Genomic DNA, 143,761 nt, shown 5'->3' with positions numbered 1-143,761 from the left:
GAGGCTCCCCCATTCTATAGATTATTAATCCACCAGTGTAAACAACATCTCATCACAGCTTCCTCAGCACTCTTTGGTTAACTCAAACAGTGCGAGCACATTTAAAGTGTACTGTGATTTTCAGAAGAACTGCACACAATAAGAGGCAGGGGACCAAAGGGCTGAGATAGGAGAAAAGACCTTTAAGTTAGACATTTTCTAAGCTATGTCCATGGCACTGTGTTTTCAAGTAACCCTGTAGTAGTGCCTGATGCCTTTGCAAGGGGATGCAAGGAGAGCAAGACTCTTGCTAACCTGTGCTAGCTCATAGAATCATAGAGTTGGAAGAGGCCCTACAGGCCATCTAATCCAACCCTCTGCTCAGTACAGGATCAGCTCATCTTTGCCTGGCTGCACAGAGCCTTTCCCTCAGGCTTCCTAACGAGGAAGCCGGAATAATGACTGTTCGCTGGGGCCATTAGTTTTTGTATTTGTTTTTTATTATAATAATGACATTTTCATTCTTCTCCCCATCAAAACAAATGTTATGTCCCTATTAAGGAGCGCCCAGAGTGTTCTGGGAGGGTAACTTCGCAATGTCACACCAGCTCCTTTGAGAGCCAACCTTCGTGTATACACCAAGTGATAAAAAGTTGCTATCCAGATCCTATTAATGTTGCCAGCATTTCCATTCCCAGTTGGAAAGTCAGAGATTTATGAACTTGCTGGCACCCGTTGCAAGCTGCAGCAATGTTAACTCCAGCTTTCAAATTCTATCTTTAATGCCTCATTGTTTCATGTTGAATAAGACATTATCATTTGTTCTGGCTGTTGTGTGTTCCTTGGAGGATTTTCCTGTTCATTTCCCTTATTTTTAATTCCCAGGCCTTTCAAAGCCAGCAACGCTTCTCTGCAACTCTCTCTAATTTGCTTCAAATTGTCAGTGACTTTCACCTCTCTGATGTTTGCATAACCCCAAAATCAATTTCATCACCCTTCATTCGCTAAACCTCACAGAAAAAGAATGGTGTAAATGAGGATACAGCAGTGGGCGTAAATTAGGAGACACAGTCTTTTCTTTGCTGGATGTCTTCCAGGCCTGACCAAAAGGGGCCTGTGTAGAGAACAGTGTTGTTGTAACGAACTTTAAAGTGCGGGAAAACCAAGCCAACTAAAACCATCTTCAGAGTATATCTATATTATGAAGTTTACCTATGTAGAACTTTAAGAAAGATTGGAATTTTCCCACTGAAGCTGCCATTTCCTTCAGGGGAATTGAACTCCAACATCTGGAGATCAGCTGTAGTAATACAAGACCCCCAGCCCCCACTTGAAAGCTATTGCCTTTGCTGTCAAGTCACAGTTAATTCATGATAACCCTGCGGGCCTTTCAAGAAAACAAAAGAAAGGCATTCAAGGTGGTTTGCCGGTGCCTGCCTCCAGCTCACAATCTTGGTATTTCCTTGCAGGTCTCTCATCCAAATACAAAACTCTGCTTAGCTTCTAAGATCCGATGAGACTGGGTTAACCTGGGCTATCCAATTCAAGGCTTAAAAGTAGCTCTAGACCTCCCTGTTCAGCAGCAGATACTTCCTTCTCCTCCATTTCAACCGTGGCAGCCCTCTATCTTGGTGAGCCCACATATCAACAGCATCCAAACTGGTGATGGTACAAACATGGTGATGATACACGCAGCCACCTGTTCCCTCTATAGTAGCAGCAAACCCACCTTTTCTCCACTAGTGGCAATGACCTGTTTATTGGAAGGTCTAACTGCTCCTCCTCCCAGTTAACAAATGCTTGCTGACAATTTTGGTCTCCTTCTTTGGTGTCGTACTGGCAATTTGATCACAGAATATCCATTGGTCCTTTTGGTAGCTTTCTCTCCACCTACCTAAAAATGTCAACATGGTGGTTAAAGAGCAGTGGACTCTAGTGTGGAGAACTGGGTTCGATAACCCACTCCTCCACATGCAGCCAGCTAGGTGACTTTGGGCTAGTTACATTTCTCTTATAGCTTTTCTCACACAGCAGTTCTCTTAGCGATCTCTCAGCTCCACCTACCTCACAGGAAAGAGGGGAGAGGAAAGGGAAAATGTTTGCAAGCCAGTTTGGGACTCCTTCTTCTTTGAAGTGGCATTTTAGTGTCATGTTGACTTCTGGTGCAATGGTCCACTAGGTTAGTTCCCTCGGGTGAGTTGTGGAACCATACATGCTGGGTCATAAGCCCTACTAGGATTGTTTTCTTTTGTTATTTTTCAGAATCTACTGCTAGCACACATATGTAGAAAGCACGTATATGCAGGGTGCCATGGCTACACACACCTGAGTAGGATGTCATGGTTCCTGAACCTTTTTGCTCTCATGTAGGAGAGAAAGACATCCGTGCTGGAGAAGAGTCCTCTATAGCTCTGACCTTTGGCTTATTCCTCAGTACAAGACACATCATGATTTTCAGCTTGTGTTTCCTTTCCCCATCTTCCTTGGTCCTGGCCTTGACAATATAATGGTGTTATTGAGACTAGACTGCTACTATGCCCTGTACATATGTCTCCCCTTGAAGTCAACTTGGAGACGCCACTTGGTGCAGACTGCAGCACCATGGCTATTATCAGGAATTAGACAGAGCATGTACATTACTCCTATTCTTCAGTCCCTTCATTTGCTGTCCATTAGTTACCAGGTCATGGCATCCGGCCCTCTCAATTCCTTCCAAATAGATGGGGAAGAAATGGAGATAGTGACAGATTTTATTTTCCTGGGCTCCAAGATCACTGCAGATGGGGACTGCAGCAAAGAAATTAAAAGACGCTTGCTCCTGGGGAGGAAAGCTATGGCAAATCTAGACAGCATCCTAAAAAGCAGAGACATCACCCTGCCAACAAAAGTGCGTTTAGTCAAGGCTATGGTCTTCCCAGTTGCAATGTATGGCTGCGAAAGTTGGACCATAAGGAAGGCCGAGCGTCAAAGAATTGAGGCTTTTGAACTCTGGTGCTGGAGAAGACTCTTGCGAGTCCCTTGGACTGCAAGGCGAACAAACCGGTCAGTCCTCGAGGAGATCAGCCCTGACTGCTCTTTAGAAGGCCAGATCCTGAAGATGAAACTCAAATATTTTGGCCACCTCATGAGAAGGAAGGACTCCCTGGAGAAGAGCCTAATGCTGGGAGAGATCGAGGGCAAAAGAAGAAGGGGACGACAGAGAATGAGGTGGATGGATGGAGTCACTGAAGCAGTAGGTGCAAACTTAAATGGACTCCGGGGAATGGTAGAGGACAGGAAGGCCTGGAGGATCATTGTCCATGGGGTCGCGATGGGTCGGACACGACTTCGCACATAACAACAACAACAAGTTACCAGGTTCAGTTCAGGGTATTGACTATCACACACAAAATACTTCATATCTGTGGTATTGGCTGCCTCCCTGTACTCCTCTATGACAGCTTCACTGATCTGAACAGGTGTCACCCCCCCCCCCCCAACATGGGCAGAACTAACAACTGCCTGTACGGGAGCATTCTTATGCCAGTTTGGTGTAGTGGTTAAGAGTGTGGACTTCTAATCTGGAGAGCCAGGTTTTATTCTGTGCTCCTCCACATGCAACCAGCTGAGTGACCTTGGGTGCACCACAGCACTGATAAAGCTGTTCTGACCGAGCAGTGATATCAGGGCTCTCTCAGCCTCACCCACCTCACAGAGTGTATGTTGTGGGGAGAGGAAAGGGAAGGCAACTGTAAGCCACTTTGAGCCTCCTTCAGGTAGAGAAAAACAGCATATAAGAACCAATCCTTTTTCCTTTTTCCTTTTTCCTTTTTCCTTTTTCCTTTTTCCTTTTTCCTTTTTCCTTTTTCCTTTTTCCTTTTTCCTTTTTCCTTTTTCCTTTTTCCTTTTTCCTTTTTCCTTTTTCCTTTTTCCTTTTTCCTTTTTCCTTTTTCCTTTTTCCTTTTTCCTTTTTCCTTTTTCCTTCTTCCTTCTTCCTTCTTCCTTCTTCCTTCTTCCTTCTTCTTCTAGAATGGCCTGCCTGACAAGATTAGGAAGGTTGTCCTGGCATTTCACAAACTGAATTATTCAAGGGAGCTTTTCAACACAGGAGATAGGATTGTGCTGTAGTGAAGCACATCAGAAAGATGTGTTGATAAAGGAACAGGGACTGTAGGCTGTGTGTAGCACATATTGTCTATCATGGTAAGTCAGCTCCTACAATGAAATTTCTGCATTGTTTGACATGCCATGTTAATACTTATGCTTTCCTTCAACAGCGTTTCAGATTTCTGCTTGTTATAAGAGTTTTGCTATTGCATTGTTTATTGGGTGCCTCATCCTGTTGACTGTGTGCTCTGTCTAAAGAGGCTCTGTGAGAAAGCTGGACTGTAAATAAGATAAATAAAATAACATAAATGAATAAGTAAACAAACAAATTGGTATTTACCCAAGCACTAACAAGCACTAACAAAAATGATGGATCAAAGTTGGTCTGAAGAAACAAGGATTCTTGAGTAGAAAGTGAGACAAGGTGGATGGGTGGTATATGCATATATGGGCCTGGACACTGGGTTACAGAAATGAAAACAAGATGGAGAAGACACCTCAAAAATGGTGGGGTGGGGGCTGAGTGCTCTGAGAAATAAATCTGGGTTTTGAATCAATGTATGTGGAATTGAGAGAGTACGGAAAGCAGAGGTTGATTAGACTCTGTCTACACATGTTTCTTGGGGGTCAACATGAGGACTTTGTATGACACATCTGATAAAGGTTTGGTGCCTCCCAGAAGCACACCATCTCTTTTCACTTTATGACCAAAGCATGCAGGGAGAAGCAGCATTTCACCTCCTCAAACCCCACCTCCTCCAGGCTCCATCCCCAAATCTCCATGAATTTTCCAACCTGGGTGTAAACTGCATGGAGATTTTATTCCAACCCCAGATCGATTCAGTCCCTGCCCTCTACCCAGAATGCGATTTCTGTTCGGATTTGGGGCAATTTAAATTTTCCTTCTGCAGCAAAAAAGATTGATCCGGAGTGACCCTACCTTTATTGTGCGATATCTCAGAGTGCTGTTAATCCTCAATATCCAGATTGGGAAAGAAAGCTCTGAGATAGAGAACCCTGATAGGCTACACCTGGTCATGTGACACGCTTGCCTTAAAGGAGAAGCCCCTAATTTCTCTCAACTTCTGTCGGCCCTGGATTTTTCCTCTCTCCTCTGCCTTTTTCGATCCTCTCCCCCTCCCCTCCAAGAAAAGAAAGAGGTTCCCTGCCTGGTTCCTCTCCCCCCCCCCCTTCAAGAAAAGAAAGAAAGAGGCTTGGCTCCCCCCCACCTTCTGAGCCTCCCTAACCACGTGCAGAAGACTTTCCTGTTTCAATGGGGGGGGGGGAGGAAGACCCGAGTTCAAAGCAATCTGAATTCAACAGGGTTGACAATGGAATAAACAAAGTAAGTGCAGACTCTGTCCTGGAATGGGCAACCCTTCCCCCTGCAGTTTTTGAATACTGAAACCAGTCCAAAAAAACACAAGGACTTTGTATATGTATATAGACCACAGGGACAAAGGGAAAGATAGAGAGTGACGGAACAGCTACAGGAAGTGTCTTGGCATAAAACCACAAGGAGAGTTCAAGAGTTACAACCCAGTTATTTAGTAAAGACTTCCCCTCATTACTTTTGGCTGAATTTCAGCTAATTACAAAAACCATTTGAACCCATCTGTCTGGTGTGTGTTGTAAGGGAGACAAACATAGGGAGAAATTACTACCTTCCTCCAAAAACGAAGCTGTCTTACTCTGTTCCAGTAGATAGGAAACGCAGTGCATTGCTCTGAAATAAACACCGAAAACCATCCTATGGCCCTTCAGCAGTGCATAAGGGCACGGCCTTGCTGGCAGCAACTCTCTGGGATCCATTGATCACTTCCACCGGTGCCACCCATCAATCATTGCTCTCACTGCCACCCGCCTTCCCTGCTCTGGGTTCTCCTCCAGCCATTTCCCACTCCGCCTGCTGCGCCAGAGTTTGAAATCCTCTTGACTTTCCATTAATAGTCTTGCTTTTCAGATAAACAAAGATTGAGAACCGTCTCAGAGTAGCAGCATATAAATCAAACAGCTGCCACTTTTGATTTAGAGAGAGGGAGGAAAGGTGGCAGAGAAGCGGCACAAGGAAAAGAGGTTATGAGGGAGAAAGGGCTGCTTTGGAGGTGAGGGAAGAATACGAATGGGGCAGATTCATGAGGGAACAAATATCGAAAAGCAGTTAACACCAAGGGGGAGACTAATCATTACTGCGGGCGTTAGCAACTCAGAAAGTACCATCTAGTGGAATAACAGGACTAAAAAGATCTTGGATGGCTCTCTCCTGGCTCTACTGGTCCCATAATATCCACTTTCAACAGAACAGGGGACAGTAAGAGAACCGCGTTCAAGCATTAAACCATGCAGTCCAGTGGTCAGCATTTTAATTCCTGGCTCCTTTGTTTTAACAGTTTTCTGACTGACAGAAATGCAAAATGAAACTTTTGCCAGCTCTGTATCTCCACATCTAAGAAAGCATCACCTGCTGGATTTCTGCTGTGCAGCTGCTGGAGGTGGAGGGGAGGGGTGGCAGTTCTGACCGTGCTGGAGGAACAGAGAGAATGGCTGAGTGTTCTTCAAGGTGCAAAGGCCAAATGACATGTTGCATTGGGGAATCAATGACCACATAACCCCACCCAGACTTTGCCTCAGTACAGGGGGTGGAAAGCATCTTTTTGTTGCCTGTCCTCCCCCCCACCCACCCACTCCACAAGTTGGTCAAATAGCAGCTGAACAGAAATGATTTTAATCAAAGAAACTGAGTGGGGGAAAGAAGGAGGTTGTATTTTTTGGAAAATTCCTTGCCCACCTCCACAGATGCAGTTAAGGTTGCAAATATCCCTTTAACAGCAGTGTAATGAGTATAATGAGCCGTTGAAAAAATCCATTAATATGCCTGGACTTATTTTTCCTCTAGGCCAGCTAGTAACCCTGTTTACCATGGGCAGGCCCATGCACAGGATTTTTAAAGGGGGGTGGGTGGGTTTACAATACATTCCAGAACCTTTGTGAATCTTCTTAATGGCTTCTTTCTCACTTTTGCTTGAATTCTAACATTCTTTCTCTATTATTTTTCTATCTTGTATCATTGTTAATAAGTTTTCATTGATTTAACGTGGCATTTCTTTTATTTAATCTTTTTGGGAGCAGTTACCCCCCCCCCCCAAAAAAAAAATCCTTTGTGCTCGGCCTTGTTTTGCATCATAATGAGGCCCTGCCTTCCACCTTACCAACTATCTTTTAAAAAAATATAACACAGCCATATGAAAGGAGGGAACCATGGCACTCCTCCCGGAATCTGGAGGCAAACCAGACTGCTTCGTGGCAAGGCTCACCCTGCTAAAACTAACCCTGCTGCAGAGAGGTTTTAAAAAGGGGGGCTCACTCCATGCTCCAGGCTCTGCTACCAGCCCCGTGGATGAAGCTGAAGTTACACAGAAATGGCAGGCTCGAAGCCAGCAAACGTCTTGGGCTGAATAGGAGCACACGCTTATTATTGGCTGAGGTACCCATAGCGAAGATGTTATTTCACTCCATGCTCTGTCAAGTTCTGCTTCTGGGGAAGCAGCTGTGTGAATGTCTGCAGGAGGGGGGGGGATCTCTTTATGCAGGGCAGAGTGTGCTCTGTGCCAAGACTATACAAACCCTGAGTTCAGGAGGACTGTGTGGGCAAAATTATGCAGAGGGGTTGAATTTGCATAACTCTAATTGCAACATGTAGCTTTTTGCAGGCGAGAGGAAAGAAGAGGATAAGAGTGGAAATCCAAAGGAGTTCTTGCCCACCAGATGGGACTAGAAGTTCCGTCCCAAGAGAAAAGGAGGGAAATGTTTAAAGCGAAGCAGAGGCTGAGACCTCTGGAGATGCTGGCACTCAGACCCTGCCTGCACCACCCACAGCCTCCCTGGCTCTGATCTTAGCCCTTTGTCTTCTGTCAGATAACTGGGCTCCTTCCCCACAGTGATTTTGTTCTGTGAGGAGCACAGGAAATCCTCCAATATATAATGGAACATTCTGCTCTTTATTGGCATGGTTTGGGCAATTAGTGGGGCTTTCCCCTCAAATTCAAAAAGGGAATTGTAGGGTACCTGCAGGTAGAGCATCGGTTTAGACCAGAGGTGTCAAACTTTCAGCCAGAACTGGCCCATCCGGGGCTCTTATCAGGCCTGCAAGCTATTGCCAGGTGACAGAGGCTGTGCATCTAGTTCCTGTCAGGGGTGGTCCTCCAGATGTCCATGAATGGTAGTCCATGAACATCTGGAGGACCACAGGTTGACTACCCCTGCTGTATACTATCCCAGTGCTAATGAGTAATGGACGGTGCAAGTGAGAGGGTACTTTAAGGAAATACTGTAGGAGTATTAATGGTTTAAGCATATTTGTATTTTGGGTATAAAATAATATTGCTAATCGGGTTTGCCTGTGCCCTTTATAAAGTTTACATCTCCTGTATCTGGCATTAAATTTTATGGCACACAGAGGCTGGTCTGACAACTTATGTCAGATCTGGCCCTCATAGCAAATGGGGTTGACACTTCTGGTCTAGACCATTCCACTTGCGGACACCGTGGGGATGACCTGAAGCTAAACTCTGCACACATAACAATGAGGCTGCTGGGGCCTGGGGCCATTTCTAGCATGTCTGTGATGGACACTCCCCTGTAGCACAGAGTAGCTCACAACTGCACACTATTCCCGCTTCCTTTCAGTCTTTTTACCTTTCCGTGCCAGATCATGCTGTAGCACTGCAGTAGAGTTGGTGGAGCAGCGAATGAAAAAGAGAGGGGGAAATGCTGTGCACTGCCTGTTTTGTTATTGCTCCATGATGCAACAGGAAGTGGGGTTTCTAGGCTTGGGGGCAGCTGGCACAATCATTGTTAGGTCTATGTTTTGATGAGAGGAGGTAGCAGTTCCCACCTCTCTAAAATTGCCAACTCTGGCTTGAGAAATGCTTGAAGATTCGGGGCCAGTACTTTGAGAGGGTAGAGTTGACCAGGGATGGAGCTTAGCAGGGATGTAATGCCATAGACTCTCCCCCCAAAGCTTCCATTTTTTCCTGGGGAACAAATATTTGTGGTCTGGAAATCAGGTGTAATTCCAGGAGAAGTCTAGCCACCAACTGGAGGTTGGCCTCTCTTCATGCTACTTGCTGCTTGCCGTCATGGATCCACAATTTTATGACACTATCGGGTATGGAATTCATGTCTATCTGTCCATCCTCTAGTGTTTCCCTCCCTCCTTTCAGTCAAAATGAAAGACAAGGAGCCAAAACTTGGAGGTGGCACCATGAACTTGGCTTTCATATTTCCTGACAGTGTCAGAATGTTCCTTTCATCTTTGTTGCCCTAAACTGTCACTATCCAGTTCACTCCCCTGCTCATTGATCTGAGTCTGTGAAAATAATATGCTTTGTTCTTTGGCTAGCTGTTATTTTGTATATGTGTCTGTGTCTGTCTGTTTATCCATCTTTTCTACAAAGTAATTGAAAGAACTGAGAATCATATCTTCTGCTTGTAAGGCAAACCAACAAGGAAGCAGAATAAATTCTTTGCTATTTTCAGGAATGTCTCTTGTTTAATGTATTTTTCCTTGGATTTAATAACAGCATATATGTATACATAGCCTGTTCCCGTGCACAGTCTAAGATTTCCCCTCCAGCCAACCATCTATTTCTTTTATATCATGGCAATGATTTTTGACAGTTCATCCTTTACAACAATTAGACTGTTTATGAACATTCTGTGGGGTGCTTCCCTGTTTGCGTGTCATGATAACCAAATGCATAGCAGATGTGCCCTCATATCCACTGAGAATGATACATGTATATTGAACGTTCTGTGTCTCCTTGCAAAGCTAATGAGGTGACGAAGAAAAGCTCAGGCCCCAGCATCTGTATTATGCCTGAAAAATGAAGGGCACATGCAGAGCCAGACTGAGAAGGTGAAATGGCCCTGAACCAAGCCCAGCTGAATGGCCTTTGCCGACTACAGACCAGCCCTACAGGGTTGCTCAGTTCAGACTTGGCCAGCAGCAGTTCCATTGCTGTTTTTGGCTCACTTGTTACCTCTTCTTGCACCACCATCATTGGTGGCCCTGGTCAGCTCTGATCTGAGCTGCCCTGGATCACAGGAAGAGCTACTGGGGCTTCTGTCAGCAGCCCTCTGGGAATTTTCCCTGCAAGTTAAATGGCCCCATGCACATACGCTACCCCGAATGGCCACGAAGCATATGCCTTTTGAAGTCAGGTACTTGTGTCTCAAGAGCCTCTTGTGGCACAGAGTGGTAAGGTAGCAGACATGCAGTCTGAAAGCTCTGCCCATGAGGCTGGGAGTTCAATCCCAGCAGCCGGCTCAAAGTTGACTCAGCCTTCCATCCTTCCGAGGTCGGTAAAATGAGTACCCAGCTTGCTCGGGGGTAAATGGTAAGGACTGGGGAAGGCACTGGCAAACCACCCCGTATTGAGTCTGCCATGAAAACGCTAGAGTGCGTCACCCCAAGGGTCAGACATGACCTGGTGCTTGCACAGGGGAAACCTTTACTCGTGTCTTGAGTAGTGAACTTGGAAGTCCTTTGATGTCAAGGCAGCCACTACTCCAGTAAACCTTCCAAGCTGCACTCCAGATTGGGTGAGCTCCAGATGAAATGTCTTCCTGCATCATCTCCCCTTGTGACATGCGGCATTCATCCATCAGGCAGCAATGCAGACCCCAGGTATGTCTTCAGCCTTTTAAACGCAAAAGGTGTCCGAGGGGTTTAAAAGAGGGAGAGGGGTGCTCAGTTTGCTTTGCCACCTCTCCAAATACTCTGCCAAAAGAGCCTTGCGCTCAGTCAGTACAAACAGGCGGGTGGTCCCCAGCCCCAATGAAATTTGGCCAGCCTCAACCAGAGCCAGGGCTGTTTCTACCTTGGCTTCTGACTGGTGGAATGAGCTCTCAGGAAACATCAGGGCCCTGTCAGAGCTCGCTGGGTTCTGCAGGGCCTGCAAAACAGAGCTCTTCCACCAGGCTTTTGGTTGAGGCCAGTAAAACATCATCAGCTGACTGGCCTCCCTCCTGTATTGCACACCCAGCCTGGGTCCTGGTTTTTACACCCATGGGCAGAATTTTTAGAACTGATTTTAGAACTGTTTAACTGTGATTTTAATTGCATTGTTTAAACATACATCACTCACCTTCCTGATTCTGCCCTGGCAGAGAGGGCAGTCTATAAATTTATATAAATAAATCCCTGACCTAGAGAAGTTCAGACAAGTAGCCGTGTTGGTCTGAAGCGGTGGAACAAATTTGGAGTTCAGTGGCACCTTAACGACCAACAAAGTTTTATTCAAGGTATGAGTTTTTGTGTGTACCCACACTTCCTCAGATACAATGTCCCTAGATCTAGAGAGTATGTGTAAGAAGTACACTACAATTGTTGGCATTTTCACAAGTGCTACTTATTGGGCAAATAACACGGGCTGCCCAAGACAGACAGACACAGTCTGTCCTGTTAACAGGAGGTTAAATCAGCTGGTGATGTTTTTCCTAGAGGGACACAAAACATTACCAGCTGCTAATTAACAGAATTCTAAATGCTGGCAAAATGACAGCCACCCATTAATATATGATAGTATGCAGGTTATGTTCTCCATTCAGAGCAGATGTAACATTTAAAGCAGCCCTAAAGTTTGAGTCCAGTGGAACCTTTAAGTCAAATGAAGCTTTATTCAAGGTATACTTGAACATACTTCTTCAGCTACAAAATTTCCTCAGCTATCCCATATAAGCAGAGGGGGGGGGGCATTGCCAAGAAGGGCTAGTTGCATGCATCAAAACTGGGTGATAATAGCTGAGACTGGATTAAGGCAGATAAGACCTGTGAATGGCTTGAGGAATGTAGAAGACGTTGGTTTTTATACCCTGCTTTTCATTATTCAGAGGAGTCTCAAAGTGGCTTACAGTTGCCTTCCCCACAACAGACTCCCTGTGATATTGGTGGGGTTGAGAGCTCTGAGAAAACTGCTCTGTGGGAATGGAATAACTCTGCCTAGGATTGCACTGTAAGAGTAGTAAATGAGTCCTCCCTGAGCAGCTTGCCGGCAACCCTCAGATAATGTCTGCATGACACAAAATGCTTCCGCTCATTGACCCTTTTATCGAGGCTAAATCACAGAATCATAGAGTTGGAAGGGGCCATACAGGACATACAGGACACGCAGTAATGGGTTTAAACTACAAGTACAACGATATAGGCTAGATATCAGGAAAAGAATTTTCACAGTCAGAGTAGTTCAGCAGCGGAATAGGCTGCCTAAGGAGGTGGTGAACTCCCCCTCACTGGCAGTCTTCAAGCAAAGGTTGGATACACACTTTTCTTGGATGCTTTAGGATGCTTAGGGCTGATCCTGCGTAGAGCAGGGGGTTGGACTAGATGGCCTGTATGGCTCCTTCCAACTCTATGATTCTATGATTCTATCTTCCCCCACAACAGAGGTCAGACTCACTGGTCTGTAGTTTCCCAGGTCATTCTTCCTCCCTTTTTTGAAGATCGGAATAACATTTGCTCTCTTCCAGTCCTCCGGGACATCTACAGTCCTTAAAGAGGTCCCGAAGATGATGGACAAGGGTTCTGCAAGTTCTCTGGAAAGTTCTTTGAGCACTCTTGGGTGCATTTCATCCGGCCCAGGGGATTTGAACTCATCCAGTGCAGCTATCCAGTGCCATCTCTAGATGTGCCTAAACCCTTTGACCTGTGGGAAAAAACAGATGTAAAATAGGCGCTAAGCCTTTCTTCTTTTTCTGCATCTTCTGTTAGAGTTTGCTCATCTGTACCCAAAAGTGGGCCTATTGTCTCATTTACTTTACGTTTGCTCCTCACATAACTGAAAAATCTTTTGTTGTTACAATGGGCTTCCCTGGCCAATCTTAGCTCACTCTCAGCTTTGGTCTTTCTGATGATTGATCTATAGTGCCTAGTAACCTGTAGGTACCCTTCTTTAGAGCTCGTCCTTCCCTTCGTTTCCTGAACATTTTCCTTTTCTTTCTTTGTTCCTCTTGAAGTTCTCTGTTCATCCAAATAGGCTTCTTAAAGCTCCTGCAGTGTTTTCGTCTTTTTTTCCCCCCAACCTGCTCACAAAGTGCAGCATCCACATCCCCTTGTTGGTCAGGCGGTCGGTAGCAGACACCAACCACCACACTATTTGTTTTCCCCTCGCTTATTTTCATCCAGATGCTTTCCACTGTAGATATACTCTCCTTCACTAGAATTTCCTGACAGGTAGGCCTTCTTCAAGAAAGCCTATCCCATGGTCCCAGAAACCATATCCCTCCTGCTGGCACCAACTGCGCAGCCACTGATTCACCTCCATTATCTTCCTCTCCTGACGCATTCCTCTTCCCTTGACAGACAAGATTGAAGAGAATACCACTTGTGCCCCCTTCTGCTTGAGCTTCCTCCCCAGATCCTGATAGTCTGTTTTAATAGGAGCAATGGTATTCACGGACATGTCATTCATGTCAAATCTAGGTTCCCTGTGTTGGCAGAGCCAAAATAGGCAAAGGGGCAGAACCTATCAAGACACAGGAGGAGATTATTTGAAAATAAGTTCCTAAATATGCCAATGCCACATCTCTGTTGAAGCTTGCACACTACAGAGACCTTGCATGTTCCAACACTGTGCACGCTCGCTGCATATAAACCAAAGTCTGGTTCTCCAGAGGTCTATGGACTACAATTACCATGACTCCTGAGAGCTCAATTGGGCCACCTGTGGCATAGACCAATGCTCTGCAGAAGCCAGCCTCTTGTTGCTCTCCAGCGGAGCCCTCGAGCCATGCTGCAGCCCTCTACTTTCCTCACTCTCTACTCCTCACTCAAGAGCCATTGTGATCAATGTAAAACTGAGAGGTATTGAGCTACAGATTCACTCTCTCCTTTCTTTCATGCTTATTCTGCAAATGTGCATGTGGCTCAATGGCCCCTTCTTAACCTTTGAAGCTCCTTTGGAAGGTGCCTATTGGGATTAGACAAGTGTTACAGAAGATGTGGAACTAAGGCTACCAGATCCCCCAGATAGGTTATATCTGGTTCCCCAAGTCCCATCGGAAGAGAACTTAGCCCTCAGGCTGAATCGGGAGATAGGGGGTGGGGTGTTTAGAATCTTTTAGGGTAGTGATTGTCATCTGCTTGGTTTGTGATAAGGGCTGTTTTTATGGGGGGTTATGGAAATTATTGTTTTACATTTGTAAGCTGCCATGAGACTTTCTTAGAGCAGCGGCAGAAAAACAAACAAACAAACAAAATAGATCACCAACATGCTAGACACTGAGAGCCACTGGAAGGGACCTGGAGATGTCCCAGTGAATGCCAGTATTAAGGGTGGCATTTCCCAAAGAGGGTTCCATATGGTATGCAAATGTGTAGCTGCAGTCCTGTGACTAGGGCAGAGTCTGCACTTACTTTGTTTATTCCATTGTCAATCCTGTTGAATTCAGATTGATTTGAACTCAGGTCTTCCTCTTCCCCCCCCCTCCCCAATGAAACAGGATAGTGTTCTGCACGTGGTTAGGGTAGTTCAGAAGGGGGGGCAAGCCTCTTTCTTTTCTTGGAGGGGGGGATCCAAGCAGGGATCCTCTTTCTTTTCTTGGAGGGGGGCAGGAGAGAGGATCGAAGAAGGCAGCAAAGGGAGAAAAAACCCAAGAACGACAGAAGTTGAGAGAAATTAGGGGCTTCTCCTTGAAGGCAAGCTTGTCATATGTCCACCTTTGGCCATTCAGGGTGTCTCTACCATGGAGGTTCAAAACAGCCTGCTTTCCCAATCCGAATCTTGAAATATTGAGCATTAAAAGCACTCTAAGATATCGCACAATAAAGGTAGGGTCACTCCAGATCAATCCTTTTTGCTGCAGAAAGAAAATTTAAATCGCCCAAAATCAAAACGGAAATGGCATTCTGTGTAGACGGCAGGGAATCGACCTAGGATTGGAATAAAAGCTCCGTGCAGTTTACACCTAGGACTGCAGAGAGGATCTATTACCTTAACACAGAGAGAGAAGCCTAGATCAGGGGTAGTCAACCTGTGGTCCTCCAGATGTTCATGGACTACAATTCCCATGAGCTCCTGCCAGCAAACGCTGGCAGGGGCTCATGGGAATTGTAGTCTATGGACATCTGGAGGACTACAAGTTGACTACCCCTGGCCTAGATGACAGTCTGATTCGCTCATAGAATGCATGTGTGTGTGTGGGGGGGAACAGGTGTGTATATTCTAGGCTCACCTGGGCTGGTCACCTAATGGGTGCAACTGGGCAGAGGAAGTGGTCATGGAAGCGGTCCCTGACTACCATTTAGCTACTCCAGTTCTCTCTTTCCCTCCAAGTGGACTCTTTCTCTGTGGTAAGTGATTTGGAGGGGAGATATAGTCCCAGCAGATAAGTAAAGTACCCCTTTCTCCAGCCAAAATATATAAAGCTCTTGAATGGCTGTACTCATTCAAGGCAGGGAGACCCAGGGGAGAGGGATGAAATTATGCACATCTTCTTGGAGGTTTCAATTCTGAGCTTCCTCCAGGTCCATAGGGGTATATAGGGGCACTAGGTGAGATTGTATGGCATCCCTTGTTTCCATGAAGTGTCCTTGTGCTTCTCACCCCTTGATTTACAAGGTTGCCAACCTCCATGTAGCTACCAATCTCTGGGGATCACAGCTGACCCTCCCCCAACCTCCCCAGGCTGCACCCCCAAAATATTTCCCATCCTACAGCTGGCAACCCTATTGATCTAGCAGTCATATTTCCCTTGGCACTGCGACTGTAAATGGTCCTAGGTATCTACAATGTTACAACCATCCACCCATCCATCCAGCTCATGCCTGGCTTGCCATTTGGGAATTTACACACTAGGGAAGTGCTTAGTGGCACCATGATCTTAGTTTTAATGCTAGGGAAACAGAAGGATGAGATGTGACTTCTCCAAAGCCAAGCATCCAGCTAGAAGCTGATTTCTTATTCAAATCACTGAGAGTGCCTCTTGGAACAAACAGCATGAAGGAGACAGTGCTGTTCTCCCCCAAATGAGTATGCTGAGTGGTAGTTGTGAGGGCACTCTTTCTGGAGGGATGGGGGCAAGGGAGAAGGATGCCACTTGTGAGTTGTTCCCCTTTCTCCTTTGCAAACAAACACAGATGCCAGAAGAGATCAGCCATCTCGCCTGATATGCCGTCTCTCCCTCCCTCTCCCTTGTCTTCAGCAGTGAGACTGTTTTAGATGACAGCTGTGGGAAAACAGAAAAATGCTTGAAAATGTGGAAGGGCAGAAGCAGCTGAAGACATTGAGAACCCTTGAAGCTGCGCTGAAATTTCAATTGCGAGATTTGTTTTTGTTGAAAAGAAATGACAAGGCAGACATCTGCTGCCTGGAGTGTTTGTAAGTTGTGTGATTTGCTGCCTCAGAAAAATGACATGCTGCATATCTTAAGCTAACCTCACAGCCCCTGGATGCCACAATCACCATCAAAATCTATAGTTACAGCCATTTATCTTACCAGTCACCAAACAGATAAACACCTCTAGTTTCTAGACCTGGCTTTATTTAAAACAGGCTTATTCCTTAGATTCAAAAAACCTGGCACACAGAGAACAAGAAGTTCCGATAATAATTGACAGATCAATAACATACATACATACATACATACATACATACATACATACATACATACATAGGCAAAAATGTGGCGGAGCCCACCTAACCATGTGGGGCTGAGAGAGATCTCAGAGAACTGGGAATGGTCCGCAGTCACCCTCAGGTATCTCTAAACAGTTTAAAAGTGTCTCTCCTTCCTCTCCCCATAACACACCCTGTGAGGGATGTGGGGCAGAAAGAGGTCTCAGAGAACTGGGAATGGCTCACAGTCACTCAGCAGTCCTCAGGTGTCTCTAAGCAGTTTAAAATCACCTTTGTTTCCTCTTCCTTGTGAGGAAGTGTAAGGGCCGGCCCAATCAGACTGCGGCCAGCTGCTCAGGCCTCATCCTGATTGGCCCGTAGTCATCTTGGACACCCCAGACACGCTCCTCCCACAGGGGTGTTTCACAAATATATAGAGTAACCATGGATAAGAATATTAAAATTTGCTAAACATTTATCAGGTGACGTGACCATATATGGTCATGCCAACCCCTTCAAAATGGCCAATGATGGACTGGGAAGGAATAGGAAAGGGATGGGACAGGGAGGTGTACACAGCTATGCTTCCCAACCATATTCTGCATGATCGTGCCACTTCTAGAGCTTCTTGAAATCTGAAGTATGTTTCAGGGGTTTCTCAGCTGTAAAAAAAGTTGAGAAAGGCTGCACTACACCATGCTCTCACTCTTCTGGTCATCTGGAATGAAACCAATATATGATGTGCAGATGTGTCCTTAAGTCTTTTTCTTACTGTTATTGCTTTGATTTCTTAGTTGTTATTTCCTACACAAAATTGTACTTGCAATATGATATCTTTTAAAAGGTACTGTCTGGGAAAAGACCTCCTCCATATTCCTCAAGACAACTTTGCAAAACAAACAAAGTAAAATAGAGACTCAGTTCTCCAAACAATTTGCAGCATGTTTCATACAGATTGTATGACAAAGCTAGACAGAACTTTGGATTGTTATACAGGCATTCAGCCCAAATGGCTGATTCTGTGAAGGTCCTAATTCTTCATTGATAAGTTATGTAGCCATTCAGTCATCCATCCATTGCAGAATGCCTTAGGGGCCTCTGGCAGGAACTTACCATGCTTTTGTCTTCACAACTAGCTGTTCCCCATCAAACCTAAGATAATTAATTCATGCTTCATGCTCACACCCGAAGAACATATTGTTGTAAAGACTGCAATGTTTCTGAAGAGGCTATTTTGCCTCTCTGGGCCACTGCACTGCACTTTCAGCTGAATGTCATTTTCAGCTGTGCATCACATAACAGTGTGTTCCAGGGTCCATGGTGCCACTTCTGTATTGGTGCCCCTAAAAATATTGGCAATAGCTAGCCATGCTGATCAATTGATTCCGAAGTCCTGCGTCAATTGTAATATCTACTTCAGTTGCTTCCACACCTCTGTTATGAATATAAATTTTGCCTCTGTGGATGATATAGGTACCGTCTTTTGCTTTCTACTGGTCCAGCTGACTGCACCATCTCCATTTTTAAAAAATGTCCGTGGGTCTATTTCCTGCCCAGTCTGCATCTATGTATCAGTTTTGGATTATCGTTTGCTGGCTGTTTGAGTTTATGGTAGTAGTACTTTGAAGATATGTGTAAACATGTTTATATACAGAAGTCTTCCTATTGCTTCTTTGTACAGTTTACTGTTGGTTAGAAGTTAGAATAACAGAATCATTGTTGCTTTAGATCGTTCATCTCCATAGGAGTGCTGACCTGTTTGGATTCTCTCATCTGCAGCTTGGTGTAGTGGTTAAGAGTGTGGGCTTCTAATCTAGCGAGCTGGGTTTGATTCCCCGCTCCTCCTCCACATGCAGCCAGCTGGGTGACCTTGGGCCCGCCACAGCACCAATAAAGCTGTTCTGACCAAGCAGTGATATCAGGGCTCTCTCAACCTCACCTACCTCACAGGGTGTCTGTTGTGGGGATAGGACAGGGAATGTGATTATAAGCAACTTTGAGGCTCCTTCAGGTAGAGAAAAGTGGCATACAAGAACCAACTCTTCTTGTCTAGGAACTTTAGGATTTTTTGTCTTTGGTTGAGGATAGATCTTCAATCTCCCTCCCTTTTTATTTGTATTTTGAGGTGGTTTCCTAATTCCCTTACTTCCTTACTTAGGTATGGGTCTATTTCCTTATAGTCTCCCCTATCTTGGTAACAAACAATCAAATCATCAACATTAAACAATAAGCAATCTAACAGACTCATGGTTGGTCAGCGTATGGGTTCAAGGAGGGATGTTTGGGGTCTAGTCAACGTTGTTTAGCTTCGGTTGACCTTAACCAAATGCCTAGTGGAGGAACTCCCTTTTGTAGGCCCTGCAGAACTATTCTAGTTCTGTTTTAGTTTATACCTCTGTACTTCAGAGATATATTTGGTTTTAAAAGCCCATTTGCATCCCGCTGTTTATTCCCTGGAGCAAGGCCTGTGAGTGTTTGCATTTCATTCTTAATCAGACCTTGAATCTCCTCTTCTGTAGTCTTCTTCTGCTTGGTTGTTGGGCATCTTCTCTATGTCTTCTTATGTGGAAGGTTCTGCTGCAGCCTCTGATTTTATTAGGTAGAGAGTCTCCTCAGTGATACTCTGCTATTTTTTCTAGTTTGTCTTCTGACCTCAGCTTCTGCATCACCCTCTGGTTCTTGGGGTTCTGTTGGTGTTTCATCTACAAAGTCACACTGCTTCTGGCTGCTGTACTCAGTTTTCTTCCATTGGTGCAGAGTCTTTGATGTTCACCTTTTCTAGGATTTTGTTTTTCATCAATGTAGACTGTGTTGCATATCTTTATACTCTCAGTTCTTGGATAGAAAAAATCCTACAAATATGCCTTGCTCAGTTCTCATTGATCTTGCTTCATTTCTCCTTGGCATAGGCTTCTGACCCAAACATCCTTAAATGCTTAAAATTCTCTTATCGCTTTCGGGAAGGCACATTTTTCCTTTGAAGCATTTAAGTCCCTTTTGAAATGCCCTTGTTTTCCACTTGAGTGGCAAATCACTTTGCTTCTGCTGTTTATATTCAGGGCTATTTGTTCAATATTTCCTTCAGTTCTGTTATTGCACTCCTCAAGCTGTTTATGCTCTTAATTCACTTCAAGATGGCTTATTACTTCAGTGAGAGACAGTTTGCCTATTGCTTGAATTTGAGACACAGAAGACATCAGAAAATTTATTAAAATTAACACAATTAAATCTTGTTTGGAGATTTCCTTGCCAGCATTTCTGAACTGTTCAATTAGACTAAGCATCTGATCTTGATGGTCATGCAAATTGCCTTCCTCTGGCATTCTAATGCTAAATAGTCACTTTTGTAAAGAGAGTATAATTAACATAAAACCTTTCTAGCTCCAACCATATTGCTCTTGCTGTTTTTGAATGACCCTCAAAATATCCCTGTCAGTCAAACCTTTGATCAGGGCTCCTCTTGCCTTGTCATTATCAGAATACCAGGTTCTTTGTCTTGTTTGTTTGTCATCTCCCAGTCACAGGTCTAAGGTGACTTTTCAGTCTCTCCTTCCAAATTATGTAGTTGCTTCAGTAATCCCAGAACTAGGTTGCAAAGGAGCAAAGCAGTGTCTTTTAAAAGAATAAATAGCTTTATTGAGAGTTAAGAGAGAGTGGTGAGAGAGAGAGTCCTAGCAGTATAATTGACTAACTGTTCATCATCTGAGGGCAAACAGGGAGGAAATGTGCTCAGAGAATCAGGAAGTTGTCAGTTAAGACAATCAGGATACAGGAGGGAATTATTTTTAAACAATATTTTTAAAATATTTAATTTTAAAAATATTTAATTTTAAAAATACCAGGAAATTCCTGATTTGATTATGCTAGCTAGGGGTGTGCAAAAAAGGGATTGTTTTTTCTCTTCAGGTCTATTGGACCCCCCAAAAGGTCAGTATTTCTGAAAAATTCTAAATCTGAATCCTGGATGATATTTGGATCCAGGATTTTTTGGAAACACCAATTTTTTTTGGGAGGGGGGAAACCTGAGGGGGGGGTTAATGTACTTGGACCTGGTTTGGATTCTGTTGTACCAGGATTTTAAATCTCACCATAGGAGAACTTATCCCCAGGATCTGCGAGGGGCTCCGAGGTATCTCCCCACCCTTTGCAGTCCTGGTTCCGAAGACTTTTACTGCCTGGTGGTTTAGACTGCTGGGCAGCAGAAGCCATATCCAGGGTCTGTGAGCTGCCTTGGATCTGTGTGGCACTAGGAGAGATCTCTCTCCACCTCATACAGACTTAATAGGATCAGTTGGGGTAGTGGGAGCTCTCCCCAGCAGATCAGTATAGCTGAATATCTCCGAAGAAAAGCAAAAAAAAAAAAAATCTACCAGCTATACTGGTAGTCAAAACAGATTCGTGAATCTATATTTGCTTAGGAAATACCCCCCAAAATTACCAATAAGATATTTTCCAGAGTTTCTTTGGCCTCAGTTCAGCACACTACAGATCTTGCATGTTCTAAGAAGATGCAGGGATATTTGAGTCCAAACAGAAAATCTGGCTCGCAAGCCAAAATGGCATTACTATTCATGACTAATAATCTTCTTCTCTCTGTGTAGTTCTCAAACTGCTGTGGCTTTTGTCAGAAAAAAATACAGAAATGAAAGACACAGAATATTCTGTCTTCAACACCAGTTCTATGCTGTAGAAATGAGAAGGAAAACCACAGATTGCACCTATACTAGCACAAACTAGCTAGTAAGGCTTCCCAGAAGGGTCCTTAGACATTGCATTTTTGTGAAACTTCTCATAAGTCTCTACATATGAAGATGTGTTAGACAGAGGCAGACATTGGTCTAGAACCGGCTTTCTCAACTAGGGTTTCATGTTTTCTGAACGAGTGATATTTAATTAATTTTTAATATATTTTTTAAATTTGTTAAACAAAAGCCCCCCTCCCAAAATGGCCAGTTATAGGCCTGGAGGTGGTGGGGAGGGGCCCTAGATGGGCATGTACACAGCACAGCTATGCTTCCCAACCATATTTTGCACAATCGCACTACTTCTGGGGTTTCTTAAAGCCTGAAGAATCTTTCAGGGTTTCTTAACAATAAAAAAAGGAGAAAGGCTAGTTTAGAAGAAGAGCTGGTTTTGATACTCCGCTTTTCACTACCTGAAGGAGTCCCACAGCAACTTGCAATTGCCTCCCCTTCCTTTCCCCATAACAGACACCCTGTGAGGTAGGTGGGGTGAGAGAGTTCTGACAGAAGGGCTCTATGAGAACAGCTCTAACAGGACTATGACTAGCCCAAGGTCACCCAGCTGGTTGCATGTGGAGGACTGGGAAGTCAAACCTGGCTCTCCGGATTACAGGCTGCCACGCTTAACCATTACAGCACGCTGGTTCTCTGTCAAAGTCAGTGCTGTTTACTCTATCAGTGGCTCTCCAGAAAGAAGGTCTTTCCTATCACCTGCTACATGATTCCTTTTAATGGACTGAATCTGAGACTTTCTGCATTCCAAGAGGATTCTTTACCACTGAGCCAACCAAGCTATTGTCACTGCGGTTTCCACAGTTCACTGGAAAATAAGCTGTGACACACTCTTGACTTAAGACACACTTCCTGTGAGGTACCTTTTGCTTATATGAAAAGATCTATCATAAACATGCGCAGGAAAAAAGGAAACCTGAAAAGTGGAAAAATTGGGAATTCTTCTCTGTACGTTGAGTGAATATTCTTGCATTGTGCAATCCTAAACAGAGTTACATTGTTTCAGGCCCATGGACATCAAAAGATTAGATGGGTGTAACTGTCTTGGGGCCAAACACCTGAACCACTTGATGCTAGCTGGACACCTTGAGTCACGAAAGCACGCTCGGTGGCAGACTGCTGTCTGTGAGCAGATGTAAGCATTTAGATAACCTCCAGGCTGCTCAGCTCCTATGTTCCAGTGGCTGGGTTTTCCCTGACCCTTAGATCCATTCTCTGCTATGGATCACTGCCTGAAGGAAGCATCACTTTGAGTTCTTAACAACCCACTAACTTTCTGGGCCAGAAGCTTCAAGCAATGATACTTACAGAAGGGTTTTTCTGCTTGGCTCTTTCAGCATTCCAAATGCTGCTGCTTCTTTCTAGCCGGCCTCTGACAGGCAGGGCTCTGGGGGGCAAAGGAGTGATGTCATTCAGTTGTGTTCTAAGGGGATGATTGGCAGCCAAGAGCAGGATTGTGCAAGAAACAACCTGGAAATAACCCTGCCAAGCTTTGCTTCCAGGATGTTTCCTTTGATCAACTTGCTCCTATGTTATTTAGTTTTTATATAATCTTTACAACCACCCTGTAAAGTAGGCTAGTGCTGTCATCTTCATACTGAAGACAGGTGCTGGACTTGAGAAATGATGACCTTCTTAAATCTGTTCAAGGAGGACATGGCTGAGATTTGAACACATATGACCTTGTTCACTTGCACTGGCTCTCTCCACAGCAGTTCTTACTTATTTTGTATCACTTTTATTTATTTTTTCATATACAATCAACTACCTATATAAAATAAAACCAATTATATGCAAGGATGGGGAAAATAATTGAAGGTGACATTACTGGACTAGCACAATGCTCCAGGAAAATCATAGATCTTGGACCAAATCCTAGAGCATTTCACTTTCATGGTGGCATCGTATGTCTCCCAGCCTCCTTCCCACTGCAGCCCAGCTAAGTGGTGGCAAGCAGAGAGGGCAGAGCATGAGATATCTCCTGCAGAAGCAGAAAACCTTTGTCTTTTCTGCACATGTTGGATAATGCACTTTCAATGTGCTTTTGCAGCTATGTACTTCTAAAGTGCATTGAAAATGCATTATCCAGTGTGTGTGGAATGGGACCTGTGTTGAGTCTGCATGAGGCTTTTTATCCACTCCCAGCCCAAATAAATCCCTCCTGTCCACTCTGAATTCGATTTCCATTTTGATTTGGGGCCCTTTAAAGTTTTCCTCTGCAACATGCATGATTGATCTGAGGTGACCCTACCTTTCCCCTGCGATATCCAGGAGAGGATATAAGCTGCGATATTAGAAAGACCACCACCAGTATGAGTGTAAATTTCTCCTTTTTGCGAATTAACTCACTGCTCCGTGCCTCCAACACTGACATAGCAAAGCAGTCTTCCCTGATTGGCCAGGGCATCAGTTCAAAGACTTCCTGGTTCCTGGTTGCAAGGCTTCCCTCCCTGTTTTGAAGTGACTGAGTTCCAGAAGCCCATACTTCTCTCAGCAGAGTTTTACTTGTTCTCTGAGAGGCTACTGCTGCTTCGGGAGTCCCCCAGTTCAGGAGAGGTAGTTCAGCTTCATGACCACCGCTCCCCTCCCGCTCTGAGCTTCCCCAATCAAGTGCAAAAGGCTTTCTGTTTCAACTCGGGGGGGGGGGGTGAGGGAAGAAGGAGAAAGACTCGGGTCCAAATTGATCTGAATTCAGCAGGATCACCGGGGGGGGGGGGGGAGTAAATGCAGAATCAGCCCTGGTTTTCCTGCTCTGAAGACAGCTACATGTGGATTTTGCAAGTGCAGAGCTTCACTACACTACATGCAGACTGACTACTGCATCTTTCAGGGTCCTGGTTCACTATGCACGTGAAAACAATGCATTGCCTTTCCGTAGAGAAAGATGCCCCAGCGAAAGCCTCTGAATGGGATAAAATGGCCTTAATCTTTCTCAAGGGCAGGATAGAGCACAACTCTTTGGAGAAGTATCAAGGCATTAGCTTGCATGGGAAGAATCAATCTTTCAAGGGGCTGGGAACAGACTCTAAAGGGCTTTAAAGGTTAAAACCACTACTGCTATCATTGCAGACTCAGGGTAGGATACACCCAGGCATTTTTCACTGGACTTGGAAACACATGTGTAACCAGTACATCTAATAACAGTTGTAAATTGGCTAATCTGGCTAGTTCCTGATAATACTCAAGAAAAAGCATTTTGCATTCACTGCAGTATCCAAGTTGTCTTCAAGGACAAGCACAGGAAAAACACATTGTAGTAATCTAGAGTTGAGGTTAGAGGAACTCTGGCTAGGTCAGCCTCACCCAGGAAAGGTAACCATTTTTGAGCCTCACGTTCACATCCTTACCATAGTTCCCTTATATAAAGTTGAAACAGCCATCTGGGTGGCCCTGTCCAGGTGGTGTCAGGGACACCAGAACCTCCTGCCCGGCCAGGTCTTCCACTCCAGCATACCAATCAGGATGCGCCCAGCAAAGCTGGGCGTGTTCAGACTGGGCCGGCCCCTGGAGCGCCACCCCCACCAGCCAGCCCACCTCAGTGGCACAATGCCCACAGCTCCAGCTTGGCCCCGGCGGCAGCTGCAGTGCCTTGCCTGCCGCCAAGGACTCGACAAGACGCCGCAGAGCCCAGCATTGGCTGCCCCTCTTTCCGGGGACTGCGCGCACTGCTCTGCAGTGCGCCCAGCCACACACAGCCACCGGACCTTTTGCCACTGCCAAAAAACACCACCCCACGTAGGGCCCGGCCCGCTCTGCCAAAGCCTGCCTCCTCAGCCCTGACTCACGCACAGCCGACAGCCACCCAGTAAGTCCTGCCTGTCCCCCGTCATCTCCTTCTCCACTGCCACCGGCCACCACTCCACATTGTGCATCCGCGTGGGGGGGCTCTTTCCCCTTTGCTTGCTGATGCTGCGCCAACATGGTCACCAGCCAGGGGGGTCCCTTCCCCCTTCTGCCCCTTTCAAAGTCCCCCCCTTTTTTTTACAATGGACTTTGATGCTAGTTAATAATATTCCTTAAGAAAAAAACTGAGGGGGGGGGTGACCTCCACTCATTGCTTTTTTCTTTTAGCAGAATGCCCAGAGAAATGATACCACATTTTAATCCTTCTAGGGCACTGTCACCTGAACATTAGCAAACAATGCCCCAAGTAACAGCCACTTACAGTGTTCTTTCTGCAGACAGAAAGGGAGAGGGAGACTGCATTGATTTCTACCAACAAGACATGCCATGGCCATGTTACCAAACAGCTCCATTTAATGGCCCTCCTGGCATCAACCCAAGCATAAGGGCCTGACTCCGGAGGTGTAGGCAGCTACCAAAAAAGCTCTTAAAAGGGTTGGGGAGTGTCCCACAGGGAAGGATGCATTTCCCTCAGAAAAGTAAATCCTCCCTAGGCAGAGCTGCATCTCTCTCCCTTGCTTGTTTGCTGGTATCAGGAGTGGGCAGAGAATCACCGGAGAAGGGCTGAGGTAGGATTGTTACAGTTCCAGCCAGGAGGTATTGATGGATTTTAAACTCCTGAAACTTCAAGAAAAGGCTGTCCTGCCCTATTTAAACAGCATTAGGATAACAACTGAGTACAGTTTAGGGAACGGGGAATGCGTATTTTCAGCTTTTTTTTGTTCCCTTGCTCATCCTGAAAGGCTCAAATCAAACTTGAGCAAAATTTTGAAACTCATTTATTAAACTTGCTTATATTTTAAATACTCAAAGCCTATCTCCTGAAAAATGCTGCACTTATCCAGTCTGGCTATCTGAAGTGTGGTAATGGGGAGGGGCAGAGCATGAATGTATGAAGCTGTGGTCCCCGCACTAGTTGTGGAGTGAAGTGGGCAGACCCAACACCTAGGTGAAGACTTTATGCAGCAAGGCAAGCCCAGTTTGCTAGATGTACAACTTTATCTGGCAGGAGAAATCTCAGAGTTGTTTGTAGCAGTGGGTGGCTACAAGTGTGGTTTTGACCAGTGTTCCCTGTAAACTGTGCTAGCATGTGCTGGCACACAAATTTTTAGTCCTTAGCACACAGATATTTGGCTCAGCACAGGGCAAGAGCATACCAAGCCAAGGAGGAAGAAAGAAGCAGCTTTGGGAGTCTAAAGGAAGAACAGAATAAATACATGAATTTCTATGGTACAAAACAAAAAAATAAGCCTTGTTATTTTTGCATTCTGATTTTAATTGGATGCAGTAGATTTGGTGGGGGCAGGGATTTTGGCTTCATGGCTGTTGCTGGCAAGAGATTTTAGCAAGGCAGCTTCCGCAGATCCTCCTCAGTGTGACAGATTAGCCTCAGGTGCCGGGTTCATGTGTATAGTATTGGCACTGCCCATTAAACCTGATACCACAGTGAGCTTCTTTCAGCGAGGCAATTACATGTTGCATGGTGTGAGGAAGAGGCCACTGGCTGTGCAGCAGGGGTGGCTAATGTCTGAGTTAGCCTGCTGGGGAGGTCTGGGTTAGAGTGGGGGAGGTGGTGCTTTGGCCCTTTAATTTATTTTCCTGTAGGTAAGAAGTTGCCGTTTAGAAAATCTTTCACTTACGAATCAGAGGTCCCCCACTAAATGGCTAGCCCATTAATAAAAGCCTGCAATAATAATTAAAAAATAAGACAAAGTATTTTCTGGTCTACAAGCATAACAACATAACAACTTACAAGCAAAATAAAGGCTGTAAACAACTTTTTTTTCTACTTGGATATTTGATTTTCTAAACAAGTGCCTATACCGTCATTGTGCTTCTCTTTCCACACCTTCCCTATTCATAGATCTACCCTGTACTATAAGCAGCATTCCCTGTAAACTGCACCAGTGTCTGCAAAAGTCAAATCCAGGCTGGTTCACAAAAGAGCCAGAAGCATTTTTGGCTCACAAAGTAGAATTTTTGTTGGTTTTGGCACTTCTGGGGAGCAAGGGGGAGAAGCAGCACCACTGGGCACATACTTGGGATGGCCGTAGAGTTTTTCTAACCTCCTTGATGCCAACCAGGAGGGACAGAAGGGCTTGCAAATCTATTCCTTCACATGTGGCTTCCATGTATTCTTGGTGTCTGAGACCCAGGGCTCTAAAGCAGGATCCAAACGATGCCTGCTGGGAACCCACCTCTCAGACAGGGCTAAGGGCATACAGTGGTATCCCTCACACTCACTTTGAGAGGGTGGGGGCAGGACAGTGAATGCCAAGTATCACAAGTTCGGCTGAGGTAGCTGTGGCCTGTGGGCCTCTCAACAAGGGCAGTGGGAGACTCAGAGATGCTGACACCGTCCAACAGGCTGGCTGGTGGGGATGGAGGGAGAAATGGGCTCAGCTGGCAGGGCCAACTTGGAGGAGGTGATGGGGGAGTGCAGCTGCAGGAAGCTTCAGGAGACTGGCTGGGGAGTCAGGCAGACACCCTGGAAAGGCCCAGGTGGGACCAATTGGGTGAGCTAGTGAAGAGACCACTAGGGGTGGGAATTGTGTGGGTGGCTAGGAGGGATAAAAAGGAGACTCCATAGGGCAGACCAGGCAGGATAAGCCCAGCTTCCATGAGACAGTGAGAGAGTGCGTGTACAATTTGGAGCCAGGAGAGTGCTAGATGAGAGGAAGAATTTGGGTCACAAAAATCCCCTCCCCTCTTTAAGTCCTTTAAGACCTCAGTCTGCCAAGAGATGCCACAGCAATGGTTGAGGGCACCAGCAGCCCTCTGGAAAAGGGGGGTGCATGCATGACACTTGGGCCAACCAATGAAGAACAGAAATCTGGTCTGAGGAGCCCCTCAGGTTATATGACTTTGTTTGAAAGGGAAGTTTACAGAAAGTATGAAATCACAAATGCTGAGGTGTGTCCTTATATTTATTTTACAAGTATATAAATTTGCACACTGTTTCATAGATGTGTCTTCCTACTGCAATTTGTTTCTCATTCTAACGTAGCTAGTTAGCTTTAGTGCTTCTGCAATCAGCCAGATTTTTGACAGACATTGATTAATAATGAAGGCACTTCTAGTCCTCTGCTTTGCCACAATACAAACTCTTGCAACGCAGAACCAGACTGACAGAAGTTATGCATTAAAGGGTTTCATTCTGACCTGCCAATAGATCAGAATCATGGAATGGCTGTTCAGATTTGAATGCCCCTTTTATTCTGTTAAGTTTTACCCCCAAATTAGAAGCTTCTCAAAGTCCCATCATATGTGCATAAAATCTGCTGGTTTTGTTACACTGGCAACATCTTTTTTGACCTTATAGTTTTCTTCTGTTTTTTAATTATGATATTACTGAAACATGATTTTATCCAGATTTTCCTTCAAAAATCCACTTATCAATTTCAAGGGTGCTTTATTATTACCCATTTCCTTTTATGGCTGGAGGCACCAAATTTAGCTCTTTCTCCCACTTGATCTGCGATGAATGTGTTAGCCAAGGAATCTTGCTCACAAGGTGATTTCTCCGTATTGATTTTCTTTGTGTTGTCCTTCATGCAGCAGTGCCATAAAACCCATCATGGTTACGGTGCAATTGCAAAAGCTGGTTAAAACCTTTGAAAAGTGTCACCGCTGGAAATCTGTGTGTGGCAGGAACACCCCCTATCGGTAAACTGCATGCAAGATACAAACAACAGGATTTCAGAATTAATCCTGATAAAGTTTATAATCCAGAAGACAGGCAAAGGACAGGCTCAAAATGTTTTCCGTTTTGGAGAGTTTGGCAGGAGTGCCCCCTAATGGTAAATTGTCTCCAAAATGCAAGCAATGGAATTTGAACTGTTGTAGATTAATCACGTAAATAATGCTCAGTGCTGGCTCTTCCTTCGCTGTATTGATGTGAGACCCTTTTTCAAATCACACTCTGGCTTTCCAGCCCAGTCAAAGCATGTATTATATTTGCCATGGGGATGCTCCTGTACAAACTGTCCAAGGCAAATGATCCCTGCATTGCCTGCAGTAACCTACAATATTATCCTGCAGATACACACCTTTATCTCATAAATCTCCTCACCTTTTTCCTAACACTGTATGCAGCAGCACAGAAGCTCATCATGTGACAACAAGCACCCATCTGATAATTAATTACAACATGTTACAATTGAGATAGAGATCACCGAATGGCTGTTTTGATCCTCATAGAAAATGTAACTCGCATGACAATCAGTTCCTTCTGTGCAGAGTCCAACATTGTCAAGGACATCTGCAGAAATATGTTTTTTTAGGAGAGGCAAGATCACTTTGAGATCACTCTAGACCTCTTGCTGACTAACTGGAAGTGGGTGTCAGAAGGGTACCTTAAAAATTAGTAAATTTAGAATTCAGGGGATAAATAGTCCCTTTGTCCCCTACAAACACCCACAAACACGGTATGGCAGCTAGAGAAACATTCAGTGGTGCTCCCATTACTGGAAGCAGACATCCTCCAAGGAGGGGACTCTGTCTGTGTTCTTCACAGCAGGCAAGCCATCCCATTGTTAATCATCTTCTAGCAGATGGAAAGAACAGTCCCCAAAGTACAATGATCCAACCAGGTGTTTCCTGGCAACACTTGCTTATTCCTCAGAACAAAGAACCACTGCTTGCTTCAGAAGATCCCAGGAGACATCACCTTTGGGTGCTGAAGGATCTCCCATTCATAATCACTTGCCTCATCACAGAATGATGCTTGGTTAGGAATCTCTGAACATGTACTCATGGTTGTTCATGCAGCTGTTCTGTGGGGGCAAAAACTACCTTACCTAAAAATTCCAAAAGACGCAACAAGGCCAAGGATTGCTGCGCTACAGGAAGATCTAGCTTGCTTTGAAATCTGAAGACTCTTCATGGATGAGAAAAGGGCCAAGATTTATGGGCCCCCTTTGTTTTGGAAACTCTGTTCCAAAAATAGAGTACGAGCATGCTGTTTATCTTCTTTTTTCAATAAATCCCTTAAAAAGCCTCAAGCCATATTTCTAGTCCAAACACCCTGCAAATAGTAACACTTATGTTACCAGAAATTCAAGTCCATAAATTGTCAGATTAGAAGGCAGCATTGATGACCACCTATTCTCAAAACAGGGTCTTCTGAACCAGAAACTTACATGATTTACTATCGCAAATGTACAGGGGTTTGCTGTAATGGTATAGTGCTGAGGGGAAAGGTATAAATCAGAGAAAAAGAAAAAAATGATAATGTAGTGAGGAAAAAAGAGATTTGTATTCCCCCCCTCCCACTGCACCATCATTTTCTTCTTCTCTGCTTTTTCTTCATGCAGAACAGCTACATGAATGGTCATATATTGGTGTTCCACTTCCAGTTTTTTTAACAAAGGAATAGGTATGGTGGTAAGTGGCAGAAATGCTGTCTGTCCATGAGGTTGGGAGTTTGATCCCAGCAGCCGGCTCAAGGTTGACTCAGCCTTTCATCCTTCCGAGGTCGGTAAAATGAGTACCCAGCTTGCTGGGGGGTAAACGGTAATGACTGGGGAAGGCACTGGCAAACCACCCCGTATTGAGTCTGCCATGAAAACGCTAGAGGGCATCATCCCAAGAGTCAGACATGACTCGGTGCTTGCACAGGGGATACCTTTACCTTTATCTTACTGCACAAGAACATCAGAGGTTCCCTGCTTGAAAATCAGTCTCAGCAAGGGAGCAAACCTCCCTGTGGGCTCTGTGACTGTCCACAAGGTCCTGTTGAACAGAGGCCTTTTCTGCACAGGTATTTCCTTTCATTTTTGCAATGCATTCCCTTCAGGGTTTTTTTCTTCTGCATTTCACTCTGCTTTCCAAGTGGATGTGTATCTTCCCCCCTTCAGCATTGATTTCCCACCATTCAGTGTTCAGCTTGCATTCCAATCACTGTTTCTCGGGGGTTTTAAGAGTGCTTTTGCAGCAGTTTCCCAGCCCCCTTTCTTCACCCCCAAGGCAAAGTTAATTCAAAAGCATAATTATTCCCTTGGAATTTCCCCACTCCATCCCCACTCCGTCATTTCTCCATCCCTTGAAGGTCACTCCTCCATCGCACACATAGTGCAGTGTGATAGATCTCACTTTATTGATCAGTTTCACGCTATGATTTTTGAAACTGGAAGTTGAGATTCTTCAGTCTGCATATACTGTCTGGTAGCCATTTTAACAGCCGGTTAAATTATTAGGAGAGTCTCTTGTGGCGCAGAGTGGTAAGGCAACAGACATGCAGTTTGAAAGCTCTACCCATGAGGCTGGGAGCTCAATCTTGCTTGCACAGGGGGTACCTTTACCTTTAAATTATTATACCTCTCCCCCCTTCACTGATGTAGACATTCAATTTTCTTTTTTTCCTTTTGCAATATTGGGGAAAGTCTAGCATTAATGTAAGCAGTATGCTACTCTTGGATCGATCCTAATGAATAAGCCCCTCCCCCCCCCACAGCCTTTTAGCTTTTAAGATCTGTCCTGCTTCTCCCAGGTGAGGAAGGAGGAGACCCCATATCTAAGTTCCAGGATAAAATTTGTGTGACAGTTTGTGTGACAGACAGAAGGCTGCCTGCTCTGGAGGAGGAAACAGCCACTTATGCCAATGGGAGAGTCGCTCCAGCATACAATAATCTTTGAGAAGTGGGGTATAATGCTGGAGAGAAAAACAGTAGGAGTTCAGTTTGCTTCTGCCTCAGGGAGAGAGCTAGACCACAAGAAAAGAGCAGACAGAGTAAAGGGTAGCTCTGCTTGCTTGTATGGCAAAGTAGAGTTTGGCTCTACTTCGGACAAAGAATTCAGTATCCAATTGTTAGGCTTGTCTGTGGCAACCTTGGAAAAGGGCAGGCTGGTGTGGGTGGAATCCTCTGTGTTTGTTAAATCCAAACTAGTGGCTAATTATTATTATTATATTGGATTTATTTCCTGACACTCATGATAAGCCATGTCGCAGAGGGTTACCCAGTAAAACCGCCACATAAAACACAATTATATAACCCCATTAAAATTCTATATCCTGGTGGCAAAAATCTACCTCCCACCCCTACAGCCACTACAGGCTGCCTCTCGATGTGCCATAGGGTACTACGGTAAAAACTGTTTATGCTTGAAAGTACTGAAGAAAATTGAAACTACTAGACCAATGAGCCTCTGCCAGGTTTCTCTTTTATCAGTCTGGAGTCCTGTGTTATTGATCTGTTCATAAAAACTATAAATAAGCAAATCTTTGTGGTTAATATATAATTCCTGCCTCAATGGCTTCCATATTTTCCTTGAGCATCACAACTTACCTCACAGTAGCAACTTACCTCACACTTGCTACTTTTAGAACACCTGGTAATTGAGGGAAGTCTTATTTAAAATCGACCTGGTTTCTTATAGGAGCTTGTATGGGTCCCCTCAGTTAATAGAAATGGCTTGTCACAGTATGTTAGGCTGAAAGCCATAACAGGCCCAAGGCCCATAGCAGGCTTCCATGGTCCAGCAAGGGACTCAAACTCAGCCAAGCCCTAGTCTAACCACTACATCACATGAGTATTGATGGCTTTACATAAAAAGGGTTAGACAAGTTTGGGTATTAATATTAGGAGTATTAATGATCTTCCATATGAAGAAGCAGTATACCTCTAAATACTCTAGAGGAATTTATTGCCATCTAGTACTTGAACATAAGCACACAGAGTCAACAGACATTTATCTTTGTTGTAAATGTCTTTCTCCCTCTGCCACATGAATAAACAAATCCAGCATACCCAAGGTAACCCCCTTCATCATATTTCCTGGGCCTTCTCTTCACCTATCTGCTACAACAACAAGAAACAAAAAGAACTATCAGAAAATCCAGTGGGCACACCAACTTACGATGGTGGGTGCAAAGGAGAAGTTTTGTCAGTATAAAGATTGCAGCAGTAGAACCTGTTTCCTCCTACCCCCCCCCCCATTTTCATTTTATTTCTTTATTTCTTTTATATTCTACTTTTATCCACAATGGGAACCCAAAGTGTATTATAGCATTCTTTTCTCCATTTTTCCTTAAAAAAAACAAAACCTCTCTGAGTTAAGTTAGGCAGAGAGTTGTGTGAATAACCCAAGGTCACTGAGCAAGTTTCCATTGCAGAGGGAGGATTTGAATCTTGGTCTCCCAGATCCTACTCTGAAGCTCTAACCATTACACAACATTGGCTGTCTAACAAGATGTAAGATTCCCTCAGGAAAAGTAAAATGTTTTTAAAATTAATGTTCTTTTAAATTAATAGTTCCACCATCAACAGTCAGGTAATAACTTTTCATCAAGATCAACCAAAATATTATGAAATAGCAAGCTTTAAAAGACTAATCACAAGGAATTACTAGGCTGGGTGTTCAATACAAAAAAACCAGATGTTTCTTGACATGGTGGAAAATCCTATACGATGCAGTTTAAAGACTCTTAAAATGGAATTTAGAAAGTACTGCAGACATACCATTCAATTGTATATACAGCTACTCCAGTCTAAATCCAATGAAATAAACACCCTTAGACTGGAGTAACTCCCCATAGGATAGTTGGGTTTGAGTCCAGTAACACCTTAGAGACTATGGATGGACATGAATCAGTTCACAACCCTAAATTCATCATAGGTAAAGGTAAAGGTATCCCCTGTGCAAGCACCGAGTCATGTCTGACCCTTGGGGTGACGCCCTCCAGCGTTTTCATGGCAGACTCAATACGGGGTGGTTTGCCAGTGCCTTCCCCAGTCATGACCGTTTACCCCCCAGCAAGCTGGGTACTCATTTTACCGACCTCGGAAGGATGGAAGGCTGAGTCAACCTTGAGCCGGCTGCTGGGATTGAACTCCCAGCCTTATGGGCAAAGCTTTCAGACGGCTGCTTTACCACTCTGCGCCACAAGAGGCTCATATTCATCATAAATTTGGCCAAATCATGCCTCCACTGCAACTGAGGTTCTGAGGAAGCACCTCTCCAAACATTTCCCAGATCTGTTGTCCAATTTTGTTTGGGGGTTTGAGCCATTTAAACCTAGCAGCTGAACAGGGTGGTCTGCTCATCAGCTATTAGGTTTAAAATTATGAGCCATGTCAAAAATCAGCTTCATTTCCTACTGCTTGGAAGCAGGAGGGTATTAAATCTAGAGCTGAAATGGCTGCTAGCCATTTAAACCTAACATATTGGGGGGGTCTGCCCATCAGCTGTTAGATTTAACTCTCTAGCAGTCATTTAAACTTTCCATTTAACTTTCCCTCCACCCTGCCACCCAATACTAGGAAGTGACCTGTAAAACCTAATTGGGGTTTCTGCTTTCCTGCCCCTGAGCAACTCTCTCCCCTTCTCTGCTCTGGAACCTGACACCACTGTCGACCACCTGACCCCCCAGCCCTCCCTGGCTCTCAGCCAAGTGATCCAAGGAGCCAGAGGCAGTTGCATAGCCGCCTTAAATGCACTGCATGAGGGTGCCTTCGTCTCCCTCACTTTGTTCTGACCATTTGTTAAAACAAATAGCACAGGGTAATATTGTCTCATCAGATAAGAGTTCATCTAAAACTAAGAAGGCAGGAGAAATATTTCCCCCATGAGCAGGAGCTCATGGGAATTGTAGTCCATGAACATCTGGAGGGCCGCAGTTTGATGCTACTGGACTCAAACTTCGCTCACTGAGAATGAAACTTCCACTATCATTTCCAGTCCTCGTATAGCATCGCGCCCCGGGCCTCTACGTTTCCCCATTGCGTTACGAATATGCGGAGAAAATACTCTTTTACGGCACCTGGCATGAGCAGCGGCTACAATGGGAACGACTGAGCATGCTCTATTGCGGCCCGCTCATTTGCGGCATTGACGCACAGTTGTGGGCAATCGAAAGTCACGCGGTTTCCGGTACCGCCACTGCGCATGCTCAGCAGCATCTGGCGTGCTCGGCCACTGGTTGCCGGAGATGGCGGTGAGTCGGTCTCGTGGGATCCTTCGCGGTTATGCTTCCCAGGCAGGCATCGGCTCGCGATAGGCGGCCGGTGAGCGCTTGTGGTCCACCCCGAGCGTTATCGAGTGTCATTTTGTCTTGCTTTCCTCCTTTCCTCGCCTGCCTAGTCTGTGCATAGAAACTCTGCTGCGCCTTCAAAATGGCTGCAATAGTTTCCCCTTTGCAAACTGGGAGAGATGCCTGTGTTGATTCGTCGTTTTCATTAAAACTCCTTGTCTCCAAACCCCTCCCTTTTGCTTTCATTTTAGGGTTGTACGAAAAGGAGAGGAGAGGGACTAGGAGGCTGGACTGCTCCGATGAGCTGCTGGTCGGATTCGGGGTGAGCACGTGGTTTTAAAGGAGGCTGTGTTGGAGTCTGGGTGCCTGTCTTTTTAAGCGCTCCAGACTTACGGTTGTGCAAAGCAGCAGGAATATGGCTGCATGCACCCATTTTTTACTTGCATTTAACTATACTACAACGTGATTGTGGGGGTGAGGGGAGTGCTTCTGGGATCTCTAAGCTGTGTAAGTCGTTGTTGCCGTGTTATTAGTACTGTGAATTAATTGGGTAATTAGGGTTAGCCAGAGCATTATATCCTTTTTAGTTCATGGGTATGCAGAGTCAGTAGCAGTGGAGGACACTAGGAAAGAAAGAAGGAGGCTGCCTGACAGCAAAGAAAATTTGGGGCCAGTGGCACATTTAAGGTATAAGTTTTTGTGTGCATACACATATCTTCAGCTAAAATGAGAGCAAAGGTGTTTTTTTATTTGCTTTCATTTATTTAGATATTTATACCATAGTTTTATTTTCCCCCAGAAGGGACCCAAAGCAACCCACAACATCATTCTCCCTCCCCCCATTTTATCCTCACAACAACCCTGTGAAGTAGGTTAAGCTGAGTCCGTGTGACTGGTAAAATATCACTGAGCAGGCTTCCATAGCAGTGTAGGGATTTGAACAAGAAGAAAAGTTGGTTCTTATATGCCAGTTTTCTCTAGGAGTCTCAAAAGGAGTCTCAAAAGCGGCTTACAGTTGCTTTCCCTTTCCTCTCCCCACAACAGACACCCTGTGAGGTGGGTGAGGCTGAGAGAGCCCTGATATCACTGCTTGGTCAGAACAGTTTTCTCAGTGCTGTGCAGATTAGAAGTCTGCCCTCCTAACCACTACACCAGACTGGCTCTCAAGAGCCTCCCACATCTTCAATTGACACTCTTATTTTGACACTATACTGGCTTTCTTTAAATATTCTTTATAGTTCTGTGTTAAATTTCTCTGATCCCAAATTTGGGAGGGAGGGGTAAATGGCTTTGGTCTGATGAGGCCTCATGGTGTGGCTCCCAGCACTGTTGTGCTGAAAACAGGAGTCCAGTAGCATTTGAGATACTAAAGATATTCCAGCAAAGGTTTATCTGTTTTAAGTATTTTAAATTTGTTGTGTTCTGTCTTGGAGGGAGGGTGGCATCTCTGTTAAGCAAAGAATGCCTGTGGGTTGTGAGAGGGACCTTCACCTTTCTGTTTTCTTTCATTTTGGACTCTGTGGCATAGTCTCTACTTTGCCCAAGTAAGCCCTAAATGTATCAACCTGCTTTACTTCAATAGGATTTGTTTTATCATGTACATTCCAATCTGCTGCTTTCTGCCACATGTGGTTTTTTGGGGAATTATGCCGAGCTGAGCTAGTGATGATGCAGAAGTTATCCCTGTCTGAAGATCTTGTGTGTGGAAGTTTTAGATTCTGAAGCTCAGCCTCAGTAGTTTCTGGAGTCACCTGACTATATATAATTGCCCTAACCCAATTTGTTTGGGTCCCAGGTTTGCTGAGCCAAGCAGAATGGAAACTACTTGAAGATGCAGAGCATTCTCACAATCACAAGCACCCAAGGTGAGGACCTTGATCTGAAGTTCATTTTGGCCCCAAGGGTACATTGCTGATTCTTGTAGCGTAGTTTCGGTAGATACTCTTTGGGCTTCATAGCTGCAACATTTAGGACAGCCTTCCTTAGTAGTAGTTTAAGTTATCCTGAGTGGCCATAGGTCTTAACAATATGAAACATATAGCAGTTTAAAATAAGTACAACATATACAAGATACAATATAAAATACAAAATTCTGATTAAACCAAAGAGACAAAGAAATTCTTATAAATTCTTGTAATAAAACGGTAAGTGAAACCAACAAGGAACCCATGGTTCTGTGAAGCTGATATACATGCTGTACATTTGTTTCCAAAACTTCATCTGCTTGGTTCATAGCTTCCTAGCAGCCAGAGCAAAGGGCAAAGAGCAAACTTATAAAGGGATCATAATTGGTAACAGAAATGAGAGCTTTTCAAGAGCAGAGGTAGAAGAGGAACGAGTAGCTAGGATCTTATCTAGAAATTCGATTCTGGGTTCTTTGAAAAGAAGGCAGAATAGTACATAATGTTGTATATCCTCTGGAACTAAAGGCTGCTCCAGGCTTGCTGGCTATAGGGGAAGCAGATAGTAAAGTGATTGTAGAAGCATTGGTCTTAAGCACATTTGGCAAATGCTTAAATGTTTGTTGAGGAATGGAAGTTCATTACATGAATAAACTTTAATAAGAAAGTGGGTATTCTCAGCATGGTGACGTTCTGAAAAAGAATAGTAGAATCTCTTACCTGAAAGGCAATTATGCAAGAATCTTAGTCACTTGAAATCAGATCAGTTATAATACCCTATATCAATTAACGTTTACGTTAATGTTTGATTTCCAAAATGTCTTGCTCTTCTGAAGGTCACTTAATACAATTCATAAAATGGAATGAAGATATAAAAAAGATATAAAAGCACACATTGAAGAACGATACAGGTGATAGCTAAAGGTTACCTGTGTCTAAACACTCCATTTTGCACAGAGGCCCAGCACAAGGAACCGTTCTTTAAAAATGCTTAAAACTTTAAAAACGCTTAAAAGTTTTAGATCAAGATGGGCTGCCCTGTTTGTCTGTAGCAGTAGAAAAGAGTAGGAGTCCAATAGCACCTTAAAGACTTAACAAAATTTGTGACACGGTTTGAGCCTCCCTGAAGCACTACTCACTTCATTCCATATTAAACTATATTTGTATGCTAATTTGCTGTTACTTACAAGTATTACCAACTGGTTTAATCCAATCTTAGCTACATTTACGGCCCAGTTATTTATGCATCTTAACTCTTAACTAGCCATCCCTGGCAACTAACTCCCTCTTCTACCAGTATGTAAGGCTTTGAGGAAGCTTATTTCAGTGTGTCTGAATGATGTAGGCACATGAAAGCTTATTGCCAGAATTAGTTTTGCTTTGAAAACTCTGGGACTACCATAAATCAGCTGTGACTCTATGACCCTTTCTACCACCAAGTGGGCTCAATCTGACAAGTTTATCTTTCTGATGTGAATAGTAAATAAATGATAGCAATTAACAAAGAAGTGAGTAACAGAAGGTTGTAGGCAAATACAAATCCTGCTTTCCTGTGTTCACAGAACAATATCAAGCAATGATGTTTCACTCTGCCCTCAGATGCCCACAAAATATCTGCCATCTTGTGGTAAAGCTTATCAACAGCCTATTAAGGAAATCACTTAGACTTTAGGCTGCAGAGGCAGGAACAAAACATGGATGAAAAAGGCTCTCCAAATCAGTTTCCACTAGAAGAAAAGCTTTGCAGAAGATTGGCTCAGGCTTCAAAAGTAGTTATCTGCTCACCCTATGTCAAGTTCTGTACTGATCACTCTTCCTCACAGTTGTATGGGGAACAACTGCATGGCTTGTGACCTAAAAAACCTTGGAGGCAGGGGGTAGAATCGCAAATGAAGAGAATGATCTGCATTTAGAGCTTGATAGAGTATTTGTCCCACCCAGAAGAGTGCTCTGGCTGGGTGACCTAAGTTAGTCACTGTCTCTCTGCCTAATTTACCTCAGAGGGTTGTTAGGATAAAATGGAGGACAGAAGAACTATGCGAACAGCAGTGGGTATAACAGGCTATAAGAAGACAGAAGAACTATGTGAACACCATTGGGTGAACAGGATATACATTTGTTAGCGGCAACAAAAAAGCAGCAGTTTTTTTTTAAGTAGAAATAAATGGACAGATTTCATACTTTGTGGTCACTTTAGATTTGATCTGTTGGTGGAACGTGTTCATTTAGAAGATTGAGATTCTTACATTGCTGTTTCCTTTTATGGGACTGTCGTAAGCGTCAACATTAAATTCTGCGTATAAGCAAGAACTGATTAGCATGTGGAGATATATTGTTCAGATAGGCTGAAACAGATTTCCTCAAACATTACATATAGGTCTGGAAGTTAGTTGTCAGGAAGGGCTAATTGATGTAAAGCATAAGGAACTGAGCAATAAATACAGCTGAGATTGGAATCGCACATTTTATTTATTAATTCTTTTATTTGTACCCTGCCACTAGAGCTGAGCTAGTGATGATGCAGAAGTTATCCCTGTCTGATGATTTTCTGTGTGGAAGTTTTGGATTCTGAAGCTCAGCCTCAGTCGTTTCTGGATTCATTTCCCTGAATATTTGCCCTAATCCGTCCTTTTGTTTGGTTCCCAGGTTTGCTGAGCCAAGCAGAATATGAACTACTTGAAGATGCAGAGCCATGCCCACGATTATAAACATCCATGGTCCTCCCCTTGAGGAGCTGGAGTTTATTTTGGCCTCAAGAATACAGAAGTAAGCATAGTGTAACAACTGCAGGTTCTCGTAGAGAAGATTTATTCAGGGCGTGAGCTTTCGAGTGTCTGCCTACAGTCACACAGTGAGCTTTTGTGACTGAGTTGGGATTTGAAACTGGAGCTCCCAGATCCTATTCCAGTACTCTGACTGCACCAGACTGGCTGGCTATGGAGGAAGCAGATAGTAAAGCAATTGTAGAAGTGTAGGTAAATGACATTTTGCATATGTTTAAACTAGCCCTTTTCAACTTTTTGACCATGGAGGGACCCCTGAAATAGGCTTTGAGGAACCCCAGAAGTGGTAACATGCCTGTTCAGAGAAGTGGGCATGGAAGTAAGAGGCTGGAACCAGCCAACTGATCAATTACTATTTCCATTGTGGAGTAAGAGAATAGGCCTGTAGAGCAACAGGGGAAGTGGGCTCCAGTGATGTTAGCGGCCATCTGAACTTGTGTGCAAAGCCACGTAAAGCCTGGGAGTTCTCGCATAACCCTGGGGTTTCCTGACTTGAAATGCTCATTGAGGAATGGAAGTCGTTTGTTGAATGCATAAAGTATTATAACAATACAAGTGATTGTTCTCAGCATTGAATGACATTCTGGGGAAAGTACAATAAAATAGCAATTCCTTGAAATCAATTATAGCATCCTATGTCAATCAGGATTAGAATAACGGTAGCATTTCTGTTTTATATGTATCTGATGATGATGAAGTGAATACCTGACTTCCCAAATGCCTTGCTCATCCAGGGGTCACTTAATAAAATGTGGCTGCTTAATAGAATCTTAATAAAATAAAACGTGCCTGCGTAATCAAGTTAGGTCTTTTTTTAAAGCACACTTTGAAGAGCAAAGCAGGTGATAGCTGAAGATTACCTGTGTCAGAAACCTTCCTGCAGAGGCCCAGCATGAGAAACTGTTCTTTATTCTTTATTTTTTCTTTATTTATATTTCTAATTAGTAGACTGCTAACAGAATTTGTGGCAGGATATTATTTCATGTATGGCATGTGTTCAGTACTGTCAGGAGGTATGAGGATTGTATGGCAGCCAGGTAAGAGACATTTGAAGCTGGTCTGCCATTGCTTGCTCCACATCATGACTCTAGTCATCAGGGTCTCCCATCCAAATGCTAGCCGGGGTCGGCCCTGCATAGCTAGCCTGGGCTGTCCAGATCAGAACTGTGCCAGGGTGTGAGCTTTCACAACAGCACATGCTCTGCTACAGATTTTGTAAATCATCAAGGTGTTACTGGACTCTGGCCAGTAAAAGTCTTAGGTGGAGAATCTTGCTGCCTTCCCAGTTGACATCGATGTGTATTTGTTTGGACCAGCAGGGTTTAAAGGTTTTGCTTCTTAGCAGCTGCTGTCTGGAATGTAACACAGGTGATGCTTATTTGCATGGCTTGGAGTAATGATCTCCTGTCAATAATACATGGGTTGCAAAGTACCGTGTCTCTCATTTTCAGGGCAGGCTGAAACATAGCGGTTGCAGAGGGATTAGGCTTTGGTCTCAAAGTCAGATGCAGCGTCTTATTCTTGGCCAAAGAAACTTTAGACATTGCTACAGCAGAAAACAACATGGTTTATTTTCTACTCTGGGTCTTTCTCCTAAGGAGTTCAGGGGTTGCCCACCTCACATCCCTTTGAGTAGGACAAGGCTAGGTGACCCCATCTCATCAGATCTCAGAAGCTAAGCAGGGTTGGCCCTGGTTGGTACATGGATGGGAAATCACCAAGGAAGTATAAGGTTACTGTGCAGAAGAAGGCAATGACAAAATCACTTCTGTTAGCCTCAGCCAACTTATGCCAACCTATAGGATTTTCAAGGCAAGAGACTAAGTGGCGCTTTTCACCTCCGCCATGTGGAGGCAGCGGCTGAGGCCTAAACTACATATTGCACTGTGCATGTTATTGCCAGGGGGTCTTGCAGCCATACAGGATCATCAGATCTTGGAAGCTAAGCAGGGTCAGCCCTGACTAGTATTTGGAAGGGAGATGACCAAAAATTATCAGGGTTTTAAAGCAGGAACAGGCAGTGGCAAGCCACCTCTGAATGTGTTCTGCCTGAGCTGCCAGAAGTCAGCTGTGACTTTATAGCAACAAATGGCTCTGATGTGGATCAGGATTTCAGTGGGAGGAGAGGCTTCTGTCTTCCTCAGCACCATTTTCTGTATGTTCACCCAGTACTTGCATGTACAAACCTCCCCCCCCCCCCCGCCCAGGCCTTTTCTAACAGTGCAGTGTCCTCCAATGCCAATCCATGTGGCACATGTAAATGGAGTTGTCATGAGGAGATTGCTGAGTCCCCACTGGCACCCCATGCTAAACATAATGTGTCACTGGGCCTTGAGCAACCATTTTAGATCAGATTCTTGGGCAAAGCAAGCCAAGCTGGCTCTTGAATGCTCAGCAGGATTAGCCAGTTTAAAGGGGGAAAGATGTGTCTTAAACCCAGAATGAAATTTTGTTGGTCTTAAAGGTTCCAACAGGACTCAAACTTAATTCTCACGTGTTTATTAACTTCTTTATTTGTATGCTAATTTGCTGCTATTCACAAGTCTTATCAACGGCATTAATCTGTATTTATCACTCAGTTGCTTGTGCATTTTGACTCTAACTTTGCCCCTCCTGGTAACTCACCCTCTCCCTCTGATCTATCTGTAAGGCATTAGGAAGTATTTTCTAGTGTATCTGGTGTTTGTAAATGAAAGCTTATACTCCGGAATTAAACTTTGTTGGTCTTAAAGACACCAGTAGACTCAAAACCTTGTTTCTCTGAGCAGAAAAATCCACAATTCTTACAGGGGCTGAAGTATTACTTCCAGACTTCAAGTCAGTTTTTGTTCATGGTGAATATTTTTCACTCTGTATAGATGTTGAATCACCTTAAAGTCATTTCATCTTCAGTTTTATGTCATCTGCACCCCCCCCAAAAAAAAATTCTAGTGATGTGATGTTAATCCCTGTCTGAAAACTCAGCCATGAGGGAGAATTACTGTTGACTGAGGCTTGCCACTTAGTTGTCTTACAATAGGAGCAAGTCTGAGCACATGACCAAACCCTGTGAAAGCAGTCATCACATAGCTTAAAAATGTTATCTAACATCTCTGGCACAGATTGAGCAGTAAGCCTGTATTCAGGGCTTTGGGGGGATATTTGAAAAATAGGTGTTTTCAGTGTCTTTTCCCTTAAGCTTTGAAAAAGCATGCTTCCCCTTATTTTGATTTTCTTGCTGGCTGCTATTGGCTGGGTGGGACATATATTTATGTGAAATCCAGGTTGTGGTGCACGTTTCGTTCACTAAGACGCTTTGAGACTCCTTTGGGTAGAGAAAAAGCAGCATATAAGAACCAACTCTTCTTAAAGGGCAAGCAAACAATGACCACTTGTAAAGTATTCACCAGTCTACTATGAAAAGTAGAATAGCCAGTTTTGTGGTGGAGAGCAGACTTCAAATGATTGGATGGTTAGATGGAAACTTAGCGCACCCACAGAATGAATCATTACAGAAGGTAATGTGGCAAGAGTTGCATTAAGCACATTCTTTGGCTGATGTGAAGCCTTGCACAGTTGCTCTTTGTTCATGTGTAGGTGTCTTAAATGTCGTGTTATTGGCACATATCTAGGGATTATTTAATTAGGTGGCATAATGCGTTGAGTGTTTGCTCTTCAGTGTGACTCTTGAAGCCATGCACATAACAAAAATGGAGAGGTCAGGGGCTTGAAGTATAAAATAAACACCAAAATGTTAAGTGACTGTGGAAGCGTTGATACAGTTAATCTGTAGCCACCCTTTGTTGACAGCATCAAAAGGCAGCTTTGTGTTGGCACAACATGGATGCCACTCCAGGGAAGGTAAGATTACTGTTAGTGGGCAGTGTGTGGGGCCTTCTATGTTAGCATTTCTTTCGGGGACTTCTGGTCTGTACAGCACAGGGATCCCCAAGCTTTTTGAGCCTGCAGGCATCCTTGGGCTTCCTACTCAGGATGGTAGGTGCAAAATGTAAAAAAAAAGTTGTAAAATGTCAGAGGCTGACATTATGCTTAACTTTTGTGTAAATTTTCAATGTGTTCTGCAGAAGCTCTGTTTAACAGAATGCCTTTTAACATGATTTATTATTTTAAGATATTTTCTGGCATACATTCAGCTTATCTTCAGGTCACGCAGTGTTGTAGTACCAAAGCAGTTCTTCCAAAAATACACAGCATCAATCAAAAGCCCTCGTGGATAAAAGCCGCTCTGACCCTGCCCACTTTCTGAAAACACTTGGTGGGTTTCAGGAAAGGTGTGTGCAGGCACCGTGGTGTCCTTAAGGACCATGTTAAGGACCCCAGTGTAGCATCTAACACAGGCTTTCTCAATCAGGGGTTCATGAAACCCTGGGGTTTCTTGACAGTCTTGGAAAAGTCGACTGCCTCCCCTCCCCCGTGGCCAGTGATGGGCCTGGAGAAGGTGGGGAGGGGAGGAGCCCCAGCTGGGCATGTACACGACTATGCTTCCCAACCATGTTTTGCACACTTGCGACACTTCTGGGGTTTCTCAAAGCCTGAAGAATGTTTGAGGGGTTTCTTAATGGTAAAAAAGCTGAGAAAGGCTGGTCTAGCATAAGCTTCATAACAATATACAGTATTGGCTCAAGAACTGCGATGGATTTGAGAATTTTTGCCTTAAAAGAAGAACCTTATGTGATTTACGAATACCTTTCCTGTAGTTATAGTTAATGTTTAATCTGATAAGTGTAAAGTTCTGCATCTGGGTTAGAAAAATGAAAAGCATGCCTACTGGATGGGGGATACACTTCTACGTAACACTGTGTGTGAACGAGACCTTGGGGTACTTGTGGATTGTAAACTAAACATGAGCAGGGAGTGTGATGCAGCAGTAAAAAAGGCGAATGCCATTTTGGGCTGTATCAACAGGGGCATCACATCAAAATCACAAGATGTCATAGTCCCATTGTATGCGGCACTGGTCAGACCACACCTGGAGTACTGTGTGCAGTTCTGGAGGCCTCACTAAAAAAAGGACGTAGATAAAATTGAAAGGGTACAGAGGAGAGCGACGAGGATGATCTGGGGCCAAGGGACCAAGCCCTATGAAGATAGGTTGAGGGACTTGGGAATGTTCAGCCTGGAGAAAAGGAGGTTGAGAGGGGACATGATAGCCCTCTTTAAGTATTTGAAAGGTTGTCACTTGGAGGAGGGCAGGATGCTGTTTCCATTGGCTGCAGAGGAGAGGACACGCAGTAATGGGTTTAAACTACAAGTACAACGATATAGGCTAGATATCAGGAAAAGAAATGTTCACAGTCAGAGTAGTTCAGCAGTGGAATAGGCTGCCTAAGGAGGTGGTGAGCTCCCCCTCACTGGCAGTCTTCAAGCAAAGGTTGGATACACACTTTTCTTGGATGCTTTGGGCTGATCCTGCGTTGAGCAGGGGGTTGGACTAGATGGCCTGTATGGCCCCTTCCAACTATGATTCTATGATTGTGAATGCTTTATTCTCTTTGAAGGGATTTTGAAAGAAGCATGTGTAGGAGACCCTCACTACAATGCTGGATTATTTTGTGCTACTGGTAAGTAACGTTAACTTTTCATAGCTGGGAATATTGAGTTCCTTCAGGGTAGTCCACTGGAAGCCCTCCAGTATGGCCCTTTGTCTTCAGCCACAATGTATGGCCATGTGAATTATTACAGTACGCTGAATAACTGCCATTGTTCCCTGGGATACCCCCTTTCACTAAGGAGTGCCTCTTTGACTGTTCTGTTCAGTGTAAGATCATGTTTGTACAGAATACAGCTCCCTGTTCTATTGGTGCCTACCTGGTATTCCACAAGGGGTGTGTAAGGGGGTGGCACACTCTGACAAGGGGTGCCCACCCTCTGCCAAATAATACTTTTCTGCAGTATTCCCTCAGCTAACAGGTGGCTTGAGTAGGCTCTGCCCTTGCCCTTTAATAGAACATTTTTAATCCTTATCAGATTTTTTGTTGAGCTTGCCGTCCTATTTTCTGCCTAGTTGGGGTGTTCCCTGACCTGCGGGGACAGAGACTCTTAGTAATATAATTTTATATTTGGAACTACTAACCTTCCTTCCCCCCCCCCCCCACTTTCAAACTTACACTTATTTAGAATGGCAGGTAATTCTAAGTAATTATCTGCCTCTGCCATGTTCTTTCTTCTAGATGTGTAGGTAATATTTGAAACAAAAAGTTTTGTTTTGGAAATACCTTTATTTTGATGGCAGAAATTCTTCCCTGCCAGGAATTTTTAATTTTTTCCCCACCTGGCTAAATCTGCTTGTCTCAACTTCCAGATCTTCTGGTAATTTCTTTTTTTTTAAGGTTGCCATTTTGCCCAGTCACATTGCTTTCCAAATGTTTAATGGGGTTAGTGGAAACTCTGCAGTCTGTCTGTCTTCTAGTTGGTCTTCTCTCTGTTAATTTTGTAGCCAGAGAAGGGTCCAGATTCTTCATCATGTTCCATTGCACACTGCAATGACCCACATCATCTGCACACCTTTTTATTTCAAACTCTGCATCATCCCCTTTTATTCTGTTAATCCTGGTATCTTTATGGTCAGAATTCGTTTCAAGGATCATTGATGATGGTGACAAAAGATATCCCTGACATGTGCCTTTTTCAATTGCAGTTGCTTCTGTTAGTTTCCCATTTATTGGAATCATTTGCTAATTTGTACATATACTGTTCATTCAGTTCCTGAATTAAAAGCCATAGCTCATATTCTGAAGCACACTCCATTAAAAGACCATGTTAGATTGTTGGCTGCTTTCTCTGCATCCACAAACAGAAAAGCTGCTTTCTCATTCACAAATTCAATTGAATCTTATCATAAATCGTCCATTACCTTTCATATATCTCTTTGGGACAAAGCCCTTTGGTCCTTGTGTATTAAATTTAATATACTTTTTCTTAAAATTCTCTGCAATTATTACAGCAAAGATTTTGTAATCTACATTCAGCCGAGAAATAGCCATATTGGCTGGGGGTGACTTGTCCCCTCCGTGCTGATTGGCAGTGCTGGAGTGCTATCATAGCACAGTGCTTCATAGAATCAGGCTGCAAGTCTATATATATCAAGTTAATTGTGTGATCAAACTTGAAAGAAATTCTTCCTGATGACCCCACAGCAATCTTTCAGCCATTCACATCTTTATATTTTCAACCTCCCCCCCCCCCCAAATAAAGCCTGTGATGTTATGTTATCCCTGTCTGAAAACTCAGCCATGAGGGAAAATGCATAGTGACTGAGGCTTGTCCGTTCTGCCGTCTTACAATAGTGCTCTCTAGCATGGATCAAGTTACTCCATATTAAGATGGTGAAGGTGCCTTTGCAGAAGTGCAAGGCTGCTCTTAGTTGTGCTGTTAAAAAGCTTAGGAGGAGCCACCTGGAGACTGCAGGTCCTCTTCAAAGCTTCCTTCAGGATTGAATGAAGAACATAAATTGATTCAATTTTCAGAATTCATCTCTTACCCCACCCCTTGGCCATAGCATAAATTCAGGGTATAATTTGTGGGCAGCCAGCACCCAAGAGTACAAAAGCCAACTTCTGATATTTTAATAGGTTGATCAAATGTGTATTTTGTGCTCTTTGATGTCAGCTTCCATCCATATTCCATTCAGCAGCCCACTGTTCCAGAGAGGTCAGGCTTGATTTCCTCTTCCCGTTTTCTCTTTCCTAGGTGCTGCTCTAGAGGGGAGAGCTGGCCTCCCCCATGCTGTGCTTCCGTGTTCTAAACTTCAAATGGCTAATGCACATGGCTCCTGGTGGCGATTCACAAGACTGTGGCCAAAGGCTAAAGAAAAATGTGGACGCTGAAGAAGCTTGCCTTCCAGACGTGTGATGTTCACCTTTGGAATTCTGTGCGATCCCAGGCCAGACACCAGGGGAATTCCTTCCCTGATTTTCCATCCCTCTCCATGGAAAGCTGGAGGGAAGCCCCTCCCCTCGGAGCTGGAGGATGTACTTAACAGCTCATTTTATATCATTGTGATCTCTGCAATACCTGTTATGTCAGAAGGTATATTTTAAGAAATGCCTGAAACTACTGGTTTGTCACAAGAACAGGCTGAATGACTCTATAGCAGGGGTAGTCAAACTGCGGCCCTCCAGATGTCCATGGACTATAATTCCCACGAGCCCGCAGTTTGACTACCCCCTGCTCTATAGCCATTATTTGAGGGTGGGTAGTGAGTATGAGCCATAGAGTTTCTAGGAATCTGTATAGCCTCTGTAACTCCATTTTGGGGTCTTTTTTTGCTAGTGCTTGACTTCTAGTTAAATGAGGTGGTGGCTGACAGTCTGCTCCCAAGATAACAATTCTCCTTGTTTTCATTAGTACTTTTCCAAGTTCCTAACTCAGACAGCTGACTTGTTTTTCTCAGCTACTAGGTGCCAGGTGCAAGATTTTCTGGCTCCTAAGCATTTAGGGATGTAGTTTTCATGATGATATTCTTGACTTGTTGCCAGCAATTAGGATATAAGCCGTTTAGTTATAGCTTTGTATCTCATCTCAGAGATTCACTAGCTTCACTCTGTATGAATGTACATGCATTCAAGGTCCAACAGACAAAAGGCTAGCCTACTATTTCTGTAAATTTGCTGATTTATTAAAATTTCCTTGTACATAAACCTGGATGTTGCATTTTTCTTTCTTAGGATTACTGTGAACCCTCAGAGCTTCTGACCCAAGCTCCCGACAACATCAGACTATTCATTTGTCACTGTTCAGAGAGATGCTTTTGATAGCTAAGGATATCATGTGGGAACAATCTATCCTTTCCTCCCTGGCACTCATTTGCTCTCCCAGCCAGTCTGTTAATTTGCGCTCGCTGGTTAATGTTCTTACAGGTGCTCTAGGTTAGTTGGCCAGGGGCTGAATTGTGTTGCTTTATCAATGCCGAAAGGTCAGCTGCCTCAAACCGCTTTGCAAGACTGCTGCAAACCTGTTGGAAGCACACTTGCTGCTGGAGCGAGACTTCTTTTGCCCCTTCCCACGGGCCCCTCTGACCGCAGCAGATCACAGGATCAGGGTTGGAGGTTACTTTGATAGAAGGGCTGCTGATGCGGAATAAATTTTTGACATTTCATGGTTGGAGAACATCAGAGTGTTTCCCCTCATGGCACATTGCTCAGCTAACCCAAGAAATGCAGCTCAGTGGATTCTGAAAGAGCTGGGGTCAGAGCTGGGCATTAGGAATTCTTGACTAAGCCCTGATACCTTGCAAAGCAGGTTTTTCAGTTGGATGAATCCACCAAAGCACATGAGAATTGGGGGGGGGGGGCAGGGACCATCAGTTGGCCTCTAGGCTCAAGTTGGGAGCATCTGCATTATTGCTTCTGATAGTGGCGTTGCAGGCGGCCTCTCCTGAAAACTCCATGGAGACTCCTAACTAATAGTGCCTTGTGACTTCCTGCCTTCAAAAGGCTTCTGATCTTCAGCCCCCCCCCCCCCCTAACCCCATTATTTAAGATTTCCATACTCAGTTGTTGCCTGCGAGCAAGGCCAGCTTCAAAGGTTCTCTCACTTAGTATAGCCAAGAATATCGACCTGTGTTTGGGTCCAGGCTCTTTCATGATGCTTCTGCTCAGTTTCTACAGGATTGAGTCCATGGGTCATCTGGGACCCATTTGGGAATTGCCTAGTCCTGCCTCTGTCCTTGTACACTAATTGCTGCTTTAAACAAATACATCCCTTTAGTTTCTTGCGCATATGACTTGGTGCTGCTCAGTCCTATGGAGAAAGGGCAAAGTTTGCCTACCACACATCTGGCCCCATGAATAGAAATCTTATCTACCACCCATGTGGACCCTGCCTACTATAACGAGCATTTTTCTATAATTGCCACATAATCTGCATTTGATTGGTACATAAAGGTGCTTATAAATATCCTGCAAAAAAGGCTTTCATTTTTATATTACAGATTAATATCATTATTGTCAACTTACAATAGGGAGGTAAGATTTTTTTTTAACTAAAGGTAAAGGTATCCCCTGTGCAAGCACCGAGTCATGTCTGACCCTTGGGGTGACGCCCTCTAGCGTTTTCATGGCAGACTCAATACGGGGTGGTTTGCCAGTGCCTTCCCCAGTCATTACCGTTTACCCCCCAGCAAGCTGGGTACTCATTTTACCGACCTCGGAAGGATGGAAGGCTGAGTCAACCTTGAGCTGGCTGCTGGGATCGAACTCCCAGCCTCATGGGCAAAGCTTTCAGACGACTGCCTTACCACTCTGCGCCACAAGAGGCTCTTTTTTTTTTTTTAAATAACTACTACTTTTTTTAACTACTAAATGGCAAAACATCTACACTTCTCTGGTTTCTTTATCACTAAAAATATCAGCTGTAGTGCAACCTGGAACCAAAACCAGTCCCAAAGTACAGATAAGCTCTACATCAGTGGTCCCCAACCTTTTTGAGGCTGGGGACCGGCAGGGCAACTGCCCGCCCGCGCATGCCGTGTATGTGCGGCCTCGCCTGCGCATTGCACAAGCGTGGCGGGCCGCACATGCGCCGTGCACAGCCGAAATCGTGCATGTGCAGCACTTTTGTGCATGCACACATGCGTGAAAGTGCCGCGCATGCGCAATTTCAGCCACACATGCTGCGTATGCGCAATGCGCGGGCGCGGCCCAGATTCCCTCCCCCCCTCACAGTAAGAAGCTTGCGGCCCGGGAAGTTTTTTACTGCGGGGGGGGTGGCGGGGAGAGGGAGCCACGGCCCGGTGCCAAGGCCTTTGCGGCCTGGCACTGGGCTGCGAGTTGGGGACCACTGCTCTACATCATGAACTTTTTTCTGTACCATATGTGAACAAAGCAAAATGAAGTAAGATAAAAGGTAAAGGTATCCCCTGTGCAAGCACTGAGTCATGCCTGACCCTTGGGATGATGCCTTCTAGCGTTTTCATGGCAGACTCAATACGGGGTGGTTTGCCAGTGCCTTCCCCGGTCATTACCGTTTACCCCCCAGCAAGCTGGGTACTCATTTTACTGACCTCGGAAGGATGGAAGGCTGAGTAGTGCAAGCTAGTAAAGAATATGCAGCTGTTGAGACAAGGATCTGAGATGGGGTGTGTGTGTGTGTGGGGGGGAATCTCTGAAGGAAAGTGCCACACTAACCAAAGGGAGCAAAATTCATCTATTTTGCACTCCTATTACCTCCAGGTGAAAGATGATGTGAGGGTCTCTGCCCTAGACCCTGGAGAGCCACTGCCAGTCACACTAGGCGGCATTGATCATGATAGACCAGTGTCTGATTCAGTTTAAGGCTTCATATGTGTAACGGACTATCTACTGTGGGATTTGGAGACTAGGCAAACTTGATCAACTAAACCCAGATGTTCTTTCTGCAACAACACAATCTTAATCAATTATACAGATGGCGGCTTGTGTGGATTTAAAATGCCACCCGGTCACAGCTGCTTTATGGCAGCTCCATCTGGCTTTAAGGCAAGAGACGTTTAGAGGTGGTTTGCTATTGCCTGTCTGGTGACCCAGGATTTCTTTTATGGTCCATCCAGGGCCGACCCCACTTAGCTTCTGAGACTTGACAGGATCAGGCTAGCTGGGGGCATCTGGATGGGATCTATCTTGCCCCGTTTTGCCTCCACCCCATATCAAATCAAAACTCCAGCTGGTGTGGGAATCTGCTCATCTTGCAACATTTCAGTGGGCAAGTTCTGAAACCCATGCTAATCTCGATATACTTGGAGGCAGAGCTGGAGCTCTTATTTTCCTCCCCACTCCCACCCCCCTCAGCTAATACAAGTTTGTATGTGAGAACATAAGAAAGAGAAAAGTTGTTTTTTAAACCTCACTTTTCACTATATGATATGCAGGAGTCCCAAAGTGGCTTACAAACACCTTTCCCTTCCTCTCCCTATAACAGGTAACCTGTGAGGTAGGCGGGGCTGACAGCAGTCTAACAGAACTCTTCTGTTCATATAGTCCTGTCTCACACACTGGCCAACTAGTTCCTCTGAAGGTGCAGCAACAGGGCATAGAGGTCGAGGCTTTCCCCTGATGTTCTCTCCTGGCCCTGGGATTCAGAGGTTCCCTTTAATCACATTGGCGACTAGCCACTGATAGACCTATTGTCCATAAATCAATCCCCTTTTAAAGCTGTCTGTGCCTGTGGCCAAGACCACGTTTTAATCCCTGTCTAAAGAAGTATTTCCTTTGGTCTGCCCCAAGGGTACTGTTCATCAGCTTCATTGGATGACCTTGAGTCCATGTACGTAGCGTGTGTCTTTCAGCCCAGCAACCAGAATTTTGTATGAGCCCATTTGTTTTGTTTGCCAACAGTCTGATAGGCCAGCCTTGCCCAATCTTGTCAGAGCATGGCAGGTAAGCAGGGCTTGTCCTTGGATGGGAAACCACCAAGGGAGCCCAGCCCTCTGAACATCTCTTGCTTTGAAAACCCTGCAATCCTGGGGTCATCAAGGGTCAGCAGTGACCTGATGGCTCACCATTATTATTTAATTGTAGTTCACCTTCCTAGCATCTGTAAGTTTCATGGGGGTGCAACATGTGTCTCAGCAGACACCGTGTTAGTGTAAGCATTTTGCTGGGCTGTGTGAGAGGGGAAATGCCCAGTGCTTGTTGCCCACTTCAAAAAAACTCTCGGCTTCCCAGATTAGTGTGTAGCCTTTTTCACTGATGTAAAGGTCAACAAACTAGCTAATTATATCAGATACTAATCTGCAGAGTCCACTGAGCAGTCCTGCTCATCGTAAAGGAATATAGGGTGATGCACCAGGAATGCTTCAAATGACAAAATCCAGAGCTAAGAGGCAAGAAAGCAGTCATATATTCACTTATACAATATTACTGGCACCTAGAGGATGGTGTTGCCCTCTTCATGGCAAGCTTAGCTTTCCAAGACAGAAGAAAACTTGAAGAAGAAGAGTTGGTTCTTGTATGCTGCTTTTCTCTACCCAAAGGAGTCTCAAAGCAGCTTACATTTGCCTTTCCTTTCCTCTCCCCACAACAGACACCCTGTGAGGGAGGTGAGGCTGAGAGAGCCCTGATATCACTGCTCAGTCAGAACAGTTTTATCAGTGCTGTGATGGGCCCAAGGTCACCCAGCTGGTTGCATGTGGGGGAGTGCAGAATCAAACCCAGCTTGCTAGATTAGAAGTCCGCAGTCCTAACCGTTCGACAAAGCTGGCTCTTGGTAAGGTGCATGGGGCAAGGGGGTGGCTCAGGATATTGTTGGTTACTCCAAAGTAGTTCTCATTAAAGAAAAGGCTTTTGAACTCCTAATAAGTTCATGATAAGGTCACTTTCCTGGGTCAGGGAGCTCAGTCTCTCACTGTGTAACCTTGCACAGAGTTGCTCCAACCTAAGGCATTTGGTTGTAATGCAGTGTCGAATTAGTCTCACTGGTCCCAGTTTTTGCTAATGCATGATGATAACATGTGCTGTATTGTGCGACTGGGAAGAGGAAGAAATGGCAGTGATAGGCAATGTGCACATTTACTGCAGATTTTATGGCATGGAAGCGTAGGGGCCCTGTGCTTATGGCCCAGACAGCATACATTCATGGGCCAAAATGATTTTCTCTCCTGTGATTAGTTTGTGTTACTTCCACCCCACTCCTTACTCAGTTTTTTTTGTATTGTTTGCTCTGTAGATGCCCCGCTTATATTTTTCTCCTCCCCCTGCCTTCTTCCTACCCCTGACAAAAGAAACCACACAAAAGAAAAAAGATCATTCAACATTTATGCAATTATAGAAAGTGGGAAATTGTTTCAGATTACACTCCACCTTTTCCCTATTGTGCTCCCGCAATTCTCCGTCTGTCACTAGCCACTGAAACGTCCCTGCTGAACAAAACTGACCTGACACTGCTCTCCTGCCAGCTAGATTCAAGCGGGCTGAAGCAGCAGAACGAGGTTTGAGGCCAGTGGCACCTTTCAGACCAACAAAGTTTTATACAAGCACACAAAAGGAAATGCACATGGATGCTTATACCTTGAAAAAGCTTTGTGTTGGTCTTAAAGGTGCCACTGGACTCAAACTTTGTTTTCTTCCAGGCTAGTTGCGCTTAATTCTCTTACAAACACCACTGTGGGCTCTGGAAGGTTGCTTGTGCTAATAAGCTTGCTTTCTCTGCTTCTGGGTGACTACTTATTGCTTACTTAGCTTGAGAGGGACTTTGTGTCTGCAACAGTAGTCATAGGATCAAGGCACCCCCTTCTGAGAAGGTGCAGTAGCCTTAGAGGTGACCAGATTGTAACACTGGCAAAGCGGGACACCATTGACAGGGGGGGGGGGGTTCTTGATTAAAAATTTGGTCTATATGGAGCAACAAAAATGTTCATGGAACACATGGAACGCAAAACTAGTATTGTAATATATATTTTTAAAATTTCAACATACGGTATATACTCGTGTATAAAATGAGTTTTTCAGCACAGTATTCACCCCGAAAAAGGCCTCCTCAGCTTCTACGCGGGTATATACGGTAATTGAAATGCCTGCTCCCAGCCAGCCAATCCTTACATTGCTTCTGCAAGCCTCTTGCCAGCTGAAGCTTGCTTGCTCTGGCTGCTTGTAGGACAGCAAGGGTTTGACTGAGGGACTCTGATCTTCTTTTTCCCTTTTGCCTTCACTTCTTCCAAACTATTCTTTTGGTTTCTGGGGGTGAGTTTTGGGGGTGCTTTGGGATTTACTGTTTCTTCTAATGTTTATTTCTTTTTTCTCAGAGGCAGCATTGTTTGCCTTTTTCTCTTGGGGTTGTGTTTCTTTTAAATGTTGGTTTTTATAGTTCTTTATTTCAGTAATCTGTTTTGGGAGGGCACTGTAGCTGTAGTTAAAGCAGTCCATTTTCCCACTTTGGTGGCCGTTGTACTTTTTGTAGGAGGTTGCCAACTTCAGGCACTGTTGTTCTGCTCTGTCTGGTTTGCTGGCCCTCTTTTGCACTGACAGAGCTAGTTTACTGTTTTTTCTTTGAAATAAGTATTCAAAAACATTGAACCTACTGGTGCCTCAATTAATGTAAATTTACCAGTAACTGCTGCATTTCCCATCCTCGGCTTATATGGGAGTTAATAAATTTGCCCAGATTTTGTGGTGAGATTAGGTGCCTCGTCTTATATGCGGGTCGGCTTATATGCAAGTATTTACAGTACTCATAGTACCCTTTTGTCCCTACAACATCAAATAACTATATTGAATCTATCGATTAAATGGACCTACTCACCCAAATATCTATCCTGTATTTAGGAGATACAGAGAAAGGAAAAAGGAATGATTAAATTGACTTGGAGATGACAATGACAGAAACTATTTACCTACCATGACATGCTGATTTTTTAAAATAACCTTCATTAAATATCAATAAGATGGTTTATACCCCACCAAGAATGCCAAAAATGGTATTGACATCCTCTTTGTTGCTGGAGATGTTAAAAAGGATGTTTTTGTTACCCACCACGAGCCTGTAGGGAGTGGCGAGAAATAAATAGAATATTAATAATAATAATAATAATAATAGTAATGATAATGTTGGTATTTTTATCCATATTTGATGGTTTTGGTCAAAATGTTTTGGTAAAAAATACATCAGATTCTAACAAATTATATATTGTGAGATCGCATGTAATCCAGTTACAGTTCTGTTAGGGATATGCTGTACATTGTATTATTATTGTACATAGAACAACATTAAAGGTAAAGGTATCCCCTGTGCAAGTACCAGGTCATGTCTGACCCATGGGATGATGCCCTCCAGCATTTTCATGACAGACTCAATATGGGGTGGTTTGCCAGTGCCTAACAACATTAGTATTATACTATTATGACAGTAGATTTAAAACATTTCAGAAGATGTGTCATCTGGGCATGGAATTGGGGTCACTGTGGGGGCCAAGGTAGTTATGTTTCCTGCATTGTGCAGGGGATTGGACTAGGTGACCCTGGAGACCCCTTTCAGCGCCATGATTCTATGATTCGGTAACCTGTAGCCAATACCCAGCTGCTTTCAGTGTCTCAAGCCCATCATCCCTTGCCTTTCAAGCAAAGATTTCATTGTTGCCATAGGGATGGCTAGGCTATGATGCTGAGTATCCTGCTAAATGATGTCACAATCATCTTCAGACATACATAAAGCTTGCCCACAGTGGTTGCTGTGCAGTCTGCCAAGACCTGCTCGGTGGCATACACCAGCTGATATGGCTCACGCTAACCTCTTCCTTTGGATTCTACTGGGGCCTCTTACGGGGCTAGCGGGAGCTCAAGGGCCTTGCCCTGCCTCCTGCCACTGCAGTTTGGAAATCCTCGACTGCAGCAGGATCACCGACTCTCCTGCATTCCACCAAATTCCTCTTCCCAAGCCAGGAGTTGATCCTCATCCTTTCATGTACTTGGACTTTACCAGAAATGTGATTTCCTCTATTGGAAAAGAAGTGTGGAGGGCCTATCCCTGGACTGAATACTTGGTTCTCAAGGACGACAACTTGACGAGGCTTCAAAACTCATCTCTGGAAGGCTTCTTCTTGCTTACCTACCTGGACTTGTCATCATGCAATAAAATACAGGTTATCGACAGGAATGCATTTGAGGCTGTCCCTTTCCTGCAGATTATAAACCTCAGTGGCAACATCATGGAACAGATCACTGAGGGGACATTCCGGGCCTGGCCTGGCATGCAGTTTTTGCTCAAGGTGGATCTCAGCCACAATCCCCTGGCGGTCATTCAGGATTCCTTTTTTACAGGCTGCCCGTGCTGCAGGTCCTAAACCTTGACGCCACTGAAGTGACAACTGGGATACTGGAGAATCTGCTGCAGACCTCTCTGCATTTGAGGAAGCTCGTCTTGCCCAAGAAGCTGTCCTGCTGTATTTGCCGGATTCAGGAGGACATTGATGCTTTGGGTGACATTGTCAAGTTGGAGTGCACAGGGTCATGTGATGAAAAATGTAACTCTGTGTGAAAAAGAAGAGCCTCTGATGCAAGAAACCACAAAGGCATTAGAAATGAGAAAATTGAATGGCAGCAGCATGCTTAACATTTTGCCTAGGGAGGCCATGCACGACAATGCCATGGCGGAGAGAACTGAACACAACTCTCTGGTTTTGGCCCAGAACTACTCCAGCTTAGTTGCCAATTTTAACCTGTTAAATTTGGTCAAGCAGTTAATGCAGAAGAAGGCAGATGAGCCTTTGGACGTAAACTGGGCAGTGAGTTTAAAAAACTTTTCTTTCTCACCAGTCTCCTGCAAGCAACGCTGAAAGAACAAATTGTTGATCTCAACAAGGTCAGTACAGAGGCAACTGTGCAAAATGAGCAGTCTGACCTTGTTTTAGGGAAGCCAACAAATGAGGCCAGGAAAAGGTCTGCAGATAGCAGGAAGAAACTAACGGAAGGCCCAGAATTTCAGTACACCCTTCTGTTTCTTCTGTCCCACCAAGCAGCTCTGCCATCCCCTTGGAAATGCTCCATTCCAGACTCTCGGACGAATGTTCTTGAGCCCAAAGGCTCCATGGAAGTGGACAGTGAAGACAGTGACTTGACTAACCTCCCTAATGGTGAAAACTCTGTGGTAGTACTGAAGAAGGTACTTGGGTCACAGATATTGACTAAAGAAGACCTGCTGAAACCGCTCCTACAGGGAACTAAACATGTTGCAGGAGAAATCTCAGCAGGTGACTCAGAACCCTCCTTGAATGAGCCCTCAGGGGACTTCTGTTTCTCTCCCTTGGGGCTTCTTGCGACATCAATATGACAACATTCAGGGTGAGGGTGAAGTCTTTGAAAATGAGCTGAATGAGAAGTTGACTGACCTCATCCCAAACACACCGGTGAGGAAACTAATCTCTCACATGATCCGCATCCTGAAAATAGATTGCACGTCACCCACACTCCAGGTGGCTTGTGCGGAACTCATCACTGAAACGGACCTCCTCATGAAACTCTTGAGTGAACACGTCAATGAAACCTCCTCCCTATGGAATATTTGGCCCTCCTTGGATGCAGCTGATATGACCACAGCAAGAACACCATAACTGAAGAAGCCTTCAGGCAGGCTAGCAAATGAGGGGATTCCAGCATATTGGAACAAGCTGCTCTTGGCTATTTCAGTGAACGCCTTCATTCTGATTATCATTGTTATCTGCCTAATTGAGGTCTGGTCTCAGTGTTCTTGCAGCCAAGGAGAAGAGCTTTCTGGGCAAAGAAAAGAAACTCCTGCCAGATGAAGAGCTTCCCAGAACACCATGGATAAGCCTCATTGGCTCAAAGATATGTATTATAATCCTGATGAACTAGAGAATAACACACTGGACAAACTGCATAATGAAGAATCCTTTGAGGAAGTGGATCTGACCAGTTCTAGCATGGGAACCCCACCGTTATGAGAGCCCAGTGTTGAAAAAATATTATCTGAACCAATGCTGGAACCACCTTCATCACCAGCAGAACTTGCTTCTCCTCCTGCTTCTCCTCCTCCTCCACCACCACCACCACCACCACCACCAACTACTCCTTCTGATAAATCCATTGAGAAAAAGAGTTCAGAAACAACAGAGGCCACCAGTCCAAAAGCAGCATCTTCAGCAACAGATGAAGACATAGAGATACCTGCTGAGAAATCGGAGAACGCCCCTTCAACAGAGGTTATGAGTGAAGGACCAGAAAGTGGAGAGGGGGATGGTGAAGGTGAAGGTGAAGAAGATGAAGAAGAGAATGACTGATTTCTCTCAAATTATGAATATTTACATAATCTGTACTAAAGATTTAGTGTTGCTTCTATTAAACATGTGATTAAAAACACACCTCCGACATAAAGTTTTGATTGGGTTTAACCGAAAATCTGCAGTCATGTTTCCATCTGTAGAAAGAGCAGTCATTCTTTATAGATTTGTTTATTAATATTAAACTGTTTATATTGCCCTTCCCTGTGGGCTAATAAGAATGCTCCTGACTTCTGAGCCTTTCATTGTGAAGTGAAAAAAATATGAGTATTTGGGGAGGGTGGTATATAAATATAATAAAACTAATAAATGTAATAAATAAATGGAGTGAAGAGCTTGTTGCTGCCTATTCTCTAACTCAATATTTTTTTTAATTAAGTAAGGTTTCGCTGTTTAGTTACCTAGAAAAGCCATGAACTTTACTGTGGAACTGAGTGATCAGAACTAGCTATTTATATAGTCCCATCCCTTGCAGACTACCCTAAACGCATTGGATTGGAATCCAGCCAGTTCATCCCCTCCACCTGCCAGAGAAGGCCTGCTGATCATAGGCCCAGTCTCTTGTCCAGGCAGGTCCCATGATCCACAGAACCTGGGCTGATTCTGCACTTTGTTTTTTCCATTGTGGATCCTGCTGATTTCAGATCGATTTGAACTCGGATCTTCCTCTACCCCCCCCCCCCATTGAAACAGAAAGTGTTCTGCAATCAATTGTAGAAGCTCAGAATGGGAGGGAGAGAGAGAGAGAAATGCAGCAGGAGTCTCCTTTTCTTGAATGGAGGAGGATTGGAGACAGCAAAGGAGGGGGGAAAAACCAAAAGGCTAATCTCTGCTCAGAGAAGTTAGGGCTCTTGGAGTGCAGTCACTAAGGGAAGCCTTGCAACTGGGAACCAGGAACACTTTGAACTGACGCCCTGGCCAATCATGGAAGACTTTTTTGCTACAGCATTGGAAGCATGAGGCTGAATTATTTCACAAAGAGCAGAGATCTGCACTCATCCTGATGCCACTTTTTCAAATATTGAGGATTATATCCACTCCAGGGTAATGTGGGGGAAAGGTAGGATCACCACAAATTAATCATGCTTGTTGCATGACTGAGGGACTCTGATCTTTTTCCTTTACATTCACGTCTTCCAAACTATTCTTTTGGCTTCTGTGGGTGGGGTGAGGTGGGTTTTGGGGGTAATTTGGGATTTACTGTTTCTCCTAATGTTTTTTTCTTTTTTCTGAGGGGCAGCATTGTTTGCCTTTTTCTCTTGGGGTTGTGTTTCTTTTAAAAGTCGATTTTTACAGTTCTTTATTTCAGTACTCTGTTTTGGGAGGGCACTGTAGCTGTAGTTAAAGTAGTCCATTCTCCCGGTTTGGTAGCTGTTGTATTTTTTGTAGGAGGTTGCCAACTTCAGGCACTGTTGTTCTGCTCTGGTTTCGTGGCCCTCTTTTGCACTTTACAGAGCTAGTTTGTTTTTCTTTGAAATAAATATTCAAAAACATTGAACCTACTGGTGCCTCAATTAATGTAAATTTACCAGTAACTGCTGTATTTCCCACCCTCGGCTTATATGCGAGTTAATAAATTTGCCCAGATTTTGTGCTAAAATGAGGTGCCTCGGTTTATATGCCGGTCGGCTTATATGAGAGTATATACGGTAAGTACAATTTGCCAGGCGCCCCCAGATGTCCCTCCAAAAATGGGACAATCTGGTCACCTTAACTGCTGCCGTATTAACCCTTTGCAGGTGGGGACAAGCCCATCTGCAAGATCAGTTTCTTTTGAAAGCAGTGAAGTAAACAAACTTGCTCTGAACTTTGAGAAGTCAAAAATTGTGGTTTTTGGAAAGCCTTGGAAGCCTCTTAAATGGAATGTAAGTGGTAGCAATATTGAACAAGTTAAAAGCTTCAAATACTTGGGAATATTTTTTCACCATAATGCAAATTGGGCTACACAGAGGAAATATGCAATCACATCTGCAAAAACTAGTGCCCTGGCAATTACACGTTTCTTCTACACCAGTGGTAACCAGTACGTGCCAGCAGCCCTCAAAGTATTCAATGGGAAACTAAGTGCCCAACTGTTCTATGGCATCCCTATTTGGATCAACGCTTTTAACCAAGCAGTCGAAAGTCTCCAATCTGTCTTCCTTCGTAAAATCCTTGGGACCCCGAACTGTGTCTCTTACGCAGTCCTATGTCTAGAAACCAGCCAAAGACTATTGGAAACCAGAGCATGGTTGTTAACAATCAAGTTCTGGCTTCGCATTCATTTTAGATCTGACCCCAATAGTCTAATTTCCCTCATGCTATCTGAACATGAGTCATCTACTTGGTTAAGACACATTGAGGGAAAAATTAAATCTATAGGGATATCTTTAGACTCCTTGTATCTGATATCTGAAAATTCTGCATTTAATTCAATTAAACGCAGACTGTTAGACATAGAACTGCAGGAACTTACCAGTAAAGCTAGAAACGTTTGCTCGCCATTGAGCTTGGGGATCTCACCAAGCTCTCAGCCCCTAGCTGTGTACTTCTACCATCTAATCATCCCACAACAGTGTAGAGCATTAATGTTAGCTAGAACTAATGCTCTACCTTCTGTTCTATATGGGAGATTTCAACAGATCCCATATTCAGCTAGATTGTGCCCATGTGGACAATGCTGTATAGAATCAATTACACACGTTTTCTTCCATTGTCCATTTTATTCTTCGATCCAAGCTAAATTTCTTAACTCACTGCTGTGTAAAAGAGAACTGCATTCGGATGAACGACTCAGTTTCTTTTGACATCCCAGAACCCTGATATAATTGAACCAGTTGCAAAGTTTTTATATCTTGCCATGAGAAATCGTGAATGTATTATGTCTAAAGCATGATCTTTGCCTTTGTAGCTGTACTAACAGTGGATCCTTTTGCACTTTCCCTTCTTATATTGTACTTTTATATGCTATTAAAGGCTTGTTGTTGTTGTTGAAAGCAGTGAAAGACAGAGCCTTAATGGTTTCTTTGCTCTTTGTGCACAATCACTCCGATCCTGTTCTGTCTGCATTAAAGATGGGGAAATTATTGTGGTCTGAGAATTGCCTCTACTGGTGCTGAAAGGAGAAGAGCTACTTGACCAACCAGGTGTCCTCAAAAGGGGTTGGAGGCCTAACAGTGGTTCCCTCTCCCACTCAGAAGCTCTTAACAGCACTTGGACTTTACAGTATCTTAGAAGCTGCTCTAGCCCTGTGGACCAATGCTCCTAATATGAGGATAAGTAAAAGTGTTGCTACTGGGGTTCATACAGAATTATTTTCCCAAGGGCCACAGGATGATCACAGGGGGGCTTATATCATGAACAAGTGTTAAGAAAATTGAAAACTGCATTGGTCAGGAAAGGTAGGCCAAGGAGTTTTTTCCCTATCATGACAATGCAACCTGCACATACTTCAAGGGTAGCAAGGGCTGCACTTTGAGAATTTCACTGTTCTCTACAGCCCTGTTCTCCTTCAGTGGGGCCAAACTCATCCAGGGGGTTAAGGTAACACCTCTGCTCACTCAGGTAGGCATTCTCATGCAGATTTTCCAGAGCCACTTTGCCCCACTGAAGAGAAGAAACCTTCAGGTAAGTCTAATGTTTCCTTCTTGCCTCTTCAGGCATCGTTTTTGTTCCCAAAACTCAAGAAATGTGATTTAAGTCCTTGAGGGAAAATTAAGTAGTGTTAAGTTTTAAGAAAATTAAGAAAACTGAAAACTACACTGGTGAGAAAAAGGCCAGGATGCCAAAGTTGCTTTTTTGATATGGTATAAATTGAAGAGCACAGAATTCTTTGGGGAAGGGTCAGAAATATGGAAACACCCCCTTCAGAAGTGTATAGACCTAGCTGGAGGATATGTCAAGAAACAACCCTTCCCCATTTTGATTTAATAAAGCTTTCCATGGTTTTCTGACAATACTTTTTTTTGACTTACCCTCATAATGTCAAGCAGTTTGCAGTTCCTGTGGCCAGATATGGTCCCTGTGCTGTCATTGGCCTGCCTTTCCTCTCCCATCTGGGAAATACTTGGGAGTGGGGAGTTGAATGTTAATGGTTGTGAGGCAAACCTCAAAGCAGGATGGTAATTTGTGACTTGAGTGATCAGAAGACACACATGCAGTCCCAAATATCCTGGGCCTTAAGCTAGCATCACTGGTGAGAGTGCTGTAGGACTCCAAGACTGGATCAAAGAAAATTTCCTAAGCAATATGTGAAAGTTTTACAGTTCATGTCCAAATCTGAGTAAATGTTGATCAGTTTGATTCACATCAGGGGGAACAAAGTTTCTACTGTTTAATTCCCCTAGGAGCATGTTACTGTATTCTGTTGTATTTGTAGATTCCAAAAGGCTTTCAAACTTGGACTTCTTCCTACTAGTTAAAGACAATGTTTGCTAAGTAGCTGAGATGTCTATGGACTACATGACTCTAAACAAGTGCTTTACAATTAATTACAGTCAATAATCAATTTCTGATTTGTTAGACATTGTGTATGAAGGACTGCCTCTAACATTTGCTTTGGTGTGAGTTGCTAAGTTTATTTAGTTTGCATAATTTAAACAAATGTATACAATTTATACAGAGTTCAAATTTTCTTGGCAAACTTTTTCCACCCAACGCACATTATATACGCAGCCCTGGAGTAGTCCATCAGCTGTCCATTCTACAGGGTGTGGAGAGACTGACCTGGCTATTACTGAACTGAACACCCCTGGACGGTGTAAGCAGAAATGTTGTGCTTAGTTGGATGCCTGGCCTGTCAGGTATAGTATTCTTGATGAGGCTCCCCAAGCCTGAGCTGGAGGTCAGGCAGTGCTTTGAGTTAGCTGCCAATGTAGCATGAAGGTGTTTAGCTCAGTACTCCACAGGGGAAATGAACACAAATTACAAACTTGCAAATATTAATTCATCCTACCTTCTGAGCCAGCAAGGAGAATGTTTCACATGATCAATCCATATCTATGTAACACTAAGGTGAACTTAAAGGACAGAATTTTCAATCAGGCTTGTAATAAAAGGAGTGGACCCTTGCCTCCTGAAAACCACCAGTGTATAAAAAAGGGGTATAAGAAATTTCCCCATACAATTAGGACTAAAGAAATATGTGCCCGGCCCTGAGATGAAAATATCAGGGTGTTGCTTCAGTACACATTGTCATTCATGCCTTGAACAGTTAAGAGTTTATCTCTCACACTCACATTCTCTCTCTCTCTCTCTCTCTCTCTCTCTCTCACACACACACAAACACACACACACACTACATCACAAAATCTGAACTTGTTGACCCACAATAGGGCCATAGTAGTCAGCTGGCTGCTTTCGGGAGACCTTCTGAAGCTTTGTCACCCAGCCATTCGTTCACTGCATTGCTGCTACACAAAAGCAATGTTCTGTGGCTATCACCATGGGGACAATATCGGGCTCCCGGCAAAGGCAGTATGCTCCAAGGTCCATTGCCCCATTTTACAATGAGTTCCGTTGGCAAGGAAGAGGAGTGGAGGGATGCCAAGAACTGCCATACTAGGTCAGGCTTCATCTTCCACTAAGACTGATCATCTCACTTCTAGGAAAAAAACATAACTGAAAGTAGGCAAATCGAGGCTGAGCTGCTCCAATTGTGTCTGTTTCTTTAGCGTCTATCTAGCCCCAGCTTTCTTTGAGCCAGAGAACTGGCAATAGTGTGATTCCGCAGCAATGTCTCTGGACTATGCTGGTTGAGTCATCGACAGGGTCTTTCTTCTAAAACTGCACTTCACATTCAGAACCCTCCGGCATCTGTTCCTCTTGTGACTGACAAGAAGACAGGTGAAGAGTTCCTGTGGGACAGGAGCCCTTTTACGCTGAGAGAGCCACACGCAAGCGCTGCCTTCAGTGCTGATACAGCTTCATGATGCCAACATGATGCAAACGTTTCCACAGTTCAGACTCTAACAGCATGTCATGGTTGGCGTAGAACACCAAGGGCTTTTTCTCACGCTCGTAGTAGTGGTCGGAGAACTGCTGGTAGTTTTCCGTGATGAACCCATAGGCACTCACCTAAAAGGGACCAACAGTGACACGGGGAGTTAGAAATGGGATGATGCCCAGCCCTGCATGCCTCTGGCATGCTTGCTAGCAGCACCCAACACAGAAGAGCATGGAACATAACTAAAAGCTTAAGATGGATGATGGAATGGCTCATCTTTCCATTTTCTCATGCAACCGGGGAAGGTCTAACTTGGCCACCTCCCTCCCTCCCTCCATGGTGAGCAGAGAGCGTTTGAAAGCTGTGTGGAACTGGAATGTAATGAGGGAGCTGCATATTGCCTGCCTCTGAGGGTTACTTAGAAGAGAGTGAGAATCCACTACAGCAGCGGTCCGCAATCTTTCGGCTGCTGCGGACCGCTGCTCCGGAGTGCAGGGAGAGGGCGGCTAGGGGGCCCGCGGACACGCGGCAGCCCCAGCGCAAACGTACATGCGCGGACTGCCGCGCACGTGCATTTTAGCCCGGCAGGGGCGCAAATGCGCGTGCGCGGCATGCGCATTTGCGCCGCCGCCATGCCGGTGGCCGCGGCTCCCCCTCCTGGCCCCTCCGGGCCGCCAGCAAATCGGCTGCCAAAGCGGCCGATTAGCTTGCGGCTCGGCAAGCTTCTCTTCCCTCCCCTCCCGAAGCAAGAAGCTTCGGGGGGGAGGGAAGAAGCAGCCGCGGCCCAGCGCCAAGGCCCTTGCGGCCCGGCACCGGGCCACGGCCCGCGGGTTGGGGACCACTGCACTACAGAACTTCATTTCAATCTCTCCATTAAGACATGAAGAAGGCCCTTAGGAATAATTTTAAATTGCAGGCCCCTTGGCTTCAGAATTATCATTTACTCGGAAGAGTATTTTTTAATCTTACCTGGTCACAGGTGTGCAAAGCTGTTAGAAGCATGATGGCACCAGTGCTGGGCATGTAGAGATACCCAAATTGAGTATTTATTATTTCAGATCTTAAAAACCTGTAACAGACAAAGAAGGTTATAGCAGAAACTTTATGGGTTGTGGAAAAGGTTAGAAGGAAGCTTTAAAACTGGCTCTGTTGTTCGTGAGACATGGGCTGCATAAACCAGGCTGATTTGGGATTTCCAGCCTACTCAACTTTCTGCTAGGCTAGCTTTCCATATACAGGTTTCCTGAGGTAGGGGCAATTTTGAAAAATTGCTTTTTCTCACATGTGCTAGCAAGTGGTTTAATTCTGACAGGACAGCACCACATTTCTTACAGTCAAACTGGCTCCCAAAAACCATGCAGGACATAAATGGGGTTTCCAGTTCTCAAAGGCAAAGGTTTTTACACACTTCACCCAAACCACACAAATTACTCATTGTCTCATGCACTCATTGCTAGCCCAATTCCCATCTAAAATTCCAAGAATTACAATCAGAGTACTGAGTAACCTCCTTGCTCTTTCTACTTATAATTCTACTTATAATGCTCATAGTTTTTAAACATGAGCATCCTTCACCTCCTAATGCAAAAGGAGCAACTAAGACACCTTAGGCCTTGGGTCAGCAATAAACAGACTTTATTTAAAGAGCAAAGCTTTACCTCTCCTTGAGATAGTGCAGGAAATCTGGGTGCAGCAGCTTGAACTTGCCTACGGATATTTCAGAGCCAAAGTATTTCTGTGGCCTGCATTAAGAGATCAGACAAAACTGTTTTTCAGCCAGTGGTAATTAGCTCTCAACTGATCCCGTGACTGGGGAAGAAATTGAGAATATAAGCTGAACAAAGGTGCTGTTTGTTAGGCACCTGGAAACCAGACTTTGAATAAACCCCTGGGAAATATATCTAGATTTCAAGGCAAGTCCCAAGATATTTTGGTACCTGAGGCAGAAAATCAAAATGAGTCCTCCAGCCCAATATTGCTATAATATTAAATGCAACTAAAAAAAGCTAAATAATGTTGAATAGTGTCCAAATGCTACCATCTCACTGTGTTTTATGATCCCAACCTTCTCAGGAAATAGAATGCTTAAGCACATAGATGGTTGTGCATTTGCAATATCCCCAAGTCAAAGATATTAAACAAGAAAGATCTTTTTATTTACAGACTCACAGGATGAAAAGCGTATATAAGGAAGGGAAAATAAGGTAACTTCCCTACCCATAATTACAAATCTAAACATAACTAAAGAGCTAGAAGTATCATAGCATCACAGTTGTGGGAGCAAATATGAAGCAGGACAAATACTCTGTAATTGTTACAAATGTAATTTTGAGGGAACGAGATAGAAGAACAGCTGTTTTTTTGAACCTCACTTTTTACTACCGAAAGGAGTCTCAAAAGCAGTTTACAGTCACCTACCCGTCCTCTCCCCACAACAGACACCCTGTGAGGTAGGTGAGGCTGAGAGAGCTCTGAGAGAACAGCCTAAGGTCACCCAGCTGGCTGCGTGTGGAAGAGCAGGGAATAAAACCCAGTTCTCCAGATTAGAGGCTGCCACTCTTAACCACTTCTAAAACATAAAGTGATAATGCCTTTGAGCAGAGGCTGCTTATAGGAAAATATTTCAATGATGTAACTAGCTTGCCAGCCTTAAGGTTGTCTCTCAGCTACTCTACCAGGATACTGGAAACACAGACACGTGAAAGTTGAAAAGAAAGAGGGCAAAGACTGAACCTCAAAGATGCCAACCCAGAATACTTTGAAGCGCTGATGTTCATGCTGGATTTGTTTTGGGGCTCTCCTACAAGGGCATGATGGCTGAAACAGCAACAGGGGAAGCAGAAAAAGGGCAGTACTTACTCATCCCCTTGGTCGTAACCTTCTGGAACTGGGATGCCCAGCACTGCAGATTTGATCATGAGGTAATCACGTATATCTGAGGGAATGAAAATGTACCGGAGGTCCTGCAGCCACGTTAGGAGGGAATGCAAAACACAAAACAGGAGTATCAGATTGATGGACTGTTACATAGCTCATTTATGCCTGTGATAGCGAAGCACGAACATAAGCAAATTCCCAGCGGATTATGAAGGACTAGAAAAAAAAGCCCATTTATAAAAATGGGCAGAGTGCAGGCCTAGTGCCAGGGCTCCGTACCTGGGAGCTCGCAGGGCAGCTGGTGGGGACAGGCTGGTAAGCGGCGCGGTTTGGAGGCCCGGTGGTGCAGGCGATGGGGAAGGGAAGCACACATGCTCAGGAGTCCGGGCATATGTGCTGGAGGTAGGGGCGGGGGCGGGGTGTCGGGGCAAGCAACCAGGCATGCGCGTGAGTCCGCGCATGCCTGGTTCATTCGGGTGGCCTGCCGGCCAGCGGGCAAGCCGCGCTGGCTGGCGTCGTCGCTAACAGGACAAAGGGAAGAGAGGGAGAGGGAACAGGAGGCCTGGCAGAAGGTGAGCGCGGAGCAGGGAGCGGGCGGGAGAAGGGTGAGTTGGTGTGGGGTTCAGAAGTGTGGGGACAGGGGCTGGGGTAGAGGCGGCAGATGGTTTTTGGGGCGTTGTGGCGTGTCGGGAAGGGGTTTGGGGAGGGTGGGAGGGTGAGCGGGCTGCGGGTGGGAGGCGGGGTGGGTTGTTTTTTGTTGGGAAGCGGCGGGAGGTTGCGCAGGGGTCTGGGGAGGGTTTGGGGGGTTGGGTGGCGGCGGGTGCGTGGCGGAGTGTGTGGCTGGGTGGGTTTTGTTGTCTAGGGAAGCGGCGGGGGGTTGGGAAGGGGTCTGGGGAGGGTTGGGTGGTTGGCTGGCGAGCTTCTATCATTGGCGGCGGGTTGACGCGGTGAGAGGCGCTTCGCGCCTCTCGCCGCGTCAGCCCGCCAGGCAGGGAACCCCCGGCAGCCGCACTTCGCGCGACTGCCGGGGACTCCCTGGGTCGGTGGCCTGACCGGGAAGAACTGCGAGCCGCGCTGCGCGCGGCTCGCAGTTCCTGGAGCTGGGACTCGGAGGGACCAATCGGCAGGCGCTTCGCGCCTGCCGATTGCTCCCTCCGATTGTCTGTCGTGAGGAAGGGTCCAATCCGGACCCTTCCTCATCACAGACACATCCCGCCTTGGCAGGCCTTACCGAATTATTTAGTCCGTGGCGCCCGTGGCGCCACGGGCGGTTTAAAGATTCTTTGAATGATGGAAGTTGAGTTTCCTACATGCCCAAGCTCCACTGCAACACCCTCATTTCCACTACTCTTTTTTCTTTCAGGGCCTCAAAAGAGATTGTATCAGAGTTATTATATACATAAATCTGCCTGCGTTTTTCATTGGCTCAAAAATGTTGTGGGGCAAAAAGCCAGAATAGCCCGAAGCAGTACCTTGCCATCAGGCTACAAATGTGAGGCAGGGAGGAGAAGTCCCATGATGGTTGTACATATACCTTGCCCTGTGGTATTTGGGTGAAGCCATATTCTGCATAAGCAAGAAGAGAATTCTTCATAGTGTTTACAGTAAAACCATAAAAGGAGGTCTTTGTCCCAACATCTTCCTCAAAGCCTTTGATCACTGCTCCGTTGAGCCTGTGAGGAGAAAAGAGGGACACGCTTTCTGAGGAATATATTGCTATTCACCAATGGATTAACTACACAGCACTCTTCATTATAAGACCAAGGCTTAAAGGGTCTTGTTGGTAAAACCTAGAATCAGGATCAGAAAGACTCTGCAATCTATACTGCCACCGACAGGGGTTCCACTTGGGCAAATGCTGCAATCCCACAAATGGAAATCCATCATCCCATATCTAACAGTACTCTATCAAACCTAATTAGAATGAAGAATCATGGGAATTTAACATATTAGTGTAATCCCCTGCAGGATGCAATATCTTCTAATGCTAAAACAACCCTAAAGTGAATGGCCTTTACCTTCCAGATTAAAAAGTATCCATAGAAGACCGTTTACCCATTGGAGGTTTCATGCCAGGCTGCAGGCTGGAGTTTTAGTCGTGGCAGGTTGCCCCACCTCTTCCTGCACCTACATGGGGAAGCATTTGGCCCAGTGCACTTCATCCACCCCCGAATTGTGCTCCTGCACAGGAGCTGGGGCAGTAAATTTCCCAGTACATAAACGGTCGAAGAGAGCAACCAGACCAACACAGCAATAGTACAGTAATTTATATAGGAAAAAATGCAAGGATGGAAAAAGCAAGGCTACAGAGGAATATCAGAGACAAGCAAACGGCCATGTACAGTCAGGGTCAGTCTGCCAAAAGCCGCCTCAAGCCCCCATGCTGCAAGGAGCCCCAACCATGAAGAGCCCTGCGCACCCCCCAATCATGGGGGGAAAGAAGAGGAAGAGCAGGTGTGACTGGGGCTTCAGTCCACAGGTATGTGGCAGTTGTGGCTCCCACCAACCTACTTTGGGCAATGGCTACCCCTTGCTTGGCCCAGCAGGGGGTGGAAGTGGAGCAGCAGTGATTTTGGGGGCCCATCCTGAATATTTGCCTAGGGTCTTAAAATTACAAAGAAGAAGAGCTGGGGTTTTTTTGTACCCTGCTTTTTAGTATCTGAAGGAGTCTCAAAGCAGCTTAGAGTCACCTTTTCTTCTCTACCACAATAGTCACCCTATGAGGTAGGTGAGGCTGAGAGAGCTCTGAGAGAACTGTGACTGGCCCAAGGTCACCCAAATGGCTGCAGGTGGAAGAGCAGAGAATCAAACCCAGTTCTCCAGATTAGAGGCCACCACTCTTAACCACGACACCAAGCTGGCCCTGTGTAATCCGACAGTCGGTATAATCTGACGGAAAATCCTGTCCATAGCTAAACTCACTGTTTTTCTGACAATGGAAGTAAAGGCGGCCCCTGAGTATATCTACTGGATCCGTTTTTTAACTCTTTAGTGTGCCCAAACTCCTTGAAGGAAAGTCAGGAAAAAAACACGGTAGGCAGTCTGATAAGATGTGGCACACTGAACTTGCAAACAAGACCAGCTGTTTTCTCAGAGAATTGTTGAAGGATCAGCATGGTGACCATCTACTGAGGCCCACAGCTCAGCAGAGAAGCCACCACTGACCTCTGGCACATCTCCAAATCATGGGACTACACTGAAGTAGCAGGCAAAATATAATGTAAAAGAATCAGGTTTCTGCTGCCTCCTCCAGGTCCCCTTCTCAGACGGAAACATCAGGCTGCTCTTACTGATGGAGGTGGGGTGAAGGAGATGCAGAACAGTGGAAGAAGGGAGCTGGAATGGGAATCATGGACCTTTACCTGAGGGCAAACCAGTATCTCCCAAGTGTTCCTGCAACGGGGCATGCCAACCCCCAATTCACACTCGGGCTCATCCCCAGTGACCTTGTGTTCCTTCCCGCCAGCCTCTTTGTACCTGAAGACAAAGTCATGAGCATCTATGTCCTTGCCTTGGCGGGATCCATTCAGAATTCCCCCATTGCCCACCACAGCACAGCGGATGCAGCTGTTAGGGGGCCTGGTCTTGGTAAAGAGCCTGCTGTTGGCAGAGTCATTGAGGAGCCGCACTGTGGAAGCGATCACTGCAGACCAAAGCAAATTAATGCAACGCATTAGAACAGGGAAACCAAGAACAAGAGGCCATAACAATTAGTATGGTGAAAACCACCAATTTGGGATTAAGGGGAGTGAAAGCACTTAGAAGCTGGAGGGAAGCCATACAAGGCAAAGTTCTGTCCTCCGCAGCCTACCAAGGTGTGGCATTGGTGATGTTCCTGGCAGCGGGCCGGGCTGGCACGCAGCTGGAGTGGTGGGCTGGGCAGGGCGCCACAGGACTGCTCTACTCCACAGCCAGGGAGCATCTGATCATGAGGCTGCAAGCTGCGACCTGCTTCTGGGGGCGGGCACTCTAGAGGCTGGATTGGCCCGTGCAAATGGAAGCAGTGTCCAGACACGCGGATGTGTCCCGGACAATGCTCATCCCATAGTGGCTCTGCTGAAATATTAGAGCCACTAATGGTTAAAGATAGCTATGTAACCGATAACAGCTCAACTGCAATTTAACTCATTCTGAGAGCACTACTTTATCTCTGCTGGGCTCTGGTAGGTGACATAGTTTCATTGGTCTCGACCAAAAACTTGGTGGAAGAGCTCTCTTCTGCAGGCCCTGTGCAACTGTTTTAGCTCTGGTATTCTGTACCATTCTGCATGTTTAGGGGGGTGGAGAGAGTAGTTCCATTAAACATCTGAAGAATTAGTTCTGAAAAATCAATAGTCAAAGAACTGTTTGGGGGCAATTTCTGAAATGTAAAAGATTGACTCTGAAATATGATTCAGAAGCTGCTGCAACTGGGAAAGCAGCAGAAAATCTCAGAAGCTCAGAGGGTCCATTCTTGGAGACCACCAAGGAAGGCTCTGCAGAGGGAAGTAAAGGGAAACCACCTTTACTTCTCGCTTTAAAGCCCTTTGGGAGCAACTTGATGGCACTTATGTACATAGAAACTCCTGCAATAACAGAGCTGAAAGAGTCTTTTAAAAATTCCTTTGAGTCTTCCCTTGGCTCCAGGGAGAATGTCCCACCTTTTCCTATACGGCCAGCTGCAGAGCTGTGTGCCCATGATAGTCCCAAGGAAGGTGGTCATAACCCTGTGAAAGGTCCTTTGCCAGGACCCAGCTTCTCCAGGCACCATCTTACATGCTGCCACGCAGCAAGGACTGTCTCCAGCTAGCGTTTCCCATGCACTTTCATTTCTTCCTTTGCTTCCAGAGCATCCTCCTCCCTCTCTTACAAATTCAGGACAGTAGCTGGACAGGCAGTTGGTGTCATTTGGCAAACAGAGAGGAGAGGGCGTGGAGAAGGAAGTCAGACACTTCCCAGCTGCCAGTGTCCAGCAGCAACAATGGAGCAGGTTGTGACAAAGCTCTTTGGTTAAGATTAATTACTGCATAGACACTGGGATCTTTTATTCGGGCAAATGTCACAAGACGCTGATACTGACATTTTCATCTCCCCCCTCCCCCACTTCAGACTTGCATATTTGAAGCAGCACATTGGGAAGGCCATTACAAAAATCATGGAACACTAAGCATTTTGACCAAACTAAAACAAAATTAACAATCCTTTAAGGTTTTTGCTGCAAAACGATGAAGGCATTTCCCCTTTCTCTCCCCTCCCTTCCACTCACACACTTTCCTTTCGGACTGCCACATCCACAGCACCTGTGAACTAGAACCAACAGCAGACTGAGGGAAAGGGCAGTGAAAAGGGAGCCATACAAATGACCCCACTTGTTCACTTCCCTTCTCACACCTCCATGGATGCAGTTGCAACATTAAAAAGCCACACCAGTCACAGGATACAAAAACAAGGTCAAAGGTAATGGTGCAAAATCAGATAAAAATATTTTATTACTCATGTGGCCAACTCCATGGGGATATAAAAAACAAGGCCAGAGGTACAAAATCAGATTAAAATATTTTTATTACTTACCTTAGGTTTCCAACAGGCTTCATCAGGGGAACCTTTAACATATAATATTACATACAAAATTGCTAGCACTTATTCTGTCACGTAACCTTAAAACTTGGGTTTTAGCTATTATATTGTTATGTAATTTTAGCCATACTTCTGCAATCTCATTATTATTGTATTATTTTTAATATTTAATATTTTAATAATTTCCCCAATGAAACCTTTTGGTAAAACACATAGGAAATGTTTGGAGATTTAAACTGAGTAATAAAATATTTTTATCTGATCTTGCACCATGGGCCTTGTTTTTTATATCTCTGTGGCCACCTTGGGTGGCTGTGTAGCAACAGGCTCATAGGAAACATCATGAGAGATCAAAGCACACTACACACTTGATCTTAGCCAAAAGGCCGAGAGATCAAAGCAAGGGCATGGACTCTGGCCACTACTACAGGTGAGCTGTCTGTATCCTAGAGACAATCCTCATCTTACTTCAGACCAACACAGCCATCCATCTGAATCTACCTCCTAAACCATCTTGGAGTAATGGATAAGAGAAATGGTTTCTAATCTGGAGAACCTGGTTTGACTCCCCACTCCTCCACATGCAGCCAGATGGGTGACCTCAGAGTTCTATTAGTGCTGTTCCCATAGGTCATTTCTGTCAGAGCTCTCTCAACCCCACCTATCTCACAAGGTGTCTGTTGTGAGGTAAGGAAAGGAAAAGTGTTTGTAAGCCGCTATGAAACTCTTCAAGCCATAGAAAGCAGGGGATTAAAAAACAACTCTTCCTCACCTTCTAATGTGTTAACTATTTGTTTTGCTGCTGATTAAGATGCAGGTTTGAATCACCACACGTGAAATCATTCTGACTCTCATCCTAACCTACCTCATAGCGGTGTTGGAATGATAAAATGGAGGAGAGGACAATGGTGTAAGCTGCTCTGAGTCCCCATTAGGATGAAAGGTGAGGTATAAATGAAATAAGCAAAAAAATTAAAACGTTTTCTCTACTCTCCCAGGAACTCACTGGTTTAGTCTCCCCAGTCATGGCTCCTTTGATGCAATTTCCAAAACAAGCCTTTTACTCAAGAAAAAATACTAGCTCTCTGGGAACAAAGATTGTTGCCCTTTACAGTATCTCTATTAAAAAAAATAGGATTTCCATATGTACAGGCAATATAGCTTGAAATAGTTCACCTGCCTGTTCTCAATTTCTGTCCCCTACCCTTTCCTCTGGACCTTCAATAAAACTGTTTCATCTAAAGCTTTGCTTAGACTGGTGAATCTGCATCCAAGGTGTCCAGCTTCTTCTCCACTGAGGGAGACTGAGGAAGTTCAGTCATAAATCTAAGGGTAGGGGGCTTAAGGAGGCAGTGGCTATGTTCAGTGGGAAAGAAAGACAAGATTTCTGAACCAAGGACAGCTTTGACTGCCTACCTCTGCAAAGGTGTTATCTTTTGTGGACCTGTTGTACTACTGAACCTTTAAAATAATTGTCTTACACAGCAGAGAAAATATCAGTAAAACAAAGTCAGAGTCAAAGGGAGATATTGATTAATCAGCAGAAGGAAGAATAACCCCACAGGTACTTAAACAAGTCCACCAAACGTGTATTTTTGTTTAATAAGAGTGCTTTTTATAAAAGGTTACACAAAACACTGTTGCATTATCAACATTGTTCTTCCCAGAGTCACTGAAGCATTACTAGCAGGTGGGGGACTCAAACTCTTGTTTCTGAATGGTCTCTTGTCAAGACTGGCTTCCCATTGTGTATATGCTGAAGACACTTGCTTCTGGGCCCATGAGAGTCTGGCTTGGGACTACAACAGTCATATGTTCCTACAACCTCATCCTCTGAATGACAGCATCTTACAGCCACAGCTGTCAACAATCCTCTCCCAACCTCTTACCTTCATACGACAACCCATGCCAGCCATAGGGGACGCTGCGTTCCTTCAGTCTGCCCCAAGTGTCTGGGGTGAAGTGCTGCTCCCACAGCAGTACTGGAATGTCAAAATCGAACTGCTTCCCAAATGTGAGGTCCATCTTCACTTTGGACTTTAATGACCAGTGGCACAAACTAGACTGAGAGAGGCTCAGAGTGAGTAACAACCAATGCAGTAGGTGCCAGGAGCAGTTCACAATTCTGTGCATGTAGGACACCAAAACAATTGGCCAACTACAAGGAAGCCACCAGGACAATTTCCAGATTGGGTACAGGGAGCCCTGATTACATCTGCAGCACTCCAGGCCCTTCCATTCTAGGACCAGAATAATGGATGCAAACTAAATAAACCAAAGCTGACAGAACCAGAAGGTTAAGCTCTTGTCACATGGCAGGGTTCAAAACTAGTACAGGGACAACATAGAACTGGACTGGAAGGAGAGGAACCAGTGTTGGGAAAAATAAGATAACATCGGGGGTAAGAGCGACAATGTCGATGCACAGGAGCTGGAAGGCTCCAGACCACAAAGTTTGTGTTAGAATAAAAATCAGTCAAGAAGGACCCCCAAACACTGTTTTTGCTGCAACACACTAAGAGAAGAAAAATTGGGTTTCATACCCTGCTTTTCACCATCCAAAGGAGTCTCAAAGCCGCTAACAATTGTCATCCCTTCTCCTCTCCACGACAGACATCCTGTGAAGTAGGGGAGCCTGAGAGAGCTCTGACAGGACTGCTCAGTCAGAACAGCTCCAAGAGAACTGTGACTGGCACAAGGTCACCCAGGTGGCTGCATGTGGAGGAGGAGTGGGGAATCAAACCTGGCTTGCCAGATTAGACGCCGCTGCTCTTAGCCACTATACCCAGCTGGCTCTCTAGCACAACTGCCACTCTGGATCATGGACCTTGTGCATTCCAGATGCATGGAATCAGAGTCCCTGACACCAAACCATCTCTCTGCTATGGAAATGTCCATACATGGAATGACTGGATTCTCTAGCCTGAACTCTCCATTTGGCACCCACTGTTAATTAAAGGGCATAAATCCGGTTCTGGGATTTTATTGGTTAATTCTTCCTTTAGATTGATACTCCACAACATGTGGTAGCTGTGCTTTTGCTTTGCTGTTCTTCTTTCTTTTGCATGAGCTCTTTCCATACAATAGTGTGATGGTACAACTTGGCTGCCACAAAAAGGGAAGGCTTGTACCAGTGTTCAGATTATAGAAGGGAATGGCACTGGGAAATGGTAATACCAGGGTTGATCTGAAATCAGGATTACAGATTGGAGAGGAAGGAAGAAACAGATGTTGGGAGCCAGGCCTTTCATTTCTCTACTGCTCAAGTTCCTGACCATCCTACAAACCATTGGTGCTAGGGATTACGAAATGAGACATTCTGAATGGACATCTGTGGACAGAATCCTTCTGGATACTGAGTGGTATCACAGTAACAAGCACAACACTCTCCTTACTTGATGCATTTGCATTGGATGTGGAAGTACTCTGCCTGTGATTAAAAGCCTGCTGCCCGGACTCTGGTGATGTCAACATGTGGACCACACAGATAACATCAGCCACTCGACCAATGATTTTACTGCCCAAATTAGAATGATCATGACTTGCAAGCATTTGGAATCCAAATGCCTGATAGAATCTGCTTTGGTGGAGTGGTGCGGTAAGTTGCGCTTTGAATATTAAGTTCAGTTCAGCTTGCAACCATGAATATCTTTTACAGAAAAAAAATATTCATTAACTTGTATTTTTAGGCTGCTTTTCAGCCAAGCAGTTTACAATAAAAACATAAACTTATTTTTTTTAAAAAGAAATAAAAAATACTCAAACACAACCAGCAATTCACCTTAGCAAGTCTAGTGGAATTAAATGTCTTCATGAATATTCTTTGGTCTCTACCCAATTATACAACAACCAAAAAGCTGTCTGAGCTTCTGGGATTGCAGCATGATGTTTCCTGAATTGATTTGTCCTCTTTCAGTGGCCTGGTTAACGCTTAGAAGTTTGTTGCACTGGTTCTACTCCTACCTAGTTGGATCATGAAGAATTGGGGGTGGGGACTGGGGGTCCATCTTCAGTTACAGGAAACTAGTGGGTAAAATTTTGAGGGAAACTACCCTTCCCAGATTGCAATTTGAGGCTTCGTCAACTGTGGGGACAGCAGCACACCAGTTTCCTGAGCACGTATTGGACCCAACACTTGACATCACTACCCAACAACTCACAATTTCCCCCTCTCATGCCCATGCCATTTTAAATGCCCCTGCCATGCTTTCTCTGCACTTTATTTCCTTCAGAATTAAATTCTTTTCCATGTTCTTCTTCTTCAGGATTACCGCAATATTAGGAAACCATGTTCCCAATGACAAGCATGGGCCCTACATGTCTACTGCCTGTGTGCACACAAGAGTGGCATCCTTGTTTGAGTGAAAGTGTGTAGGCAGGACCATCTCTGTTTCAAGACCAGGGACCATGTGCTGGCTCATACGGCCCCTATTTTCCTGCAGTGGCCCAGCACATAAGTATGCTATGTGTATATGGAGTTTGTGTATATGGAGTTAGTACACTCTGCTTTCCTTTTTTTTGCAAAGATCAATGAATGAATCCTTACTAAAGCTGTGAAGAGATGTATTTTTTTCTATGGAGGTTTGAACTGAGCATTTTAAGGGGGGGGTCGCCCTCTGGGCAGAGACTGAGCAGGGAGAATGAAGGTGGTAAATGGCCTTGCAGGCTCATCTCACCTACCTCTTAAGAAATGCTAATAGGTCCAGCTAAAGACAATGGGATGGTCAAGCCCCCACCCTCCAAACAGGAAACAGAGATTTGGAGGACTTTAAACTAGACAGCCTCCAGGAATAATCTCTGGAAAGGAACTCCTGGAGTGCCTCTTTGACCCAAATATGAAACAAATATGATAAAAACTCCTTGCAGCAAGCAGGAGCTCTTTTTGGTGTGAAGTCCATCAGAAGACACAGCAATCTTAACTGAGATCTGAGGCAGGCAGGCATTGACCATGATCTTGCCTGGGGAGGTGAAGAAAACTTTGAGGGAATGGAAACTCTGTAGAGATCTGTAATTGCCTAAGCTAGGGAGCTTATCCTATTTTCTAAGATCTGGTAGGGCGTGTATAGAGAGAATTTGTGTTGTACCTATTTCTTTTGGATCAAGAGCTCAATCTGGACTCAGCTAAAGGTATGCTTATGAACATCTTTTAAAGGAATACTTTATAACTTTGGGTGCTGGCAGTGGTTCTCTATACTACATAGGCTTCCACGGTCTTGGATAAGCTATTGTAAAAGAGAACTCCAGGAGGGGGAAGGCTGACAGCTGGCAAGTGGCTAATCCTCCAGGGGTGTGTCAGGCAGTACATTGTCCCTGTGGTGGTCAGGCGCTGGGCAGCAGGCAACAAGAGGCAAGGTCCCAGAACTTGGAAGGGAAGCTGGGAGTCCTGACCCTCTGAATGGATAATTCTGTACAGAAGTTAGGTGGTAGCAGCAAAGTTAGCCAAAAGAGAGAGAGAAATCTCTCCAGGTGAGGAGAAAAACCTTGGAGCAGGTAGAGTGAAATAAAGCCTGCAGGCTTCAGCAGGTCCATATCACCACAAAAAACATTTGTACATAATACATTCTACCTAGACTAATCATTTGCTAGACTGCTGTGGAAAGAAGCCAAGGCAACAAGAAGGTTTCAGGACAAAATATGTGCTTCATACCTTCTTGGTAGGATTCATATTTTCTTGTTTATGTGATCCCTTGGTTGGGGTCCCTCTAGGATTAAAACAGCCAGAAAGAGGAAATCAGCATTTTTTAAAAATCTCCCTGACAAAGATTTATGCATTGTATGCTAAGATGCTTACACCGATTCAACAGCCTTCCATCTAGAACTCTCTATCTACCCCTTACATGGACATGGAGGTAATATTAAATGGAGCTAGTAATGTTAGACCAATTATCATCCATCCTGTTAAAGTGTGAGGAAACAATGAAAGATGGAGGCATGGAAAAGAACAAAGGAGGAGTCAAGGAGAAGCTGAATTGGAGCATGCTGGGAAAGTGGTACTGAGGTTGTGTTCCATTAATGGGAGCCAAGTGAGAACACCAGAAAGGTTGGAGAGGACTTTCAGCCATACAGCCAAGGAGACAAAAGTGTGCTAGTTCTACAGGCTGGAGAATTCGGCTAGCTGTAACTTCTGCTATCACTGCTACCATTGTGATCTGGCAACCAGAATGGGGCAATGAAGACCAAGAAGTTATGAGGCAGTGTATGTTTGTGTGTGGGTTTTTTTTTGGGGGGGGGAGATATCCAACATATTGATTTTACGTAACCATTCAGGTTTTTCAAGGCAGCTTCTAACGTCCTAGTGTAGTGGCCCTCAACCTTTGTGAACCTGCGGTCACATTCAGAATTCTGATACCTCATTACAAAATGGCTGCTGAACCCTGTTTCTAATGCTTTTTAGCCAAAAAGACCATCTGCTACTTTGAGAGGTTTTTCTCTTGTAGAAAAAGGTTGCTGAAACAAACTTAATTATGTCAATATTTAACTTGTGTAATGAGCCTTGTATAAGGAATTTAGATGAAACATCTGAGATACAAATGATATGTTTTCTTTTAAATGTTAAATGTTAAAAGAAAACATATCATTTGTATCTCAGATGTTTCATCTAAATTCCTTATACAAGGGATAATTCTTTCTGTTTGTTGTAAACAGAGCAATATAACATTACATAAAATAATGACTATTTGATTTGCATCATATGTTTACACAAACTATTAGTAACTGCTGTTTTTAAGTACTGTCCTGCCATTTTCACCATTGGAAGGGTATTACAGCATGCCAATATCAAAATTCTTCTATCATTTAAAAAAAATGTTTAGAAAAGAGTAAAATAGTGTGGAAAAGATTTGCATCTCAGTAGTAACTTCCAGTCAAAACTAATAAGTTACTTGTTTACGAGCCTAATCAGCTTTTCCTCCTCTACTCTATAAAATTGATCTAGAACAGTTCAGAGGAATCAGCTTGTCTTCAGCACCTAAATACCAACTCTTCCAATGCTATTCTTTAGACAGTATTTTTGTAAGGGTTGAAATCCTCTCCAGTTCAAAAAGGCTCATATAAAAGTTAAAATTCAATGGCTGCTGCATCTCACCTTCAGTCACCTGGTGAAGATCCTTAAATAAATAAACATTTATTTTTGTAGCCTGGCCTTCCAATACAGCTCAAGGTGGGTGACAACATCATTAAGAACAATAATTTAGGTTAAATCATAATATCTAGTTTCTTCCAACTAATTACATAGCAGATGGGGGGGAGGGGGGCTTCCAGGGCTTGTCGAGCAGATCTTCCCCATCTCCAGTGGGGAGGCCAGCACTTCTAGATGGTCATTTCTGGCCCTGGCCAGAGGCCTTGTGGAACAGCTCTGTCTTGCCCTGATCTCTTTAGCCAGAGTGTTCCAGCAGGCTGGGTCGTGGCCAATTTCACTTCCTTTGGGCCAGGGATCCTAAGCAGATGTTGTTCTGACAATCTTGATTCTCTTTGGGGGATGTATGGCAGTCCTGTAGACACAGCTTATTCTGCTGCCAAAGTACCATTTTAATAAATCTACACAGCTGATCAAATCTCCACTGGCAATGAAAACCCATGATGAGGAAAAAGCCCCACTTGGTAGCATCCATTTTCTAAATAATTTCGCAGGCACCAGGAAAGATGTCAATGAGCGCTATGGCACCTACGGACACCACACTGGGGACCCCTGCCCTAGTGCTAGCACTTATTTGAAAAGTTTAGTAAACATAAATGACACTGAATCAAAATAATAAACCAATAGCCAAAACTGTCCAGCTATACTCACCTCTTTACACTATTTTCTCTGGTCAAACCATGGTTCCTGGCACTTCGGAGTATTTCTGCTGGTGCTAGGTCAGCTGTCTGCTGCTGAAGCAGCCTGGAAAACAGGAAAAAAGCAGAGACCCTGAAGGGATGCACCATGTCCCTGATAAGATGCAGGCTTCCCCTGCTCAGCTCAGAAATCTGGAAGCACAGCAGCAACCCCTGCATGTGGTAGGCATGTGGTACATAATGAGACTGGGAAAATAACACAGACATTGGAGGCCTACTAACCTTTGGGTTGCATAACTGGGGTTTTTTTCTGCTTTGAAAATTTGACTTTGCTTGGCCAACAGGTGAATTGAGCTTGCTAGACCAGACCCAAGCACAGAAAATAGTAATCCACTTGCAAGATAATCAAGATACTGTCACTAAATCTGATAAACAATACTGTTCATATATTTTTTTCCCAATTTATTTCCCGCCACTCCCTAAGCGGCTCGTGGCAGGTCACAATGTCTTATAAACCCCATTATTAAAATTCCCATTAAAAGACTTAAAATCCATCACAACGTGGCAGCAGCAAAAAAGATCCCCTTCCTACCTATATCACCTTGCGCCCACCTTCCCCCCCCAAATAGACTTTACATGAATTTAGATATGAACTGTTCAACTTCAGCAACATTTCTTAATGTCCAATTAGCTACTATGCCAAAAAATTAATCAGATCCCAGACATCAACAGTGGGCTCCTCTGGACAACCCCTTTTGGAGAATTGTTACTGACGGTTTCTATCGAAAAGAAATTTCATGGTTGCACTGAGATGTATAAAACTTTTAATAAAACTTTACAACTTTTGCACTGAGATGTATAAAACTTCTAATATTATGATGTATTTTATGTTTTAAAGTTTTGCTTAACATTCATGTTTTATTGTTGTACTAGTTTCAAAGCCCATTTTTAAAAAATGGTCTTTGAAAGTGGAGAAGGGGCAAGGGGAAGGGGAAGGGGCGGAGGAGGGATTCCCCCCGCAGCTTACCTGATCCAGGCATCCTGGGCTTCTGGAGGTGGGTCCAGAAAGGGTGCCCTTGGTTCACGCAGGCCCAAAAGGTCTCAATGGGCCAGCTCCTCAGCTTCCTCCAGGCTTCTGGCGGCCCAGGGATAGCCCCGCCGGGTCTCTGGGCCCGCCAGAACTCCCCGGCCAGCCGGTGAGCTTCTTCTGGGCTTCTGGCGAGCCCAGGGACAGCCTTGCCATGTCATACATTGGGCGAGGCTGTCCCTGGGCCCAGCAGAAGCCCCCGCCCCCGGCCGGCTCATAGGTGAGTTCGGGGCTTCGGGCTGGGGCTGGGGACAGGCCCTTTTGGCCAGGGTGAGGTCTCCGCATGCGGCCAGCTCCCGCTGGTGGCTGGGGCCTCGTGGCCCACCTTCTCTCTTGGCATCCAGTGTGGGAATGACGGCTGTGGGAGAAGGTGGGCCACATTGGGGGGTGGGCCAGTTGGCCCTGGAGTGACACTCGGAGCGGCCAATCGGAAGCCGCTTTGCGGCTCCCGATTGGCCACTCCAAATTTTTATCATGGACTCGCCCCGCCCCGCCCCGCCCCTTTCTCCTCCCACCTACCCCTTACTGTTTTATTTTTACTGCTCCACAGGAACGGTTTACTGATAAAGAAAAATGAATGGACAGACTACTGTTGTATACTGCCCTGAACTGCTAGGGATGGCAGCATTTAAAAAATAACAATTTATTTAAATAAATTTATTTGATTTTTATACTACCCTATGCAGGAAGCCAGCTCAGTATAACATCTTCTTTTCTCCTTGAGCTGGCGATTGGTGGAGCAGGTTGTCCTCTCAGCCAATATGCTGCTGCAGGTGCTGCTGGATTTTGTGCCCTGTTTATGCTATGTTTCCACTCTTGGTGGCAGTAGTTTTGGCCATGGGGATAGTCAATTGCTGGTTAAAACTGGCCTGGCAAAAGAGCTCCCTTTTACAAGCCTTGTGGAACTATGCTAGGTCTGACCAGGCACGAATGTGCTTCGGGACTCAAATAAATAAAACATTTCACAAATCCAGCTATAATAATTTATTGCTCAGCCATAGCATAGAGTATGAAATAAATATTTTCAGATTCAGAACAATACCCCTAGGAATATGATCTTAATGAACACAAATATTAAAATGTCTCCTCTGGTTTCCTCTCTGTTTTCATCTTGGGTGAAGTAGTGAAGAAGACAAGCTGTTGGGGATGTTAAGATCCAGAGAGAAGTACAGGTCTACTTCTGCTACATTTTCCCAGTACTTCTAAGTATCCCTCATATTCAAGCATGCATCAAATAGGCAAGGGCATATCCCATGTACTAGTAAAATCCAAACCAAGTCAGAAAAGACATCCAAGGATCAAGTCCAACAAGATGCAGCAATTACATCAGCACAGTGTGTAATTAACCTGAAACCTCTGCCATTGCATGGACTGAAGTAGTGTAATTAATCCCACCGCAATCAGAGGACCAATTCAAAACACACACCAGTTCCCAACTGCATCTTATACAGACACTGCAGCAAATAAAGACAATAAATTTGCATGAAAGTAGTGCCAGTTGGGCAGTATCCAGTAGATAATTTGGCCAGCCAAACCCTGTGTTGCCTCCAGGCAAAAGATCAAGGGTCTTACATGCAGGTGTCCTTCAATGGGCCAGAATGAGCATACTCTGCATTCAGCAGAATGCCAAATCCCAATGAAAAGTAATGGCATTTTCATGCCCAGATGTTTGGCATTTCTGTATAGAATTATTAGGAGTGAAGCTATCCTCCTGTTGTTCAAAGCCTCTCTTTTGCATTGGTAGACCCTGGTTACTTACAATAAGTAGTGCGCTAGGCCACCTAAGCACTTTGTATGGCCACCTCATGTCAATTTGCATGATAACAGGAGGCTATGAAATTGATTTGCCTCTTATTTAGGACTAGATTTCAAGCCCATTTTAGATTGTCATAAAATGGGCGCTAGACAGCTCCCCCCCCGAGAACGGCGAACGACGTTCTCTCGCCCTGCGGAACGCCCTCGCTGCCGCGAGGGCGCTCCAGAGGCCGATAGAAGGCCGGCTCCCACCACCCCCACCCTCCCCAAACAGCGAACGGCCCCCGAAGTTCTCCCCAGCCTTCTCCCGGCCGCCGGAGCGGCCTCGCGGCGTCTATGACGCCGCGAGGCCGCTCCGGTGGCCGGGAGAAGGCAGCGCGGGCGACCGCTCACCTGTCGCTGTGCGGGTGAAGCAGGGAATGGGGAGCCGCGCGAAGCGCGGCTCCCCATTGCCTGCTTCAGGGGGGATGGACACTTGGAGGGGCCAATCAGTAGCCGCTTCACGGCTCCTGATTGGCCCCTCCGAGTTTTTATCCCGGACCGGTCCCGCCCTAACTCCTCCCCACTACCCCTTAGTCTTTTATTCAGTCCATGGCGCCCGTGGCGCCACGGGCTGTGTACAGATGTGGTAAGTTTCTAAATTCGGAGTTGACTGCCAGAGTTGACCTGGTTCATTTCAGTATTTTATTTGCTGGCAGGGGCTCCTGGGAATTGTAGTCCATGGACATCTGGAGGGCTGCAGTTTGACTACCCTTGCTCTACCCCATGGCCAGGCTAGAAACCTGGCTGAGATGACTCTAGGACCGAAGCTTCTTCCAGGAATGCCATTAATTGATTTGCCACAGCTCTTTCTGCCATCTTCCCCAGAAACACTAGGCGTGAGACAGGTCAGAAGTTGTCGGATTCTCGCTGGTCTAAAGATGTTTTTTTCAGTAGTGGACATACCACTGCCTCTTTCAGTCCCTCTGGGAATTCTCCCATTGTGAGAGATAGGTTGATTATCTCCCAGAGGGGCCCCCTTATTCTTATATCAGATGTTTTTAGGAGCCACAATACACATGTGTCTTCAGTGCTGTTAGCACCCTGCCCGCTTCAGTCAGCATGAGTCATCTGAAGTCCCAGCCAAGGGGCCTCTAGTTCACTTTCTGTAAAGTTGGAGGGAGGTCACAGCAGAGTGTCGAGATTTTGTCTGCAAAATGACTCACAAATGCCTCACAGCTGATATACAATTAGCTACTGTTTTGTTGCCTTTCTACCAGGGCAGTGATATCGAACAATCCTAAACAACTGAGCCAGATGTGAGTCTGCAGATGAGATGGTTACAGAGTAAAAATTGTGTTTTACTGACTTCACCGCCATTTCATAGGCCTTCCTCTGCATTCTATAAGATGTTCTCGAGGCTTCGTCGTGAGTCTTCCTCCAAATTCGCTCTAGCATCTCAGTTCCCGTTTCTTATTGCGAAGCTCCTTGGTGTACCAGGGGGCCAACTTAAGACAGGGCTGGAGAGGGCGTTGGGGAGCTATCTCGTCAATAGCAGTCAGCATTCTGTCATGCCAGTTGCTGACCAGGCCATTGAGAGAGATGCCGGGAGGCATTGGTTCCCGCAGAGCATTCTGGAATCTGATTAGACCCATAAGTCTCTGCAGGCGAGCTAAAATTCAGTGACTGATGTTTATTTAAGGAAAGATGTTAGTTCTAAGCCTAGTAGTTTGCCTGTATGGGCTACCTCCTGCATCTTACACTATTTATACGACCTGTAAATGTGTCCAGAAACCTGTTTATTGATAGAGACAGAGAAAACCTCCGGCCCTCTTTCATCTAACTGGAAACTGAAATGTAAGTTTTTCAGAAATGAAGTTTCCACTGTTTGGGAGCAAGAGCACAAAGATGTTAATATCTATGTACACAGCCCAGTGAAAGATAAATATGCTTCAACAGGAGGCTGGAGTTGGTTCCCGGTTCCTTATTCATGTCTTATTTGTGAACTGATTCACAAATATTGAAGACAAATATTGAAAGACACAAAGTTAGTTTTAGGACTGTCCCCTTCAAGAGAACATGTGCTGCTTCCTGGTCCAAAGCCTGTCTCCTGGGCCAGCTGCTCCAAAGTGGGGTGCTCCCAGGACAATCACACAGGCAGACAGGGGCCAGGCTGCATCCCAAAACAATCTTTGGACCACCCAAATGATGCATCCCCATACTCCCCCCCACACACATGTTCAGGGAACTCTGCCCTCCAAGAAGACATGTCCTGTTTCCAGGTCAGAAGCTCACTTCTTGGGCCAGCTGCTCCAAAGTGGGGTGCTCCCAGGACAATCACACAGGCAGACAGGGGCCAGGCTACACAATAAAACAATCTTTAGACTCCTCAAAATGATATCCCAAACTCTGGGGTCTGTCTCCTGCAAGTACAGTAGTACCTGGCCAAACACTGATTCTGGCACCACAAGTTTCTAATTGGAGTGCCCAAATAGTGTTTTCTGGTCCAAAGCTCAGTTCTAGAATAAGCGACTGGCACAACTGCATACTCTGCATCCTAAAATAAGGTTTGAACCACAACACATCACACACATACCCATGCCCCTCTCAAGGGGACACATGCTGTTTTTGTGCCAGCTGCTCCAAATTGTGGTGTCCCTAGGACAATCGCACAGACAGACACTGGGGCTAGGGCTGTACTCCAAAACTGGAATGAAAGAACCCCTGGCAGGGGGAGATTATCCCCCCCCCCAGGAGAACACAGAAATTAACCACAACATGACTCTGAAGTGATGTAGGTACATTGGGGATATCAGGGAGTGACTCTCTGGCTTGAGGACAACATTTCATATTAGAAAGTAATTCTACCATAAAGTTTTGCCCAAAAAATAGTGTTGCTCCCTCACATCCCAATGCCACTTTTGGGTCATGAAGGCATATTGTGTTTATTTTTTATGTTCCTCTTCACTCCTGGCAAGTTCATCCTCCATCCCCTACCAGCAGGTCCAATAAGACCTGGTAACCCTACCCCAAAACAATCTTAGGATCATCCGAAGTGACAGAGTCTGGACACTGTCCCCTGCAAGAAGAGAGTGGTGCCTGGTCCACTGGTTTTGGAACCAGAAGCTTCTGTTTGGAATGCTATCAAGAAACATGTATGGCAAAGATTTTAATAAGGAACTGGAATGCTTGTATGCCATGTAAACCCCAAAATAAGCTTTGGACTACCATAAATCATATACCCACAAATTGAGGACATATAATGTTTCCTGGTCCAAAACCCATTTCTGGTGCCAGCTGCTCTAAAGGGAAGTGCCTCAAGTACAATCACACATGTGGACACTGATGCTAGTCTGTACTCCAAAACAATGTTTGGACCACCCCAAGGAGCACATTGCCACACTCCAGATGCCTAGAAGATTTGAATAAGAAACTTGAACTACATTCCCTCTCTATGCTGAAATTAGGGTTGGACCACCAAACATTATAAGCCTCCACATTCAGGGGACTGACCCCTTCAATAGGACATATGCTGTTTCCTGGCCACAGCTCGCTTCCTGTGCCAACTGTTCCAAAGTGGGGTGACAATTACATGGCAGACACCAAGTCCAAGCTGCACTCCAAAACAATCTTTGACAGAAAAAGAAAAGAAGAAACAGAACATGGCACACCCCTAGTGGGAACAAATATTATTGATGATTTCTCAAAGTATAAAGGTAAAGGTATCCCCTGTGCAAGCACTGAGTCATGTCTGACCCTTGGGGTGACGCCCTCTAGAGTTTTCTTGGCAGACTCAATACGGGGTGGTTTGCCAGTGCCTTCCCCAGTCATTACCGTTTACCCCCCAGCAAGCTGGGTACTCATTTTACCGACCTCGGAAGGATGGAAGGCTGAGTCAACCTTGAGCCGGCTGCTGGGATCAAACTTCCAGCCTCATGGTCAGAATTTCAGATAGCATGTCGGCTGCCTTATCACCCTGCGCCACAAGAGGCTCTTTCTCAGAGTATACAGGTACATAATTAGTCAAGGAGAAAAGCCAAGTGCCGGAGAAGCTCAAAGCATATGTTGCAATGGTAAGCCCTGGCCATTTGCACAATGGAGGAGAATATGGGGGATGTGACATGAAAGACTACTTGGCTAAAGAAGGAATAGAATATCAATTCACTATTCCATATACTCCAGAACAGAATGTCCTAGCAGAATGAAAGAATCGCTCACAATTGAGATGTGTAGACGAATGCTCCTGGAAGCACAGCTATGTGAAAAACACTGGAAAGAAATGGTTTACACTGCTACCTGTCTACAGAGCAAATTACCCACTAAAGGAAAGGATAAATATAAATAAAGAAACATACAACATAACTAATTCAATTAAAGGGATCCAAGGCTAGCTGGAGAAAGACCACAGTCTTTTTGTAATCAAGAACTTTAGCTGGATATAATGAATTTTGTGAATCACTTTGACTCAGTCAAAAAGCAGGCTACAAATCCAGTAAACAAAGAACCACACTCTGCTATGCTCACATCTCAAGGCTTGAGGGCAGGGCCAAGGAGTGCTGTCCTATTCCAGTTAAGCACTTGTTTTGGTGAACAAACAAGATTGGCTTGTTCCTTGCTTTGGAAATCACAGTTGGGCCATCACAAAGATTGCCGTGTCACTCTTTCTGCCCACGCAGGCTGATCCCAAATATGGGGTCAGTGCCAGGCCCTTGATCTGCAACAATAAGAATGGACTCTAAAACATTCCTCTTAAGGAGTCAATTCCCAACATGCCCAGAAAGTGCAAATACAAGCTGCAGGATGCTTTTAAGCCATTTCTAAAAGTCCTGTTTGTTTTAGCACCAGGATAGAAGTTCAGCACTTGGGAATGCACATTATATGTGACTGAAGATTTCCACACACCTATTGCAACATCTATGTATGGATATTTCCACCTTGAGGGTGTTTGCTATGCTGAGTGCTGAGACAAGAACGTGTCCAGAGGAGGGCAACAAAAATGGTGTGGGATTTGGAGACCAAGACATATGAAGAAAAGCTGGGGGAGCTTGGTCTGTTTAGCCTAGAGGGTGCCATATGGAGGATGGAGCAGAATTGTTCTCTCTTGCCCCACAGGGACAGACCAGAATGAATGGGATGAAATTAATTTTTAAAAAATTCCATCTAAACATCCGGAAGAAGTTCCTGACAGTTAGAGCGGTTTCTCAGTGGAACAGGCTTCCTCGGGAGGTGGTGAGGTCTCCATCTTTGGAAATTTTTAAACAGAGGCTAGATAGCCATCTGACAGAGAGGCTGATTCTGTGAAGGCAAAGGGGTGGCAGGTTACAGTAGATGAGCAATTGGGATGTGAGTGTCCTGCACAGTGCAGGGGGTTGGACTAGATGACCCATGAGGTCCCTTCCAACTCTATGATTCTAAGAAGGGAAGCACCTGTATGCACAATGTCAACAATGGAAGCAGGAGAAAATACACAATTCTGAATAAAGTGCAGGCTGTGGCACAGTGGACAACTATAAGGAAGGGTCCCATGAAATAGGCAGAAACATCAGCCATCAAAGTGGTGCATATGTCAATGAAATACGTCACTCATTGGTTGCTAGAGTGGTTGCCGCCTTTAGTGGCTTTGCAGTGCTTTTAATAGCTGCACAATAAGAAAAAAGTGATAGTGTCTTCATGATTCTAAAGGTCACAACTGTTGTGCTTCCTGGGTTGGAGTGCTTTTAATTATTCTGAATTTATAATGTTCTCTCTTTAAAATCTTTTATTTAAAATAAAACATCTCTTAGCTCTGGCCTATATTATTTACCTGTGGTGACACAAAAATTTCTTGCTGCTTGCAAATGTATCCTAAAGTTCCACGTAGAGAAAGTTCTACACTTTACTAGACCTCCACTAAAAGAATCTGAATAGCAGGAATTACTTTTGAGTGTAACATTGATGTGAAACTAGTTGGCCTACTCTAGCTCACAGGATTAAAAGTAATCCTGAAGAGGCTATGCAACAGACTATGTCAGCCAGGGTTGTCTCCAATATCATGGAAAAGAGGTTTTCACATCACATTTGGGGTTAATAATTTCAGATATTGCAAAATAAATGCAATATGTCCATCTGTTACAACTCGGCAGGGACCATCCTTAGCCAAATTATGTTCAAAGAATGTCAATTACAATTAAATCCAATGTACAAATTAGCTTCAGCTCTTTGATATTCTATGTTGCCAGTGAGGTTATTGGCGCCTGTCAAGATGCTTGCCCCTTAGCTAAAGGGCACATCATTCTTCACCTAGAATGACTCATGGAAAAACATATTTGGATTTCACCTGATGAAATCATTTAAACAAATCTGACATGCACAAAGTATGACTTCCCTATCATCTCATTAGAACTCTTTTGAAGCAGAATCTGCAGAAGACAAAAGCATTAATTATATTTCAACTCAAGTGGTTGCCATGAAAAAATGTTTGTTGCCAACAGTATGTGAATGTGGTCATAGGTCTTGACTGAAAAGTGGTCCATTTCAGAATTGCTCTACCAAAAATGTATTGGATCCAATCTGACCTGCAATGGAATGAGCTAACCGAAGGGATATTTTATTGCCTTTGCTGCTCGGCAACCTCAAAGCCACTCCTGAGAATGTTCCTCAAGAACTATGCAGTATGGTCAAGAAAGGAGAAACCACAGACATCAACCCTCCCTGTTATTGAGTGTGCCGAATACGCTCTGAAAATGGATCAAAAACTCACCTAGCAGGTTGGGAGGGAGGGATTTCCACCACTCCCCACCTCTTGATGCAGTCCACACTGTTCCTTCTGGAGGCTCCCTTGGCCTCCAGAAGCAGATTTTGGGGGTGTGGGAGACTGCATTGGGGAAAGGAAGGTGGCAAAAACCCCTTCTGCAAACCCACTCTTTGTGTGGAATCTGAAATAAATCCATTAAAAGCATTGCCTTAATCACCTCCCAAATGACATTTTGATTAAGACACTTTGCAAATGATTGCTTTCAATTAGTAGGTTGGTTAAATTAGATCATTAATTCAACCACAAAGCTATAAATTCTTAACAGCTCTCAGTGTTTTGATATAATTTAAAGACCCATTGGAAACAGAGGAGTGTGTGTATGCGTGGGGGTTTTTTTGTTGTGGTTACTTATTAGGCCAAAACCAAAAAAGGAACACAACACAACCTTTACAAGTGGGAACTCAGAAGTTGAGCTGTACAATAAAATATTATAAAAACAGTAATTTTTTCCTAACGCACATGAGATACACTCTCAGCACATTATTATATGATAGCGAAGAGTGGTGAGCCTAGGTATATGCCATAGGAGGTGGTGTCCAAAAAGTCGAAAAAGAAATTACATATTGGTTGGAGCCATAATCTACAGATCCCACTCAGCTACACTTTATAATTAGTTCAGACTTTGTATATAGAGTGTATTGTTATAATTCTGACCACTGAAGAAGACCCAGTAGGGTCGAAACGCATTTGGTCTTATGTGCAGTTAGTTCTATATAGTTTTTATATAGTTTTTATTCTGTTTTTAAATTGTGCACCACAACAAATAATTACTGTTTTTATAATCTTTTATTGTACAGCTCAACATCTGAGTTCCTACTTACTAGGCCACTCACACTTCCTATACTTCCTTAAATTACAAAGCAGTAAATGCAGGTCTAACTGGAGGCAGTCAGTGGGATGACTTTGGGCCAACAAAAAAACAACCTTTCGCATGCAGACACAGAATAAGGAGAGCTGACACCTTCTCTGGGGTAATAAAAAAGCTAACTATTTATTTGTTGACATTGATCAAAGGGGATCAGTAGCACCCACAGGGCCAAAGCCCAATTTGAAAACCAGATGGAGGACAGGACATTGGTGGATTGCAGAAGAGAAGCCTCATTTTGTTTGCGCATCCCTAGATTTTGCAGGCAAGACCACCCTAAATAAGAGCCGTGAACTGTCAAAGACATATGGCTCAGGCTCCTGCTTGCCACACCTTCATGATGCCCCAGGGACGGGCGCCAATTCCTGTAGCCTTAGCAGCAGGGTCAGTTAGTAGCCAGATCCCTCCTCACATACAGAGGTAGTTTAGAGGCTACATATACAGAAATATCTTTTTAACCCTGCATCAAATATTAATTTGCAGCACACAGCTTGCTGGAATGGACACTGGAATAGATGTCAGTTGTATTTCAAATACCCAAATGTCAAACACACTGCTTCCCAAATAGGTACAGACAATATGGATGCCAGCCAGATGCCAATCTCCAGGACATACCTAGACAATAAGTTTAGATTCTGTGAGATTGCAGAGGCAATTCACTAATGCTTTCCTCTCTCCACCCAAAAGAGATGGATACCCTTGGGACAATAGGCTCTCTGAGGAACCTAGTATTAATTTCATCAATTTCTCAATCTCTCCTTCTCACAGTCATGGAACTCAATTAGCTATTGCTAACGTCTTGCTCCACCGAGATAGTTTACCATCTAGCGATCAAGGTGTCTTCAAAAAACATTAATTTCTTTAGTTCTACTCCAGTACAGCAATCTTGTCCACACCTGGAAAACCCGATTACATGCTTTCTAGGTTCTTTGCCATATAATCACACCAATATTTTGTTTTAGGGATTGGTATGTCAGCCATAGACTGAGGTTACATTTTCCCTATAAAAATAGAAGTTGCAGCATCATTCAGTGCATGTATATTTTGGGGTACCCTACATATACTGCCTACTTGTATGTAGGCTCCTCTCTCTTTTCCATGAAGCACTGGCCATCTAGCTGAATCTGCTGACTTCTTCTTCATGTCATGACAGTAAGTATAACTTTCCCATTTCCAAAACACTATTACCATTCAACCCTTATTCTACTTAGTTAAATCTTGTAAGCTTTATGTGCTTTGCGCGTATGCCGTCTTGTAACCCTTTTACAATTTTTCTGAATAAAAACAACTTCCCAGTTTACACTTGCCTGATTTATTCAGTTTCTTAAGGGAATAACCCAGTATATGTGGGTGGAGATCCTGTAGTTATACTCCTCTTGCTAAGTCTCCAAGTGATTCACTTATTTCCCCATCTAAATTCAGAAGTCCTCCAATTTGGATAACAGGTCTATGGGTTAAGGATAATGAAAACCACTTAGGGGTTTTCTGTCCCAGGTCCAGATAGGCCCCAAGCCTGGTCTGAAGGTGAACCCTTCACCATCCAAATGATGCCCCAGGGTGCTCACCTAAGCTGTACTGTGTACCATTAAATCAACTTGACCCATACTGCTATCACCACAAGGCAGGAAGCACTGACAAGTTGAGACCCGTTCAGCTCCCTTGGCAGAATAAAGGGTAAATAATTGTACCAACTGGTGAAATAATAGATTAAGATCGCATATAGATCAACTTTTCATTGCACTTAGGAGAATCATCTTCCCAGATGCTGTTCCCCCTCCCCCAAGGTTGATAGCTCAGTAGCTACTGTTTAGCTGGACCTGTGAGAATACTGGTTGACACCAGCATGGATCAGCCCCAATTTGGGCTTAGAGGATCATCTTATTTATTTTATTTATTTTTCACATTTATACACTACCCTCCTTGAAGGCTCAGGGCAGTTTACATAAAACTGAGAATTATACAAGAAACCATACATATAAATAACTATAACATTAGTATTGTATTACATTAATAACAGGGTAACAGTATAACATTAAACAATAATAATACAAACGGGTCCAGAGTCTTGATGGACTTCTGGGGGAGGGGGAGGGGTCAGGAGCCCTGCAGATGTTGTTAATTGAGCCTGGCCTCAGCCAAATGCCTGTCTTCTTAGATAGCCCCTGGAATCATAGAATCATAGAGTTGGAAGGGACCTCATGGGTCATCTAGTCCAACCCCCTGCATTATGCAGGACCTGCCCTAATCCCCTGCCAGGTTAATGACATGGGAATCTTCTGCTTATCTGGGTTTAGTTGGCTTATATTACTTGACATTATTAATAGCAGACACCTAATTGTCCAGGACTCTTCTGGTAAGAGTCTCTCCTTGCCTAGAAACAAATGACAGCCATTCCAAAGCATTAGCAAGCATAAGAAAATAAAAGTCGCTGACTGCCGAACTCAGCTCTAAGTGGAGGCTGTCAGTGGGATGACTGCGAAAGCTTTTAGCCAACAGCAAACAATCTTTTATGGCTGTAAACAAGATTAGCAGCAGCAACCTCCTGCTACTGACTAGCTTGAGGCTAATTTTTTAGAAATGTATGTTATTTAGAGCCCACCTTTTTCACTGGGACTCCAGGTGGATTACACAGTGTTATTCAAATGCAATCAACACCACGGGACATCCAATAAAACAGTGCAATAGAGTTTGGAATGCAGAGATATGAAAACAATAAGAAATCTAAAACAAAGCTGAGCCAAAGCATAAAGATTTAAACATGACATATTAAATGAGACAGAAATTAAACTTAGGAGCATATTTACAATAACAGACTGACCACAGTACTGTAGTCTCAAATTCCTGTCCCTCTACTAAACTTGTTTCTGATCCATTTCATTACAGTACAGTCCTACAGCCTATGGTAAAAAGCCCTCCTGTATAATTTAGTTTTGCAAAGCTTACAGAAAGTCAGGAGAATGGGAGTTTTCCTAACCTAATCTGGCTGGCCATTCCATAAAGTGGGGTCCACAAAACAGAATGCACATGACCATGTAGTTGTTGATGTTTGCCCATTTGCATGCTGGTCCCAGCAGAAGACCTAGCACCAATGAGCTGAGCTGTCATGGCAAAGCATAGGAAGAGAGGCAGTTCTGCAGATATGATGGACCATGGACCAGGGCCATGAAGGGCTTTGTATACAACAGCCAGTACCTTGAACTGAGCCCAGCAACTGAGCCCTTGAACTGAGCTCAGCCAATGAAATGACTGCCGAATAGGAGTAATATGCATGCTCAGGTGGGTGAGCGACTGTTTGTGCTCTACCGGTATACAGCTGAGGTATAACAATCTGGGAACTGCATACTAAGGTACGGGGTGATCCTTATGCCATGTTGGGAGTCTTACAGATATCAAACTTTGAATAAAAGAGGCGTATTTATTTACCGTATGGCATGTGTAGTATAGCCAAGAGATCCAAGGATTTTCTGGCAGCCAAGCAAGGGATGTTCGGAGGTGGTTTGTCATTGCCTGCCTCCACATCATGACCCCTCGTGTTCCTTGGAGGTCTCCCATACAAAAACTAGCCATGGTCAGCCCTGCTTAGCTTCTGAGACCTCACAAAATAGGGCTGAGATCTCATGAGATTGAGCTATCCAGACCAGGGCAATAAAAGGTGATGAATGGTGCTATCCCAAGCAATGTTACACCCGTCTAAGCCCACACACCACAACTGTACTGTGAACTTTGTGCCAGAAAATCCTGAGATCTCTCAGTTCAGAGTTCAGCAATAACTAACAAACTTTCCTGAAAGACAAATCCCCATTGCAAATCTCCCCCTGCAATGCACGGCTACAGGAGAGAAACAAGATCCAACAGTGCCCTACATCAAGGAACCTTTTGGCACATGGGGACCACATCTTAAACCAAAATGTAACAAAATTATTAACTTACTTATGTAGATCAAAAATAATCATTCAAAGGTAAATGAAGAAATGTTAACTTTAATGCAATCCATTTTGGAACAATATTTTACTATAGAATCCTTCAATTTAGCTACACATGCTTACCTAGTCAATGTGATTTTTGTGGCTGTTTTCTGTTAGTCAAGATACTGATGTCCAAGACAAGGTTTGTGACAGACACTCTTAAAATGTCCTGTAATTTTCATTTGTAAACCTTAACTAGGGTTGAGTGCTTCGACAATCACCGAAGCCCGAGGTAGCCAGTACTGTGGCGCGGAGAGGAGGAGTGGCGCCAGCCAGCGCCTGCAAGCAGACACAGAGCTCTGGGCAGGTGTGTGGCTGCTGGCTGGTGCACCGCTGCCCCTCCCCTCCACGCTGCTGGCCATCTCTGGCTTTGGTGATCACTGAGGCAGCCGAACCGCACCGAAGCGCTCACCCCTAGACCTACACTTCTATTTCACAGTTTTCATCTTGGAAAAGGTTTGTCCACAGCTGTATGTGGTGCCAAAGACAGAGAACATGCCTGCAGCAAATTTCTTTAGGCTGATAAATAGATCAGGTAGAGAAGGATAGAAATCTAACAGACTATTTTCTTTGTAAATGCCTCTGAGATGATCACTGGCTTGCAAATCAATTAGTTCCATCTGAAAAAAAGGTAAAGGGACAGGATGAACAGCAGTAGATGGTGCCTCTTGAGGCAGAAAGAACAGGATGAGGCTGAGGGGAAATGCCCTGAGGGTGATAGCAGCAGACAAGCAGGTTGGAGGGCCGCACAGAAAGAGGTCGGGGGCCACATACGGACCGCAGGCCTCAGATTGGGGACTCCTGCCCTACATGAACCAAATACCCGAGGGTGTGCTCAAGTCTTCTGCTATGTGCTGGACTATATTCCTCAGCGGGTGAATAGAGAGTGGTGAGGGTTCCTTGGGGTAATGATCTAAAAAGTGGAACCTAGTCAATGCAGAGTTAGACCACTGTGAAAGTCAACCACTGAGCTATTGATTTCTAGTCATTCTGGCTATGAGAGCTGAGATGTGAGGTATTCAAAGCACAGGAATACTATAATTTCATTCTCTTAAGATGTCACAAGATTCTCCCTCAGGCTAGGTTACTGCCATTCTCAACACATTGCCTACCAATTCAATCAGATGGCCTATCCATTTGGACCGGAAAAGAAACAGTGGTAAAACAGCTTGTAGGCAATGTTTGCTCAAGAGGGAAAAGAGCGGAGAGATTGTTCTAGGTGAAAGAAGAGCCAGGGCAGCAGATCTGACCAATAAGGCAAAAGAAACCTATCAATCAGGGTCAAGACAAAAGAACAAACTGGACTTTTTACAATCCCATTTTAGCTGTTTTAATTTCTGAAGCAAATCTAAATGGCCTGTAACAAATTGAGAACAGAGAAAACATTCATACACTTAAAAATAGATGGCAGGTAATTGACTAACACAGCCAGTTATTACAGTCTGCAGTTATGTGGTAACTGACTTACACAGCACAGGAAGTATAAGTAAGAAATTCAGAGTCAAAGGACGATATTTGCATGTTTCCCAGACCTTCCTGCGCTTTTCATACCACTACCTTGCCACTTAAGCTCTCCATTCAATTCTTCAGTATGGTGGTTCAGTCCCATAACATTTCAGCTTTATAAAATGAAATAATCCATAATCAACCTCAGATCAAAAGACTGACATACAAGACCTTGCAGCCTTGTAAAAACCACAAAAGTAAAATACACAGAAGATCAGTGTGAATGAAATAAACTTAATGAGTAATGAATGGTAGATATCAGCACAGTTCCCCTCAATAACTGCAAAGTTCATCTGTAATAATCTCTGATTTTCCTCGTGGGCTAACTACATCACAGCAAGGTTCTGAAAAGTATTCTTTTAATTTCTGGAAAGTCTAGAGAAATTGGAAGCCTACGCATCACAAATATCAGGAGAGACTGTTGGAGGTTCATGGAGTGTATCAAAGGAGAGAAGTGCTGTTCGAGGGATACCTCTGAGTGAACAACATGTGACTGTGCAATCCCCCCATCTCCTCCCCCCCCCATTTTACTGAGCAGAGATTCCAGGGGTCTGAATTCACTGTGGCCTTGGGAGCAAACTCCCAGGTGCAGCTAGTTATAAAGGCACAGCGTGCAGCATCCCCTACTCAATCTATAATCTGGGTAGGAGTCTGGTGACAGTTACTACTACTGACAAAGTATGGAGAATAATTATTACTCTCACTGAAGCAGAATGTTATATAAGATCACAGGTGAGCCAGACAGCTCTATTACCCAGCACTCTCAAAGGAAACTAGCGTTTCTGCAGCTCCCTCTTCCCTAAGGCCATGTGACAATGCAACCGTTTTTTTTGCAAGTTGAAGCCAGCAAGGTTTGGTCTCTTCCAGACCTTATGCATGTTAGAGGTGCCACAAAAGTGTGTAATGAAGTCCAGAGGGGAGGGAGGGGTTGGTGGGTAAATGAGAAGTTGCCTTCAGAGAGCACGCCTTGAAGTAATAGAGCGGCCGGTTGGAGAGAAAAGCAGTGTGCAAGGATGATGCTTGGTTCCTTCCCCTTCCTATTATTTAATAAAAACCTGGGATCTCTGCTTTTCCTTAAAAAGGCCAAGCAGCTTCAAAGTCCATCCAAAAGTCATTCCTAAGCTGCCCCTCAGAGTGCTTCAAGGGTGTGTTTACCCACACTGGGAACCTTCAGAGGAAAAAGGCAGCTGGGGAAGTAGACTGTGAGTGTCAAAAGAAATTGAGGGGAAATGGCTAAACAGCCCTTCTCCTCCCCCACTCCATTGGTACTTCCTGGGGCTACCTTTCAAATTTTTTAAAAAAACAGGTGACTTGCAAAGTACCAACCCTTAGTATCAACCACAGTCACACCTGTTCTTAGCCAAGCAGGCTCCCTGCCATTGTGTGGTTCTTATCAGGAACAATCTATAGATTTCTAAGTTGCTGCCCCAGGGAGGCATGACTTTTAACATGGGGAATTGACTGTGCCACCCTGAGGACCAAGGTGTGGGGAAACATATTGTTCAGCTGGATGTGAGATGGGGAATGGGGCATGCCCTGTAAACAAAGACCAGGTGTTACTAATCTGTTCTATCTACACAGGGTTGGGGCAATTTTGAAATATGGGGTCAAATATGGGGTCACCTGCCTTTTATTCTGAATTGTCCGTAGAAAAGACAATATCATCAGAACTTTACAGTGCATATCACTGAAGCACAAAGATGTGTATTGTTGGTGGGAAAATGTGCATTATTGGCTACATTTAAAGCAAAAAGCTGCCAAACGGGTTCAACCATTTATCTTCCAAACACTAAACTCTGAGGAGATAGTCTATATTATGTGAATGATAGCATGCACAAGTTCATTTTACTGTGACAACAACATTGAGAAACATGGTCATGATTAAACTGAGTGTGTGTGAATCCTGAATAAGAGATAGAATGGATGCCTTCAGAGCTTTATTAGAATGTCTCTAGATCTGTGAAGCCAGAAACAAGATTTTATGAGCAGTGACAGCCAGATCTTCACCAATGACATGAACCTGGATCCATAACTAGTGTTACAGGAATACACAAGGAGAAGTCAAATGCTGGATTCGTTGTCAATCTTTTCCCTTTCTTCATTCATCATCAAGGCTGCCTATCTTTTTTTTTCTTTAAAGAGGCAGAGGCATATGCATTTTTATATATCCAAATGTCACCTCCCCTAGATTACAACTATTTAAAAACAAGTGCCAAACTGCTTCATGGATTGGAGGGTTTTGTTGAGGACATCACAGAAATTGGCCAATAGGCTGCTCCACCTTAGCTTTTTCTCTAGGTCAAAACGATAATGCTGGAAGTTTGCATAACTAATTTTTTCAGGGTTTGTGCCTGGGTGGGGGAATCACTGTCTATATTAAGGATGCTTCCAGATTAGATGCTGTGTGAGGTTGGAGGATATTACCCTTGAAAACCCAAAAAGTCCTCTTTCACGGATTGCTTTCCAAAAAGGTTTTTTAAAAGATCAAAATTTCCAAAACTAAATGCAAATATGGAACTAAGGAAGGATGGATTTGTTGATGTGGAACATCTACTGGTGCGGTCCCTCCAACGGGAGTCTATGGATATGACGTCCATAGTCCCGCCCCCAGGGACCGCAAGGCTACAACATTATTATTATTATTATACTAGAAATCAAGCCCATTTTATTTTTTCATAAAATGGGCGCTAGGAGCCGGTCTTCTCTCGGCCCCGGCAGCGGCCTCACCGAGGCGAGGCCGCTCCCGGGGGCGAGAGAAGGCCGGCTCCCGCCCCCTACCCTCCCCGAAGCAACCAAGGGCGTTCTCTCGCCCCCCCCCACCCTCCCCAAAGTAACCAAGGGCGTTCTCTCACCCCCCCACCCTCCCCGAAGCTCCCGGGGCCGAGAGAAGGCCGGCTCCCGGCCCCCAGCCCCCCACCCTGCCCTCTGGATCCTTCTGCCGGCCGCTGGAGCGACCTCGCTGCGCCGCTCCAGCGGCTGGGAGAAGGCGGCGTCGCCCCCCAGAGGACTCACCGCATCGGCTGGCAGTCCAGTCTATGCGGTGATTCCCTGGCCGGGCGAAGCAGCCAATGGTGAGCCGCGCTTTGCGCGGCTCCCCATTGGCTGCTTAGCCGGGGTGGACACTCGGAGGGGCCAATCAGGAGCCACTTCGCAGCTCTTGATTGGCCCCTCCGAGTTTTTATCCCGGACAGGGCCCGCTCTAACTCCTCCGAGACAGCCCTTACTCTTTTATTCAGTCCGCGGCGCACTGCCCCGTGGGGCTGTTTAAAGATATTTAGTTCATTTTTATTTAGTTCATTTTTAGTCCTGGCTAACCTAGCTCAACACTATAAAATCCGAGTTCAGTAGCAACTTTAAGACCAACAAAGATTTATTCAAGGCGTGAGCTTTCGAGTACAGGCACTCTTCGCTTGCACTCGAAAGCTCACGCCTCGAATAAATCTTTGTTGGTCTTAAAGGTGCTACTGGATTCTGATTTTATTGTGCTCCTTCAGACCAACATGGCTACTCATTTGAATTTAGCTCAACAATATATGTGATTTCCAGAATGACAATGCTTATCTCTTCCGTTCATTTGAGCTGATTCTCAGAGCCCAATAATAAATGTTTCTGAATGTTTCTGAATATATGTGGCACCATCTTCTGAGGGCCAAAGCAGGCCTGAGCCTCCTCCCAAGCAACGGCTTGATTAGAGTCCAGTAGCGACACAAGGCACTCAGACCCCCCAAATCAAGTTGGACTCTAAGGTACTACTAGGTTGAAACCTAGCTGTTTTATTACAGGCAAGTATACACTGGATTGAAACCAGAAAATGGCTAAAAATTACCAGCTGCACGCATTCCAATTAAAAAACAAAACAGCTAATCAGTAGGCTGTGGTTAAGTTGTGTCATCAAGTGGCCAGATACTACAGATGATCAATTTTTAATGTGGTTGCCTGAACACTGAAATAGGTTACAACCAGCAGAGATGTCATAAAATGGCCACCCATAAGTACTCACTGTCACCTTCTTCTCTTCCCCCTGCCCTCCTTAGATGACACCATTTATTTTAAACAGACACTTGAGTCCTGAAGATGACCGAGATGCTACAGAAGCTATTCTCCTGCACTGTTCCTTCATGGAATCTATTCCCGACTCTCAGATAGACTTTTCAGAAGCATCATATGTCCATTCCCAGTAGCATTGTGCCTTTTGGCCTTAGTATTCCAATTATATATCGACAGCCTGGTTTAGTGGTTAAGAGTATAATCTGGAGAACCCAGTTTGATTCCCCAGCCCTCCACATGCAGCCATCTGGATGACATTAAGGCAGTAACGGTCTATTTATTTATTTGGATTGACCACCCCTCCCGGATATTGACTTGAGGTGGTTCTCACAGAGCAGCTATATCAGAGCTCTCTCATCCCCACCTGCTGCGGGGAGAGGAAGGGAAGGTGATTATAAGCCACTTTCAGATTCCTCTGGGTAGTGAAAAGAGGGGTATCAACACGAACTCTTCTTCCCTTGACAGGTAGACTTCTGACAATGGGGGGCCTTAGACCTGCATCAGGAGGAGGAGGATCCCTTAGTCATCTTCCTTCAGCCACCAGGATTTATTGCAACCTCTGTCTGTCGAGGTTCACATCTGCCATTAGTACAGTATGTCTGGCTCAGGCTTTCTCAACCAGGTTTTCATTAAACCCTGGGATTTCTTGACAGCCCTGGAAGGGTTTCCTGAATGGATGGGAATTAATTGATTTTAAATATATAATTTAAAATGTGTTAAACCTTTATTAGGTGATATGACCATATATGGTCATGTTGACCCCCCCAATGGACAATGATGTGCCTGGAAGGGGTGGAAAGGGGAGGGGGCCCAGGTGAACATGTACACAGCTATGCTTCCCAACCATATTCTGCCCAATCATGCTACTTCTGGGGTTTCTCAAAGCCTGAAGAATGTTTCAGGGGGTTCTCAATGGTAAAAAAAGTTGAGGACAGTTGCTGTAGATGGACACACACACATCTGTGTGGTTTTGCTATAGGGGGACATGGGGATTCTGCTATAGTTAAAGCTATACAGAATCATTACACTCTCAGCAGCAGAGGCTGGACTCCTTTTCTAGGTGGCAAAAGGCTCAGCAGGCAAACTTGCATCTTATCCACATGGCAAGCCATTAAAGAGTCATCCAAATAGCAACTCAACATGGGGTGAATGGAAGGCAGCAAACACAAACATCAATTAGCCAAAATGTATAGGGCCAACTATGTTTCAAATGCTTTGCTGAAATGATTGCCTGCTGCTGTAACTAATTCCACAACAGCACAACTCCACAAAACTCCACAAAACAATTGTTACATATGCTACTATTATTCTCTTCCTATTGATTAAGAAACTGAAGCCAGGTGACTTGTCCCCTACATGCTGTACTTCACAATCAACAAATGCAAAGCCAAGTTTGTACCTGAATGATGGCTAAATATATCAAATATGTACACGACACCCCTGCTCTAGTGTCCAGCCATAAAACTGGGTCTTTCTTACAAAGATAATGGAAGTTGTGTGTAGTATGGTTTTATTTTTATCATTCATTTCTGCTTTGCAAGCAACAAGAAAAACTTGGTCCCCTGTTTGTGCAGATGAAAACTACCCTCGACATCAGTGGCATCAATATATGTATTTTGTATTCAACAGCTCTCCCCCCCTCCAAGTACAACATGTTTAGATATAAAGCTGCCCCAATTGGTAAACTGAAATATGAATCCAAGTCTCAATGCTGGGTGTGATGTGTGTTTTTAGATTGTGTATATATGAAGATGCATATGAAACAGTGAGATAAACATATGAAAAGGGATAGGATAGTCTTTTACTGTCACACTGCCAACAGTTCTTTTTAGCTAGCATCCTGTACAAACACCCACTGGTAAAGATACCTGCTTTATATCATGGCCTTTTTGAGGAGATGTGGAGCAACATAAAGAAGGGGGGAAATGTAGTCATGAAGCTGCAGTCCCTCACTGGGCCAAGTGTTCATGTGCCAAGGATGGTGAGCCTGTGTAATGGCCGAGCATCCCTAAGTGAACTGACCTAAGATGAGTGTATGTGTGGGGGGAGGGGCTTCAGAGAGCCAGGTCTGAATTCGTCTTCTGTATCATTCAGTGGGTGAAATTTGCTGTGTGTGCTAAACTGAAATTACAGATTACACATTTTTGAAATTCAAAGACTTATTTGTATATTTAAAGTGAAAATGCAAAGAGAGAGCAAGAGAGTGCTCATATTGAGTGCAATGTCTCAGTTATTCGTGGGGTGGCCAACAGATGCTGCAAGCTGAATTGCATGATGAAATTAACTTGGAATCAGCAGGCCCATAAATAGCTTTCTTGTGGAGTTTGCCAAACTCTTTTGAAAAACTGGCATTTGAGTTTCTTGTCTCATAAATACTTGATTCCACTTCTGAGTCCCAGCTTGGAATCACTCCTCCTCCTCCTCTTGTTCATCTCCTCAACTGCTATGAAAGTAAACTGCATGGCTCACAGGAAAGCCCCCTAACACTATATAGGTTCTTTGCATTTAGTGAACTGCTTGCCAATAATCCATGACAATTTACAGTGCCCTGTTTCTTTCCATTCCCAACTACTTTGCTTCTGTTTAGAATATACTCTCACAGTGCACATTAATATACCTAGAGATGGGTGCTATAGTATAGAACCAGGAGTGTGGGAAGTGTCCTAGAAAAGAACATGTACTCACCAAGTTGTGATGAAATTGGGGTAGACTGTACCATCCACCTATAATCTTGAGCTGGGAAAAACTGAAACAGTGAATTCTCCCCAAATTGGCTCTCTGATGGTGCTCCCCTAAGCATCCTGCAGGGTTCTGGTTCTCTCCTCGGGGATTCTGACTTGCCTGCATAAAACCCAGCAGCCTTGGCCCTAGGCATTCCATGGAACTGCACTGGGGTGCCCCACCTGCGTTATTTCTAGCCTTTTGAGAGTACGGACAATACCCTTCTATGCCATGTTTGCCTGCTGGTTGGCCCTCTTGCCATATAATCTGATGGAGGCTCTGATGTCTCTGTGAGCGCAGAAAGAAATGTTCTCTGCTGGAAAGCAACCCCTAAGACCAAACATGCGGCAATGTTTCAGGATTTAACTTCACCTCTACCTCTGGTCTGAACTTTAATGGCTCAAGTCCCACTGGGAAGAAACACATTTAAATTTACATCACCCTCTTTGGGACACTTTGGTGACCCAGTTTCGGGTTTTAATTCCCACACATCAAGGATATTGGGCAGCCACCGCCCACCTTACACACTCTGTTCCCAACGAGGTTGCCACCCGCATCCTATTTTGCCTTTTAAAGATTGCACCTTGCTCCAAAACACCCTAGCATGCGAAATGCAGTGGATAAGTTTAGCTCCCGAAAACGGCACGACAGGACAGCTCCTCTTACCATCCCAGGTTTGGTTTGGCTTCGTCGCTTCCCATCCCTTGTGAGCTCATTCCCCAAGCCCCGCAAGCTTACCTAGCCGCAGTACTGGGACCCGGGGAAGAATCCAGAGCGGTGTAGTAATGCCCATAGAGGACGACGGAAAACGTGAGCCCGATTAGTAACAAAAAGCACAGCTTCTTCCACCGAGGAGACCCCATTCAGAAAAGTTTGGAGACGGAGGGGGAGCAAGCGGCCGCCCGCCTCGGTTTCCCGGCGTCCCCTTGACCGCGACGCCGGCCGAGGAAATCAGAGCCCGGCTCCTCCGCTCTCTCCCGCGGGCTCCTCCGCTGAGCACTCGGGCAAACTTGCCGCGACCTGCGCGCTTGTGCTCGGTGCCGACCCCGCCGCCCGCCTTTTCACTCCTCATCCCAGCCGGAGGAGGTCCCCCGGGGCTTGGCCATCGCGCCGCGCCGGAATAAAGACCTCCTTCTCGCCTCCGCCTCCCTCCATCTGTTGATAGCGACCCCGCGTCCTTTCCGAGGATTGCTAAGGAGCGACGGAGGGGCCGGGCGGGAAACCGAGAGGGGAGAGGGAAGCAGGTTCCCGGCTGGTTCAGACTTGCTTGCCCGGGGGGGGGGGGGGGGCGCACTTCGGGAGCAAGAGCCTGTTATGCGGGGCTAGGAATGAAACATGGACTCCGACGGCTCGGGGGCAAACCGTTTGGGGGGTTTGGGTTGTTCTCCAGCTTGGCGACCGGAGCTCGGACTACCCTTGCGGGAGTCAGGTAGAAAGAAGCCCTTTGTTTCCCTCCGGCATACACCCCCACCCCCACCCCGCTTCAGAAAAGCACACAAAACCTCTTCTTTGTGTCTCTGTTGCGGCCAAACACCCGGGGGGGGGGGTCGGCGTGGAGGGAGCGAGAAAGAGCGCGAATCGACCAGGTTGTAAACTCGGAGTGAATCCCAGAGATTGACTAAATAGAGGGACTCTGGAGAAGAGCAGGTTGAGACGCTAGGCTCGTTCATTCCCCCTAACTTTCTTTGAGAGACCCTTCTTGCATACTAAGCAGCTGACCTATGCGTGGAAGTTGCCCTTCCTCCTACCCACAAGCACCCTCGCTGAGTTTCCTAAGAGACAGCTAGATCAAGGTGGGCAGCCCTGGTAGTCTGCCTGTAGCAGTAGAAAAGAGCACGAGTCCTCCCACACCTTCAAGACTAGCAACACCTGTGGCTGGGAAGGAGCTTTCGGAGTCACTGCTCTTCAGAAGTGAGTAGTAGGCTAGAAGTATGTGCCTGAACCAACGTCACCTAGTGAACTTCCATACCATATTGGTGACCTAAACCGGGGTCTTCAGCACCCTCCTCTACACCACACTGGCTTTCATAGGGTGGGCCGCCAATGAACACTAGCAAGTAGCAAGGCCTAGGTGAGTCACACAAGTTGGATGGTACCAAGTCCTCTGTTGGTTGTTGCTGGGCCGGGGCCTTGATGTATCCTTTCTTAAAGACCAAAACAGCCCTGGAAAGTATCCTGCCCTATGCCTTTTAGAAGAAGAAGAGTTGGTTCTTATATGCCGCTTTTCTCTTCTGGAAGGAGTCTCAAAGCGGCTTACAATTCCCTTTCCTCTCCCCACAACAGTCACCCTGTGAGGTGGGTGAGACTAAGGTCCATTCCGCACAAGTTTAATGTAGCAGGAGTGTGGCAAATTGTAATCACTACTAATATGCAGTTATGCACGTTATACATAATCTGCCACACTCCTGAAACAGATCCGCAAAAAGCGCTTCATTGTAGCGCTTCCAGGAAAATCCCAAAAAGTGGATTCACCCTCTGGAAAGCGCTACACTCTTGCAACCAATCTGCAACACTAGCGAAGAAGTTCTGTGCGTTACCATTGTTGCGGTTTCAGCAAAGTCCCTCCCCCTGGCTCTCTCCTCCGAACTTCCGGCGAAGCGATCGCCATTTTTTTTTCTCGGAGCGAGTGGAGAGCAATGAACCGGCGAGCCGTCATTCACAAAGCGAGGCTTCTCCGGCTGCAGTCCCACAGAGCCGCTTTAAAGCTCGTTGGCTGCTCGCTTGATTGACGGCCAGGGGCGGGACAAAGCACGGCAAAAATCACTTCCTTTCTAGCGATTTTTGCCGAGACCGGAAACCTGTGGGAAACGATTTAAACACAACTGGATTCCACTACAAAGGCAGGTATGCGTTACGCCGAATTCCACTATTTTAAATTCCGTTTTTTCTTTCCGTAATCAATTTGCCACATTGATCCTGGTGCGGAATGGGCCTAAGAGAGCCCTGATATTACTGCTTGGTCAGAACAGCTTTATCAGTGCTGTGGCGAGCCCAAGGTCACCCAGCTGGTTGCATGTGGGGGAGCGGAGAATCAAACCCCGCTTGCCAGATTAGAGGTCCGCACTCCTAACCACTACAGTAAGCTGGCTCTCTAGATATCAAGTCTAAAATGCTGTGGTTACCTAGCAATAACCACTGAGGGCTTTCCATTTCTTCAAGCTATGATGATGATGTTATCTGTTCAGTCGTGTCCTACCCTCAGTGATTCTATAGGAAAGTTTTCTCCATTTGTCTCTGTCAGTGACCGCTTCTTTCAAGTGGTTCATAGTTCATCAGGAAAAAAAATTTCACAGTCAGAGTAGTTCAGCAGTGAAATAGACTGCCTAAGGAGGTGGTGAGCTCCCCCTCACTGGCAGTCTTCAAGCAAAGGTTAGATACACACTTTTCTTGGATGCTGTAGGATGCTTTGGGCTGATCCTACATTGAGTGGGGGGTTGGACTAGATAGCCTGTATAGCCCCTTCCAACTCTATGATTCTGTGGTCATCCCTGTATTGGCTTTGATCGTGTGGAGCCAGCAGATCCTTTGATGACCACATTTCCTTTTGCTGCTGACCATGCCAAGCATTAATTAAAGCTATAGCAACCCTTTTATCATGTCGGGTTTATAACCCATTCTCAGTGTGTTGCTTTAGATTTCAGGTTTGTAGAAAGATCTGCCTTGTCCATTCACAGCTCCAGTCACCAGATTTAAGTATCCTGGTCAACTTCATTTCTGGAATATACAAGTGGGGACCCATAAGAAATTTGTGGGGAGTGTGCAGCCCATTCCACCTGCCTTTGTTTTCTTTAACCTCCTTCTCAAATAATTGTCCATCCCTCTTTCTCCCCCACCCTCTCCCTGACAATCTTGCCTCCTCCCTTTCTGCTCCCTTCATTTTCTCCCTCTATTTGTCCCCCTTTCCTTATCTGATATTCTACCCTCTTTTTTTTCTCTTCCCATCCCCCCTGTTTCTCCCCACATATCTAACAGTCTATCCCCTTTCTCTATCAATCCCCCCTACCCTTTTTCTCCCCCTCCCCTTCTGTGACTATCTACCCCCTCTTCCCCTTCTCTGTCAAAATACCCCCATCTCTTTTCTGCCCCCCTTATCTTGACCTATTCAGCTGCTGCCTTGCCAGCAAGGATGCTAGGAAGCGCCATATTGGCAGTAGGGTTACTGGCAGTCAGCAAGGCCCTTCAGAGCCACAACAGCACAGTCCTTGAGAGCTGGCAGAGCCACTGGGAGCTCCTGCTATGTTATGCAAATTCACCCCTCAAAGCCTCCACATGGAACTGAGAGGGAAATTCTGGCAGTCTCTTCAATCTCTTGTCACTGGGCTTATGGAAGTGGCAATGGCCCTTCATAGTCAGCTTCCCAATTGCCTCATTCACATTTACTCCCACTGAGGTAAAATCTAAGAGACGGTTGCAGATGTAATGCGGAATCACATCTCCATCACACTAATGTTGCCACACTTGAATAACCATCAGACTTAATGATTCTAGTACAGAGTGGCTAGTTAGCACAAGATTATCTAAATACAAATAATTGACCCGTGTTTTATGAACCTCTCTTGTTCTTGCCTGCTATTTTTTTAAAAAACACATACTTCTCTGTTGCAATTCCTATGCATAGAATCATAGATGCATAGTGCTTTTGAGCGCCACCCCTTATGGTATCAGGAGTAGGTTTGTGCACAAAGGACCCGACTCTCCATTGGATATAATGATTGGGATGGGGGCAGTCTCTTCAAGAGCCCCTAGATATAGACCCCTTGGACTCCCAGAACTACACTGAAAGCCTCCCAGAACTACATTGAAAGTTTGGAGGCTGTATCTCAACCCAGGCCCCAGGAAAGGCAGGAATACCAATATCCTCATTATAGTCTATGGCAGTGGTCTGCAACCTTTTCCAGGTTGTGGACTGGTGGGAGGGGAGGGCGATCTGGGGGCTGCGCATGCATGGCAGCCCATGCACAAATGCACATGCACGGCAGGTCTGTGCATGCACATTTTCGCCAGCAGCCGCGATTCCCTCTCACCACCCTCCCGCAGAAAGAAGCTTGCCGGGCCGCAAGCTAATCGGCCGATTTGGCAGCTTGCAGGGAAGTTTCTCACTGGGGGTGAGGGCGGGGAGAGGGAGCCACGGCCTGGTGGTTGGGGACCACTGGTCTATGGCACTATTGACTGGTCTATGGCACATTGACTATTGGGCGCCAAAGCCAAGGCAGCCAAGTCCTTTGATAAATGAGTAAATTAATATTGATTTGGGGAGGTGGGGATAGAAAACTCTCAAGAGGCACACTTTGTTGAATGAAATTTCATTTCTGGCATTGCCTGCACGCTTGTCTGCCTATTCATTGATCCAGGAATTTCAACATTAATAAAAAAGCAATTCCCATCCCCTGGAACAAGGGAGAGGGAGGCAGAAGCGAGGGTGGGATGCTCCAGATGACTTTAGGGCATTTGAGCCTCCATACCATCCTTCTGCTGGTTGCCTGCTGGTTGTTCTCTGGTCGCTAGCGCTTTTTAGGGTGGTGAATGCACTTTTTGGGATTCCTAGAGAAGCACTTTAAAATAGAGGATGTGGCCAGCAGTCAGAAGGCCAGATGCTGGATGTGGGCGACATCACGTGAAGGGGCCGGAATATTCCACTTGCATTGGACTGGCTACATGATGCTACATTTAAAAGGTGCAGAGATCCCCTGAGTCTTGCTTAGGATTAAAGGTAAAGGTAAAGGTATCCCCTGTGCAAGCACCGAGTCATGTCTGACCCTTGAGGTGACGCCCTCCAGCGTTTTCATGGCAGACTCAATACGGGGTGGTTTGCCAGTGCCTTCCCCAGTCATTACCATTTACCCCCCAGCAAGCTGGGTACTCATTTTACCGACCTCAGAAGGATGGAAGGCTGAGTCAACCTTGAGCCAGCTGCTGGGATTGAACTCCCAGCCTCACGGGCAAAGCTTTCAGACGGCTGCCTTACCACTCTGCGCCACAACACATTTATTGGGGCTTTTGTGGATTCCCCAGTAAATCAATTGCTTTCACTCCTAGGAATGAATTGCTTTTGTTTGAATGTTATTTTAAAAATAATATAATTAATTGGGTTTGTGTCATTTATGAAGTTTATATGGTACCTGTCATCGTGTTTTATGGCACACAATGGACTGGTCTGACAAAGTGACGTACATGTCAGATTCGGGCCTCGTAACAAATGAGTTTGACACCTCTGGCTTAAGGGGTGCTTTTCAAAACATGTTCTCAGAGAGCCTAGAATTCTTGGAAGGTTTTCAGGGATTCTTCATGAGAAGTGTAGTCAAGGTGGTGGCGTGCCTTCCTTGAAGGACAGCTTGTGATTGTCTACACTGTGCAGCCACAGGGAGAGGCATTTTCCCATCAGTCTGAGCAAAATTAAAGGGTCCAAATAAATCAGTAGACATGGACAGCAAGGAGGTTATGAAGGCAGGGTATTAAACTTGTTCCAGGGAAAATTTAACTAAGCACTCATTTTGCCCCTCTTGAAGATCGCATGTCTGAGGGTAAAGAGATGCCTTTTGCCCAGAACTTCGGAACCATCAACAATCTTCCCTCAAGGTGGACATCTCTTGAAGAAGTAACCCTTGAGTACAAGCGGTAATCAAATGTGCTTCCCCTTTGTTAAGTCTTGCACTCCCAAGGGAATACATGCTGATTGACAATTCAGAGCACCAGGGGTTGTAATAGCAACGTTGCCAATTAAAGTCTTGAAAGAGGGAGAGATTAAGACTATTGGTGGGGATAATCTTTTTATCTGTCTCTTGATTCCTTTAATCCCCTTTTTAGAATTGGAGCCAAAGTAGTGATGAGCAGTGCTGGAAGAAGGAAAACAGAATCATTCTTTATTGTGTAGACTGTCAGTAGCAAATGGCTGAGAAAAGGGCAGAGTGACTGAGTAACAGTGATCCTTGGAGATGTGTACCTTGATCCGGGAAGTAGCCATCTGCAAACATTTGCAGTGTTGATATGCACCGGATTGCTCTGTTAAGCAAGCTGTCAACCATCTCTTGGTAGGGCTGGTAGGGAGGATGCAAATCTGGAAGCACCAGTTGTCATTTAAACTATGCAAAACACCTGCGCATGCTTAATTAACATAGCCTGGGCAAGTGTTGCAGTGGCATGCTAATTAAACTCACATCACTGTGTTGCATGAGGAGCAGCACAGTTTAAACAAGAAGTTGTGTGAGTTGTGCAGGATGAATTCTTTTCCTTCACTGGTAACATGTTTGAACTAGGCCTGCTTGCCTATGACTACAGCTGGATTGGGGCCTTGATGCCTCACATAATTTGTTCAACAAAGAGCTCAAAATTCATTCCGCTCATGGCAATAAATGAAAGTGTAACATCTTCCCTGAATAAACATGGTAGGGTCTGTAAAGCTCTGGTTTTGCCAGCCCTGCCTTAGGGTGTGGACTGTAGCACATGGGACTTTGAGGAGGCAGTGCTGCAGTAAACTGATAGAATAGACCGACAGCATATATTTTGGGAGACTCATAAAAATTACAGTTTGACACACAAAGATGGGGTGGAAATGCGCATGCCCTCGCTATTGTAGTAGGTCATCAAACTGAAAATGCTGATATGTTTAAAAAGAAACGCAGTGAAGAAGCCGATGCAAGCACAAGCTTTCGGGAAGAAATCCTGGGGTGCTATTCAAAGCAGAGATTAATCTGGAGTCAAAGATTCCCGCTGTGTAAATTATTGTTCTTGAGAAGTGTATATTGGCTTAAAGCACTGTTTCTCTAAAAGTTCTTGTCTGTGTACTGACTGGGATTGGGATTCAAAGAACAACTCTCTTCTGCCGTTTGTACTAAGGATTTTCTTGCAGATGTAAGTCGCTCTGTTCTCCTGTAAGGGGAAATAACGGATGTGGGCTGCCCAGTGAATCGAGGACCTGAAGAAGGAAGATTGGACAATGCCCAGGAAACTATGGGTAAAGAACAAACTATGCTGGGAAGGTGCAGAGCTCAGTCAGAGGGCCCATCCATTCAGTGTTCCCTCAAGGTGAGGCACCGCCCAGGGACTTTGGGCAGGTTAGAGTCAAAGAGGACAGGACAGGACACTTGGTTTTTCAAGTGTGCTTGCATTCCAGGGTAAGGTAGGGCTAAGGAACAATCCCTAACAACTGCTCAGAGGCAGAAGGAACATATGTTGCCTCACATGCTCAACTTTCTTTTGTCCTTCCACTTTCTCTCAAGGGGCATTTCTTAAGGAGTTTCTGCTGTACTGGCCAAGTCCTTTGTTACCCCTCAGAAATCAGATTACTTCAGACATTAACTTAAGAGTCAACATCTGTGGTTTTCAATTGGTCATGTAAGGTGGCATGGGAACCACAGGATACAAAAGCAAGACTTTAGCAATCCTCGCCCCTCTAGGTTTTTGTAACACTAAATGACTTAAACCAGAGGAAAGGCACTGCACTGCAAAGGCTACGTTCAACAATGCCCGTGCCACCTGGGCTTCTACCTGAATGTTTAGCCTGGGGAACGACAGAGGTGTTGTACTGTTGTGGTGCCAGCCCCCCTCCATTCCCTTCCTTTTGCACTCCTTGCCATAGGGCTGTGGGATGATGGAGACTGAGAATCTTGGTCCTTGCCGTTTATTCCTTCCTTGGTGCCCTCTGTAAGTTGATCCCTCCTGAGAGCGCACATTAGAAGACAAGTACCACTGCAAGAAATAAGGAAACATATGTTCCTATTGTGCCTGCTATTTTTCTCCTCCTGCAACTTAAAGCAGTCAGAGGACATTTTCCTATCAGGGAAACAGGGTATGGGGGCAGGGTTTTTTTTTTTTTTAATGGAACACAGTCTTGATCTATGTCACAACTCCCCCACACGCATGCACATACTGTTTTTTGTTGCTCAGTGACACCAGGGGATCCATTTCCTGTTTTCTGCCTCACCCTGGACATACAACAGAACCACAGCTGAAGTGATAGCATCTTCACTGCTTTTGTAACATGTATTCACCTATTTAAGCTTTTGCATGTTCTTCTTTAAGCACAGGTGGGCCTGGGTTAGTGCTCTTTTGCTTGCCGGGTCCATCCAGGCTCAGAATCGGGGGTCAGCATGGATGGGCATCTTCCATACAGTGAGCTTATCACTGACCAGCTGCACTTCAGTCATGTGCGGTTTCCTAGTTGGAGAGTCAAGGAACAGAACAATTGTTGCTCACTTCCCTTTAATACCTCTCGGGCTGCAGTGGGAGAGTGGAGGCAAAAAAGTCACTCTTTGCTGACAAAAATCCCTTCCATGAAAAGAAAAAACTACTGGATCCAAGCCTATAGCTACATTGTTGCACATGTGCATGCCAACAAATTAAAATCCAAAAGAGGAGGATAGTCTTGCATGGGCCAAGAAGCATGTGGGCCCACATCCCTGCCCTTTGATCTGTATCAACCATAAAGCCAATAAAATGACATCTAAAACTTGGTTTTGTTTTTAAAGAGGGTTAAACATACAAATGTGGACAAGTACCCATCCTTTCACACATTTAAAAGAGAGGGAAGCACTTTTAAAAATGTCCAAACTTGCTCGTGACATGGAGTGGGAGAGATTGCCTTCTCATAGACATTGTGTGGCAAACTCCCCTTTCAAAATATGCACACATCTGTTGCTGCACCATTAGGCTCACTTTGCATATAGCTTTGCCTTTCTCATGATATAGAATGAAGCAGGGCACACGCCTGCCCTGGATAGCCCAGGTTACCCTGATCTCATCTGATCTTGGAAGCTAGGCAGGGATGAATGACTGGTTAGTATTTGGATGGGAGACTGCTAAGGAATACCAGGGTCATGGAATGGAGACAGGCAATGGCAAACCACCTCTGAACATCTCTTGTCTTGAAAATCTTAGGGAGTTGCCATAAGTCAGCTGTGATTTGATGGCAAGAAAAGGGGTGCACGCACCCCATCACAAACATGTGAGCCATCTTGGGCAACTGAGCGTAGCAATGAGGTCTCTAAAAATAATGTTCTAGACATCTTCACAGTATCCAATAACTTATTGCTAAGGAATATACCTTACCTGGTATGCCACTTTAATATTAATGTTTTCCAGTGGGTTTTTTTTTAGATTTCAAAAACAGAATGGATGGCTGTGGAGTCCCTTGCCATACTATCTGTCTGTGCCTACAGATGCAGTGTTTGCAAAGTATAAAATACTTGCCATATCTCTGGCAGCAGGACTGTATTTTCTAAAACCCATCTTCCAGTCACACAAGCACAGTGTACTGTTGTCCCTGAAAAGACTGTTGCTAGAATGTTCTTGTGCCACATTTGGTAGGTTTCAACTAGACTTCATTTTCACTGGATGCTTTCACACACATGTGGCTCCAAACCACACAGCGCTGCTCGCCGCCTGCCCCACATTTGCTACCATGATGATCTAAGGTGGGTGCATTGCCCCTTGACTCAGTTCTGAATTGGGTGGGCCTTGTTTGAAACCCTTGGTCATATCAGTTGGGGAACCAGACCCTTGAGGGTGGGGGCAAATGACTAGCAATGCAGAAGTATTAATGCCCTTGCGTGGTGACTGAATCAGAGAGAGAAATGTCCACATCAGCTGTTGTTCCTGCATTCTGCAGGTCCACCCCCCCCCCCCAAGTTCATTTGATTGAATGGATAGCACAGCCTCAGGAACTCATTCCCTTCACTGAGTTGGAAGCCAATACCACTAATGATTATTTATCTACTTTGCTTTATTTAGTAAAGTGCTTGAAACGATAGACTATAAAGCCAAAATAATTAATTTTGGTTTTAATTTGGCTTAATTAACAGCTGGAACAATTTAAATCATGTTTAAAAATGGATGTATGGATCTGGTTCTCACAGAAAATCTTGGCGGGAGGGACTTTGGGCAGCTGGGTTGCCAACCTCCAGGTAAGAAGGAGAGAGAAGTAAAGAAAGTAAGCAGGAGAAAAGAGAGAAAAGGAAGGAAGGAAGGAAGGAAGGAAGGAAGGAAGGAAGGAAGGAAGGAAGGAAGGAAGGAAGGAGGGGAAGAGGGAAGAAAAGCAAGTAGAGGGAAGGGTGAGGCCTGGCTGCACATGGATCAGGGCAAGGGAGGTGGCGGCAATGGGATGCAGTTGGAAAAGGGCATAGGAATGTGATCTGTTGTGGACAGTGGCTGGAGAGCCTGCATCTAGGGCCAGCAATGTCTTCCTCTCCTCCATTCTCTTCCATTAAACAGGACAAGCCAGGTAAGTCCATGGCAGCCTTTTGGCTTCAGCATTGTTGCTGAGTCAGGGAAGGAAGTGGGCAGGCGCTGGAGGGCTGAGCAGGGCCCAGTTTTTTGGGGGAAGGTATTGCGGTGTGCACCCTTGTCCGCCAAACTGCCACCACTGCGTCCATTCTCCTCAATCCCCACAACCCTCCCTACCTGAAAAACACTGCTTCAGGGCTTTGTCTGAGGCCAGGCATGAGAGGGGCTGTAGTCACTGACCCTGCAGAAGAAGCAAGGGGGGGGGCAGTAAGCAATGGCTATTCTCTTGGCACCCCTGGAAGGAAGCACGGAAGGCAGGATGCTGCCATTTGGGGTGGAGGCCATTGGTTTGGTGGAAATGGTGTCTTAGGGACAGTGGTTGCTCGCTGCTTTTGCCAGCATGAGTAGCAGTGGCAGCAAGCAAGCCCCTGACCCTCTGCTACTGCTGCTGAGAAGGTGCTTAGGGCTGGCTGCCACTGCTGCTCTCAGTCCTTGACCCTTTGGCTCAGCCTGGGGTGTGAGTGTGCAATGCTTCCTCCCTCCTCCTCTATCCCTCTTCCTTTCCCACATGTTGAGGTGGACCAGCGTCTTCAGGCTGGACAGGCCCCCTCTAGCAGTCTTGTTGTCCTCCTCCTCCTCACTCTACTCCTCAGGTGTGTGTGTGTGGGGACAGCAACATCGTTTCTGTAGACTTCCATTGCGCTCCTCCTCCCTGGCCATGGCTTAGAAGGCCAGATCCTGAAGATGAAACTCAAATACTTTGGCCACCTCATGAGAAGGAAGGACTCCTTGGAGAAGAGCCTAATGCTGGGAGCGATCGAGGGCAAAAGAAGAAGGGGACGACAGAGAATGAGGTGGCTGGATGGAGTCACTGAAGCAGTCGGTGGGAACTTAAATGGACTCCGGGGAATGGTAGAGGGCAGGAAGGCCTGGAGAATCATTGTCCATGGGGTCGCGATGGGTCGGACACGACTTCACACCTAACAACAACAACAACAACAACAACAAGCATTGTGATAAGCCATACATTGTACTGTGCATTGATCATCTTCAGTTACATTTTTGGTTCTGCTAGCAGCAAACCAAAGGCCTGCTGCCACCTCATGGACCAGAGCATCACTGCAGTTCTGCCAGGTGAGGAGAGCCTAGTGGATCACCTGCCATCAACATGCTGTTATTAATGTGCACTTACAGTCTCATTGCAAACACTGGATTACCAAGGGCAGGCCATAATCTTAACCCTCATTCCCATGCTGCCCTTTAGATTAGAACATCCTTTTACCCTGCCCCCCCCCCCAATAAGTGCATGGCTGCCATTCATGCCTGCAGCACAAAAGTAGTGGGGTAGAATCTGTCCTTAGTCCCCCCCTACCACTGAACAGTCTCTGAATATCCCAGCCACCATGGTAAATGAGGGTTGTATGCACAGTATATGCACTGCCGTATATCCTCCGTACACTCTCTCATACTTGGTATTTCCCAAGTGACATAATTATGATAAATGAACTGGGATTGGCTGGACTCAAAGCAACCCAGGAATCTTGCTTTTGCAGCTGAGATTTTTTAAAAGAACGTGTAAATGACTGAAAATTTACAAGAACTGTTTTAGGGAGCTCTTCTAGCCAAGAAGTCCAGACCATGGTTTGATGACACCTGCTTCAGCAACCTTGTTATGACTAAGTTGGGCTGGGTCTGGTCAGTATATATATAGGAGGCCACCATGGAATCCATGGAAACTGCCAAGGTCCTTGGAAGATAGATTGATGTTAATACAATAAATAAACAAGCTGTCTCACATAGTGGATGGTCTGTGCACTCCTCCACCTCCTGCAGTTTCTGATTCAATCTGGCCATAGGTATACTAATATTTCTTTCTATTCATTCCATTGCTTTAGGATGCTTTGGGCTGAACCTGCATTGAGCAGGGGGTTAGACTAGATGACCTGTGTGACCCCTTCCAACTCTATGATTCTATGTTTCTATGATTCAGTCATATTCCTATCTGCAGGTGGGGAACAAAGAGAAATGCTGGGTGGCAGTAATTGCTAATAACAATAAGCATCAAATAATTATAAACTTGTCACAGTTTCTTCCTTTAATGAAAATATTTAATTGATAGCAAAATTTGCTCAAAGAACTGAAAACCTTTCATTCAGTACATTCTTCAATACAGTTCAATATCAGAGTAAATCAAAAATGGTTGTATGCTACAATAAAACATGAAAATATTGGTTGGCAAAGAACTCACAGAGGGTTTCTCAATTACTGCCTTTATGTCAGATTTTCTCAACATTTTTACCATTAAGAAAACTCTGAAATATCCTTCAGGCTTTGAGAATCCCCAGAAGTGGGATCTCCAGGTCCAAGCTGGAGGCTAGCATCCCTGCCACTGGTCAGGGGTGCCATCCTCCAGGTGGAACCTGGAGAACCCACAGAATGAAAGCTCCTCTCCAGACTGCAGAGATCACTTCCCCTGGAGGAAAGGGCTGTGTGGGATGGGGACAGAGAGCTGTGTTCCACTCCCCTCTACACACACACACACCCAAATCAACCTATGAAGCTGGAATGGGTTCTTGGCTATATACAGACTAGAAATTAATATCTTGTCCATGTAGCTTTGCACTCGGTTTTCGTGAATTCATAGCCAGCTTTGCTGCTGGAGAGGATTTTCCATCACTTCATGTTGTCGCAGAGGAGGGTGAGAATAACAAGGGAGAATGGGCCTTTGAGGAGAAAAACTTCAAAAAGTTCTTGGGAACTGAAAAGGTCCTATTCAGCTTTGAAGAATACAAGTATGGAGATGGTCACCTAGCAACCTGGAGTAATGTGGCATGGCCTGGATTCCAGAGAGGGAGAAACAATGATTCCTTGCTACCCTACTGAGAGCTCAAGGCCTGGGGACCTTCTCCTACAAAGCAGGGATTGAACTGAAGAGATGGGAAAATGTCTTATGAGAGAAATGGCTATATTGGAGACATGGCAAATGTAATGTTCGTGCAGCCTATTCCCCTCAAATATGAGGTGAAAATGACAAAAGACTAAAAAATGAGCTTTGCTCTTCTCTGGTATAAATTAAAAAATTAAGCAAGTATAGCAAAGTTACAGTGGTACAGACTGAGACGAGAGAAAAGGGGGCAGAAACACAACTGAGGTGAATGCTGTGAGGCTTGTTGTTATTCCCATTCTTGTACTGCAGGCACTCAACAAAGGGACAGCCCGTATCTGGAATGATTAGGCTTGCTTCATCTACAATGTGCAATTTGTGCCTTTTCTACATAATTAACTTTATGGTGGGAACAGATTTTTAAAAATATGGTAAACAGAGATTTCAAACATCCTGATTAAAAACAAACTTCTATGTCCCATTCCTTATCTTTGATTTTAGTACTTTTGGGCCTGGATATTTCAGCATGGACTAGCTTTTCTCTCTGGGTGTTTCTGCAGTCTGGAGGGCCCTGTGTTAGTAAACAGTATCTAGAATCAAAATTGTCAGGAACTTGCCTGGCAGCAGTGAGCTGAGGATCAAGTGTGCATGGAGAGCTAAGGCAAGTTCTAGGGCGAAGTAAACACATCTGCAGAAGCTGTGCTGAATCAGGGGTGGAAGCAAGTAAAGGGACGTGGGATCTAAAGATGAGAGGAGATAAGGTTAGTCAAGGTAGGGAATGAGAGTGGAACTGACACAACATAAAAGGATTTTATGTAGGGCTTCTTGTCAGCTTGAAGTCTCAATTGGAGTGGGAGGGAGGCAACCAGGTCCCAAGAGATTCTGAAATGGTTCAATACTTCTCAGTCCTTGCAGGCAAGCTGGTTGGCTGGCTGAATTTTTAGTGCTGACCAAGAATTCTGCTTTCGTAGAGGGCTAGCATCTAACATACCTTTCTAGATCCACAAGGCCTGTGAGACTCTTCTGTTCTTTCTCTGGAAGCTACTTAGGTTCAGACAAAATTGCATGGACTGAGACTGAAATTTAAAAGTATGATTTTTTTATTTACTTCATGATTATTTGATGGCCTTCACAACATATTTATTCATTTCTGTATGCAGTAAACAGCAGGCATAAGTTGGGCATTTGGTGAACCATTGATACACAAAAGGACAAGGTGCACAATTGTTGAAAGTGAGATGAAGTTTCTTCTTTTCACAGTGGCCGGGAAGTCATGTGGGATAAAGCAGACATTTCCTCATCAAAATGTTTGGCTCAGATTCCCCAGGTAGTGCTGACACCAGCTTCTGACAGTGCTCTGACTATTGGAACTCAAAGAAATCTACCCAGCTGCAAGGCATATTTAGCTCAGCTGGTCATGGAATATGACCACTTCTCCTAGACAGCTGCTAGAGCTCATTCAAATCTGAAGACAGTTCCTCCTTGCTCTATCACAAATAGGCACATACATTAATTGACATTTTAAAAAATGCAGATTGTCTAGGTCAAAGATGCTATACACCTTTGGGAATCATTCAGCTGGGAAAGAATGTTTAAGTCTTTTCTACTAGCTTTCTTGAGTAGTAATGTAACTTGGCAGCTAAAATTGCCTGGTAATGTAAGATTTAGTCAGTAACAGAAGTTAGGAAGTAGCAAATCTGCTCTGATTCTGAACTGACTGATTTACAATGCAATCCTAGTAACACCTCTCCCGCAAGTCCATAGAAGTAAATAAATAACAGTCAATGCAAGTAAAATGAAAAGTTCATAACTTAGGGTGGCAGCAGTCAAAGATGAGACTCCTAAGAATATATCCAAACCATCCTCTATAAAGCATGAGCCAGATGCCAAGAGAGATAGACATTGCACTTTTGAAGCTAAATCCTTGCTGGAAAAACTCACATCCTAAAGAACAAGAGGAGCAGGAAGCCAGGAATCAACCACAATATCATAACCTTGCAACTGCCAAGAAGATCCCAAATAGAAAACAAGATGCCACCAATACCATTCACACATTATGACCTCTTTGTTCCCACCAGATCAGCACTGTACACAAGAGCATTTCAAAGCTTTAATCACCCTGAATGCCTCCATGCCCAGGTTGGTCCTGCTAAAGATGAATAGATGTGTTGCACTAATAATTCTCTACCTTTGGTTGAACAAATCATAACTAAGCAGACAGGGTGCCAACAGATAATCCGTGCAAGATCTTAGTATTTCAGTCAGTTGAAACAAAGAATGGAAATGAGGCTACACCTCTGAGGTAGCACAAAAGCTTTGCACCCATTCAGTTCCAAATTCAAACAGAAGAATGCCAGGTAGCAGCAATGTGAAGGACCTTTGCCTGAGACTTTGGAAAGAAACTACTAGTCATGTTAGGTGGATAAAATGATATTTTGGATTACAATCCAAATGGATTCTTGGGACCCAACTAGCCTACCCATGTTCTTTCTAGCAATAGAATCTTTGCTAGCTTGCACTTGTGTGTTTGTGTGTGTATGGCTACCGTTCTTGCTGCAACAGCGAAACACTTCGATTCAAAACCTTTAATGTCAAAGAGCTACTCTACAGATATAAATAATAAAAATAACAGTTTCGCTCTGGATAACATCCCTGCTTCCACACACAGACACATAAATCTGTACCCTCTGAGTTTATACTGGGGAGAAACCCCCACAAAGGCTGCTTTTGGCTCTATGCTTCCTTCTCGGTCAGGATCGCTGGTAGAGCGTCATGATGTTTGCATCATGAAGTTTTTTCCACAACCCACGTTCCAGATCAAAGTCATGGTTGAGATAAAAGATTAAACGTTTCCATTCCTTGTCGTAATAATGGTCTGAAAACTTCTGGTAACCATCTGTGATGTACCCATAAGCGCTTACCTGGGGAAGGCAAAAAAAAAAAAAGTATTAAATAGTTACAGAGGAAAATGTGTTGGCTGCAGAAAATGGGGGGGGGGGTGAATTTCTAAAGGGGAGCTTATAAATGATGGGATCTGGGTCACAAAAGAGTTGACTTAGCAAACTGGGGAAACCAGAGAACTGGAAGATGGCGGCGCTATTCCAAATCAGTGAGAGAAATGGGGAAAGGGCATAAATTTCCCATGTAGGAAGCCCAAATGTTGCAGCCAGACTAAGATGGAAGCCAAACACGCATTTTGAAGCACAGGAGACTGAAAGGTTACTTCAACTTTGGATTATTTATTTGTTCCTTCATTGTGACTGAGAAAAGTTCCTTTATGTTCTCTGTAGCATCCCCAAGTCCTTACCTGGTCACAGAGATGAAGTGCAGTTAATAAAAGGAATGCACCTGTTGTGGGTCTATAGAGCTTCCAGTAGGGTTTGTCCAGAGTTTTGGATTTCAGAAACCTGCAATGGTGCATAAGGTATCAGGTGGCACTCTTGTCATATGTATGTGAGATACACTGTTCATGTGGTAAGAAATGGTGCACATCCATTTCACAGAATGTAGGCAATGTGGTTTACACATACTGCAAACTACCCGCGGTATCATTATTCCCTAAAATAATGTTGATTGACCAGCAAGATGGAGCCATTGACAGACAAGGTTAGGAAATCTTTCAGGTATGCAGAAAAATAATAGTTGGTATAACTGGCTAAAACTATCTCCTTCAAGGCATCTCTTAACTCAGCCAATCATCTCATTCACTGAGGGATAAATGCTAATAACTTTATATAGGCAAGTGTTCAGTCAAGAGCTGGTAGGCTCCCAGATTCCCAGAATTTGGGGGGAAGGAACAGTTAGACTTTTAAAGAATGGATTAAGTACACTTGCCATATGGAATTGATTCTCGTGTTCTTATATTTAATAACTATAGAAGCCCCAGGTGCAGATCAAAGCACGTGCACAGTAGGGCTACCCATGGCTAGGTTATAGACATCTGCAAACCTGTGGGAAACACCATGTTTGCAGAAAAATATATTACACATTTTAATATTTTATAGTACATTTAATTGGTCCTCATCAAGACATTTGGGAGGGCTTCTTTTAAAATTTATCAACTACAGGATGTTGCGGCTAGAATGTTGACTGAAGTAAGTCACAAAGACCATATCAATGTTCACATGAACACACTGAATCAGAATCTTGGTCCATCAAGGTCAGTATTGTCTACTCAGACAGGCAGCAACTCTCCAGGCTCTCAGATGGAAGTCTTTCACATCACCTACTACCTGAATCCTACCTGATCTCAGGGACTGAACCTGGGACCTTCCGCTTGACAAGCAGATGCTCTGCCACTGAGCTGCAGCCTCTCCCTTTTCATCTAATTAATATTGTTTAATTTAATACTGTTACCCACTACAAGGGAGTGGCGGGATATAAATTTAAGAATGAATGAAGTAATTAATTAATCTATGCTGGCTCCCAATTTGTTTCTGGGTCCAACTCAGGGTGTTAGTAGTGACCTTAAAAGCCCTGATCTAGTGAGTTGCTCTCTGCAGGAAGAAGGTGATCTGAAGGTGGTAGGGATTGAAGACAGTTCCCTTGTCATGGACAGATCACTACTTGTTGAGGTTTAGACTTCCAGGGACACCATAGGGGTGGGGGAATCAGTTAAAGAGATCTGTCCTTGTAGCATGTTAGATCCAATAGGTTTTCAGAGGACATTAGGGGATTTCCCTGTAGATATGGTCAGCACTCCTGCTGATGCCCTGGTTGACCTGTGAAATGGGGAAATGACCCAAGCAATTGTCATGATGACACCTAGGTATCCTCTCTCAAGGATTGGTTACCGGTTATATTCTGGATCAGGTTCAAGGTTTTGGTTTTGACCTTCAAGCCCATCTGTGGTCTGGGCCCAGCATATATAAGGGACTGCCTTTCGCCCTATATCCCCCACAGGGCTTTATGCTTGGCGGGGGCCAATTTACTGGTTATCCCCAGCCCCAAGGAAGCCCGCCTGGTCTCCAACAGGGCCAGGGCCTTTTCGGTCCTGGCCCCAACCTGGTGGAATTAGCTCCCGGAAGAGCTGAGGGCCCTGCGGGAATTACCAGCATTCCGCAGGGCCTGTAAAACAGAGCTCTTCCGCCAGGCCTACGGTGAGGCCGGGTGGTGAGGAGGATCAGGGCCCCCCTCACAAAAGCCAGTGGTAGTGAGTGCCAGCTCCCTCCACCTCCCTGTAGCTGAGGCTGCGGAGATTCGATGATTAGTACTATGCCATCTATTGTTGTTTATTGTTGGCTAATTGGTTGTTATTCACTGTAATTTTATGTTATTGTTATGGATTTTAGGGGATGGGATTTTATGTGAGCTGCCTCAAGCCTTCGGGGGGAGGCAGGATATAAATAAAATAATAATAATAATTTTTTAAAAAGTCTAAATGCCCAGGTAGTTCCTGGGTTTGCTGAAGGGCAATGGATAATGAAAAGATAAGGGAGATGGCTATACTTGGGATGAATCTGACAAGACACTCTGGTCATCCTTGGTGGTCCTGACTCAGCTACCCCTGCTGTCTGCTAGATATGTAACAGAAGAATCAAAAATAGGCTGCACAATAAAAGTCCATTGGAACCAGGGAGTTCCTGAGCATTTCATGAGAAAAATCTTCAAAAATCTGCCAGGAGTTTGCCAAAATGAGGTCCCGGGTACAAGCCCTGTTTTCAGCGTGAATGTCTTCCACAATGGCTATTCACTAACTATTGATGACATACCATTATTATGCATTCATACATTACTTGAGTCACAAATTTGAATACAATCGGCAGCAGCTGCTCATTACAAGCTGTGTATGAAATAGTCAGTCAGGATCAATGGGCTGAGAGCCTATATCAGAGATGTTTCGATTCTCCACTGTGAGCCCAGGTGATATTTAATGGTAGGGTAGGTCATATATTTATTTGGCATTTATATAATTACTAACCAGAAAGCCCATTGCAATCAGGAATGCAATGGACGCTAGGACCCAGGGGACAAATCTGCGTGTGTGTGTGTGTGTGTCTCTCTCCCTCTCGCTGCGTCTCTCCGTGTGCCTCGCAGCAGGAGGCAGAGCAGGTAATTAGGGCTTGTTCTTAGGAGAGAAGCAGGGCTGGTTTGCAGTTTGGGTCAGCTCTCTCCATCTCTGTCTCTCTCCCTCCATCGCAGCAGGGGCAGTTCTCTGCGTCTCTCTCTCTGTGGCAGCAGGAGCAATAGCAGGTAATTAGGGCCCCTTCTTAGGAGGGAAGCAGAGCTGGTCAGCAGCTTGGGGCAGCTCCCTCTGTGTCTCCTCTGCCTCCCTCGCAGCAGGAGGGAATGAGTGCTCGTGTTCAGTCTGTCAAGGCTCTGTGTGTCTTTCTCTGTCTCTGGCATGGCTGAAGGAGGGAGGCAGGAGCTGTAGGGGCTGGGCCAATCAGGGTGCAGCCAGTGCTGCTGGCTGCACCTTGATTGGCCCTATTCCAACCTGGACAGCCGGACACATTCCACCCCCAAGGCTGTTTCACAAATATATAGAGGAACCATGGATAAGGATTTGTAACACATATGATTATTAATATTTACATTTACTTTAGATTCAATTTGTATTGGAACACGCAAGAATTTACATGTCTATGTAACAGGGGTATACCTAGGTGGTTATATTAAACTTTGTGACTTATGTAATATATGAATGCATAATAATGATATGTCATCAATCATTAGGGAATAGCCACTGTGGAAGGCATTCACGTTGAAAACAGGGCTTATACTCAGCACCTCGTTTTGGCAAACTCCTGGCAGACCAAACATAACTGCATGAAAAACTTTTGAAGATTTTTCTCATAAAATGAACTCATTGGTTTCAACATACTTTTATTGTACACCTTCAATCTGGAGGAATCGATGTTCTCTCTCGGTCTGCTAGACGTGTAGCTACCTGAGAAAGACTTTCTTGGCTTGGGCCTCAAAACTTTGGTACTCCTTTCCCAGGGAGCTATGGGTCTGTCTCCTTCTTTTGGTGTCTTCTGCCAGTGGACAGATAATTTTGTTTTGTTTTGTTTGGCTTACCCACAGTAACCATTATTGGCCCTTCTCCCTGATTCTAGTATTGTTTGAGTTTTTATTGAATTATTTTACAATTTCATTATTGTTTTAATCTTCCAATGTTTTAAAGCTTTCATGTGCACCACCTTGGGGACCCTGTTTGGGTAGAAAGGCAGCATAAAAATGTTTTAAATAAATTAAATAAATAAAACTCCCTCCCAAGGGAGATTTATCTGTCTCCCTCTGCCATTGTCTTCTGCCAGCAGGCGAAGATATCTTTGTTCCGCTTGGCCTCACCCTCAGTCAACACTGATTGCATCGTGTTTGTACGTATATATGTTCTTATTGTATTTTTAAATATTTTACGTATGCGTTTAAAATGCAAGTCTTAATATCTGGATGTTCACTGTCTTGGGGACCCTGTTTGGGTGGAAAGGCAACATTGAAAAGTTTTAAATAAAAAAATACATTTCTTCTCCTTTGGCAGTTATAACCCAGAAGAGAAAGCACTTTATGGGGCTGGCTAGAATCACCAGCATGGCTTTCATTTAAACAGTGACCCTTCTCCTCAAATTCATCAGCTACTACTGCTAAACTGTGGAACTTTTAAAACATCTGTAGAAGCAAGAGTTTCAGTCAGCACAACTACTCCTACCACTGTGGCATTATGGATAGAGACGCTGTGGCTGCCCAACATTGCTGCAGCTATTAAAGCCCAAGAGCATGCCCATGCATTGAGCCTGGCAATCACACTTATTTTGGACACTGCAACAACAAAAGTGCCTTTATTATTGAAGTTAACTTTGTTTGTGATCTACCTGTTTTTGGTGTATCTGAGAAAATCTGGATGGATCACAAAGTATTTATCCAGGCTGAAATCATCAAACATGTCCCTTGGCTTTTTCCTAGGAAAGGAAGCAAAAATATTTATTATTATTTAGATATTTATATTCTGCTTTTATCCCTATGGTGACCCAAAGCAGCTTGCAACATTCTTCCCTCTGCCACTCTACCCTCGCAGCAACACTGTGGCATAGGTGTGGCTGAGAGAGAGTGACTGGTGAGTCACCCAGTGAGCTCCCATGGCAGATTTGAACCTGGTCTCCCAGATCCTAGTCCAATACTTGTAATCACTCCTCTTTGTGTTCATGACAGGTAATTCCACCTCCCATATCCAGAACTATTTTAAAATGCATTTGCCTGTTACCTGTGGGCCAGGCTTCTTTGTTAGCTGACTTCAATTATTCTGAATGATGAGGGAAAGGGGCATGCACAGATTTTAATGAATAAAGGGTGAGGATTAATAGCTAAAAACCACAGCCACAGAGCATTCCATAAAGGGAAGCTAAAACTGCAACAACTTTTCAGGAAGAGTGTTGTGAACAGGGCCTTGACCACACAGCTGTCTCACCCATAGTAGTCCAAAAATCCTTTCCTGACATCTTGGTTCAGCAGAACAGCTTTCAGCCATTCATAATCTCTTTCTCCTTCCAGGAAATGAAGGTACTTGATCTCCTAGGAAACACATCAAATGTTGATGGGGGTAGAAGGAACAGAAGAACAATCAGAATGTATTTAACTATTGGGAAGGACTAGGCATACTGCATGCCAGTCAAAACAAACAAACAAACAAAACCCCAAAAATGTCATATATGGAAATGTATAAATTCTATAAAAGATGCCCTATCTTTTACCGTACTAGAACTTTAAATTCCAAGATGGAATCTGCCCATGTGTATACTTTAGTATGCTATAATTCATAATATGAAATTCATTAGTAAAATTGACTTGAGCTTATTACTATTAAATAAACAGCATTTTTAAAAGAAACATACCATAGTGTCCCTAATTTTTCAAACAACTGAATAGCTAAGATTCCTGGCAACTATACCAGAAAGATGACTAAAGGCCCAAAGCTTCTACTTTGTAGAATGTTGTAGGTCAGAACTGGGATGTAGATCTGCCCTATGGCAGCTAAATTATAGAATAACCCCTCTGCAGCCCTAAGAAGATAGCAGAGGACAAATGTTATGCATCTGTCTTACCGTTCCCACGGGAATTTTCTTGAATCCATGGTTCTCCAGTAGCGTAAGGGAAGCCACTAAGGAATAGGCTGTGAATCCATAGAAGGAGGTTCTTGTTCCAACATCTCTCTCATAACCCTTGATCACGGCCCCACTCACCCTGGACCAAGAGACCATATGGAATGGTAAAGTTAGCCATGCAAGCCTGCATGGCTGGATTTCAGGTTGAGGAACTTTAATAGTTGGTGCAACATAAGTGACTCAGGTTTTCTATGGAAAAATAAGATCTATAGGGTGCTTTATTGGAGGAAGACTTGCAGGATGTTTTATTGTTCTAACATAGAGAAAACAGATATCCCCGTAAAGACCACAGTCATCCTACATATGAGTGTGATCCTGCATTGAGCGGGGGGTTGGATTAGATGGCCTACATGGTCCCTTCCAACTCTACGATTCTATATAAAAGATAGTTCACGTATAATGGATGTTTGCTGGAATTTGGAATTCCATGAATACTCCAGATATACCTGAGTGAATTTATAACCAGAATTTGATACCAACCTTCTGAAGCAAAATCTGTATGGCATCTCACTCCCAATGGGAGATAACTTGGCCCCTGGCTGAAAAGGGAGGGAGGGGAAGGGGCTATTTTTATAGCTTTCCGCTGGTTGTTGTGATAGGATGTTATGGGGTTTTATTGTGTTTTACTGATTTTTATTATGTCAACTGCCACCAGTCTATGTGAAAAGCAGCAGCATATAAATCATCAAATAATAAATAAATAAACTGCAGGAATTCATTTCAAATGAAATGTGGCCAAAATAATTCAGGGATCCTCAAATTTAATTAAAGCTTAGAATACTATATTTGGATTTTGTAAAACCAGCTACTGAATTAAAAGAGATGCAGAAATTCAACCTTTCTCTACATTTTCAGAAATAATGTAAAGCCAAAGAGAATTCATTACAGGTTAGATGAGAAGAACATCTAATGTACTTTCAATGCATTTTCGAAGTAGATTTTCCTGTTCAGCACAGGAAAATCCAGCTGCCAAAGCACATTGAAAGTGCATTATCCTATGTGTGCGGAATGGGCCTCAGCTTCTCCCCCTCTTAGGCAAGGTCACAAATCTTGTCGCAAATCTTCTCCCCCTCGTAGGCAAGGTCGCAAACCTCACTAGGGGAGGTTCTCTCTCAGCTGCCCCAGTCCAGTCCAAAAGCAGTCACATTGGAGAAGAAACCTCTACCCCTAGCCAAAGCCAAAACTCTCACACTTGGCCAAACTCCGGCATGATTTCCTAATGATGGTAAAACCACAAAACCATCCAACTCAACATTTCTGAAAACTAACTGCAACCATGGGGTAAAGTTTAATCAGGCCCTGTTCTATGATTAACTTCCCCCAGAAGCCCCCCAGAGTACCCCAAAATTAGAGCCAGGATGGGAAATATGGACTGCACCACTTTTTGACCATCATTCATAGTAAATGAACAAATCTTCTCCAGTGATTCTCAGTGGGGCAGTCCTGTCTCTTGGGACATACCAAAGCAGTGAGTCCCTGGGGGGGAAGACTGGCCTCTAAGTCAATATAGCCTGCTGCAGAACCCTCCTACTGAACTCAGCTTCAGCAGAGGCAACCTTATCAATCCTATAGCGCCTGGTAAATGAATGCACTGATCTCCAGATGGCAGCTCTGTAAACCTTTTTCAGGGACAGGAAAGCTCTATAAGCTACTGAAGTAGCTGCCCCTCTTAAGGAGTGTTCCTTCACCCCTGCAGAGGGATCCATCCCCATTGCCCTTTAGGCCAAAAAAAGATACAACCCCCAATTCACCTACTGATGTTTAGGGTGGAAACCTTCCTACCAAGGGAAACTTCTACAGTCAGTCTTGCAGAAAGTCTGTCCTGTTCAAGTAAAAACAGACACCCTCCTAACATCTAAGTGGTGCAATTCCTTTTCCTGAGGGCTGCTGGGCGTAGGATAAAATGAGGGAAATATCAATGCCTCCCTATGAAACGCTGAATTCACCATAGGGATAAAGACTGGATCTGGCCTCAAGACCATCCTATCATCATGAAACACATAATTCCTTACCTGCCAGGAGTGCATGAATCCCAGACACCCTCCTTGCTGCAGTAACACAAACCAAAAATAGGGTCTTAAAGGTAAGCTCTTTCAATGGACACATGACCATAGGCTCCCTTCACTAAGGCTTTCAATACTGTATTTAGGTTCCAGGTCAGAAAGTGATGCACCTGCAGAGGGTTCACCAGTAAGGTTTCCCTAAGGAACCTTTTAATATAAAGGTGAGAGGGAAAAGGTTTACCCTTCTTTAGCCCCCTCACCACCGAGATAACTGCAACCTGTTTCCGAAGGGTGCTGTTACTGAAGCCTTTATCTAGACCTTCCTGCAAAAAGGCTAAAACCTCTATCACCTTAACAAAAAAGCAGGTCTACTCCCTTACCACCACACCAGGTATAAAACACCTGCCAGATATTGTTATACACTCTCTTTGTGGAAGCCATCCTTGATGCAGCTATCACTCTCATAGTAACCCAGCTCCTTGTGCTGACCCTGCTCAACCTCCAAATAATGAGTCTTAGGAGGCTTGGGTTTGGATGCAGGAACAGCCCCTGTGACAAAAGATCCTGCCTGACTGGAATCTGCCAAGGCTTGATTACAGACAACCTTTTTAGGTTCTGAAAACATGCCCTCTGTGGCTGAATATAGACCACCAAGACCGCTTCTGTCTGTCCTTGGAAGTACTTACTGGAGGGAAGGCATACAGGAGCCATTTGAAGTTTAGGGTGCTGTAAGGATCACCCTTGTCCAATCTTGAAGTGGCAGCCCTTCTGAAAATTGATTGGGCTCCAACTACCACAGAAGATTCTGCTTCTGGAACAAAGGAAGACTGACACTCTTTGATGACCACCTGGCCATGGTGCTCTGATAGGGACTCAGAAAATTCAACAGGGGCTGAGGATGGAAACATACCCATCCAACCACCTCCGGACAAAACACCAACATCCCCAGAAGGCTGGCCAGAGACATCACATCTGAAGGGGCCTGCAACTGTAACTAGACGACATACCTGATCTTCTGTTCCCTTAGGAAGGCAGAAAAACTTTGTCCAAAATATCTATGAAAACTCCCAGGTGGAGGACTCTCTGAGATGGAACCAGATAGCTTTTCTCGTGCTTCACCATAAATCCGTGCTCCTGGAGGCACCTATCATCTGGACATCTTCCATACCTTATTAGGAGAGCAATAGTCCCTGCACTCAATCAGTCCAAACAGAACAGCCCTGTATTAGAAGTCTCAGGTCATATGTGAACCTCACAAAGCGTCTGCAGGGGACAAAAATGGGCATGAGTGGCACAAAGTGCAGAATTTCCTTGGGTTAAGTCTTCTCCATCATCGCCCTATAAGGGTGTAAGGCAAGTTTTATTCAGGGGAAATTATGCCTTTTGTACAATTCTTATAGCTGGATCCTATGGCTATTATATACTCAGAAACAAGTCTGACTGAATTAAATAGGGTTTGATTCCAGGTAACTGAGCATTGGATTGCAACCTTTGAATGTTCAGGAGTCCTTTCAGCACCTGGGTTTATTGATTCTATCTCTGGGCTTGATAAATATGTCTGTACAGTGGTTACAATATCCTGCTTCCAAGACAGAGTTCCAAAAGGCATAAGGGATTATTTGCTACCTGGAAAAGCCAAATTCTGGTATAGGGACTCAAAGATTAACTAGGAGCATTCTAGAATGACCCATAAGTTTTCCATACTTGGAAAACCTTCAGGCATCGCTTAGCAGATGCTCCACTACAAAGCTGTTGTTTCTTATTATATGTTAATAAAACAAAGCTTTTAAGATTTATTTTGTATGGCTTCTTTGCCAAAACTTTTATCTTTAACAGCGTTTTGCTCTTAAAATAACAACGTAAGGGGTGGGTAGGTGGAGACTGAGTGTGGCCTGTCCGCACACCGTGAGGACTTCTCGACCCAAGGGGAAAGGAAAGCTCCCCCCTGCCGGCTCCTGTTGGGCTGGGAGCCACTGGGGAGAGGGGGGTGGCTTCCCAGGACACAGCCACCTGCATCCTCTTCTCCCTGCATGGGGGGGGGGCATGCTAGAGTCTGCTGTATTTTTACTACAACAGGCTTTTTTGCTACTATGTATGTATGTATGTATGTATGTAACACACAATTATATATACACTAGAAAAAATGTAAAATACAGTGGGCACTAGCCTTCTCTCCCCCTGCCCTGCCCAGGCCTGCCAAGGCCTGGAGTGGCTGCAGTGGGCTTTCTCAGGGTGAGAGGGAGCACTGGTAGGGGCTCAGTTCCTCCCTCCCCCCACCCTGGGTAGGCCTGCCAAGGCCTGGAGATGCCACAGTGGGCCTTTTTGGGGTGGGGGCAGAGCACTGGTGGAGGCCAAGACCTTCTCTGTGCCCCCATGCACTAGCAAGGTCAGGGCTCACCTCCCTTTCCTCCCAGGCCCCAGTGCTGGCTGTGGTCCCAGGCCTTCCCCCCTCATCCCAGGTCATGTTTGCTGTCTGCCTTACCTCTTGCAGCCAGTTGACTAGAGAGGGCTGGCAGTGGAGGGGGATGCATCCAGGGGTAAGACAGCCTACCTGATTGGCCATTCGTTGGGTAGACAGGGGTCGATAGCCTACCTGATTGGTTGTTCATTGGACAGATGGCAAATCAGGTACACGATAAGTCCCAACTCCTCCCAACATCCCTGTCCAGCTTTATTTATGGTACAGATACCTGGAATATGTTATGAATTTTTATAACAGGACACTAGTGACTGTACTAATTATGTTTCTAGAGTAAGCCACTGATGAAGACTGCTTGCACAAATGCACCTGGCATTTTGTTTTATCTTACTGAATATGGATATTTACATTTTGTTCTTGACTTTTTATTATATTAATTTACATGTGTAGTCCTTTGTGCAGACAATTGAAATTGGTCATTATTTGTCTGCCACATCATATGTCGTTAAGTTGTTTTCTCAATCTTTTGATTTATGCAGTCTATTCTACTGTCACAGGAATCTTCTCTCTCAATTTTACTTCATTGTACTGCATGCACAGAGAATCCCAAAACCTACCAAAAAGCAGGAAAGTGAAACTTGAAAAAACAACTCCTTCCCCTGCTTGGGGATGGCCTCTGAAGAGGAATGTAGTTTAACAAAGAAACACCACAAAATTCAGGAGGCTGAAGGCCCCTGCTTGTGTGGGTTGATGATGTATGGCGGTCCAAACATTATTTTGGGGTACAGAGCTTTTAATCTCTCCTGAATGCTTTTGGATGGATTCATGAATAAGGAATGGGTACAGAACTGGGAACCAACTTCAGCCTCCTACCAAATTCCTAGTTGCCCATAGACATTGCTTTCCACAATATAACAGAACCAATATATGAAAAGTCTAAACTCTGAATGAGGTGTATGTTTCAAATGGAGCTCCCTGCTCCAGAAGCATTGGTGATGGCAGGCAATGCATGAGGGGATAATAAAATAAGAAGCAGCAGGGTCCTCTTACCGGAAGACATAATCGTGGGAATCAATCACCTGGCCCATTCTGGAGTTGTTCAGTATTCCTCCATTTCCTACTACAGCACAGGTGATACACCCGGAAGCCTGGCTGCTATTTGCCCTGAGAATTTGGTGATAGGGTTTAGGAGGAAGCATTGTTATGACTTCTTTTACCACTGGAAAAGACAAACACATTAGTCATTCTTTGTAGATTGTATATATTAATGAGTTGTTTTCTTAACTTTTTGATTTATGCAATCTATTCTGCCACCACAGGAATCTTCTCCCTCAATCTCACTTCATTGTGCTTCATGTGCAGGCAGCACCCAAACCTACCAACCAGAAGGAAAATGACACCTGACATAAGCAACTCCTTCCCTTGTCTGGGGATGGCCAAAAATTCAGCATCAAAGGTTAGCAGGCGTGCATGCTATTGAGTATATTACACAATAGTTGGTCTCTAGGCATCATTCACTTCCCTTCACAGAAAGTATATGATTATGATGGTGTAATATCCAGTGATGTGTGCATCCAGCCATACTCTGAACTGCGAGAAGAGTATAACAGAATTAAGGAAATGAACTGGAGTCCATGAAGTTTACTGTTGGGGGGAGGGGAAATGGGACACTAGATTCACTAGAGCATGTGGCTCTTCCTCATTTATGTTTGGCTTGGACTACAAGGCCAGAGAGAGACTTAACTCATTGCTTATAATTTGTTTTAAGCAAATGCCAAACTTACTGCAAGAAATCGCTTTCCCCAGAAAGTCCTTTTTTCTAGCTAAGAAATGTTCTTTTATTCTGTGTGCATGCTTCATCTCCATTACTCCATCATCACCCTTGAGAGCTCCTGGCTGCAGGCTTTGGGAGTTTCAGGGAATTGTTCCTTGTACTCACTTCTCCTGGAAGCGAATATAGCCACCCTGTGCCTGGGATACCAGGAGCTCCTGGGTCCACCACACTCTGAGTGCTTATGTTAGCAGCTAGGCAAGCTTACATTTCTTCTTAGCTTTGACTTGTTAAGTTCCCCACAGCTCGGAAAAACAGGCAACAGTTCCTTGCTTCATCAGATGGGAGGGGACCAAGGTGTAGGTTCTGAGTTATGAGACACTTACAAGGGCATACAGCTTGCTCAGTGTAGGAGTCAGAATTTTTGGCTCCATGGGAAGAAGCCCCCTTATTAGCCCCTTCTGTGCCTCCCCTGGTTGAGTTACTCACATGAGTAATTTAGCTCCATGAACCCAAAAGGTGTTGGGAAATGCTCCATACGCTCCCATTCACTGTCACTGAAGTGACTCCTGTCCATAAAGAGTGTGATGTTAGGCAGAAAAATGCCCTGCAGCCAGTCAGACTTGGCAGCCTTGACCCGCAGCGAATTTGGACAGTTCTTGAAATACAAAGAAAAGGAAATAAAGTTGGGAGGTGACTACTGGACACAGCAGATTTGTGCAACTGATAGTTTCCTCTCTCACAGAGGATTCTTAATCTGGCTGAAACTCAGTGCGTATCTGATGGTGTATCAAACATTCTGTCCTGGCCGGGATGCAACTGATTACCGCGCCTCAGGACAGGAATTTAGGAGTGGCCTTGGATGCCTCACTGACTACGGAGGCACAAGTCAGAAAAGTAGCCCACCAGGCATTCTTTCATCTTTGGCAGGCAAGGCTACTAGTACCCTACCTGTCCTCTGAGCACCTAGCTATGGTGATCCATGCGACAGTCATCTCCAGACTAGAGTTCTCTAACTCGCTCTACACGGGCCTGCCCTTGTCCCTGACCTGGAAATTGCAGCTGGTTCAAAATGCAGCTGCTAGAGTCCTCACTGCAACATTGTGGAGGGCTCACATTCAGCCTGTGTTGAGGCAGCTTCATTGGTTGCCGGTTGCAGCCTGGATCCAGTTCAAGGTTTTGGTTTTGACCTTTAAGGCTTTTCACAGTCTGGGACCCACATATCTGAGGGACCTCCTGTCACCCTATGACCCCCACAGGGCCTTGCACTCTGTGGGTTCTAACTTGCTGGTCATTCCTGGCCCCAGGGAAGTTCTCCAGGCCTCGACCAGGACCAGGGCCTTTTCAGTCCTGGCCCCTGTCTGGTGGAATGAGCTCCTAGAAGAACTGTGGGCCCTGCGGGAGCTGTCAATTTCTGTGTAGCCTGTAACAGTGGTCCCCAACCTTTTTATCACCGGGGACCAGTCAACGCTTGACAATTTTACTGAGGCCCGGGGGGGGTAGTCTTTTGCCGAGGGCTGCTGCCACCACCTGAGCCCCTGCTCCACTTGCTTTCCCGCTGGCTCCCCTGACTTCCCGCTACCCTCTGGGGGGTGTTGCTAGCAACAGCTGCGCAGTGCCATGCCGAGGGGGAGCCCCAGCCATGGCAGCTGCTGGAGAGCACCAAAAGTGAGCTGGTGGCAGAGTGGCAGGGCAGCCCCCGAGGCAACAGCCGGGGAGGATGAGGAGGAGCCACGGCCCGGTACCGACTGATCCACGGACCGGTACCGGTCCCCGGACCGGTGGTTGGGGACCACTGGCCTGTAAGATGGAGCTCTTCGGCCAGGTCTATAGTTGAGGCTGGTGCAGGAAGATCTGGTGCCCCCCCTCCTTTAGGACAGTGGTCCCCAACCTGCGGGCCGCGGCCCGGTGCCGGGCCGCGGCTCCCTCTCCCCGCCCCCCCCGCAGTAAAATCTTCCCAGGCCGCAAGCTTGCGGCCCGGGAAGCTTCTTACTGCGGGAGGGCGGGGAGAGGGACTCAGGGCCGGGCCGCGCGGGCGTGTGGGTGCGGCCCGCAGGCGTGGCCCGATGCGTGGGCGTGGTCCGTGCGGGCGCAGCTCGATGCCCTGCCGGTCCCCAGCCTCAGAAAGGTTGGGGACCTCTGCTTTAGGACATGCCATCTGTCAGGATATGGGTGGGAGATTTTCTTGACACAAACCTCTGCTGCCCCAGGAGCAGGTGTACTGGTATGGGGAACAAGTGATATTGCCACCTTGTGATTTTTTGTAATTTCTTATTGGGGTTTTAATTGGGATTTTATTGTTGTGGGTTTTTATGTTGTTACCATCTATGGGAGTGTCACCGGGAGTGTCGGGAGATATATTTTAACAACAACAATAACAACAACAACAACAGAACATACAATGCTGCCTTACTTTGTTCTATATTGTTTTACCTTCTCCTGAATCTCAGACAGTAAAAGACCTTTCTCAGGTTATGGTCCATGGCACTGTGCTCCCTGGCCTCTGGGTCTCCTGGAGGGAGAAGAGCTGTCCAGCTATGTTCCGCCATGCTGGGTCTGTGCTCCCAGGCCTTCTAGCAAGGAGAATTGGGAGAGGGGGCATCTGGCCTCTCTCTGTTGCACTGGCTTGGCTGGCTGCCTCGCTGGCATGCCCACCTTGGTCTGCAGGGCCCTTCTGCCCCCTCCTCTGCCTTTAGACAGCCTGTTTTCAAAATGGATTTACCTACTATTTTAGTATAAAACAGTTTCATGTGTCTCTGTGTGATATGTGTGTTTGTGCATGGATGGGGGATTTAGATCACCAGACTCACTGCATGGCCAAATGCTATGTATACCATCAGCTTTTCATGTGATTGACATGGAAAATAGACCTCTGATTCACAAGAATCTCTCATGTAAATAAGGATTGCCATGACTCCTTTTAGTCACATGCATGATTTTGCATGGCATGCCCCAAACCACACTCCCCCAGCCTTCTTTGTTATTGTTGTGTTGTAGAAATACAATCATTTATACACTATATGCTCAGAAAGAGAGCAAAAACTTAGTGGAAATGAAGAGGATTTCTTAGCAGACAGTGTTTGCACAGTTCTTGTGCAATGATGAAAGACTGAGATAGCATTTATCAAAAAAACAAACAGAAAAATCCAAACTCAAAACAAACCTTGACTCACACCCTTCTGAATTAATTCTCTGTAGCATATAGCCATGCAGAGATTTAGGGCTGTGCAGCTTGAGATAGGAAGGGGAGTTCTCATAAATGAATGCTCCTCTGGACAGAAAAAAAAGTGAATGTATTAGCAGAAATGATTCTAGGCAAGCGTTTCCCCTGGTATGCTAGTTTACAAACAGTCATGTGTTCTCAATGAGAGCTGAACCCCACTGGCTCTTGATATTTCCAGCAATGATCTCTTGTGCTTGAATGCTATTGTTAAATCATGTAATAAATTCCCTATGATCAAAAACAACAACAACAAAAGGTCTCTTGTGATCTAGTAAACTAGTGAGTGACTTTACCTTTTCAAGTGAGCAAAATAAAACAGAAGTGCAGCGGCACCTTAAAGACTAACAACATAAGTCTTGAAAATCTGGACTTCATTTATTTTGCTGCAATAGTCAAATATAGCTACCCTTGAAAATTATCTAGGTTGGCAAGTTCTCCATCTGTATCACATGGGATGTTGTGAGGGAGCTGAAGCACAAATAAGAACAATTCACCCTAGGAACACTGTCCAAGTCTATTGTACTTTGTCATTTTAGAGTCATCATCTTGAACTTGAGCAGTGGTCGGGGTTGAGAGTAAGGCCATGTGCCACAGGGTTCTCAGTGCACAAAAACCAACATTGGGACAAATATCACAGGCAAGTTTTTGACTCTGTCCCAGATTTTTAATAACTGTACCAATACAACTTTGTACTCTGCAGCTGTCTGATAAATAAACCACTTGAATCCTTAGGACACTTATGACCATGTATCTACTTACTGACTGTGGAGTTATGTTTTCCAGAAGATACTGGTCATCAAAGTCCCAACGGGGCTCAGATTTGAAGTCAGAGACTTTGAACCTTCTCTTGTGGGTTGCTGCAGAAGTGGCATGTGGGCCTTCTAGAGCTCTAGGTGCAGATGCATTTTGATTTTCAGCAACAGTCACCAACGCTTCTTTGGCAGACAACTTCATTGAAGGAAACTCAGAAGACGCCAAATGCTGTTCAGATGCATCTGTTTCCTTTAACTGTCCCTTGGTTTGCTTTGTAGTAGATGGTGGTGTCAGATATGTAGCGTCAGATTGCTTCCCTTGTTTGTGATCTGGCATTAAATCTTTATTTTTTTCTTCCTTTGAATGAGATAGTGATTCTATGCTCTTATCTTGTTTTTGATTGGAAGTTAGTGTTGCAACCTTAACAAGATTTTGATTGGCTATAGATATCTCAGCTCTAATTTTAGCTTGCATCTCATTGGCTTGGGGTCTTAATTTCTCTGCAGTTTGTTTTTTGATGTCTGCTGGTACCACAAAACTATCCCCATTGTGCTTCTCAATAGATGCAGATGCCCCCGCTTCTTCCTTGGCATTTACTTCTTTGGCATTTAGGTGGTTGTTAAGCATCAGACTCTTAACAGCATCTCGCTCTTGTGCAGTGTTGTTGGGGCCAAGAATCGTCTCCAGAGGCTTTACCCTCTCCTGGTGGGATGCCACAGCTCTTTGGATATGCCGCTGGATGTTCATTTGCAGTACACTGGTGGCAGGATAAAAATGAACAAAGGGTCTAAAGGAAGTTCAAAATATAGTTATCTCCAAAATATTTTAATAGCAGAGAGCATGCTTATACCAAAAATTCTGTAGACTGCTGTTTGCATGAGACCACTGGTAGTCAAGGGGTATTGACCTACTCTGGTCCATAATGAATTCCATATAAACACATTTCTAGAATAAGAGGGAGTACACTGTATAATCATGGAAAGGTGATTGTGAGATTTTATACCTCAGTAAAAATAATTATAAGCAATGAGGAGTGAATAATCTGACAGAGTGATTCTCAGGTGTGGCTCAATCTGACACCATGTTCTGTCATTGTAGTTATTTGAGATGGGCTGATGAAACCACTCTTTCAATCAAATCTTCCACTGGTCACTTGTTCCTCTGCAACCACGAGGTGTTTTTTTTAACCTCCCTCAGAATTAGGATGTTCTTCACACCCTTTCCCCAACATTTTCCTTTAAACCTGTCCTCAAATTATCCTCCCTCATGCATTTTGAAACCATAATTCTAGTTTAACCCCAGTTAGTTGTAACATCTGATGATTCAACATACCAGGAATTGTTCAATTTCCACTCCTTTGGTTGCAAACTTGTCTAATGATTCTCCACCCCTGATCACTGACTGCAGAAGATTGAAAATGTGCCACAAATGGCAAATTCATTTTCATAGCCAGCTTACTGTACCCTAACCACTCAAGCACACAAATGTCTGTGGGAGATTGGTACTTGGTGAATAGTATATGGGGTATACCTCAGATGCCTGATGTATTTTAGTGTTCTGTGAAAGGTAATGCATGGCTCATTTCCCCTTCTCCAGTGACAACTACTTCCTTTAACACCATTAGCTTGTATAATGTACATATCCGACTCAATTCTGTAGCATCATGAAAAAGATTTGAATCCTCTTAATATGTGATGAAATATCAAGTCCTGTAATGAACATTACATGTATGCTTCACATTGCTCAGTGACCAGAACTAAAGCCCTTTAGTATTAGTCAATCTGCTGGCTTAGCAAACAGATTTGTAACACAGAGAATGTTTATGAAATGACAGTCTTTAAACATTCTTAGAGGTATCCTCTTTTCTTTCCACAGCTGCAATAAGCCTTATACAAATTAAACATCTGATGGTGGTGACTATTAGGAGTTAGTTTGATAGCTCAATGAAGCTGCTTTCTTCTAAATTTCTAAATTTCTAATGTTCCACACAATTCCACTGTTTGTACCTGAAAGCAAATACAAGAATTCAGAGAATTCGGAGAATACTTGTATTTAAAGGTTAAAGTTGCTGTTTGAAGACACGAGATTTCCGCACCCTTTAAATGTAGCGTCATGCCAGTCAAATGCAAGCTGAATATTCCGGCCCCTTCACATGACGTCACCCACATCCATTGTCTGGCCCACTGACTGATCACTACATCTCCATTTTCAAGCGCTTCTCCGGGAATCCCCAAAAGTGGATTCACCACCACCGGAGAGCAACCAGCAGGCAACCAGCAGAAGGAAGGTATGAAGGCTCAAACACGCTAAAGTCATCTGTAGCTTCCCACCCTCGCTCCCTCCTCCCTCTCCCTTGTTCCTGGGGAGAATTTTTTTTTTAATGGAAAACTTCCTGGAGCAACAAATAGGCAGACGTGTATAGGCGATGCTAGAAATAAAATAATATTTCATTCAACAAAGCGTGCCTCTCGAAAATTTTATCCCCCCCCCAAAATCAGGAAGAATATTAATTTACTTGTTTATCAAAGGACTCGGCTGCCTCAGCTTCAGTGCCAATGGAAGTCAATGGCACCATAGACTATAATGGGAATGTCGGTGTTCCCACATTTCCTGGAGCCTGGGGGTGGGGGTTTGAGGTACATCCTCCAATCTTTTAGGGTAGCTCTGGGAGGCTCTTCCCTGACTCCCAAATATCTAAATGATTGGTCCAAGAGATCCATGTCTAGGTGCTCCCAAAGAGGGTGCCCCCATCCCTCCATTATATTCAATGGAGAGTCGTTGTATCAGTACAATGACTTCAGTTCACTTACAAATATGTAACTTTGTTACATACTAAGCAAAGTAACCACAAGCCATCACAAAGTAACCATGGGAAGGTAATCCTTATATTTCCAAGCCCTGCTAGAATTCAAAGACAAACAATTGGCCTTGTAAAAAGAGGTATAATCTTGACAGAATAGAAATGGACCTACCTCCTTTTGCATTTTCTGTCTCCCTATCAACTTTCTTTGGTTGTGCAGTGCATTTTCAAGGTACCTCCAATCTAATCACCATTGAGTCATATGAATGCTCAGATACGCATAGATGAATCTCCAGCCCCATGTCAATATAACAGGTGCCAAATGGCCGCCATGCACCGCCTTCAGTGGTTTAACAATAGGATACAATTGCAGATTATTATTGGCACACAACTGCAAACAAACCTGTTTAACTGCCAGAATTTTTTGCTGTCAAGCTACAGCCAATTTATGGTGACCCCATAGGGCAGGCTTTCTCAACCATGGTTTTATGAAACCCTGGGGTTTCTTCACAGCCCTGGAAGGGTTTACCAAGTGGTTGGGAGTTAATTCAATTATTCATATATGTGTGTGTGTGTGTGTGTGTATTTAAAATTGGTTAAACATTTATCATGATATAACCATATATGGTCATGTTGGACCCCCCCCCCCCCGGCCAATGATGGGCCTGGAGGGGGTGGGAGGGCATGTACACAGCTCTGCTTCCCAACCATATTCTGCACCATCACACCACTTCTGGGGTTTCACAGCCTGAAGAATGTTTCAAGGGTTTCTCAATGGTAAAAAAGTTGAGAAAGGTTGATGGGTTTTTTAAAGCAAGAGATGTTCAAAGGTCGTTTTCTGTTGCCTGCCACTGGGTAGAGACCCTAGATGTCCTTGGTGATCTCCCATCCAACCAGGACTGACCCTGCTTAGTTTATGAGTTCTTATGAGATTGGGCTAGTCAGAGTTTATACAAATACAAACATACACACACATGAGTGTATGTTCTGAGCAGTTGGTCATTGTTAAAACATGAACGAGACATGCAGATTTTTGTTGCAATTCAAATATTTTATTGAGATATCAATATATACATATACCCATACACAATACTAATACATCAATTCACTAACCTAAAACTCAAATGCAAATAAAGACAAATATATATTCAAGACTTCTCTCCTAACCGTAACAAATGAAATAGTGAAGCCTAGAAGCCTAGATCTGTGACATAACATTATACTTAAAACCTGCTCCTACTATGGAATAGTTTTTTTTCATATAGTTCCAAAACAATGCACATTGCTTAGCATATTTTACAAGATCCAGGTCTTTGTAAATGGCAGACAATTTGGCAAGTTCAACATAGTCCAACAATTTCCTTAAGCACTCTTGTCGAGAGAATTTCAGGGCTCCTCCATTTAGAAGCAAAACTCATTCTAGCTGCAGACATTGTGTACATAAATAGAATTCTAAGATCCTTATGGACCCTGCCCTCTAAAAAATTCAACAGAAATAACTTTTAATATTTTAATATTTTTAAAAATTCCTCAAGTATATTATCCCAATAATGTCTTGTCTTCTTACATTCCCACATCTAGAAAAAGTCACCACTCTCCTCTTTACATTTCCAACATTTGTCACATATTTTTATTCCATTTTGCAAGCCTAGCAGAAGTAAGATGCCAATGATAAATCATTTAAAAAATGTTCTCCGTGATGTAATAGCAAGGGGTAAACTGCATAACGAACTTCCATAACCTTTCCCAAGTATCCAAACTCACCAAGTAGCCAAAATCCCTAGCCCAAGAAATCGTTACTTCCTTGACTTTCTTCTTCCATATTCCATTCTAACCGCTGCTTATAGAGTTTTGAAATTTCTTTACCCTCCTGTTCTAATATCTCTTTCCGAAATCTAGGTATTTGTACATTGAAATCTTTTTCTTTGTGTATTTTAAACAACTCCGCCATATGTTCATATAAAAAACAATCTATCCTGTGATCCGAAAGGTCTTCTCTTGATCTCAGTTTAACAGTTTTTCTATCAATATAAATCAATTCCCCATAGGTATACCAGTTAGAAGTGCAGATTTGAGAGAGGGGGGGAAACCTAAAGAAATATTTTAACTGGCTTTCTCATCTTCAGCAAGGTTTACGCAGATCATAAAGTTGTGCAGCAATGGGTGATGTATCACTTATGCAAAACCTAAGACATGATGGCTTGGACTATGTGCGTTTTGAGACCGAGAGGCAGGTAAATGCAACTTTGCTAGAAAACATTCTTTTAACTTTAGAATGTATAGAAGTTTATTTGCTTGGGGAGTACCTTGACATTTATTAACAAGAAGAAAAAAAGAGTAAAAATGATACATTGCATGCTTTCCAATGTCAAAATGGGTTCTGGAAAACCAGTGTTCAATTCCTTATGGGTGTCTATGAAATTTACTAGATGACCTTAGTCAGTCTTTTGCTCTCACAGGGTTGCCGTGAGGGGGAAATGGGGGGGCAAGGAAGGAGGGGCAAAGAGTTAAACAAAATACAGCTAAACTACTTCCAGTAAGTGATCCATAATATACATTTAAGAACACGGATCTCTTCTTACCTTAATGGATATTTTTCTGTAAAGCCAATGTAGGCAGCAAATGAAACGAAGAGGAACAAAAGGATTATGAGAAGCAGCTTGGAAGATACCCTAGGAAACATCCTCCTGGTTGGTCTCATGGTCTCAACAAGTTAGACCACCCCAAAGTTCTCTCTCTGCCTTCCCTGCCACAGGTATAGCACACAACTGATCACACCTACCGCTCTGTTCCTCTGCTTTCCTCCAGGCAGGGAGGGCAAAATAAACATTCCATTTAGCTGCTGTAGGGATTATTCAGCATCATTCTCTTTTCAGAAAAGGTCATTTCTTCATGTCAGGCTTATTCCTTTTGTGTGTGGATTTTGTGGGGTAGAGAAACACCCACAAGTCAAACGAGAGCTTTCTACACCAAAAACAGGTCTGTTGAAAGAAATGCCAACTCTTTTGTTGTAGGCAAATATTATCTAAGCAGATAATATCACTTGAGCTCCTGCTCCTTTGAGAGCCCTGTACAAGGAGGTGAATTCAAACGGGAGAGTTTCTCACTGTATTTGAAGCTGCATCTACTAGAATTCCCCCTTTTACACAACTGTTAAAGATACAGAATTCTACTTTTGTGTATTGAGTCATTCTGTATGTGTCAGGGAATTAAATCCTCAGGTTAAGGTATTAACAATACCATCCCTGTCTTGGATAACCCAGGCCAGCCGGATCTCATCAGTCTTGGAAGCTAAGCAGGCCCTGGCTAGTATTTGGATGAAAGGCCACAAAGGAATACCAAGGCTATGATGCAGAGGCAGTGGCAAACCAACGTCTCTTGCTGTGAAAACTCTATTGGTTTTGATGGCATGCACACCAGGCCCGGTTTGAGGATTTGCAGGGCCCGTAGCACCAGAGCCAGCGGGGCCCTAGCCGAGCACAACTGGCGCTGCTCTTTGTGTGGCACCAGTAACAGTGGGGCAGCCTTCCCAGGGGTACTTGGAACTCTGGAAGCAACTGGTACCTTCACTGTGCTGGAAATATCCACTAGCATCATCCTGAACTCTAAACCTCCTTAGCATAAAAAACGGAAACAACCTGATTTTTAAAATTTGAGTACACTCAGGGACTGTCATCCTCTTTGAGGGCCGTGTTTCCAGTTCCAGAGCATTAATGTCTCTCCCAGGGATCCTTTCACATGTGCTCACTACTCACTGCAGTTCAGAGGGCACCCTCCTGCCTCAGCTGACACCAGCAGCTCCAGGCTGCCCACCCCACCCCACCCCACCCCTCGTGCTGCCTTCAGCTTTGCCTTGCAGTGGCTATTCCAGATTTGGAGGGGGGAAGTTTCAGGCACTCTTTCCAAGGGTTTTCTTGCAGGGTCTGGCTAGTTTCTCTGGGATTGGCTTGCCTTGTCACTTGGCAGGCTGCAGGGGAGGCCATCAAATGTAGCACATGCTGCCGCCAAAGCATCCCCGCACCTTTTCTCCTGTTGTGCTTTGTGCCTGTG

At 44.7% G+C, this 143,761-nt stretch overlaps 2 protein-coding genes, 2 long non-coding RNA genes and 2 other non-coding genes across 9 annotated transcripts; 3 read left to right on the top strand and 3 right to left on the bottom strand.

Moving 5' to 3' along the window:
• Nucleotides 1-26,625: 26,625 nt before the first annotated feature.
• On the bottom strand, nucleotides 26,626-35,182 carry LOC143832785 (uncharacterized). Its single transcript, XR_013229404.1, has 3 exons — nucleotides 35,097-35,182; nucleotides 28,759-29,007; nucleotides 26,626-26,935 (listed from the first exon to the last, which is right to left on the bottom strand). It is a non-coding gene; the product is annotated as an uncharacterized LOC143832785 (long non-coding RNA).
• Nucleotides 35,183-35,194: 12 nt separating this feature from the next.
• On the top strand, nucleotides 35,195-48,629 carry LOC143832784 (uncharacterized). 2 transcript variants are annotated; one of them, XR_013229402.1, is made up of 6 exons: nucleotides 35,195-35,270; nucleotides 35,558-35,628; nucleotides 37,102-37,171; nucleotides 39,854-39,973; nucleotides 45,489-45,551; nucleotides 47,680-48,629. It is a non-coding gene; the product is annotated as an uncharacterized LOC143832784 (long non-coding RNA). The 2 variants fall into 2 exon arrangements; XR_013229403.1 differs by having other exon boundaries at nucleotides 35,242-35,340.
• On the top strand, nucleotides 36,961-37,035 carry LOC143834607 (small nucleolar RNA R38). Its single transcript, XR_013229855.1, has one exon. It is a non-coding gene; the product is annotated as a small nucleolar RNA R38 (small nucleolar RNA).
• On the top strand, nucleotides 39,712-39,786 carry LOC143834608 (small nucleolar RNA R38). Its single transcript, XR_013229856.1, has one exon. It is a non-coding gene; the product is annotated as a small nucleolar RNA R38 (small nucleolar RNA).
• Nucleotides 48,630-58,660: 10,031 nt separating the features above from the next.
• ST6GALNAC2 (ST6 N-acetylgalactosaminide alpha-2,6-sialyltransferase 2) lies at nucleotides 58,661-104,749 on the bottom strand. Its single transcript, XM_077327684.1, has 10 exons — nucleotides 104,279-104,749; nucleotides 80,836-80,928; nucleotides 78,697-78,751; nucleotides 74,939-75,113; nucleotides 70,971-71,136; nucleotides 69,028-69,166; nucleotides 67,476-67,579; nucleotides 66,275-66,358; nucleotides 65,586-65,685; nucleotides 58,661-64,747 (listed from the first exon to the last, which is right to left on the bottom strand). Exons 1-10 carry the CDS (start codon nucleotides 104,401-104,403, stop codon nucleotides 64,580-64,582), a joined length of 1,209 nt encoding a protein of 402 aa, XP_077183799.1. The 5' UTR covers nucleotides 104,404-104,749; the 3' UTR covers nucleotides 58,661-64,579.
• A 13,178-nt stretch (nucleotides 104,750-117,927) lies between these two features.
• On the bottom strand, nucleotides 117,928-143,504 carry ST6GALNAC1 (ST6 N-acetylgalactosaminide alpha-2,6-sialyltransferase 1). 3 transcript variants are annotated; one of them, XM_077327681.1, is made up of 10 exons: nucleotides 142,294-143,504; nucleotides 136,918-137,668; nucleotides 133,425-133,593; nucleotides 132,215-132,383; nucleotides 128,755-128,790; nucleotides 126,683-126,821; nucleotides 126,049-126,152; nucleotides 125,456-125,542; nucleotides 120,949-121,048; nucleotides 117,928-120,562 (listed from the first exon to the last, which is right to left on the bottom strand). In XM_077327681.1, the coding sequence occupies exons 1-10, from the start codon at nucleotides 142,410-142,412 to the stop codon at nucleotides 120,392-120,394; spliced, it is 1,845 nt and encodes a 614-aa protein (XP_077183796.1). In that variant the 5' UTR covers nucleotides 142,413-143,504; the 3' UTR covers nucleotides 117,928-120,391. The 3 variants fall into 3 exon arrangements, with proteins under 3 accessions (XP_077183796.1, XP_077183797.1, XP_077183798.1); XM_077327682.1 differs by lacking the exon at nucleotides 128,755-128,790; XM_077327683.1 differs by lacking the exon at nucleotides 120,949-121,048 and having other exon boundaries at nucleotides 120,429-120,562.
• Nucleotides 143,505-143,761: the final 257 nt, after the last annotated feature.

This window comes from Paroedura picta, chromosome 3, assembly GCF_049243985.1.
Source record: "Paroedura picta isolate Pp20150507F chromosome 3, Ppicta_v3.0, whole genome shotgun sequence".
Lineage (NCBI taxonomy): Eukaryota > Metazoa > Chordata > Lepidosauria > Squamata > Gekkonidae > Paroedura > Paroedura picta.
The sequence above is the reverse complement of the archived record's forward strand: the minus strand, read 5'-3'. Positions and strand labels throughout refer to the sequence as shown.

Bases quoted from the DNA above. Each gene is read 5' to 3' on its own strand.
- ST6GALNAC2 (XM_077327684.1), bottom strand. From the start codon at position 104,403: ATGGGGTCTCCTCGGTGGAAGAAGCTGTGCTTTTTGTTACTAATCGGG. The intron at 80,929-104,278 runs GTAAGCTTGCGG...CCTGTTTTCCAG, and splicing joins GGTCCCAGTACTGCGGCTAG to GCTGCTTCAGCAGCAGACAG. The intron at 75,114-78,696 runs GTATGAAGCACA...AGCCTCTCTCAG, and splicing joins ATATGAATCCTACCAAGAAG to TCTAGTTTGTGCCACTGGTC.
- ST6GALNAC1 (XM_077327681.1), bottom strand. From the start codon at position 142,412: ATGAGACCAACCAGGAGGATGTTTCCTAGGGTATCTTCCAAGCTGCTT. The intron at 128,791-132,214 runs GTAAGAGGACCC...GTGTTACTGCAG, and splicing joins TCCCACGATTATGTCTTCCG to CAAGGAGGGTGTCTGGGATT. The intron at 121,049-125,455 runs GTAGATCACAAA...GCACCATTGCAG, and splicing joins CTCAGATACACCAAAAACAG to GTTTCTGAAATCCAAAACTC.